Source organism: Osmerus mordax, chromosome 27 (genome assembly GCF_038355195.1).
Source record: "Osmerus mordax isolate fOsmMor3 chromosome 27, fOsmMor3.pri, whole genome shotgun sequence".
Taxonomy (NCBI): domain Eukaryota; kingdom Metazoa; phylum Chordata; class Actinopteri; order Osmeriformes; family Osmeridae; genus Osmerus; species Osmerus mordax.
Window position 1 is genome coordinate 4,427,282 of NC_090076.1, and position 129,055 is coordinate 4,556,336.

General features: G+C 42.5%; 10 protein-coding genes across 10 annotated transcripts; 8 read left to right on the forward strand and 2 right to left on the reverse strand.

Moving 5' to 3' along the window:
• The first annotated feature begins 602 nt into the window (after nt 1-602).
• On the forward strand, nt 603-11,993 carry st6galnac5b (ST6 (alpha-N-acetyl-neuraminyl-2,3-beta-galactosyl-1,3)-N-acetylgalactosaminide alpha-2,6-sialyltransferase 5b). Its single transcript, XM_067230601.1, has 5 exons — nt 603-617; nt 868-1,068; nt 8,776-9,185; nt 11,317-11,424; nt 11,753-11,993. The coding sequence occupies exons 1-5, from the start codon at nt 603-605 to the stop codon at nt 11,991-11,993; spliced, it is 975 nt and encodes a 324-aa protein (XP_067086702.1).
• A 12,980-nt stretch (nt 11,994-24,973) lies between these two features.
• Nucleotides 24,974-26,395, forward strand: ptgfr (prostaglandin F receptor (FP)). Its single transcript, XM_067230181.1, has 2 exons — nt 24,974-25,765; nt 26,081-26,395. Exons 1-2 carry the CDS (start codon nt 24,974-24,976, stop codon nt 26,393-26,395), a joined length of 1,107 nt encoding a protein of 368 aa, XP_067086282.1.
• A 1,019-nt stretch (nt 26,396-27,414) lies between these two features.
• btf3l4 (basic transcription factor 3-like 4) lies at nt 27,415-29,844 on the forward strand. The gene is made up of 6 exons (XM_067230380.1): nt 27,415-27,459; nt 28,099-28,160; nt 28,578-28,691; nt 28,961-29,162; nt 29,332-29,391; nt 29,482-29,844. The coding sequence occupies exons 2-6, from the start codon at nt 28,107-28,109 to the stop codon at nt 29,526-29,528; spliced, it is 477 nt and encodes a 158-aa protein (XP_067086481.1). The 5' UTR covers nt 27,415-27,459; nt 28,099-28,106; the 3' UTR covers nt 29,529-29,844.
• Nucleotides 29,845-30,254: 410 nt separating this feature from the next.
• zfyve9b (zinc finger, FYVE domain containing 9b) lies at nt 30,255-36,997 on the forward strand. The gene is made up of 16 exons (XM_067230182.1): nt 30,255-30,318; nt 31,360-32,183; nt 32,296-32,395; nt 32,488-32,693; nt 32,823-32,946; nt 33,250-33,372; nt 33,522-33,677; nt 33,806-34,030; nt 34,236-34,318; nt 34,410-34,514; nt 34,634-34,784; nt 35,123-35,203; nt 35,490-35,652; nt 35,766-35,871; nt 35,970-36,146; nt 36,284-36,997. Exons 1-16 carry the CDS (start codon nt 30,255-30,257, stop codon nt 36,443-36,445), a joined length of 2,850 nt encoding a protein of 949 aa, XP_067086283.1. The 3' UTR covers nt 36,446-36,997.
• Nucleotides 36,998-39,480: 2,483 nt separating this feature from the next.
• Nucleotides 39,481-41,285, reverse strand: LOC136936771 (very long chain fatty acid elongase 1-like). Its single transcript, XM_067230404.1, has 7 exons — nt 41,225-41,285; nt 40,902-41,092; nt 40,691-40,771; nt 40,472-40,528; nt 40,273-40,378; nt 39,985-40,121; nt 39,481-39,801 (listed from the first exon to the last, which is right to left on the reverse strand). Exons 1-7 carry the CDS (start codon nt 41,283-41,285, stop codon nt 39,481-39,483), a joined length of 954 nt encoding a protein of 317 aa, XP_067086505.1.
• Nucleotides 41,286-47,342: 6,057 nt separating this feature from the next.
• Nucleotides 47,343-56,886, reverse strand: elovl1b (ELOVL fatty acid elongase 1b). The gene is made up of 8 exons (XM_067230408.1): nt 56,718-56,886; nt 49,813-49,910; nt 49,417-49,607; nt 49,181-49,261; nt 48,964-49,020; nt 48,770-48,875; nt 48,468-48,604; nt 47,343-48,208 (listed from the first exon to the last, which is right to left on the reverse strand). Exons 2-8 carry the CDS (start codon nt 49,871-49,873, stop codon nt 47,870-47,872), a joined length of 972 nt encoding a protein of 323 aa, XP_067086509.1. The 5' UTR covers nt 49,874-49,910; nt 56,718-56,886; the 3' UTR covers nt 47,343-47,869.
• Nucleotides 56,887-68,149: 11,263 nt separating this feature from the next.
• mob3c (MOB kinase activator 3C) lies at nt 68,150-77,940 on the forward strand. Its single transcript, XM_067230368.1, has 4 exons — nt 68,150-68,341; nt 75,667-76,275; nt 76,945-77,147; nt 77,807-77,940. Exons 2-4 carry the CDS (start codon nt 75,858-75,860, stop codon nt 77,834-77,836), a joined length of 651 nt encoding a protein of 216 aa, XP_067086469.1. The 5' UTR covers nt 68,150-68,341; nt 75,667-75,857; the 3' UTR covers nt 77,837-77,940.
• A 482-nt stretch (nt 77,941-78,422) lies between these two features.
• mknk1 (MAPK interacting serine/threonine kinase 1) lies at nt 78,423-85,836 on the forward strand. The gene is made up of 14 exons (XM_067230367.1): nt 78,423-78,560; nt 79,162-79,224; nt 79,805-79,898; nt 80,039-80,140; nt 82,038-82,135; nt 82,243-82,322; nt 82,447-82,520; nt 82,618-82,722; nt 82,824-82,879; nt 83,085-83,180; nt 83,414-83,608; nt 83,878-84,042; nt 84,136-84,179; nt 84,393-85,836. The coding sequence occupies exons 1-14, from the start codon at nt 78,510-78,512 to the stop codon at nt 84,610-84,612; spliced, it is 1,443 nt and encodes a 480-aa protein (XP_067086468.1). The 5' UTR covers nt 78,423-78,509; the 3' UTR covers nt 84,613-85,836.
• Nucleotides 85,837-87,881: 2,045 nt separating this feature from the next.
• LOC136937082 (transmembrane protein 275-like) lies at nt 87,882-88,439 on the forward strand. The gene has a single exon (XM_067230840.1). The coding sequence runs from the start codon at nt 87,882-87,884 to the stop codon at nt 88,437-88,439; it is 558 nt and encodes a 185-aa protein (XP_067086941.1).
• Nucleotides 88,440-123,625: 35,186 nt separating this feature from the next.
• LOC136936984 (diencephalon/mesencephalon homeobox protein 1-B-like) lies at nt 123,626-125,347 on the forward strand. The gene is made up of 4 exons (XM_067230702.1): nt 123,626-123,779; nt 123,990-124,168; nt 124,359-124,776; nt 124,926-125,347. Exons 1-4 carry the CDS (start codon nt 123,626-123,628, stop codon nt 125,345-125,347), a joined length of 1,173 nt encoding a protein of 390 aa, XP_067086803.1.
• The last annotated feature ends 3,708 nt before the right edge of the window (nt 125,348-129,055 follow it).

Below are 129,055 nucleotides of genomic sequence, written 5' to 3' on the forward strand. Positions count from 1 at the left end.
TGCCGTTTTTAGATGAGGAGATGGTATCTCTGCTTCACATGGGGGTACCAGTGTCTGTGGTGGAGTGCACAGGAAACCCTGTGTGCATGCAGATAAATAGTAGAACCTAATGTCAGCCAAATCCCAAAACAAGCACGTAGGTTACATTGGCACTAGCTAATTAGAAAAAGGCAATGCATTTGTATTCACGACACCTTAGTCAATGGATGTCAAATCTAAAGTTAGATTCCGTTGACTATCATGATACGAAAACAATATATTTTACCTGGTTTGACTAGTTGATATTATTACAAGCTTAATAAGAGACCCTCACTCTAATAAGTGGGATATAATAATAGTAATTCCCACTCTAATAAGTGGGAATTACATCAGATGCAACTGCGCTCATTAAGACCATGGAAACTATAGATATGCGTCTATCGTCATACAGCCTACTAGTAGGATCTATCGTAGATCGGATGCGCCTGCTTTAGTTGTAATATACTACCAGTAGAAAATCAATTGTTGCTTCTTTTGCAGTTTGGAAAAGCTAATTTGATGCGTGATTGGTCTGCCTTTATTGAGCGTGCAAATTGACGTGTTGTCTACTCATTGAATGCAAAATGAAGACGCGAGTGGTAACTATTTTAAAACTCCCGAGAAATAGGTTGCTGTTACAGATATTCTATGAGCTCGTGGCCTAATGGCTTTAGTTGGTTTAATATTCGATATGTGAACCATGAATCACGCTTATCTTAATTGTCAGCGATTCCGAGTCGGTTGCTTAGTCAACTTTAGCCAGTGAATAGCCTACATTTGCGTTAACATTTATTCTCGCTCACACTAATTGCAATACAAATAAACTTCAACTAGTATTTTGTTTTCCAGCGACATGGAGTTATCGGTATCATCATTATTACCATGGGCACCAGTATCATGGTTTATAACCTCAGATTCACCCGCACATCACCGTACCAGTCGGATGCTGCTGCTGGACCGCCGAACAAGAAGCTCGGGAAAACACAGAAAAAGACTCAAAGACGTTTGTCATCACTCCTAGAGGGATACACTAACATTAACGACCAGAAGGTAAGTCACAACACACGTCTAGGACATTCGTAAATATTGTAAAGAAAGCTAAGAAGAGTTTTCCTATATGTTTTCTCATTTCAAAAATCATTGTAGATCAGTATCGTAAAATTGTAACATTCTAATCTGTGGAAAAGGCACAATGACTTAAATGAGTTATATTGAATGCAATATGTTTTACATTTGTAATAAAACCATTATGTTCTCTACATAGCTATTTGACCAAGAAAGATATCCACTGGTGTGCAGATACTGATACTGCCTTAAATGATGATGCCCAATAATCTCAATGGGGGAACAATTAGTTTGTCTGACTGTCTGTTTGTTCGCCTCTCCATCCATTTCTCTATCTTTCTCTCTCTCTTCTATTTTGCCTCACGTCTCTTTTCTTTGGATACATACTTGGTTTGCGGCCATGTTCACAATGAATTTAATTTACCTACATTGAGTGCAGTTTCAGGTAATTTCAATAAACTGTTGCTATAGAAACACACTAATAGGATAGTACATCTCATCAGTTTTATGTTTTTTGGTCTGGACTATGTTGTCTTCTGTGGAACTGCAATAATATCTTTAGTACTAACACACAGGATGAACCCGTATCAAAAGTCTCATGTAGTTAACTCTGTTTCTAATTCATAATTGATGGTTATGCCATGAAATATGTACTTTTAGTACTTTAGGAAGATAGACTGGTTTTGGTTGGAATCCTTTCGAACTCAAGCCAAAATGGCTAGGTTTGAAAAACTTATCTACCCTGCCTTTAAGAATTATCATGGTAATGTCTTTCATAAAAGCAGAGAAACTTTGCAGGATGGATAAAATGGTAAATGGACTGCATTTAAGTAGCACCTTTTTGTACTTTAGCAGCACACAAAGCTCTTTACATATTTGCCTTTCATTCACACACACCAGCGGAGCTGCCATGCAAGGTGCTGTCCTGCCCATCAGGAGCAACTTGGGGTTCAGTGTCTTGCTCAAGGACACTTTGACACATGGTTACAGCCAACCACTGGATGACCCTCTGTACCTCCTGAACCACCCCACCCAAGATCATTCAAGCTAAATACATACTTTCCAATTACGCAAAAACATTTAACTTTGAGCTGATCACACTGTTGACTAAATAAGACTAGATGACTGCAGTTTCATGTAAGAACTATTTTATTTCTACCACAAGCCTCTCACCCATAAGTAGATGAATGCTTCCTCCATTATAACTGTACAAATATTAGCCAACATCCCATGCTAATTTCCAGAAAACCTTTAATCCTTGTATCTTGTATCTCAACCATTAAACAAGCTCACATGTATCCTACCAAACTGTCAGGGTAAGGGCTGGTCATTGTGCCCTCAATGTGGTTGGTTTTCTCAGAGGTATGCTTTAGTAGTAGTAGAAGATTCACAAATATGTTCATTTTTATAGATTGCCTTGTAAGGATGAGGATAGGGCTACACAATCCATCATTTTGGTGGAAAGGATTATGAAGCAATGAGCCAAACAACATTGTGTTTTGGACAATGGAGTTGACAACGTTTGAAAAAAGGATTCAATCCAAACTTGTTGCTCGATCATTTGTTCTTTTTGTGGAATTATTGGAAGTGTTAGTGAAAGGTAGGATTTAAATAACAGTTAACAATTACTATGATGGCCAACTAAGCTACTTGGTTTCTGCTTCATGATTAATGTGGTCTTTACACAAATTCCATCCATCTATCCAAGCAATGAAAATGCATGTATACAAATAACCTTACTGCGTTAAAGTGCATACTGTAGACAGACTTGGTTGGTGTTTCAAGGCTATAAATACCTTACAATGTACTGTATGTGGCAGTTACAGACAGTAAGAGGACCCAAATGTGTGTTTAAGGATGAGTGAAGTGAAAGACCTACTTTTGCTTCCTAGTAAAGGACTGTTCTGTTTCAAATGTATTTGCTTTTCTTAACCTAGTCCCAACCCTAGCCCTTGCTGTACCATAATATTTCAGTTTTCACAATTAAACTCAAACCTTGGTATTTTGCCCAGCAACACAAACAGCAAATATTGTGAACTTGCCAGTTACCAGTTGGTTGTGTTTTTTTTTGTGATGGCTTCCCTTCTAAATTAATTAGAGTTGCAGTCACTCACTCATTTAAACACCCACCCCCCTCTTCTACCTTGCCTCCTCACCTCAGATGCTTTGCCGATTCCAGTTAAAAATGTTGACCTTTGTAGAGTAGTCAGCAGCATCAATCTCACTGCCCTTTATAAACCCTAATAACAAAACCTGTGTGTGTGTATGTATGTGTTTGTGTTATTACTTATTATTCCAGGTCTGAAAGCTGATCAGTGTTTTGAAACCTTTCCTAGTTAATGTAATCAGATTCTGAGATTACATGGTTCTCTCAAGATAAGAGTAAGCCTATTTTGTTGTAAGATGCTCTATGAAGAAGCTTTTTGCCACAAGCAACACTAGAGCACAGTCTGTCAAAAGTCATGCTCATTGTGCATGTACAATTCCAAGCTGGGCTACATTTGTGTGGAACATCCATTTGCAATTAACTTCGAGAGGCACTAAATCCACCTCTGGTGTCACCTTCAGAATACCATTAAGAAGCGCAGCCCCCTCCATCCTCCCCACTGATAACTTTTAGCGATACATTCTTCAGTAGTCCAAAAACATTTCTTCATCCTCATTGTGAGGGACAGCTGTTCACTCTCTCGTGGAAAGTAAAAACCTGCCTGGAGGTTTTTTAGAAGATTGTGTTCTTAGCCAGGGGCCTCTAAGCCACCCTCATCTCAATATGATTGTCCTTTTCCCTGATGTCATATTAAAGAGAAAAAAAAGTGAAAAGGACTGGATACAAATCTGTCCCAAATATTGGTGGAATGTCATTAGTGCAGTTGTGTTCCTTAGAAGAAGTTGAATAGAATGACCTTGCTCTGAAAGCAGTATGATTGAGAGTCCCTCTTTGGGGGAGAGCATAAAAGGCTGATACAAATCAGTATGGAGTCAGTGTGGTTCAGTCAGTTTGGACTAATTGCCTGGGTTAGAGCTGGAGCTGTACTTTTAATACTCTTTGTTTATTATTTTGCTATTACTGCTGCTGGTAGTACTTAAATCCTTTGATTGTTCATTTTGACTCAGCTAATCTAGTTTACCATGTGTCAGGATGTTGGGTTCATCCTAAATCTCTGGTAAACACAATGTTAATTCAGGAGAGTTGGTATGCTTGGACTGGGTAAGGGATGATTGATCACAGAGAACACAATATCAGTCAGGTTCTAAATGCATGGAAAAGCAGCGGACATGCGCAAATTCCCATTTTATCTGGCCTTCAAAGTCTGCGAAATTACCTAGAAGTTGATGCAGTAAACACCCCTGCACGCTCCTTCTTGTTCTGGTATAACAAATCATTTCCTCTGTTGGATCAACCGTTATTTTATCATGATATATTTCTGATGAATGCTGTTTGTGAAAGTCTTTCAGATACCCCAACCGAAGGTTTAAATTTCATTTTGTCTTTCAACATGAGGTGTGATAAAGTCTCTATTTCTGCATGGATTGTAGGGCAGCAAGTTTCCAACGAATATCTCGAGAACAGGACAATCTGCAAAATTTGTATTTTTCAAGTGTCCTTGTTATAATCCAACAGAGTGCAGTGCCGCGATCGACATTGTTTGGATAAGCAAAAAAATTGTCGCCAGATGCTTGTCAGATGAAGATTTTCATTATTTGCCTATAACCCCCAGCAAACCTCCAGCTTCCAAGAAAGGCATGTTTGAACTGGGCCCATATATCACTGCCAATGATGATGTTATCGCCACTCTTTCCAGGCTAATCAATGCAAGGTCCGATTCCATAGAGAACATGGTTGGCGACAACGCAATGAAAATCGAGGGCTAAAAAAACTGTTGACTTTGTATGCTTGGAAATCAAGGATGTTAAGTTAAAGGTAGCCCACATCGAAAAGCGTGTCGAAGTGGAGGAGGGAAAGGTGGACTTGTGCCAAAGAAGAATCGCGGAACTTGAAAGCTACTCCAGACGGTGGAACCTGAAACTGTATGGAGTTCCCAAAGCTGATGGGGAGAACGTGCGGCAAGAGACAATCAAAGTCTGCCAAGTTATCCTACCTGCGGAGAAGTCTAAGCTAGCGGATGTTGTCGACACTGTACATCGCCTTGGCACGAGACGGCAGGTTGACTCCAAGCCTAGAGGTGTCATTCTCCAGTTCACATCGCCGTCCTATAGGGATGCCATTTGGAGAGCAGTCTAGAAATCTACATTCTTACGCAATAACAATCTACGATTTGCTGAAGACCTCTCGAAAGCAGACAGAGAGAGGAGAGAGAAACTGTGGCCAATTGTAGAAAAAGCACGAAAGGAATTAAGGGAAAGCGGCCTACTTCATCGGAGGGCGCGCCTTCATCAACGGATCCGAAATCAACCTTCCTCCTTGAGGACTGTCATAGACTGTGCCTGGTGGTCAACATAGACTGCTTAGATAGCTACCTCTGATGTGAGCAGATCCCACTCCCGGTTCCAAGGTGATTTAACCTTCGTTATAACTACAGGCTTTCTGGAATATTGGACGTTTGACATTTCATTTGCTCTCTCACTTCAGATTTTCTTTACCTGCAATAAAGGCAGTGAACAAACTCTTTGTTGGGTGTGCTTTGCCTTCGGCAAGGGCACAACCTTTGTTCTCTCACATATATTTGTTTATTGTTCTGGCTGTAAGCATTGTTATGCTAATCTATCTCACTCAATCATTTATATCTATACGCTGGTTTCCATTATATTCTTTCTCGATTTGCGATTGTTGTTTACCTCTTAGTAGCCTATTTTGTTTTATATTTCACTTTGTCGTTATCTATTGTGTCACTCAATGCTAGGGGGTTGAGAAATAATGTAAAACGCAAAGCATTATTTCTATTTGCCAAACAGCTTAAAACATATTTATGTTTTTTTCAAGAGTCTTTTTTCAGTTGCTAAAGACGTCAACTTCTGGAGATCTCAGTGAGGTAATGATGTGTGGCTCTCTCATGGTTCTGAACGCTCTGCTGGAGTTATTACTCTAAAGAATAACTTCAATGGAAGTATTTTGCACCCCGACTGTGACCCTTCTGGTCATTTTATTTGTCATAGAGCTATTTGTATTGACAAAACGTTTTGCCTCTAACAATAACCTTTGCAGAGCTTCCTACTGGAAGCTTAATAACTCTGTGTTACAACATGAGGTGGTCAAGATGGAGATCCAAAATGTAATTACACACTTTTGGAACAAAGCTATAACTGATAATTTACACAGTAATAACTGGGAGCTTTGCAAGTAGTTGGAAAATATTTAAGAAAATATGGGAGTAGTCTTGCCAAAACAAGGAGAGCTGAAGAAGAAAGTGTAATTACACAGATCACCACCTCTCTTGTTCAAAAGCCTGTTGAAAGTCTTTCGGAGGTTTCTTGAAGCATGGACATAGCGATCCACAAACTGGCATTACAACATGGACAATATTCGTACAAATTAAGTCTCCCCGGTCAGTTGTTGTCTTATTTATGCGAATGCGATACAGAAAATACTATTTTACAGCATCGCATAGCACAAAGGAAAAAATACTAAAGTTAATGTAAACATAGCAGACAACTCACTCAACAATTGTAGCTCCATGTAGGCTAATGACTTCTGTAATGTACTAAATGTCTAGATGTTTGTGGTGATAAAAAAATTCAACAGAAAACCAATATAATACGTTTTGATCAACATCACATAAGCAAATTATTACGTAGGAAACAGTAGACAAATGAAGGCGACATAATTATTTGCATGAATGTGCCACAGCATTGGCAATTTGTTTAAAATAGTGAGAAATGTATTTCACAATGTGCATAAGTGATTAGAATAGATTAAATTAAACAAGTACTTCAGAGATTACAGAGATTTTCGATTGTGATCTGAGAAATATAGGTACCAAAGCCACTGAGAAGAACTGTCATCACCAGCTGCATTATGGGCATCTATCTATAATTCCAGAAATCTGTGGGTGTCACCAACAACATCCCGGGCACTGTGCACTATCTATAGTTCAAGTAATCTGTTTTGGTGTGTTTCACTGACATCTTAATCACCGACTGCATCACGGGCACTGTGCATTATAATTTTATTTATTTTTTATTTCAGTAATATTATAATTTTATTATAAAGTCCAACGGAATGGTAGTTCGATGAATCAGATTATCTGAGACATCAAATTGGAATTTAATCTGAGAATATAGTTATTTTCATATCAAGGCATGAAATTATGGGATTATGGTATTATTTGGTGGAGCGTTGATTATTTCTTGACCATTTGTCAGATGTATAATTTGATAAGGCACTATGATCAAAAAGTACTTTCTTATTCTGCAGTGGGAGACTTGTAGTGCTTGTACTATGGTATGATGAAGTCGCTCTGGATAAGAGCGTCTGCTAAATGACTGAATGAATGAAAGGGATTGCTTATCTTCACGCGATAGACCGAGCACAAACAATGACATTATTTTTGGCTCAATGCTGACAAACTTTCCCTTTTTCTTACTTTCTTGGATCATATAGGAACTACATCTGTTAATAGAAGTGCAGGAAAGCAGATAGGCAGCTGTGCTGCTTATCTCACCTGCATGCATGTGTGTGCTGAGCCAAGGTCCTGCTCGGCCCAGCAGAGTACCAGAACCAGAGCACATCTATGAATGCCAATGGCCCTGGACAGAAAACCTTGGAATAATTCATGAAAAGGTATTTTAGTATAAGAGATGAGCTGCCCTTTTGTATGGCCTTCTCTGTGCTCCGGTATTGATTGAGCAGTAGAATTTAGCGTGTACATTTTTCCAGCTTGCCTGTGAAATTGCACACATCCATAGGTTTGCTCTGGAGTTTGATGTCTGGGAGGATACATTTCCTTCATTTTGATTGTATTATTCTTTGATTTGTGAACCCATTTTCATATTTTTCCATATCAGTGCACAGTTCCTATGAAAGGCCTCTCCTCGCACTCTACAAATCTCCAGAATCTGTGTGAATTGTGAATGTGTATTGTGAAAATATCAAACATAACTAAAGTACTAGACTACCTGCCTCCTACTCACCATTCCTCCTTGTCCAGATACCTGGACGTCTACCCTACAGTACAATCATTATTGAATGTAAGTTTGAAGGATAAAATATCTCTAAATTGGCTATGAACTGCAATAAGGTCAGTTGGTAGGTAAGGTATGGTAGGTATTGCAGCTGTGCTTTGATTTACAATACATACTGCCTGCTGTTGAAAGTGTACACAACATTAAATGCAAATTATTTGGGATATACTATTTTGTCACATAATTGTGCCTCAAACTGACACAGACAGTGTCAGTTTGAGGCTTATAATGTATAATAATCATTTGTATTGGTCGGCTATTGTATCATTGGGGAGCTTTCCTCTGCTGTGTAGAGTGCTGTGGGTCTGAATAGCCAGAAGAACATGCAGGCTTGCATACTGCGACCCGCAGGAATTATGTCATCCTGGCACTTTCGGTGTAATCTACTGTATCAGACATAATACTGCATCCAACAGTACACACCAAAACTTGTTTGAAATAACAAGTAATAGTACAGGAGGGTAATATGCCATTTGAAAGGAAGTAATTGTCTCTCCTGGCCACACTTTACCCTTCAACAGTTTTTTTGTTTTTTTCTTGTGTCCCCAACAGCCTCTACGGATGCATTGTAACTGCTGTGCTCTGGTGACCAGCTCAGGCCACCTCACAAGCAGCCAGAGGGGGGCCGAGATTGACCGCACAGAGTGCGTCATCCGCATGAACGATGCCCCCACGGCCGGCTACCATCGTGATGTGGGCAGGCGAACCAGCCTGCGTGTCATTGCGCACTCCAGCCTGCAGAGAGTGCTATTGAGCAAACAGGAGCTGCTCAATTCCAGCCAGGACACCGTGTTTCTCTTCTGGGGGCCCAGTAACTGCATGAGAAAGGACGGAAAAGGAATAGTTTACAATAACCTCCTCCTGGTCAATAAGATGCTACCGAAACTCAAGGTGTTCATTGTCTCTCGTCTGAAAATGCCTAAGTTTGACGAGCTCTTCAAGAAGGAGACTGGAAAAGATAGGCGAGTTGAAAGTTCTGGGGGGGTTTTGTTAAGTTTTTTTGTCAATGAAGTTGTGTTTCAGTGAATAAGTCAAAGATTTGAGCACAGTGTGTTATTCCCTTGAAGCACAGGCAGGCACAAGTGGCTTTTTGGCTACTGGTTTATTTGCAGCTCTTTTCTCCAAATCCAGCTTGAAAACCAAACACACAGTATTGAGAAAATACAGGGACCATGTCATCTTAACATAAAACAACAGCATGGACAGCACGTGGAAAAACATTTTACCAAAGTCACATACAGACATACAAAACCCCTTGTAGACTGCAGTGCTACAAAAGGGAATGGTCTTCCCTCCTTATAAAAGTTCACATAGAACAGAAGTATGTTGTGACCAGCATAAACTTTTTAAATGGCACATATAATATCCTGTTTGCTATTTGCTTGCCAAAGTCTTACTTAGAGCAGCCCAACAAGACTTACTTGAATTCAAGCTGAGACTTCAAAATAAAAGTACTCTTACTTGTTCTAAATGAAATAGTGGATAACTAACTAATGTAATTTACATGAACTTTCAATAATGACATTTACATTTACATTTACATTTATTCATTTAGCAGACGCTTTTATCCAAAGCGACTTCCAAGAGAGAGCTTTACAAAGTGCATAGGTCACTGATCATAACAACAAGATAGCCAAAAAACATCGCGAGTAGCCAAAACATGAAGCACACATTGTGAACAACCAAAGTAAGTGCCAAAGGGAAGAACCATAAGAGCATGTAGTTAAACAAGTCACAACCAAACAACATGAACAGCTATAAGTGCAAGTGTACCTGTGGGAAAAAGCAAGCAACAGTAATAAAACAATATTTACATTACATTTACATTTACATTTTAGTCATTTAGCAGACGCTCTTATCCAGAGCGACTTACAGTAAGTACAGGGACATTCCCCCGAGGCAAGTAGGGTGAAGTGTCTTGCCCAAGGACACAGCGTCAGTTGGCATGACCGGGAATCGAACTGGCAACCTTCGGATTACCAGCCTGACTCCCTCACCGCTCAGCCACCTGACTCCCTGACATTATTCTTAAGAAAGGTAGACAAATATTATACACAATGTAATGACAACAGTTACACAATGCTTTGGAGTATTTGAAGTACTATAAAGACGACATACATCTTTTTTTACATTTGTACAGGGCCAGGAATTCCAATATCCAACCCATACAGTTGCATTTATGGGATTATAAATCTCACAATGCATCACCCAGGCTTCAAATGGACTATCATAGCCTCATATCATAAAGTAAATCCTCTTAAAACCTGACATCTATGGCTTTGACCTAAATCCCTACAGTGTTTGTAGTTTACTTAGTTACGTAAGCTCTCTGTGCTAAGACATTTACTAGGATAGGTCTAATGCTCAAATTAAATGGAAGATGATGCAGTTTGGATTTATTGTATTATACATGGAACAGAGAGCTGCTTGAATACCAAATCATTAATCAGCATTGATTGATTGATGATCAAATGTGACCTGCTCAGATATCTAGATGCATGACAGGTAGTCTACTGTGCACAGGTTAGATGGTATTGGGGGTGCTTTGTTATCTGCCAATAGGAAGACAGTGAGAGAAGCTCACACAGTTTGCAAGAAGATATACTGTAGCTAAACTAGGATTTGGAGATGAGACAAATTGCAGGTCCAAACAGACTCAACTTGGCAGCAGCCCTGGCATTGTCAGTGCCCCCTGGCAAAGGACACCCCAGCTAACAGGATCAACCCAGACAGCAGTGGCATGACTGCCAGATGAGATATCTCCAGAGAGACACTGGATAGTCCAGACTCAAGAAACATCCCCACTGATTGTTCTCACTACACAATAGCATTCCATTCTACTGCATTCCTTAAACAAATATTTACCGACGTCCAAGTGAACGATCATTTGTTCTTTCATTTAAATACAACGGGAAAAGTATTTCATTATTTACCTCGGTGACTAAACATGAGTAGAAAAAGTTAACGACTGTGGTTTGCAGGAAAGTGGTCAAAATGCTTGTTCATTCTGGTTTGAACTCCATAACATTGAGATGCAGTCCGATAAAACATTGTGAACATTTTTGTATGTAATTCTGTGTATCTCATCCTCAGAAGGGTATCCAACTCATGGCTGAGCACAGGCTGGTTCACCATGGCTATAGCTTTGGAGCTGTGTGACAGCATTAATGTTTATGGCATGGTGGCTCCTGACTTCTGTAGGTATGTACCAACTTAAAGAATTTCAGCACTACTTGAATAGATTATAACTGCTTAGTATATTAACTACGCATGTATTCTTGTAGGAGCAGAGGGTGGGATGGGAGGATGGAAGAGGGATGGATCCAGTTATAAGTCTGACATCAAAAGATTAGATTAAATTTCAACTCTGTGCTGAGATTATTTGGGCTCCTCTCAGCTTTAAGTCTATGATGGTGTGCACTAGGGAATGGTATTACTGTAGACTTGATAAGCAGATGTTGGCACATCAATGTTGTATGATCTTTTTTCTCTTTCCCCACACCTTCCCTTTTGTATCCTCCTCCTCGAGGTCTTTCCACCATCCCTCCATGCCCTATCATTACTACGAGCCTTCAGGTCCTGATGAGTGTGCCATGTACCTCTCCCATGAACAAGGCCGTGGCGGCAGCCACCATCGCTTCATTACGGAGAAGACAGTGTTTGCCAACTGGGCACGGACCTTCAACATCCACTTCTACCAACCGGACTGGCTACCAGCCCCCTTCCCCGCAACAAACAGCTCCCACATCCCTGGTCCAGCTGGCTCCTGAGACTCCCCAGACTTGTCCCGTCTCCCAGCCTGGCCTCCCAAAAATGAGTTTGTGTATTTGGATTGGAGCTGTTGATTTTATTCCTAATCCTTATGGCTGCCTTTGGGAGCAGCAGCGTGACTACTGGTAGCTGTTGCCACTGCTGTCTGAGTATGGAGAGTCACAGAAGGAGGTGGATGATTACTGTTTGGACTGGAACGTATGGGTCGTGATTTTAAAAGTTAACTGTTTATGCTTGAATGTAAAATCAAACAAGCCATAAACTGATAACTGTTTTAACTGTATATTTTGCTATCTTGTACTGCAGGTACACTCTACAGGTACACTCTTGCACTTTTGAGTTTCATGTTGTTTAATTGTAACTTGTTTAACTGCATGCTCTTATGGTTCTTCTCTTTGGCACTTATTTGGTTTTTCACAATGTATGCTTCATGTTTTGGCTGCTCGCAATGTCTTTTGTAAAGCTCTCTCTTGGAAGTCGCTTTGGATAAAAGCGTCTGCTAAATGCATAAATGTAAATGTATTTGTATAGTACTTTTTAGTCATTTGTTCATGAACAGAAATGTGTATTTACAATATCCTTAGCTAAGATCATATGATAGAAAGACAGATTTACAGTGTGACTGAAACAACTTTTTGGGGGTTTAAAAACCCAATGTCACACCAAATAGGCTTTTTTTGTATAGATAGGCCTACTACAGAGCAAGTAGAAGTTCACGCCACTACAAATGCACAAACAAAAGTGTTTGAGATCCGAATTTGTGAGATCAAACCATAGACTGTAGTCTGTATAAAGATGGAAGACGCATCTCCACTTCCAAAATATCCCGATACAGGATTTTTTTATTTGTATGATGTGTGATGTCATTTGAAGACAGAGTCTGAGCAGTAGTGATCGGGTGGTGGAGCCGTGGTGTCGAGAGGTAACATATGTCAAAATAAGCATTTGCGTGAAGTGGTCAGTTCTGATTAAGATGTTCTTTGGACCCCGGCCATCTGGTTCAAGTGACAGATAATCCATGCAGACTGTATGTATGCAGACTATAGGCTTCAGACTGCAGGATTTGACTTTTTCATCAATATTGGCTGACAAATGTGGCCAGTAGAAGCAAATGCGAATGAGATCCAGTCAATTCCCATATGACCAATCCATGCAACATTTTTCTTTGTCTCTCTGTACTTTGTTGGAAGAAAATGTCTTGCTCGTGCATGCATTTCCTGTACAGAACTCCGTTGTCAAATATAGCTGCAAGCAGCAATGAGGGGGGCAAGCAGATCAAATGACTCAAAACACACTGGGAAGAAAAAGCTTCCAGATAATGAGTGCTCATTTTAGACAACTTCAGAAAAGGTTTCCGAGTACACACACCAAGTTTGGTGTGAATACATCAACAAACTTGGACGGCTAACCCCTGATTTCGATTGGCTCTACCGGACAAATGGTTTGAAAATCAAAAATCCATCTGATACTCTTTGTGAGGCTTGGACTGAAGATCATCTATGCCAAATCTGATCATTTTTGTAAAATGTCTGGTCTGTGACACGTTTTAAAGATCCCATGACATGCTATTTTTGGATGCTTTTATATAGGCCCCTAGGTCCCCTGATACTGTATCTGAAGTTTCTTTCCCGAATTTCAGCCTTTGTGCAGAATTACAGCCACTACGAGCAGTCCCACAATGAGCTTTCCTAAGGATGTGCTGTTTCTGTAGCTTTAAATGCTATGATGAAGAAAGAGGCGGGGCTGATTGCCATGCTTCGGTCGTTTGCAAGCCATGATGTCTCGAGGAAAACCAATATCGCGCTCGCACGGTCGTAGCTAATTTTCTCATTGGTGGGTAGGTAACCTTTGCTCTTATGACGTCATAAAACCAGCATTTTCAAAACCGAGCGCTTCAGCCTTAATTTTCTCAAAGGCGGAGAAGAATATCCAGGGCTTGGTTTACACCTATCAAAATTTCTAGCCACTGGGGGACCAAAGACATGCTAGGGGAACTCATATTAATGTTAAATAACCGCCTAAAGTGAACATTTCATGTCATGGACCTTTAACACCTTTGAATAAAATCCAATATGGTGACCGTATCAATTATATTGACATGACAGGTTAACATGTGTCAGGCTTTGGATTTAACAAGATGGAATAACTTTATTAAGGCAAACACATTAATAGTTATTAGCCAAAATGCCCTTTTGCTTCCTGCAACATTTTTGAAAATCGGGCATAGTGTTCAAAAAATGTGGTGCCTAAACGCACCTCCAACTTTGACTCGATGGTGGCTCTAGAGTGCTCCAATGGGGGACAAGAAACTTGGTGAAAAGGATCAGGAGACTGTCCCCAATGAGTGTGCCAAATTTCACAATGTTTTACCTCACAGTCCTTGGGGCTGCCATAGATTCCAATGGGAAGAGAAGAAGAGGATGTAAAAATAAGAAAAGGTAGAAACACAATAGGTTGCCTACACAGCTACCCTGCTTGGCCCCCAATTACAAGTTTATCCAGATCCCTTAGCATGAACAGTACTTCTCTATCCTCCCGTTGCATAACACGGTAAGGAATTTTCAAGTGGTGTCAATGTCAATGATTGCTGCTGAATGTAGGGTAACATTGTAGTTCTGCAGGCCCAACTTGCAGTGACAATTTGGGAAGAGTGCTTGATCCCAACCACAGGTTGACAATTCTGCTGGGCTACTATCTACATCCATAGAAAGACACTCTATGATGGTCAGTGGATGAGCCCCCCCTTCAGTTTAAGTAGTTCTGTTAAACTCATTTCATGTTTATGTCAGACAGCTTTGACAGCCCATTTGGAGAAGACTGATTCAGGGTCCGTCTTTACAAAGTGAGCCATTCAACTGCAGTAATCCTTCATCCTGTGCTTCTGTATGGCTACCAGACTCTATAAGCATCGGGATAGACCATAGGTATCCTGATTTTGTTTGCCTGCTCTGTACTGTATATTGAAATGAAAGTTGGCAGCAAGCTACCAGTTTCCTGCAGCATCATGCTTGGCAGACATCAAAACTTAAGTCCATAGGTTATTGTCTGTCAGGATTGCAAACTTAACTCTAGAGATAGTATAGAATTCTGTCTGTGACAGCCTACTTGAAAGCTAAAAACTGGTTTGCTGTAGGGTACCTCCTTTTACCATTACGCTCTTGTGACCATCCTGCACTTGGTATTGAGCCACACCCAGTCCATGGAAACTGCAGTCGGTCTGCACGATATAGGGTAAATTGGGATTGTCAAATCCTAAAACAGGGGCAGTTTTCAACTTCTCTATTATGAGTTTGAATGCATCTTCTCATGTTGCAGTCCATTTACAGTTAAAAGTTTGCTTTAGATCTGCATCATAGAAAGACATTTGTCACTGTGTTTCTTCTGAAGTAGGGATAAGACCGGGTGGTCAGAGGTTTAGCAATTTTTTTATAGTCTTTGACAAATCTTCGGTAGTACTCTGTAAATCTTTAAAATGATTTGCGCTCACTGATGTTTTGTAGGCCTTGGCTGTTGTCAGGACTGTGATTTTATCAGGGTCGGTCTTCACTACATCTTCAGAGACCACATAGCGTACTTGGGAGGATGTACTTACATTTACATTTAGTCATTTAGCAGACGCTCTTATCCAGAGCGACTTACAGTAAGTACAGGGACATTCCCCCGAGGCAAGTAGGGTGAAGTGCCTTGCCCAAGGACACAACGTCAGTTGACTCCCTCACCGCTCAGCCACCTGACCCCAGGTGACTCCCTCACCGCTCAGCCACCTGACCCCCCTACTTGGGACATATAATAAAGCACATTTGAACTTTGACTACTTTCAAATAACTTCAGACAGCAACAACAAGCAACCTAAAATGATTTAACCATGGAAACAACAGACTGAAATCACTGTATCTTAAAATGACATGAACATTGCCACAACAGACTGTAATTAAATGACTTTGACATGGCACTTAGTTTTACCTATAGGCCATCTGGAGGCAATGCGACTCTTCTTTTAGACCAAATTGTCTGTGGCACTTCGGAAAGCACCGCTGGAGTATGGAAATTCAAAGGTGGTCGCTGTTTCTTACTTACATTTACATTTATTCATTTAGCAGACGCTTTTATCCAAAGCGACTTCCAAGAGAGAGCTTTTCAAAGTGCATAGGTCACTGATCATAACAACAAGATAGCCAAAAAACATCGCGAGTAGCCAAAACATGAAGCACACATTGTGAACAACCAAAGTAAGTGCCAAAGGGAAGAACCATAAGAGCATGTAGTTAAACAAGTCACAACCAAACAACATGAACAGCTATAAGTGCAAGTGTACCTGTGGAAAAAAGCAAGCAACAGTAATAAAACAATATATCACAGCGAGAACCAAAAATTTTTATCAGTTACCACTAACCACAAGAGCAACAAGTCTCTAAGCACGAGTCATTGTGATCCTTGAGGAAACTAACATCGGGTCAAGCGAACCGTTCCTAAGTACCGTTGTACTCCCGGAACAAGTGCGTCTTGAGCCTTTTCTTGAAGGTGGAGAGACAGTCAGTGTCTCTGATGGAGGTGGGGAGTTGATTCCACCACTGGGGGGCCAGACAGGAGAAGAGCTTGTGTTGGGACCGGGCGGTCTTGAGCGGTGGGACCACCAGGCGGTTGTCTGAAGAAGACCGTAGGTGGCGGGTGGGGGTGTAAGGCTGCAGGAGAGACTTGATGTAGACGGGTGCAGTCCCGTTCACTGCTCGGAAGGTCAATACCAGGGTCTTGAATCTGATACGGGCCATGATAGGTAGCCAGTGGAGAGAGATGAGGAGCGGGGTAACATGGGAGCGTCTGGGTAGATTGTAGACCAGGCGGGCCGCCGCGTTCTGAATCCTCTGAAGAGGGTGGGTTGCACATGCTGGGAGACCAGCGAGCAGAGAGTTGCAATAGTCCAACTTGGAGAGGACGAGTGCTTGGACTAGCAGCTGGGTGGAGTGATCAGACAGGTATCTCCTGATCTTCCGGATGTTGTAGAGGGTGAATCTACACGACCGGGAGACTGCAGCAATGTGGGCCGTGAGGGAGAGCTCGTCGTCCATGGTAACCCCAAGGTTCCTGGCAGAGGATGAAGGGGTCACCGTCGCAGATCCCAGGGTGATTGAGAGATCGTGGGAGATGGAGGGTTTAGCCGGGATGATGAGAAGTTCTGTTTTGGCGAGGTTCAGCTGGAGGTGGTGCTCGGTCATCCAGGCGGAGATGTCTGTGAGGCAGGCCTCAATCCTAGCTGAGATCCCCGGATCGGTCGGGGGGAACGACAGGTACAGCTGCGTGTCGTCAGCGTAGCAGTGGTAGGAGAAGCCATGGGAGGTGATGATTGGTCCAAGTGAGGTGGTGTACAGAGAGAAGAGGAGGGGTCCAAGGACGGAGCCCTGTGGGACACCAGTGGAGAGCTGGAGAGGGCCCGACAGTTTGCCTCCCCAGGAAACCTGGTAGGATCTTCCCGACAGGTAGGATGAGATCCACTGGAGTGCAGTGCCAGTGATGCCCATCTCAGAAAGTCTGGCGAGCAGGATCTGGTGGTTAACCGTTTCAAACGCTGCAGAAAGGTCCAGCAGAATGATGACGGATGACCTGGAAGCCGCTCTGGCAGACTGGAGGGCAGTGGTGACTGAAAGGAGGGGAGTCTCTGTGGAGTGGCCAGTCTTGAAGCCCGATTGGTTGGGGTCAAGCAGGTTGTTCTGAGAGAGAAAGTTAGACAGTTGGTTAGATACAGCACGTTCAATTGTTTTTGAAAGGAAGGGTAACAGTGATACCGGTCTGTAGTTCTGGAGAACGGCAGGGTTAAGGGAGGGTTTTTTGAGTAGAGGGGTAACTCTAGCCTGTTTGAAGGCAGAGGGGAAGGTGCCAGAGGTGAGAGAGGAGTTTAGGACATGGAGAAGAAAAGTTATGATGGAGGGGGAGATGGTTTGAAAGAGAGGGGAGGGTATAGGATCAAGGGGACAGGAGGTGGGGCGATGAGAGAGAATGAGGTCAGAGATCTCTGCCTCAGACAGGGGAGAAAAAGAGTTTAGACATTTAGTTGGGTCAGTCATGGAGGGTGAGAGGGTAGGAAAGGTGGGTTTAGGGAACCGACTGCTAATGTCGGCGACTTTTTTCTCAAAGAAGGAGGAGAAGTCGTCTGCTGTCAGGGTGGAGGGAGGGGGTGGGGGAGGTGGGTTAAGAAGGGTGGAGAAGGTAGAGAAAAGTTTGTGGGGGTTTGAAGCAGAGTTAATTTTGTTCAGAAAGTAGAGGGTTTTAGCACCAGTTATGTGAGAAGAGAAGGATTTGAGGAGGGAGTGATACTTATCAAGGTCCAGACCTCCTTTGGACTTGCGCCATCTCCTCTCGGCTGCCCGAAGGGTGGACCGTTCTTCGCGAATAACATCCGTAAGCCACGGGCAGGAGGGAGAAGATCGTGCAGGCCTGGTTGACAGGGGACAGAGAGAGTCAAGTGATGCAGTTAAAGTGGTTAACAAGGTGTCGGTGGCAGTGTTAGTGGGGTGGGACGAGAACTCGTCAATGGGGGGGAGGGAGGATGTTACAATAGAGGAGAAATGGGAGGGGGATAGGGAGCGGAGGTTGCGCCGGAAAGTTACAAGGGGAGGGGAGGTAGAAGGAGTTGGAGGGAGAGAGATAGAGAATTGGATAAAGTAGTGATCAGAAATACCTATTGACCAATTTAGCTGCTATACCCTTACCCTCTGTCAAAGAGGCAAATAATTAGCAAAACACAAATGAATGAAACAAACTCTGGTTACTTACAGTCAGATGGCAGTCACGAAGTACACTCAGTAAGACACTATTAGCTCTGAATCTGATTACAGAAGTCAGGGCTGATTTAACCAAATTCTACAATGGCCCTAATTATGTAAACAAAGCCAGGGTCTCACTCGGCGGCAAGTACCCTGAAACTCGATCTCTAGCTAGCTACCTATTGACCAATTTAGCTGCTATACCCTTACCCTCTGTCAAAGGTTTTTTTTTTATCACAAAGAGGATGTGCATACCAGCAGGCCCGTAACGGAAACACATGAGGCCCCCCCGCAGAATAAGCCTGAGAGCCCCCCCCCACCACCACCACCACATATGTAACGGATAATGTAATACAAATACCGACGGGACGAACAGGACCCCGACGAGATCAACTGAACTTTTTGGAACATTCTGAAGAGCCGTGTAATAAATGCAGGATATCAAAACTCAAGCTTGTCTTGTGAGGGAAATTTATTCAATAAGAAAAAAACGCTCAAACGGTTTGCAGGTGAATAGCCCACACATGTGTGCGTCTTTTAGCAAATCTGTGTGCAAAGTCTTTTACCACACTCTATACATCTAAACTGCGCGCACATTCATTTTCTATGCTAAGGATGGCCAGACCTGACAGCCTCTCTTGTGACATGGATTATGAGATATGTTTTGATCAGTTTCATCTTGGAAAATGACCTTTCAGCGCTTGCGACAGTCAAGGGTATTGTCCGTGGCTACATCAGGCACACTTGATAGTATGGAGTTGTGTTTTATTATTAGCGTGTTCGCTAAATCATAAATGGAGCCATTTTGTGTCGTGTGAATCTTGTAGAAAGCAATGACTGTACGTTTTACACGATCATAATATGTATATAACTGAAATACAATGACTTATTGTAACTTTGATTATGTTTTTTGTATGTTTAAATAGTCAAACGCAATCGCTGCAATTGCACGATACTACTGTCGCATACGTTATCATGTTTGCTAATAATGTCAGCTATGTAGGCTAATATATTTTATAATTAAGCACTTCTACTTTCTCTTTTTTTTGTAGTTTCACTCCATTTCAATGTTGTCAGCTTGATAGGAAGTCAATAAAGGAGCAAGGCTAATTTTCCTGGCTCTTGGAAAGGAGGCTCTGTTGACGCTAGGAAGCACAACACAGACAGAGCAGTAGAGCTGTCAAAGTATAGGCTAACGTTAGCTACGTGGTACAGTAATGTTAGCTATAGCAAACAGTACAATACCTGTCTCTTCTGGCAGATGAGTGCATCCTTCACCGGCTGGTCGAAAAAGACATTTGTAATTTTGGGAAGTTTGGCATTTAATTCAGAAATGTTCTGTTTTGAATGCCGCTTTTGGGCACCGCTTTTAAATGTGCGTTTCATTTTTCCTACGCTACGCTACAGTTAGCTACCTATTTGCAGCGGGCTCGCCGGTCTGTGTGACCATCTGACCTACTTCGTCATGTCACTTACCTAGCTAACAAAGAAAGCACAATTAAATATACTTTCCTTTATTTTTATATCAACTCTGGAAACACAGACAAGACAATAAGACATCTAATGTAATTCAAATTTGATTTAATTAAACGGGGGGCCTGCCATCCCTGCGAGGCCCCCCCGCGGTGCGGGGGCTGCGGGGGTAATTTTTACGGGCCTGCATACCAGTTAATAATGCAGGAAAAGGTTTACAATTGAAATGATATTGTGGGATTGCATTGACATTTTCCATTTTGCGTTAACATTGAAGAATCTGGTGTATCAGTTAAATACTTGGTAAATCAGTTAAAGAAAGACTTGTGTATCAGTTAAAGAATGTCCCCCCCCAAAATTGCAAGCTGTTTGTCACCTTTGGTGGTAGTTTGCTGTGTCTTTGCTGACACCTAGTGGTCACACCTGCTTTCATTGACTGTACATAAGTGGATCAAGGTATCAGGTTTCTTAAGTTTTTGTGTTTATCTGTTTCAATAAAATGTAACTTAACACCATGCCTTTGTCTTTCAAACAGCACAATCCACAGAATGTCTTATAGGTAATAAAAGTACAACACTGCTTTAGGTATAGGAATTCTAGGTGAGGTTGTTGTCCGTTTAAATGATGGAGACACAGACCCTTTTGGGCAAACTCTTATATAAATGAGTGACAGCCATTGGCGTAGGAAACGGGGGGGGCGTCTCGTCCTTAATATTGGAAAATGCTCCATGTGTCCCACCCAAAAATTAGTCTATACAGCAGGGACAAAAACGGTATATTTGGAACTTTTATTTTGAAAGCACGACAAAGAATATATTGGGTCAATATGTCCCCCCCAATGTCAAAGTCTATCCTACACCCTTGGCGACAGCTTTGAAAACTGGCCTTATTTCGCTAAATAAATTAATCTGTTCATTTCCAGCACAACAGTATGTGTATGTTGAAACCAAACTTGTTTAAACTAATAACTGTGTCATGCCAGTTCATGATTAAGGCAAGTCTGCTACCAGATGTGACCCTATTCTCTTGACTGTGACAGTGTAATGTGTATTCCTGCAATTCCTTCATTACTAACATTTGTGTCACCTGTTAAAAGGTTGAGATCGGCATGTTTGGATTTTGTTGAAGATCGGTCTGTCCCTGTGAACATTCTATAAAAGTCTGACTGTCCTGACAGGTTAATACTCATGGTACTGACACATATACACAACCTTTAATACTGTGAATGTGTGTGTTTCAACTAGAAACAGGAATTTCTCTTGGGCTTATACAAGTGCTATTATAATCTAGAACAATCAGATATCTGGTGTTTATCATGGAGTGCCATAATGGAGTATAGCACAAGATTTTGGTCTACAACTGTCAAGGTTTTCATCTTTTCAACATCATTATTTCTATCTGCTTGTCTATTTAAATCGGTTTTACATTTCTTTGTTCTCTGTTTTGAATCTACACCAGTTCCGTTTGCCCATCCTCCACCAGGAGATTGGGCTTCTATGATCAGTGGCAGTGTTTAATAGTGGACAGAAATGTGTTTGGCAGTAAATTGCTACAGTACCTTCTGTTCTCAGTGGCCAAGTGTCTCATAGAGCTCAAAGAGAACATAAAATGGGAGGGTGGTTGATTTAAGATGGGGATAGAAAAGAAAAAGAGATGAAAAGAGAGAAATAGAAAGATGAGAAGAAAGGGAGACTACAGAAAGCACATTTGAGCCGGAAATTATGTGAGTCATTGATAGGGATGAACAGAAAGGGATATTTGTGAAAGATTGGGGAAGTTTGCTGTGGCGGGAACACAATTATATACCCCCCTACCCCCCACCCACGCCTCCCCATGTTCCCCCCCTCCTCCACACACACACAAAATATCTGCTGCTCAGTTGAGACATGAGTGGCAAAAAGCTCGCATTACAGGGCAATTTTTCCTGCTTCCTCTTTTTACTCCAGCCTTTTATCCAGCTGAGGTCAGTGTATTACAGCAAGCCCATTTGGTGCCGGTGAGCATGATTACCCCAGGGCTCTGACAGTCACTGGTGACTTGGTATTATTACTATATTCCACTGAGAATGACCATGGAGGATCTCATTACCGTGAACCTCATAATCTATCCAGGTGTAATGTCACTTTACTGTGGTGTTTTGTAAAGTCTCTGCTGGGAAAGGAGCCTAATTGGCTCGCACCATCGCACAAGTAATGCTACATGAGGCTATGAGGTTTACTTTTGCAGCCCAGTAATGACTGTCAGGAAAAACTGTCTGGAATGCTTTCTATGATTGTAGTAGTAAGCCTTTCTATGGACTGCTGGGTGTCTTTATAAGACGTTTTTGCATTAAATGCCATGTTCTCAGTGTACTCATGTACTTGTGTAATTGTATTAGTGACTTTGTTGTTTTGTGAAATCTCTTCCCCGTAGTCCAACTCTTGAAACTGCCTGTAAAAATGGCAGACACTGCTGACCATACCATCACTATAGAAACAGGGATCTGTGTACAGTCAACAGCCCTTGAGTGCTTTAAATCAAACCGTTCAGCCAGAGACATGATAACAGCCCAAACGACCATGTTGGTTTGAATTTGTAGCCTTCCTATCCAGGCATCTTTGTATGAATGAATCGAACATTTGAGATTTACATTTACATTTAGTCATTTAGCAGACGCTCTTATCCAGAGCGACTTACAGTAAGTACAGGGACATTCCAGGAATCGAACCGGCAACCTTCAGATTACTAGCCCGACTCCCTCACCGCTCAGCCATCTGACTCCCTTCGAATGAGATAAGAATGATGAAAAGTTAACAGAGGTGAGAAAAAGAAAACAATGAAAGTGTTGTAGTAAAAAGGGGGGAATTAGGCAGTCATATGCGTTACTGTTATAATACTGCTAGTTTATAATGCTAAATCAAATAATGTTAGAATAACAAAGCAAATTCTACAGAGAGCTTAAATATGAATTATGTATCGCTATTAGAGGAATTATCAGTTTAGTCCAATGGTCCTCTGTTAATTTTATGATTTACATGCATGTTAGCTAAGGGAAATAACCACGAGAGGACATCCTTGTTGTTGCCTACTGCTTCATAATGGCTATAGGTTTATCTCAAAAGTAAAATTAATCCCTGAGTGAGTGTGAAATGTGAAATTATGAATGTATTCATGAAAATACATTCCCACATGGTATTACTAAACAAGAACGACAAGTTATCAGTTAGTGTCAGAGTTTTAAAACCCTCCAAATACACACATAAACAAGTTGGGGCAATCTCATTCAAACGAATGACTCAGTGACTGAAGTTTTTTATTTATTTGACAGAGCCATCATGCTCAGGGGAAGAAAAGAAAAATGGTGGTTGACTTCAGGATGGAGAAGACATAACTGACTCCATTGTTAAAGAAGGGAGTGGATGTCGAGGTGGTTCAGTCAAATGTCTGGGAATTCACATAGACAACAGACTGGAATGGACTGGTAACATCCCAAATGTGTACAAGAAGGGTCAGAGTTGACCTTATTTCCTGAGGAGGCCTTTGAAGTTTGCCGGGCCAGGCTAAATATGTTCTACCAGTTGGTTGTGGCAGGTGTTATCTTCCATACGGCTGTCTACTGGGGCAGCAGCATCAGAGCGGCAGATTGCAATAGGACAAATTAATTGGGAGGTTAGGTTCTGTTCATTATATTATGTCATAATATAATGGTGGTTAAACTACTGGCCATTATGGACAACACGATACACCCAATACACAACATTCTGGCTGAGCAATGGAGCACTATCAGTAACATTAAAACAATTCTCATAAATATATATTTATGAGAAATATATTTATTATGCTACATTAGTTTATTATATTATTATTTTGTTATGCACCGTACATCCGTACATATCAAGGGATATATAGTCTATTAAAAGAGCGTTATTACCATCGTAAAAGGTTTTTGGAAAAGTTGGCAGCCCTGTACTTAATGATTTGGTTTAGGCGCTATTCGTCGAGTGCTCCCTTCTCCTCACACCGCCAGAACCTAATCTTGACAGAAGGATCAGAGATAGCATGTTCAGTCTCTGGGAAGCCGGGTGCTCATATAACAGGTTCATTTCAAAATAGGTAGGCTACTTTGTGTGCATCATTTGACGGAATCAATGCCAGGTTCTAAAGGGAGACATAGAGCTCGAACAAATACAGGACGATGTTCGTGTTTTTCTCTCATGTGCAGTAAATAGCGTGAACGACTGAAATGGAACAGTTCGAGATTACTTAATTTTGCTCTCAGAAAATACATTCAATGAACTTTGCTTTCAGGGACAGAAGTTTAAGAGCTGAAGACCAGAGGTGAGGTGCAGACTGATAGTGTTTTATTTATTATTTTAATTGTTTTGCTTTGTGAAGATAGCCTATTTACAATATACTGAATAGGTCAAGTTTATAACGTTAATTCTTAAAATGAAAGTGATTTAGGAAGGATGTGCAGAGATAGGGCAATCTAGACTTGTTACTCAATATTTACTTAAATATTTTATACTTACTGTTTTTTTGTGTGTGTTTCTTTTTTTTCTTTTTTTTTTAACCAAAAAGTCATTATAAATTAAAATGGCAAAATCAATGTTTGTTTTTAAACTTTTCTATAGAGGACTATCTTCTCCATGTATTCGCCACCATTCTACAAGGCAACATATCAATTTTATTTCATGTCTACCTTTTTACATTCAATTCTTGTAAGTCTGCAATGTTTTTCTGTCATAAGATTGGATCAAGCCTTGACAATGTCAACTAATGGGAGTGCAGAGACTAGCATGTCAGAAGTCAATGTCACCAACATCACCTGCAGTCAGATTGAGCTGTCCATTACCTCCTCTGCCATCTCCATGACTGTGGGTATCTTCTCCAATACCCTGGCACTGGTCATCCTGGTCAAAGCCTACCACCGTTTCCACCTAAAGTCCAAGACATCTTTCCTGTTATTTGCCAGTGGCTTGGTGGTCACAGATATCCTAGGCCATCTAATTAATGGCTCCCTGGTTCTCTATGTTTACAGCTCCCACAAGAGGTGGGAAACATTTGACCAACACCACATCCTATGCAGCCTTTTTGGGGCAAGTATGGTGTTCTTTGGCTTAAGTCCCCTCCTCTTTGGCAGTGTCATGGCGGTGGATCGCTGTCTCGGAGTTACCAGGCCTCTGTTTCACTCCACAGCCCTGGTGGCCCATGACATGAAGAGGCTACTTGGGTTCACTTGGCTCCTGGCTGCCTTTGTTGCCCTACTGCCGATTCTGCTGTGGAGACCCTACCAGGTACAGCGCTCCCAGAGCTGGTGCTTCTTCTACCTGGAGGGTCCTCGTGATTGGCTCGATGTGTTGCCGCCACTGCTGTTCTCCCTGCTGGGCCTGTTCTCATTGGTGGTGTCCATCGTGTGCAACACACTGACAAGCTGCACCCTGTTGCAGTCCAGGCTGTGGCAGGAGCATCACTGCAAAGTCCCTTCTCACCACTTTGAGATGGTCTACCAGCTCCTAGCCATCATGCTGGTGTCCTGTGTCTGCTGGGGCCCTTTATTGGTAAGGATCTTTTTTCTGGAAGGCTCTTGGAGCCTTATCTGTGGCGCAGTATTTCTGTTAGGAATTTAACTGTATTCCATGGTGAGTCTGCTGCCCAATTTTGGCCTTTTAGGTTGGTGATTTTCAATGAGAGCTGTTGATACCTTTTTAAGATTGAATTACATGAGTATCCTGTGAATGTGTACTGGTACTCTTAACCTCAAAATCAAGTATGCCATGTGAATACACCACATTGATTTTTTGAAATTATTTGGAAAATTATTTATTTAAAATAAGAATTTCATGTCACACAATCTTTGTAACATTCATCCCCAGGTTAATGTGATCTTCTTGAGCACAGCAGCCAGGAATGACCAAGCTTACTCTCGCCTGTTGTTGGTGGTTCGCATGGCCACCTGGAACCAGATCCTGGACCCCTGGGTCTACATCCTGCTGCGGAAAGCCGTTCTAAAAAAGCTCTTCCGGCTGCTCGACAACTGCTGTGGCTCAAGATCCTCTCCTGCCCTCCACCAATTTAAGTGTAAAGGTTCTGAAGAACCCAGCACCTCCTTCGTCAGTAGGACTCACTCCTATTGTCTGGACAGTTTAGCACTGCCAGACACTAGGATCAAACATGGGACCTCATCTTAAGCCAGGGAGGCATCTAAACTGAGAGACTTTTCCCTGATCTTGAATGTGGTGACGTGGAAGGTATTTGAAGGGTGTAGTATCCTATGGAAAAGACATCAGAAGAACATTATTTTAATTGTGGGATATGAAACAGCTTCATCACTGTGAGTCAAAAAGATACTGGACTTTCATCAGGATGTCCATGGTTTTGCAAGGTCAAATAAGTTGGTTATGGACCATACTTTCAGACTGACACGTTTGCTTGTTTACTTTTTTTTCATAAAGTAAAAACACCCCTGACTGTTCAGTGTTGTCTTGACTTGGATTCTTAGCAGTTTTGACTTATTAACTGTAGTGTAATCAGAACTAACAATATTTCCTCTGGATTACCTCACAAATTCAAACTACTGTATGGCAAAAAAAGATTTTCAGGATGCCTATTAATTTGTGTGACAGGATGGCTATTAATTTGTGTGACAAATTAAATGAATAAATATGCATGTGTTATTCTGGTCACATTAATAGTTTTGTTATTGCGGAATTGTAGACTTTCAATATGGCAGTCATGCCATTTTAATCCTGCAAGGAAATTGGTTATTGACATATTTTGGAACCTAATGAATCTCATGACAGTTTCTGATTTCAGTTGTGCCTCGCAGATGGTAGACCAGTATATAAGTACAAGTATATTGTAAAAATAAAATCCTGTGTCGGTGGTGGATTACAGTCGTAAGTATAACCAATATCTTCAGATGGTAAAACATGATGACATGCATGCAAGTCAAACCTGTATTTTTAATTTCAAAATGTTTACCTTTGCCATAAAATACAATAAAACATGTGAAACAAATGCCCAGTAGCATTTTGTTCCTCTCAGGGCCTCAATTCAAATAAATTACAAGCTTGTGTTTATGTTGTTAAACCATTGGACCTTTCACTCCTGCACAGTAGATCTAAGTGAGGAGTAGTTGATATCTTGTTCATACCACCGAAGAAGAAATCAGCCATATGGTAATTGACGTCATTACATCCTCATATCCTCCATCTTTCGCTGCCGCATGCTCCTCTAGAAATCTGTGGATCAGGTATTGTAGATTTACATTTAGATACGAATTTAGATAGCAGGTTTGATGCATTTGGAAGGATCAACATTTTCTGACCAGCATACATATTTTATATGTAAAGCCGGGCTGACTCTTGTTTTTATCCATTTTATTTTTTTAGGAGGCCCACTGTGTTGTCATTTTGATAGCTAGGCTAGCTAGCTATAGAGCTAGCTAGATGAGCTGAAGACAGCAGCTGCAAGCTGACCATAATTTCTGTCTTTTGTATCTGGCCTGCCCAGTTGGGAATCTGGGGCAGTTGACTGTTTTGCGTCAGCGCTTTAGCATGCTTCTCTGGGCAAAGTTACTGTCTTGATAGTGTATCTAACGGTAATTTACTAGCATTTCACTGAAGGGCAGGGCCATTTCCTGTTTAGTATGCTATATTAAAAGTTGTCTTTATAGCGTGTGATGGCAGAGCTCTTTAGTTAGGCACAATAGTCGATAAACGAGTTTGCTAGCTGGCTATCTTGGCTAGTTAGCAAGCTAGGTAGAGCTAGCTATGTAACCAGATAATGTCAAGCAGTAAGGCAGCACTTCTCTAGCACGACCTGCTAACATATACTTCCCTGCCTGATCTCCATTCTTTGCTATCTTGTTCTTTCCTTCTGTCACTCGCAGATCTAAACATGAATCAAGAAAAACTAGCAAAACTCCAAGCCCAGGTCCGAATAGGAGGAAAGGTATGTTGAACAGTTGTTTTTATTGAAGAAGGGAAGACAAAACCGATCAAATCTCGTTGGTCTGATTACTGTACTTTTGCTACATTATAGCCATCAACACTCCTTGATGTGACAGTATGACATTATTGTCAAAAGTCTTAACAGTACATGTAACTGAATATGTATTGTGGTCATGATTGGTGTTAAAGGAATGATGTACACAATTACTTGATTCTGTAGCTTGACATTAGTTTCATAAAGGCATTGCCATAACCATCAGCTCTCTCCCACTGACACCCATTAACAAACATGAATATGGGCTTGTCATAACAACACTTTTGATGGAAAAGACTTAAGTTCTAAAAGACTGAGTACGTTTCAATGTTGAGCAATGCATGGACTGTGTCAACCTTCCCTTTACTCTGGGCAATCTGTCAGGGCTCAGCACGCAGAAAGAAGAAGGTTGTACACAGAACAGCAACAGCGGATGACAAAAAATTGCAGAGTTCTCTAAAGAAACTAGCTGTCAACAACATCGCTGGAATTGAGGAGGTAAGTCAGCAGTTACCACAATGCAAATTTTGCTCATGACTTTGTAACGTCCATAATAGACTCATTAAATAACTACTTAATGATGAAACGTTTACATTAATAACAACTAAGGGGATGGGGTTACAATTTGTTTATAAATGGATACACGTTACTACCCCCCTGTACACTTGCAGGAATGATAATCTTGATTGTTATAATGATGACATTTTACGAGGACTGCACATGTGAAACGCCGTACCCACTGAGCCTAACCCAGCCCCGCTCATCAGGTGAACATGATCAAAGATGACGGCACAGTGATCCACTTCAACAACCCCAAAGTGCAAGCGTCCCTTTCAGCCAACACCTTCGCCATCACTGGGCACGCGGAGACCAAGCAACTCACAGAAATGCTCCCCGGCATCCTCAGCCAGCTGGGAGCCGACAGCCTCACCAGTTTGCGCAAACTGGCAGAGCAGTTCCCCCGTCAAGGTGGGTGAGGTGTCTGGCAGGGCCAGTTAGATTATACACACAGCGTGTAGGGGTTTGAGATCGTATAGAACCGCATTATGAATGTGTTTGTCTTGTCTTGTTTGCTTTCATATCAAATGAGTATTTTTATGTTTCTATGGTCTAATGATTTTTATCGAATCTATTGAAGTGCTTGACAACAAAGCTCCTAAAGCAGAAGATATTGAAGAAGAAGATGATGACGTTCCAGGTATGGATGAATGATTTAAACTTTAAATATTAGATAAGTATTTTTTATTTCACTTCAGCCTATAAAATTAGCCCATCTTTCTCTTTCAAGATCTCGTGGAGAATTTCGACGAAGCGTCAAAGAACGAGGCTAACTGATAATCCCCACCCGCAAGACTCAAGATACAAAGCTCGGAACTGCATTGAAGACGGCAATCTCTTCCGGTGTTTTAACTCTAGCTACAAAGACATAAATTCAAACACTATGCCCAGAGACTTTTGTATTTTCAAAATGGCCCAAGGATGTCCTTATCAGACTGGCTTGTGCATTTAAAACAAACAAAAAAATAAACTCCCACGTCGGTTAATGAATTCCAACAGATTGTCAACATTGATCAGGGTTCAATGGTCATTAAAGCTAGTCTTAAGAAATTTGTTTTTTGTTAATGAAACAAAATAAAGCGGATAAACATTTTTTACATAGTGCTGTGGTCATTCAGTGATGGATTGTAGACTTCTTGTTGCCTGCCACCTACATATTAAGATTACAGTAATAATAACCATGCCACCCAGTTTCTGCATAGACTTTCAATATTTATAACATGTCCTCATACAGCCTCAAGTGATATGGTCTATATTTCAAATTTTGTGAAATAGAATACCGACATGGAATCCAGTGGGTGGAGTTATTGTTGTGGGCATGTTATAACTGATTTATGCAGCCTGTGCTTTCGGAGGAACGAAGCGTTTACGCACACAGAGTTTATCCAAAGAACTGCAGTGAGGCAGGGGGTGGGGGGATTGAAGTGAGTAGAGGGAGGGAAAACATACCTCTTCAGTGAGCAAGGCAGTGCTTGGCCGTTTTTGCTCCACCAATGCTAAAAAATGCTGAAGTTCTTCACTACACGGGACGATGAGAATGAAAGCCTTTTAGGAGCACTGACAGAGGGTAAGATTTTATTTCGTTTGATTTAAAACATTTGTGTATCTTTTGAGGCTCACTAAATTATGAAGATAATACGAACTGTTGTGTTTTTCTCATTGAAAAAATAGCTGATCATGCCTTTTAAAGCCTCCCATTCACTCGCATCAGAAACATGCGTGAAATGCGTCTACCAACATTAGTAAAATAACATGAAATTCAAGGGCAATATGAATTGCTGTGCATATTATGCAGCTTGGAATAATGAAGCAGGATAGGGAGCAAATGTCGCATTGCCGTGGTCGATGGTCGCGAGCGGATTAAACATTTGCACGTGTACTGTATGCGTCACTGTCCCGGCAAGCAAGCGCGTAGTCAGCTGTATAGGTTGAGCCCCGTTGCCATTTATGTGCTGTCGAAGCCTGTTAACTAAACATTTGGCATGGTTAAGCAAGGCCAGTTTATTACAATGAAGCTGCAATGCAGTTTCATCCCGCAATCCACGCCGTCGAAGGCTTGAATGAGTTGCTGCAGTAGCCATTGTTACCCCCCATGCCTATCATTTCTCGTAATTAATCTAATGTGTTTTTTTTTATTCATTCCATGATTTAAATATTAGGCTAAACGAGCCAATAAAAAAGACATGCACGTAGTCAGTAGTTGGCTTCTGACTCATGAATGTTGTCTTATTCAGAATAAAAACACCTCTGGTAAACTCTTGATTATTATAGGTATAACATTCAGCATGACATGAATATAATATCCAGCGTGAAACGATATGAACTCTTCTCGTTTCTCTCTATAGTTGACTGCTGCTACTCAAAATCACTCTGTTCTTCCATATAAGCTTGCTTTTCCAAGGCAGTGGCAGGTCTGTTGACCAAGATGCAGCCTACCTTTCGCATTAGATGAATTCCCTTTTATCATATAATTGTAGCTACACTTTCGGAACATGATGTGTCTCAGCCTCTCAATACTTTCTGTGCGTATTGGAGCCTTGAGAGTCAATAACACAAATATTGTCAGTGTGAGGTTAGGGTATCTTATATTCCAATGTTCTCTGAATAGATGAAGGGGACAGCCCATCACTCATGGATGCCAAACATCACTGGCTGAGCAGACCCTGTCTCCTGATGCTTAAAGATGGGGACATGACCAAACCGGGACACATCAGATCAGAGGCTCCAACCAAAGCCCTTTCAGATGGTGTCCTGAGTCCAGGAGGGGCGAGGGATGAGAATCCACTGTATGGTGTTGAAACCTTGCGCGCTGTGAAGGAGAGTCCAACCTCCCACCTGGAGAGCCAGTCTCAGAAGCTTATGAGACAGCTGGAGGAAGGAACTTGCACTGTGACTACCATCTCCACCTGGGGGGCAAGGCAGTTTGAGGAGGCCTCCACCCCTCTAGTGCTGAGCCCCTCCAGGGCTTCCTGGTCAGAAGCGGAGGTGGAGGAGAGTAAGCCACAGACCGCTCCCTCTAAGGAGGAGTCTGTGATTGAAGAGAAGGAGCTGGAGGAGAGTGGACAGGACCAAACCTGTATTGACAAGGAACTAGAGGAAAAAGAGAGCGACTGTGGTGACCCTCAGAGCCAATCCAAAGCTAACCCGACACCCTGCACAAATGAACACGAAGAAGCAAACAAAAACACAGCCCAATACAACAGTGAAGGAGGAGCTGAAGGGGATTCCACACTGTCCCCGGTGTCTACATTAGTAGATCCGGACAATGAGCTACTGCCAGGACCCGTCGGTATTCTATCCAGGGAGAGAGGCTTGGTTCTGGGGGACATTGCTCCCGTGTGGATCCCAGACGCCCAGGCACTGGTCTGTATGAAATGTGAGGTCAGATTTACCTTCACTAAGAGGAGGCATCACTGTCGTGCCTGTGGTAAGGTAAGGGACTTCAAAGGCTCCTGCTATACTTTACAAAAGAAAGCTCCTTCCTAAACTATATGAGGTGCGAATAATACTTGTATCTTGCGAATCTGTGTGTATCGGCCCATAGGTGTTCTGTGCAGTGTGTTCCAACCTGAAGTTCAGACTCACACACCTGGACGGCAAGGAGGGCCGTGTGTGCCGTTCCTGCCACTCAACACTTGTGAAGAGTGAGCATCTTAAACAATCCAGTGTCTTGTATACAGTCTTCTCTCAACATCATGGACATACACACTTATTCGAAACCTCTGCTTTTCCATAGGCACCCCTCCAAGGGGTAAGAGAAGGGTTTGGTTTGCCGATGATATCTTGCCGTGTAAGCAGTCAGAGTCTGCCCCCACTACACCAATCAGAGGGCCGACTTTCTCCCCGTTGATGGGAAGAGCCATGGCAACATCAGTCATGAGCCCTACTTGCTCACCACAGACCAGGAGGAGGGGCCAAGCACCCCAGGAATCCGTGATCAATGTGGGTCATCCTTAAATCAACACATTTGATTAATACTGCACATCGTCAGTAATACAGTACGTTTGTGAGATATCTGAACATATTGCTCTGTAAGACAGCATTAGCTCTAACTTTCTCCTCCCCCCAAAGGAGGTGTGTGGTCCTTATGGCTGGAGCACTGCAGCCCTGGTGAACAGTCACATCAGCAGTTCCGCCAACCTGATCCCCTTGGATGGTCTGCCTCCAATCCTTACCTCCACTGGAGTCAAAGGAGGTAGGATTCATCGGGCACTGACACTTGCCCGAAAACTGTCACTCGGGATGCTAATTCTAGTCCTCAAAAAATAGAAATAATGTTGGCTCCCAGTTGGAAGCTCTTGTCATTGTAGGTTTTGTGGTGGTACAATGATCAAACAAACAGTTTAATAAATATACAATATGTGGAGTTACCTTTCTCATTCATTCTTGCAAAGCTACCTGCTTGTAAATGACTTCTTAGCAACAAATTTTAGTCTATGTTGTATTGGAGTCACCTAGCCCATTGGCCTCGGCCCACTGTCTCTGTTGTTGTCTTCAGACTACACCGTGGAGGAGAGACCGTCTGAGATGTTGCTGATTCAGGAGCTGGAAAGTGGCAGGCTCAAGCCTCTGGTCTTTGTCCTCAATGCTAACCTGCTAGCTATGGTCAAGCTTGTCAACTGTATGTACATTCCTTACCTGGCCATGACTGATCTGTGTATTTCAGTTATTGCACAAATATCCATCAGAGCAGATAGAACATTGCTGTGCACTGTTCAAAAACATCCTTTGCCTGCCATATGTTTACACATCTTCAATATGCCTCTGCAGACGTTAACAGGAAGTGCTGGTGTGTGACTTCGAAAGGCATGCACGCTGTGGGCCAGGTGGAGGTAGTTGTGCTGTTGCAGTGTGTTCCTGAGGAGAAGAGCTTCCCCAGGGACATTTTTAGCCACTTACTACAGCTCTATACGGACGCTCTCACAGGTTGGACTTGGTGTTCTGTAGTTTTACTGCTGTCTCTTAAATTATCTTGCAAATTGAGGTTCACCCATCTTGTTCTTTATACTTGTACTTTCTCCTCATCTCCTTATCTTCCTGTTTCCTCTCTGCAGGCAAGGTGCTAAGCAACTTGGGCCTGTCCTTGTTCAGCAGCAGTTTTCTGGGAAGTGAGGATCATGCAGGCTTCTTGTATGTGCGCTCCACACTCCAGTCCCTGCAGGGTCTCCCCTTACCAAGCCAGCCTTATCTCTTTGGCCTACTGGTTCACAGAGCAGAGGTGGCCTGGGCCAAGGCTTTCCCCCTACGGCTCATGTTACGGCTGGGAGCCGAGTATCGCTGTGAGTCATAGACTGTGTGTGTGTACTTGTGCGTTTTACGTATTTGGTGTATATTCTCAGTTCAAAGCCAGTGTCACTCTGTCTCTCGCCTCTCTCTCTTACTCTCCTGCTCTTTATTTCTTTCTCTTTTCTCTTTTTGTGTATGTGTGTGTACATTATATGGCTTCCCCAGTCACACAGACCTTTTTGTCTCCTTCTTTTTCAGTTTATCCATGTCCTCTTTACAGTGTGCGCTTTAGAAAGGCTTTGTTTGGACAGACCGGGCACACAATCATGAAACTGCTGGTGGTGAGTGATATTCCTGTGATTACACGGTTCAAAAGGGGTTCATCAACACCAATCAGTAGATAAACACGTATTTTCATCTTATTAATTTCAGGACTTTAGGAATTACAGGTACACTCTACCTGTGGTGCCCGGACTAACTGTGGATCTGGAAGCCCAGAGAACATGCATTACAATCCCCACTAATGGCTACAGCGAGGTACAGAGTGAACAGGATATCCTATCTCAGCAACACTGACATTAGTGGTTTTCATCAATCATGTCTCTCTTTTACTCTATCTTTCCCTCACACTCTGTCTTCTCTCTCGTCTTAAATAGCTGATGAAGGTGTTGAATAAGTCCAATGAGCATGTTCTGGCAATGGGGGCTTGCTTCAATGAGGCAGCAGACTCCCACCTAATCTGCGTACAGGGGGAAGATGGCCAGTATCAGACCCAGGCCATCAGCATCCACAATCAACCTCGCAAAGGTGAGCACTGACCCGGATGCCTCTTGGAATCCCTCTATGTAGTGTGAAATTGTGAATGGGAACTTGAAATTCCTTCCCTGCCTTTAATCAAAGCGGGCGAGAGACAAAAGGAGAGACTGTGCAGAGAAGTGCTGTTGCCTGATCAAGATTGATGTGAAAAACTGATCTTGACTTGTCGACTATAAATATTTCTTTATCAAAGGTTAGGGTGATCAGTTTTACCGGTAGAGGTCATTGTCTGTTTGTTGTGGGTTAAATGCATATTTGATATAAGTGGATAAATTATGTATTTTGTATGGCTGTGAGCAGTTGTTGTGCTTGTTCTGTTTGTGTTTCAGTTACTGGCTCCTGCTTTTTTGTGTTTAGTAGTGCACTAAAAGCATCATCAGGATACCTCGCTAAGTCCAGCATTGTGGAAGGTAGGAAGTCCCATTCAAAGCTTGCAACCATAAAAATGGGCAAGTGACTTTATATGAAATGATTTGTGTGTAGAAGACAACATGTGTTCTACACAACTAGTTTATGTAGTTCAGAAGAAGCACTCTTCAGAACTCGTCATTTAGAGCGTGTATCAATGTCTGTATGTGTGTGGGTCTATGTGCACTCAAAGACTGTTTGTGCAGGTGTGTGTTTGTGCATCTGAGTGTGTATGTCTTTGTTGTCTGTGTGTGTGTGTTTTTCCTGTATTGCTGTCCCTCTCCCCAGATGGACTCATGGTGCAAATAACCGTGGAGACCATGGCGGAGCTTCGACAGTCGCTACGGGAGATGAAAGACTTCACCATTACGTGCGGACGGCTTGACCAATCAGAAAGCCAAGAGCTGGTCCAAGTTCAATGGCTGCAAGAGAAAAGCACTTTAAACAAGGGGTGAGAATGTACAGAGTGCCTTATCTCACTTTACCCTTTTTTTAAACATTTCCCACTCTTCTGCAGACTCGACCAGACATTATTTTATATGTGTGTGTGTGTCTGTCTTGTAGCATTATCAGTCCTATTGATGGTAAATCAATGGAGTCCATCTGCAGTATGAAGATGTTCCAACGGTCAGAATATAAGGCCAATGGAAAGGTCATCCGCTGGACAGAGGTGGGCTTAGAGTGCCTGTAGCTTTGTATTTTGTGCTTCAAAGAATTGTAGTCTTATAAGTATAAAGTGTTTTTTCTTTCTGTGTGTGTGTTATACAGGTGTTTTTCCTCCAGAAAAAGGATCATCCAAAAGGTGTGACCGATACTGCCGATCACAATCGCCTAACAGAGAGGCTGGCGCGGGCATTCTGCCTGGCACTGTGCCCATACCTCAAACTGTTGAAGGAGGACGGCATGGCAAAGCTAGGGCTACGTATCACACTAGACTCCCAGCAGGTGAGAACTCCGTAACATTCAGATTGTGTTTGGCAGATTGTTCTGTTTATGCGATTGTGTTATACTTAACTGTATCAAACTTAACTTTAACATTTGTTCTTTGTGTGATTACTTTGAACACTTGATCTATGTTGCAGGTTGGTTTCCTGGCTGGCAGTAATGGGCTTCCTCTTCCAGCTCAATACCTCAGTGCCCTGGACAGTGTGCTTGTCCCCGTCATCCACAGCAGGGGGCGCAAAAGGGGTGATGGACCCATGGTGATGGAGCTCATATTCTACATTCTGGAGAATGTTTCTTAGGAAGGTCACATACAAATAAAAATAGGCACCAACACAAACGCACCCACACACTCACCTCATCGCTCCATTCCCTTACTATACCTCCTCCTTCTGCACTGTCATGAGTTGAGAAGAGTTGCAAAATAATACTGGGACAATATAGGTCTACTGTATGTTCATCTTACATTGAGTCTGTGGTAGGATGAGTGGCCTGAGTCACCAAAAGCTGTTCTATCTGGTCACCCTTTCCCGACCCTTACATTGCAGACTTACACTGGTATCAGACACCCAAACCACACAAAAGGGGCATCAAATCAGGGTACAAGCGTGGTCTAATTCATTTCATGGCTTGATATCAGTCCATGTCTATATATTTTCAATACAAATACCCATATTTTGAGAATGCCTTTAAAAATGGGGGCTGGATTCAGACCCATGACTTTGAAGCAATGAGAAAAGAAAATGACTTGAAAGTAATAAATCTATAGATGTTTAGCTATTTGATGCAAACTGAATGAATGCCTAAAGAATGTTTTCATGTCTGGATGTATTATAATTCTTATTGAATGCCTCTGAGATGCATTATTGTCAACATGGAATCGATTAATAAACATTATATTAACATTATCTAATCAAACAATTTTTGTATGATATTTCTCTTTTTACCTTTGTATTAACATCAAGGCTTTCATCTGGATGTTTTGATTGTGTTGATTTTACAGACAGAAAAGTAGTGTAGTGTTACACATGGAATGTATTTCAGAGAGAACGGTTGCTCGTTATTCTACCTAAAAGGTAGGAAAGGTACGTTTTGTTAACCTAGCCATTTTAGCTCACGTTTGAAATTATTCAAACCAAAATATATATACAATTGTATGAGTAATGAGTAAATCATGTAAATTGTGGCTACGCACCTGGCTAATACAACTTTTTGTATGAATCAAAACTATGTAGTATTCATGTTTTACTTATGATAAGTAATTGTAGAATTGCTTAGTGATGTATGGAGTACTTGTTACTGACTTGCAATGCAACTCTGACCTTGCCCAACCCTGAGCCCCTCTTCCAATGAGGCTGGTGGGCTGATCCAGCCCTCTATGTGCTTGGTGTGAGGGTCGTCCAAAGCATCTCCTCAAACAAAGGAGAATGAGCCCTTTGTTTACTTCCTACATGGTTGACATACTTGAGATGGTGGTGACAACACTGCAAGATAGGGGGGTCTAAGCAGCCATTCATATACAGTTTCCAGAGTACAGATCACTGGCTTTGAGACCTGACTCCAGCTAATAGTTAGCCTGCCTTTAAACAGGCCTGAGTTACCCCTCTACTCAAAAAAACCTCCCTTCACCCTGCCGTCCTCCAGAACTACAGACCAGTATCACTGCTACCCTTCTTTTCAAAAACAATTGAATGTGCTGTATCTAATCAACTGTCTAACTTTCTCTCTCAGAACAACCTACTAGACCCCAACTAACCATCAGGCTTCAAGACTGGGTACTCCACAGAAACTACCCTCCTGTCAGTCACTACTGCCCTCCAGTCTGCCAGAGCTGCTTCAAGTTCATCCATCATGATTCTGCTGGACCTATCTGCAGCATTTGACATGGTCAACCCCCAGATCCTGCTCGCTAGACTTTCTGAGATGGGCATCTCTGGCACTGCACTTCAGTGGATCTCCTCCTACCTGTCGGTGAGATCCTACCAGGTCTCCTGGGGAGGTTAAGTGTCAGGACAACACCAGCTCTCCACTGGTGTCCCACAGGGCTCTGTCCTTGGACCCCTCCTCTTCTCCCTGTACACCACCTCACTTGGACCGATCATCGCCTCACATGGCTTCTCCTACCACTGCTACGCTGAGGACACGCAGCTGTACCTGTTGTTCCCCCCAACTGATCCGGGGATCTCAGCTAGAATCGAGGCCTGCCTCACAGACATCTCCGCCTGGATGACCAAGCACCACCTCCAGCTGAACCTCGCCAAGACAGAACTTCTCATCTTCCTGGCCAAACCCTCCATCTCCCACGATCTTTCAATCACCCTGGGATCTGCGACGTTGACCCCTTCATCCTCTGCCAGGAACCTCGGGGTTACCATGGATGACAAGCTCACCCTCACGGCCCACATTGCTGCAGTCTCCCGGTCGTGTAGATTCAGCCCGCCTGATCTTCAACCTTCAATAAAAGGCTAAAGATGCACTTGTTCTGGGAGTACAATGGTACTTTAACCCTTGTGTTATCTTCGGGTCATTCTGACCCATCAGTCATTGTGACCCACCGTTGTATTGCGACAACTTTACCGCATACAAAAACAAAGTGAAGCATTTTCTTTTAACCGTTGGGCTGTCTCAGACTCCCCACATAATATATGGTTGTTTTATCACAGCTAAGTGGATGTCGATCCTTTGCAAACACCACTTAACTGTTATATAATACCACAGTCTGTGATCTGTTGGCTAAGAATACTGTGCGTCTGAAACCATAATCATGTAGAAATACACACATACTTTATGAATTAAGCACAACTTCACAGGGACATAAAATTGAAATAAGTGCATTTAATTTAACAAAGAAAAACTGAATTTCTTTAAAATACCATTCTTTTATTATTTTTTTCCCCCCCAAGATAAAACTATTTACTAAAAGGCATTTGCAAGTTTTATGATAGAAACTACAGTGTCATTTATCCACAGGGGGTTTAGGATGAATGCAGGTGCCAGCCAGGAGATAAATAAGGAAAACGGTGTGTGTGTGTGTGTTTGTATGTCTGCTCATATGTTTATAACTGAGGTACTTTTAAACCATGTAGTCCTGTGCAACATCTGTGATGTTGCATTACATGTTTCGAAACGTCTTTCATAATTAATTTTCACAAAACTGAATTATGGCCAACAAAATGTGTCCCCCCTACTGTGGAAGTCATTGACCATGTAATTTCCCCATGTTTTTTTATGCGTCATACATTTCATGGGAAAAGAAAAAAACTAAACTGTGGAATCCTTGGTAGCTTGGAGCAGGTTTCTGATATTCCTACATCATATGTGTTATTTCCGAGAACTCCTATGACTTTTTCATTTTACCCATCGACGCACTACCATTTTTGTTACTTGTGATGTGGGAGGTATCACTGCTGGTGTTATTCTTTGCGTGCTTGCTATTGCTGGCTACAGTAGATCCATTGGTTTTGTCATTGTGACTTTTAGTGTGCAACCTTTGCAGCCGTTTTCCTTTAATGTAGGCCTGGATCCAGAAGTTGGTGAACAGAACAAAGAAGAAGGTACCGTACAACCAAATGAGGAAGATTAAAAAAGGGACTTGGTATCCACAGTTGTCTATTAAGTAAAACTGGCTTATGTGAAGGGCCACTATGACAAACTGAACCTGTTGGATGGGAATGGATGCAGAGGTTAGTAAAAACACACACATAAACACACACACATACCTGATATGAGCAGAGCCTTTTTTTTAATTAATGGCAGGTAAGATTACACAATGAATGCGATTAGAGCAAATATCAAAGGCCTTTATGGAGGGCATATAGAACCAAGAAACAAATAATCCTACCAGCTGGATGGCAGTCATGTACTTCTTCCACCAGAGGAACTTCTGGAAGCGTGGTCCAGCAGCTGACAGACCATAGTAGAAGTACATGATGACGTGGACAACAGAATTCACCATGGCATGGAAGGAGCCCATTCCCCCTGGGGTAAACATTCACATAGAAGAAAGGTTAAGTATGAGGGGTGACAAGGGAGTTCCTGGTCACTCACTGCAAACATGCCTTGGCAAAATATTTACTGAATACCAAATAAGTGATTTATGACCGTTAAGAGTTTGATATAGTGAACTCACCAGGAGCATAGCTGATACCCCACCAAGTGGTCCAGGGCATTATAGTGTGGTGGAAGATGTGCAAGAAGCTGACCTGGCTATGCTTCTTCCTCAGCACAAAGATTACCTTCACCAAGGAGAGAACGGTTCATACCCAACAGTTAGAAAGATTCAAAGCAACTACAAAGATTCAAAGAATTGGCAGGATTTGTTGCCTTACTGTGTCCATGAGCTCAATTAGTTTGGCTAAAAAGAACAGCCAAGTCGCTCGAACCATCTAGTGAAAAAGGAAATAACATTATCTGTGTTGGTCTCTCATAAAAAGATAATATACTTTGGATATCATTAATTGTATTAACCAGTCAAATAAACTATTTGAAAAAAAGAGTAGGTGAGAAGAAGAATCCCATTGTTTGTGACCAGGGACTCTGTGACTTACTCTTAGTCCTTGAGGACTGTCAGAATAATCGCATGGGTCACATCTCCAAGTGTATGTGGTGGCCCAGCCAGACATTAGAAACTAAAGGACAAAAGGACAAACTCAGTCCATAAGTCTAGACAACATGCTCCAACCCTGTAGAGATGCCCTGGAATAATGAATCCAATCAGAATTCTAAATTAGAATCCTTCTCAGTGTCCTAGTATCCCACCTCATAGACGGTTAAGGCAGACAACCCCACTAGGGAGAAGTTGTACATGACCATGACCTCCTTGCGTTGGAAAGGCTTGCTATTGGCCATGAGTCGCGGCCCAGCAAACAGCACAATGAACAGGTAGCTCAGCAATATGGCCGACATGTACACTGGACTCTGCATCATTGGATAAGCCTTCATTCGCGGATCTAGTAAAGAAACGTTTGAATTATTAACCTCACAAATATAATGCTTCTGCTTAAAGAATGCACATTTACTGTATGTTGCATATACAGCAAGTAGGCAATTACAGTATCTAGTATAAATATTCAAACACTCACCAGTTCTTGCCATGAGATAGTCATATCCTTCCATGATTCGAGAGCCAATGTACTGCAACATTTTAAATTGCTTCCCCTTCTATGTGCTAAAAAAACCCCTGTGGAGGAACACATTAATTAGTAAATGGCGATGCTGATGCAGTAACATCCACATATAGTAACTGACAAAGCTCTATCAAAAGCAACTAACAACTTTACTCTGGTTTGAGACTGCAAGACCGCAGGTACATCTGCTCTGTGTTTATAGCAGGTGCCTGAAGTATGAACTCAAGAGAACTCATACATGTGAGAGGGTGTCCGCCTCTGAGGCCTCTAATTCAACAATAATGTTGTGTAATAATTAATCTGGTGTACTCTGTGGTCTCATATGTTGGGTTTGGGTCTCCAGGAATTTGGTCTTGGTACCTACCTCTACCTCTAAAAAACAAAACAATCTGTCTTCTTGATCTGAGGCAAAGGATCTGTTAACAGAGAATACGGCCCATACTCTTGACCTGGGGAAAGGATCTGTTAACAGAGTGTATGGTTTTATATATACAGACCAGGGGTGAACCAAATGTATATGTTACTTTTAAGATGCATGTTTAAAGTTGTTTTCTCTCTTGAACAGAGATCTTATTGGGATTTTTATTTTTGTTTGAATTGTTTATCACTTGTATTATTGTTTTTATTGATTTTATGTAAAGCACATTGAGCTACAATTCTTGTATGAAATGTGCTATATAAATAAAGTCTTACTTACTTACTTACTTACCTCTGGTCACCCAATGGGTACAGCAGTCAAGGCCATGTCTGCTTATCAATGATCCAATAAACCCCACCTCGGCAAATCCAAGCATGCTTTGAATTGGCTCCAAGTTGCTCGTCAGAAGTGGCCTGATACTGGAGCGAGGTCCAACAGTGTACTTCATCTCACAGACCAGCAGCAGCACTAGCCTCAGTTTGGTACTACAAAGAAGAGTAGCTAAGCCAACACAGGCCCAAAGCAAGAAACACTAACTCCTCCTCTCCCTGTTGTTCACAAATGACCTTAACCCTTGTGTTATCTTCGGGTCATTCTGACCCATCAGTCATTGTGACCCACCGTCGTATTGCGACAAATTTACCGCATAGAAAAAACAAAGTGAAGCTTTTTCTTTTAACCGTTGGGCTGTCTCAGACCCCCCACATTGCGAAAGTTAAAAGAAAATAATTTGTATTTGTTTTTGAATTGGGTAAAATTGGGTAAACACAACAATGGTTCATTATGAACCTTTGGGTCATGTGACCCGAAGGCAGCACAAGGGTTAACGGAGCAAGGAGATCAATTCAAGAGTGAAAAAAGGTAAGTTGATCCTTGTGTGATCTCTGTGATCCGAGTCAGGTTTCACAGAATGTTCAGGGTAAAGTTTGCAGTTTAGCCGAGATGTTACTGGCCCCAACTGCAGATGTCAAGCAATATACTCCTGTAGAAACAGGAGAAATTATGAAATGGAAACAGAGTCAGCGTGGCTTCTGACAATGACTGCTCACACATTATTCATTTAACACTCGCAAAATATGGTATTGTCAATATCCTCCATTATCCATTTATATCAGTACTTCCAATAATTAAATGTAGGTTGCAGGGTCATAGCCAGAATCCAACATTTTGGGTGTCCCATATTAAAATGAGGGGGCCACTGAGGGGAACAAAAATTATATATATATATATACGTACTTTTTTGGGTCATTTTGTAAAATACTTTTGTATTTTACAACATGGGGGGGGGGCTAAACATATATAAATGTATACAATTCCATAATTTTGTATTGTAAGCTTGGAGGGGAGGACATGTAAATGAGCGGGCCTAGCACAGACCCCCCCCCCCCCCCCCCCCCCTACATATATATGTCTTCTACCTTATTTGCAATTTCAATGCGTGTAGTAGCAACGTTTCAGTAACGCTGCACTAACTCGTTCAGTTCAATAAGGGACATTCACATTTCCAAAATAACATTTTGGCAATTATAACCAAAACCCATTAACTGTAAAACTGGTTTCTTCTGACTAACAGACCTGTCGCAAATCTTGAAATGCATGACAATACAAAACCATTTACAGTTTTTCTCGATTGCTAACACACAAAAATGGTAAGTGTAAGCCATCCTCACAAAACCATTTTGCCAATTCCCAGCAGAAAGACCCCAGTCTTTAAACACAATTGACCCTTTTTGACACATTACTCAAGTTCATTCACGCTTTTTTGCAAAAGTCTAAACACACCTCTCACTTTAAGACATAATCGTCACCATTATGTCATTTAGAATACACTTCCGTTTGATAAGTAAACTCAAACCAGCACAATTTAAACAACCCTTAACCACCAATTATCCATGTGTAAGCACTACAGTAACAAGCAAAAATACTCAACAAGCAATCAGGGGTTTGGAATGAATACAAAGGTAAGCTTATCTGTACTTTGAAATCATGGATGCAAATATCAGAGGAAGAGGCAGAATTGTCAGAATGAGAGGAGGTGGACAAGGGAGAGGAAGAGGCAGAGGAAGAGGAAGAAGAACAACAATCTCAAATGAGATCCGTGCCACACTATGTACACTGAGACATTGTTCCAGTAGAGTATGTACAAGTACATGAATATGTTGACCAAACACAACCAACAAGACCAGTACTGCACACTGCTGAAAATAGTTCCTGTATTTTTCCACATTGTCTATGTAAAGGTTGCATTTTGTCCAGAAAATCAGAACATATTTCAAATCAAATACTGTAGTAGGCTACATAGTAGTCTGTAAACACAAATACATTTGTGGAGACAAAAGAAAGAATACAGCAAATGAAATACAGTACATTATTTCAATCATGGACTGCAGTAAATATGTACAAAAAAGTACTGATGTAGTGCATATAGCTGTAGCTACATGTAGCTACATTTTACTGTACTGTAGACAGTACAGAATAGTAGTTTTCAACTGTGCTCTTGTCAAAATGTTCAAATTACTGTTGCAATAGTATATCTGCTGAGGTTGGGCTGAACTCTCTGTCCAGCCTCTCTCAATGTTGCCCCATGGTTCACAACATGGTCAACCAATGTTCAATGTTGTTTGAATTTCATTAGATACGGTAAATTTGTCCCTATTCTTCCACGGCCTCCAGGTCTACCTCTCCCTCTCCCTACCTTCCTCTACGGGGCCCCCCTCTCATCCTACCTCTCCCTCTTCCTCTACCTGCAACATTGCCTTCCATTTTTTATGAGGACAGGTACACTGACCTGTTGCTTTTTTATAGTGCTTACACCTGATTGGTATGTTTACAGTTCAGCACTTTAGTGCTTGTACACCTGATGCCGGTGTTTGATCAATATGTTCACATGTGTGGCATTTTACAAGGCAGTGTCTAAAAAAGTGACATAATCTTACATTTCTGTGTCTAATGTAGAAAAGTGTGTTTAGTGATTTGCAAAACACTGTGTGTAGTATTTAGCAAATAGTGTGAGGATGAGAATGTGCTTATAGTTGTGCAGGTCTGGCCTTCTGTTGTGCTCCTTGAGTGTCAGATTTCACTAACTGTGTGTTATTTGACATTTTTGTGTCTAAGCAATAGGAAAAAACGTTTAAATTTTGCACTACAGTGTGTAACTGGTTCAAACAGAGTCCAATTTTATGAACCATGTGTGTGGCATACGGTGACAGAATTGGGTTTTTATAAATGATTGTATAGTTTTGAACAAAGTGTTTCATTTAGCAAAAGATCGGAGGTGTTCTGCTACTTGTGTGTCTGGTTGTGTGAATCGTGTGTAGTGTTTTGACAAAGTGAGACCTGTTTTCAAAATTGTGCTTAAGCAATCGGAAAAAACTGTAATATGGTTTTGACTATAGTGTTTAATTTTGGGTCAAAAGTCAAGGGTTTGGCCAAACAGTGTAAGTATGAAGATGTGTGTTTAGAGTTTAGAGAAAACAGAGTACACATTCAAGAAATGTGTCTTAGCAATTGAGAAAAACTGTAATCTCAATACTTATATCATTCTATCACAACATTTTCGTAAAGAGAACAAGAGATAAATAAAAAAACAATATATAATATACATCATTAAAACATCTAAGTGTACAAACCACCTTGCCAGGCAGGAAGAATTATATGAATTATTGATAGAGCACAGTGCCCGAGATGCAGTTGGTGAGTAAGATGTTGGTGACACGCACAGATTTATGGCAATTTAGATAGATATATATGTGCAGTGCCCGTGATGCAGCTGGCGATAACAGTTCTTCTCAGTGGATTTGGTACCTACATTTCTCAGATTAAATCACTTGTTCAACCTCACTTATGCACATCATGAAAGCAATTTATCATTCTTAAAAATGTTTTGCCAATGCTCTGGTACATACATGCAAATAATTATGCATGGCCAGGAATCGAACCGGCAACCTTCAGACGTATAGCCTGATTTCCTAACCGCTCAGCCATCTGACCCCCTATTGTAGGTTAAAAAAAAAGCACCTCAGACGCTGCTGCTTGCTATGTACTATGCCCGCAGTAATGGATGACCTTATCAAATTACACTTTTCTATCGGATTTAGTTATAAGGAAATACTTGTGATTTTAGGCAAATATTACTTGTGATTTTAGGCAAAAATCAATTGGGCCTATTCAGAAGGAAAAAACATAGTACTACTGATTTGGATGAGTATAGTTTTTGTGCAAATTTGTGACTTTATTTCTTGCAAATATGTGATCTTATGATCTGGGAAAATATGTGTCATTTTCTCGCAAATGTTTAAGGGGGGGATCTTCGAGGTTATGGGGGCTGAGCCCTGGAGCCTCATTGTATGTAGATCTGTCCTTGATAAAATCACACACAGACACACACAGATTCCTTGCATTATAGCAAGCTTGTCGCCTTATCAGCCATACACACACACACCTCATCACTCCATTCCCTCACAGAAGAGTTGCAAAATAATACTGGGGCTATATAGGTCTACTGTATGTTCATGGTCACCTTTTCCTGACCCTTACATTGAAGACCGGCACTGGTATCAGACACCCAAACCACACAAAAGGGGTATCACATCAGAGTAGCAGGATCTGATTAATTTAATTGCATAATACAATTATTTTGAAAATTAATTTCAAAATAGGAGCTGGATTCAGACCCATGAAGCAATGAGAGAGAAGAGAAAAAAAAAGAGACTTGAAATATTGAGTCTATAGATGTATAACTATTTGATGCAAATTGAATGAATGCGTAAAGACTGTTTTAATGCTTCTAAGATGCATTATTAGTCTGTCATTTTTCTCCTGGTCTTAAGCTTCAATAGCAAAATTGTGAAGGTGACATTTTGGCACAGCACATTGATATTGTCATTTATGCAAATGACAAAAATGTACTTTGGGTGTGGAATGTGTTATTCTAACACATATGAACCAAAACAATTAATACTAGATAAGTAGTATTAGTAGTATTGGTAGTTCATTGTGTACTTACAATAAGTAATTGTAGAATTGTTTATTGATGTATTATATAGAGTACTTGTTACTGACTTGCAATGCGACTCAGTGACCTGGCCCAACCCTGAGCCCCTCTTCCAATGAGGCTGGTGGGCTGATCCAGCCCTCTAGGCGCTTGGTGTGAGGGTCATCCAAAGCATCTCCTCAAACAAAGGAGAATGAGCCCTTTGTTTACCTCCTACATGGTTGACATACTTGAGATGGTGGTGACAACACTGCAAGATAGGGGGGTCTAAGCAGCCATTCATATTCAGTTTCCAGAGTATAGCTTGAGACAAGACTCAATTCTCTCTATTCAGCCAATATAGTTAGACACAGAAACTTTTCTGTCCTGTTGGCCTATGTGTTTTTTTTGCATAATTTGGAGTTCATCACTGTACTTAAAGACCAGTTTCAGTGATGTATTTCTTGCTTCAAGCATTTGTTCCATGGTTCAAGTATAATAACTTAATTCACATAACACTGCACACTCAGAACAAAACATTTTGTGAATACGAATATCACAATGGATCTCAGAGATTACAGTTGTCATACAATCATATTATTGTAGTGTACACTGTATGAAGCAACAATCATGTAGTAATGCACACTTGAATATCTTTAAGCACAGGTTCACAAGGACAACATACTTTAAATTTAATTTATTGCATTTAATTTAACAAAGATAAAGTAACAAAAATTTTGAAACTCTAAAGCTTTCCATTAGTTTTTTTCTCATGATAAACTATTTACAAAGGAATATTCAAGTTTGGTGATAGAAACTGTACAGTGTCATCTATCCACAGGGGGTTGAGGAGGAATGCGAGTGCCAAAACTCTGTGTGTGTTTGTATGTGTGTATCACTGAGGTGCTTTAAACCATGTGGTCCTGGGCAACATCTGTGATGTTACATTAGGTCATTACATGTTTTTTTATTCATTAAACATGTTCCATAATTAGTTGTCTGAGTTTGAAATTAAACAGGAAACTGAACAAAACAAAATATTGGCGCCCAACTGTGGAAATCATTGACCATGTCATTTCCCCATGTTTTTTATGCATCATACATCGAAAAACAATAGGAAAAAAAAAAAAAAAAACTTTCTTTGGAATCCTTGGTAGCTTAGTGCAGGTTTATGATATTCCTACATCCTGTTTGTTATTTTCCAGAAATCCTACGCCTTTTTCATTTTACCTATCAGAGCACTACCATTCTCGTGATGAGTGACTCCATTGCTTGTGCCGTGGGAGGTACCATTGCTGGTGCCATTCTCTGCGTGCTTGCCATTGCTGGCCACAGTAGATCCATTGGTCTTGCCATTGTGACTTTGCTTGCTGTTCAGCTTTGGCAGCCGTTTGCCTTTAATGTAGGCCTGGTACCAGAAGTTGGAGAACAGAACAAAGAAGAAGGTGCCGTACACCCAAATGAGGTGGATGAACAAAGGGACCTGGTAGTCACAGCTCTCCATAAAGTAATACTGCGTGACATGGAGGGAAACTAGGACAAACTGAACCTGTTGGATAGGAATGGATCCAAAGATTAGTAAACACACACACGGACACACACACACACACATACCTGATATGTAAATCAAAAGCTCCATATCTTGAATCCAAAGCAGATTTTGACTGAATTTAACAAAGAGCTGTTATTTTAAATTTCTGACAGATAGGATTATACAATGAATTGCCATAAGAACAGATATCAAAGGCCTTTATGGAGGACCTAAAGAAACAAGAAACAAATAGCAAACAGACACAGAAAAATCCTACCAGCTGGATGGCAGTCATGTACTTCTTCCACCAGAGGAACTTCTGGAAGCGTGGTCCAGCAGCTGACAGACCATAGTAAAAGTACATGATGACGTGTACAACAGAATTCACCATGGCATGGAAGGAGCCCATTCCCCCTGGGGTAAACATTCACATAGAAGAAAGGTTAAGGCTACACAGTGATAAGGGTGTTCCTGGTCATTCATTGCAAACATCACATGGCAAATTATTTACTGAATACCAAATAAGTAAGTGATTCATGACCTTTAAGAGTTTGATATGGAGAACTATTGTGGACTCACCAGGAGCATAGCTGACACCCCACCACCAGGTCCAAGGCATGAAGGAATGGTGGAAGATGTGCAGGAAGGTGATCTGACCATGCTTCTTCCTCAGCACAAAGAAGACCTAAACCAAGGAGAGAACAGTTCATATCCAACAACTAGAAATATCTAATTATATTCTAACTATTCAACCTGAAAATCTGTTGCCTTACTGTGTCCATGAGTTCGATGAGTTTGGAGAAGAAGAACAGCCAAGCCACTCGGACCATCTAGTGAAAGAAGAAATAGCATTATCTGTGTTGGTCTCTCATTAAAAGATAATATACTTTGGTTATCATTAATGGTATTAAAGGTCAAAAACACTATTTTGAAAAAAGAGTAGGTGAGAAGTGGAATGCCCTTGTGTGTGACCAGGGACTCTTGACTTACTCTTAGTCCTTGAGGGCTGTCAGAATAATCGCATGGGTCACATCTCCAAGTGTATGTGGTGGCCCAGCCAGACATCAGAAACTGAAGTACAAAAGGACAAACTCAGTACACACGTCTAGACAGACATGCTCAAACCCTGCAGAGATGCCCTGGAATAATGAATCAAATTTGATCTGCATTCTCCATCCAATTTGTCCTTCTAAATTTGAATCCTTTAAAGCGTCCTAGTATCCCACCTCATAAACAATAAAGACAGACAATGCCACAAGGGAGAAGTTGTAGATGATCATGGCCTCCTTGAGTTGGAAAGGCTTGCGATTGGCCATGAGGCGCGGCCCAGCAAACAGCACAAAGAACAGGTAGCTCAGCAATATGGCCGACATGTACACTGGATTCTGCATCATTGGATAAACCTTCAATCGCGGGTCTATGAAAGAAACAACCATGTAGAGACAGATATGACATGCCGTCGTGTAAATAAGAAATAACATAAGGCCATTTAGATTGTTTAATAAAAGAGCAAGCTATAGCTGTTTTATAGGAAAGGTAACCTTAAATGACTTATTTTGTGATCTTGCGCCATTTTCTAATATAATGGTAGGGGAAACACTGTATGAATATTGAACACTCACCAGTTCCTGCCATGACGTAGTCGTATACCTCCATGATTTGAGAACCTATGTCCTGCAACATTTTGACTGGCTTCCCCTTCTATGTTCTGCTAAAAAACCTGTGGAGGAACACATTCATTAGTCAATGGTGAATGCTGATACAGTGTCCTCAATTTATATTAACTGACAAAGCTCTATCAACTGCAACTACTTTAATCTGGTTTGAGACTATATTTATAGCAGGTGCCTGAAGTTTGAACTCAGACATATGAGAAAGTGTTTGCTATTAAGGCCCCTCATTCAACAGTAACATGATGTAATGTTGAGTAATAAACCGAGATTAAGTCTTAATCTCACTCAGTCTCATGTGGTGTCTTATTGTTGGGTTTGTGTCTCCAGGGGTTGGGTCTGTCTCTGGTAACCAAAAGGGCACAGCAGTCAAAGCCGTGGCTGCTTATCACTGATCCAATAAACCTCACCCCAGAAATCCCAGAATGCAATCAACCAGATCCAAGTTGCTCATCATACGTGTCCTGATGCTGGAGCGAGGTCCAACAGCGTACCTCGTCCCACAGACCAGAAGCAGCACTCCCCTCAGTTTGGTACTACAAATGATGGTACCAAAGCCAACACAGGCTACCTCCTCCTTTTCTAGCTCTACCCAAATGACCCTGACAGAGCAGAGACCAATTCAAGATTGAAACAAAGGGAAGTTCATCTACGTCTGAAATATTTGTCTCCAGTCAGGTTTAACAGTATGTGGCTGGGTGTAGACATTCCTGACAGTAGACATGTTTTTACTGGAAAGGAACACTGTACTCTGGGGATGAACGTGGATATAGAATTGTGTGGTAGTGTGTCTAAGTGTGGTACCTGTCTTGACCAAATCCTGTATCAATTATTTAAACTTCAAACAGTACTAAAGCTGCAATTTTGGGGGTCAAATTATGAAACAGTGTGCATGAGTACACGCTACAGGGTTTCCCGCAGAAAAATGTGTTAGTTAAGGTGGTGGGGGGTGGTTTGCCGTCCAACCGGGGGGCGTTCTGCAGAAAAGGGAGACTGGCATTGGTCACAATTTGGAATGGAAGGGAGAAACAGGATAATGGCGGATATGTCCTTTTTTTTTTTCAACGTAGTTAAGGCGGCAGGCGTGTGTTGCTTAGGTGGCCGCCTTAACTGAAAAGTGCTGCGGGAAACCCTGCACTATAGAGCAAGGTAAACAGATTATAAAAGCTACTATCTACTGTGTTAGAGGTTTCCCATCCCTAAGAGTACATTGCCACCAACCCTAAGCCAACACCATTGAAAGGTAATAATACAGTGGAATGTGTCAGAGGAGTAAAGGCAACTGGGACAAAGAAAATGGTCACTTGGCTCAGTATGTAGAAAGCACAGTTAAGGAAACCACTAATCATGGATAAGACAATAGTCAAACCAAGCTCCAAAACTTCTAACAGTAGCTACATACAGCCCAGAAGTTGGTTTGGGCACCTAAATGCAATCAAATGAAAGCTACAACTAAATTCTAGAAGTCTAGGTGGCATGCAAAGTCTTCAGGGATGTTGTTGAGACTTGTTGACTGGGAGACAGTACCCTCACCTCTTATGTGCTAGAGACTGGAGTTGCTGGACAAAGTCTTTGATAGATGTTTCTCATTTAGTTATTTAGCAGACGCTCTTATCCAGAGCTCTTCTTATACCTCATTGTGTGACATCCTGTTGCATTTGTACTCATGTATGTGAAGTTAAGGCCGATTTATACTACTCCGTTTTCACGGACACAGGGAACGCTCTCTCCGACGTGGAACGCCCTCTCCGAGCCCCTCAGAGAGCTCTACGTGCACCTCCTGATTTTCCTGACTATCCGTCCGTCATTTTACGGATACCCCTTGACTGTGATTGGTCCGTATTAAGAACCGCTTGCAGGGGCGGGGTTGCCATGACCAACAAGACAAACAGAATCCTTTGACCGGCATTGCTGTAAGTTTTTACAATTCATATTTCAGCTAAACAGTACATGTAAATCAGCATCTGAATTAAAATGTGACAAAAAATTGGCAGTGTAGTTGCTGAAAATGTGCATATTTTATTGATGAAACGGCTAATTTGTCAATTTGCTCAGACTTTTCGATAACCTAGCTAGCATCGCAGTGCAGCGCCACCTACTCTTCTGGCGGTGAATTGTTTTCAGCACCCACAGCCTTCGGAGTACTATAAATTCAACGAATCCGTCCGACTGTCCGTCTGTTTGTCCGTAACGGAGTCGGAGTAGTATAATTCGGCTTAAGATCTGATTGGCTTACAGAAGATGGTTGTGTTTAAAGGGGAAGGTGGACAATTTCTCTAGTTTCTCTTTTTCTGTCACCAATAGTAATGGTAGAGTAGGTAAGATTTAAAACCTTTTGCCTTGAAATTGATTTAATTAATTTGCAATTTTATAAATATCACTTCCATTTCCCTTTATTACCATTCTTGCTCAAATGTAACCCAAAGTCAAATAACTGCAATCCCAACACATTTGGCTCACCCTGATTGTGAATGTTGTCTAGTTAGATTGCTATCCAAGCTGTCCAATGTGAAAGTGTTCCTGGATAAATAGTGAGCATTATTCCTCATCTTCAATTCTCAACGCTAGCCAGTGCTACAGTATCATTGTTCTCGTATCGTATCAAGTGCGGCCTATATTCCAGTGCAGGTTATACTTCGCGCCCCAGCTGTCCGGTAGCCTCCAGCTGTGTAGACCTACTGATAACATTAGTGACATCAACTGCCAAACTGAAGTTGACACTGCTGATGCAGCTACTGTAGATAGCTAGCTAGCTCTACTACCAGAACCAGTGATGCCGGTAACGTGTTCCTCTAATCTGACCACTTTTTTTCAGTAACGAGTAATCTAACGCGTTACAATTTCCAAACCAGTAATCAGATTAAAGTTACTTGTCCAATTCACTGTGCGTTACTATTTTGTCATTAATAGTAATATATACTTGATTTCTTCTTGCATCTCTGGGAGTGGCAGCAACTAAATTCATATTTTTTCTTAAAGTAATGGTTCGCAAATGATCTCAGATTTACTGTACTCATGACGTTTTTTATGGTTTGTCTCTCCCCTCTCCCCCCCCCCCCCGCTAGTTAGCTCCTTGTCACGTGACAACGGTGCGCATTGACAAGGAGTAACTGATGGCTAATATTAACCAATCTAAAATCTGCATTAAAAGTTTAGAACGTAAAGATGAAGTTTAATTGGTTATGTAACGTTGGATAGAACGGTGGACCAGTCACTGCATCAGCTCACAGTAGACATGTGTAGTAGGCTAATTAGCGAGGTCGCACCATAACGATTAGGCCTATTTGCACTTGTACAAATGCTCCCAAATTGATATAGCGGTAGCACAGCCACAATCTCGGGAGCATATGCAACCAAAATGGTCGCAATTTCAAGCCCTGCTATATGTGAAATAAATACTGTAGCAGTGGTGGCAGTATTTAAAATGTGTGGCGATTAGACCTACCACCATGTTTAACTCCTCTAAATTCCATCCATTGATTTTAATGGGCCAAATTTTACCATAAAAACTTGAATATTTCATAAACCATACAAAGGATCATAAAACAACAGCAACACAATTGGCAATAAGAAAGTTTTACACCTTGCTTGTCTACATAGTGCACAACTGGGAGAGGTGTAGTTGTGGCTTTATTTTGGGTTAGACTAGCAGAGGGGTTATTGTGAATCAAATGCATCTAAAAAAACAAAGCCAAGAAGAAGTTAAGAGAAAGACAGGGGCATGGAGAAAGCATCCTCAGTCTTATCAGTCCTCAGATGATGTGTAAAATGGAGACAAAGCAATGGTCTAACTTCACTTTTCAAAGCAAAGCTATTTGAATTCAGAATTGAATGGAAAAAATATATATATATTGGATCACACCATGACCCAAAGTAAATATCTACCAACACAAACAGAGATAATCCAATGGAACCATCGTTAAACCTTAATTTAGAGATAGCCAAGTCAAACATGCACAGAAAGATACAGGTTTTTTCCACACATAATTTCTCAGAGTGAGAACAGAAAGATCAAATAAGACAACCCCAAAGTCATGGTTAAAGCATCAAAAACAGAGCACAATGATTTTATAATTTTATAAGATACACCTGGTCGAACTGATCCATAGACAATATACAGTTTTTGTGCACTGATAAGAACAAGGAGTCAAGACATTTATGGCCTCCAGCCAGTTATTTGCATAGCCTAATGAGTGCGAGGGGCATTTCCCAACAATGGCAACCTTTCCCCTAAATAAAGAAGTTCAAACAATAAATAATTCTTCAGAGCGATAGTATGAATTCAGAAGGCACTAACCAATGCACTTGATTGCATTGTATTGCCATGAATTCTTGTTTAGTTTTGGCCAAAAGTAGGGCAAGATCCAAACTTAGTGTTAGATGGGTCTAGGACGAGGCCGCATACTACATGGGCTGAGGCCTTACAGCAGCAGCCACAGGTATTTGCTGCATGTCTTTCCCTCTATTTCTCCCTTGCCATTCCTCTCTCTCTCCAATACTGTCACTGACCAATAAAGCAGAATATGCCCAAAATATCTCTTTGGATGTGTCTAGGCTAACCTAGGTATGAAACATTCTGAAGGTTTTGCAAAATACAATGAAATTGTAAAGTACTGCCAAATATTGTCAATCTCCAGTGATTTCTTAAATAACACCATTGGTCTACCTTCAGTATCTGTGTAAGACACTTCCTTTGCAAAAGCTTCCTTTTTGCCTTAAGCAATATCAGCCTATAAAAGTGGACCCTCAGGCTTCTTTTGATTTTGGTCACATGATCTTAGAGATTGGGACATTCCTCTACCTGTTGAGATGACGTTCAGTTCGGTGACCTAGATCTCGAGTGGCACATATAACAACAGGAGGGGGTATCAAGTTCAGCTGCCATTGTTTCGATTCCATGTGTGATTGTGCAGACATTGCTGAGCAAATGCGAGTCGATACCCACAAACTTGTGTGTGCTAACAGACCCGACCAATCAAAATGGGTGGAATCTGTGAACAAAATTCAAAAAGTTGTTTTGTAATATTTATTTTAACATATATGAATGTATTTACATTGTAATTATTAATAATTCATCCTGAATGTAAGTGTAACACCAGAGAAGGTCAACGTAAACCCAAGCGAGGTAATTCGTAAGAGGGAAAGTTCTGAGGGTTCTTGAAGAGGACACTTTGATTAGTCTCAAGGGAGGGGAAAGCAAAGTTAACCATGTCAGCATTTTGGGAGCACGTACATTTTTTGATTGTACTTATGGGACAAATAAGTTGTATTCTAAACTTAAGGTTATGCAAACTACATTTGTAAACTGAAAAGGTAGTTTGTCAAGGTCTTAATTGTGCACATAGAAGTTGCTTGTAGGGAAACGGTAGGTAGTGTGTGTGTGTCTCTGTCTGTGTCAGGAGGCTAGTCTTGTGACTAAGATAAGCCTAACCAGGGGAAGGAAAACACTGTATTGCACATCCTGTCATCCTCATCCCAATGCACCAGGGAAAGGGAGACCAGAGAGGAGAAAAAGAAAGCCAGGGACAGAGAACAGCTACTGATGGAAGTCTCAGCTGCGTGATGAAACCAACTTATGTTAAACATCAAGGGGAAAAAACCCTCTCTGGTTGTAATTATGGAAATGGTAGTCAAACTCAAAACAACCACAACTAAAAATAGAGTATGGAAAACAACATGGATGCCATCTCATTCAAACCCAACAAAATCATCCAACATGACTTAAAAGTATACATTCTAGGATAATGATTGTTTGTCATTGCATAAATTGTCTTCACACAAATAATCCATATTACCACAGTACTCAAGTTTGAGCTACGTAAACTATAATAAATGGCACACTTCCACAGAATTATCTTAAGAATATGTCAATTTATGAGTAAAATTAGTAGTCACAACATTTGGAAAGTCACTGGCAAGACAATCAGAGGAATTTCCTTATTGTGTTGTGACTACTAAGTCAGCAATAGTTGTTCACGGGTAGACCCAGGAAGATGCCTCCTCTCATCATGTTGAGAATGTCACAATGTCCATAAACTGCTCTCCCTCAAATGTGTTCAAATGAAATAATATAGTGCAACTTGAGTAGTCATCTACTCAATCAATGAAGCCATCATCCGTTCATGTACATACAGTATTTCACTACAGTTTCAAACTGTGCAGGAAAGGACTGAAAAGTTAACTCCCTACCCTTTGCCCTTCCCCCGCCCCATCGAAGCAACAGGCCACCCATGTGATCAACTACAGTATCTCTATTCATCCGCATCCTCCCTGTAAACGCTCCAGAAACTGAAAACCCTTTAGTATGTAAGATTGTGGGTCCGTTTGGTCTTGGGGAATTTGAATTTGGGTTCTTTCACCTATTTCTCAAGAAACCTCTAACAATGTTCTTGGCCACCCCCATGCACTAAACCAAAACACACCAGACACCATGATGACAAAGTCGCTCTATGAACCCTCCCAGGGTAAGGTTTCACAGAGGAAAGGGTGGGGAACATCTAAGAAGCGTTTGTTACGGAAATCCTGTCAATGAATCATTGAATAAAAAAAGTGTGCCCTCGCTCACAAGGCTGGAGTTAATGATGAACGAACACGCGAGAGAAAAATAAAAAAAAAACTGCCAAGATCCTACGAGACAAAGACAGACTGTCAAGCAACCATTTTTACCTGATAGTCTGCAGGGAACTTCCCCCTCCCTCTTACTTCCCAACATAAATATTGAGAATAGGACTAATTATATCCCTGTATCCACCAAGGGACAAACCCAGAAGATTAGAACCGCTAGCTCAACAAGTAGCAGGATGTGGCAGGGGGTGAGTTTCCTGAGAACTTGAGTTAGGTACAGTAGACTGACTTACCTTTCTGTCTCAGTTGCAGTTTTTCTTTCTTGTCAGAGCACGCCAATGGCTGCCAGCCTCAATGCCAACTCCTTGTTCACAGCAGGGCAGAGCTCTGTGTAGCCTGCTAGGGGAACAGGCCAGGAAGGCAGCGGAGACAGAAGGAGAGATAGAGGAAGACAGAGGGAGTGAGAGAGAAAACTGACTGTGTGACTGGTACTGGTGCTCTCCAAGGCCCCACCCTCCCTGACTCACACAGCGGATGAATAACTCGAGGGGGAGGGGGGGGCGGTAGTGAGGGAGAGAGACAGGAAGACAGAAGCAGGGAGAGAGTAGTATTTGTCTGAGCATGCAAGAGTGCAAGTAGGTTGAATGCTTGTGAGAGAGAACTGGCTTCCTATTTCAAACTATTAGGTGTGGGTAAAATTGAGGAAGTGCTTGGTGACTTGTTGGTTTGTAAACCCTGCACTCGTCACACAGAAGGGAGTTGCTCCTGCTGCTCCACCAGGGTACATACACCAGACCACAGCATTGACCCTGTACATTTTCTCCGGGGGCTGGTCGATGATATTATTCGTCCAGGCACCGGGCAAGAAATCAGTGGCGACACTGTTATCATGAAGGGGGACATTGTTAGGCCACCATTGTTAGGCCAACCGTCTCTCTACCAAGCCAACACCCATAAAGCAAAGCTAACATCTATTTATCCTCCTTCTGGATACAGACAATCCATGTCAATACAAGATAATATGCATGGAAATGGTCATCTAACACTGACAAAAACATCTGCAGAACACAACAAATTAAGTGTCATCAAGTGACAAAACACTTTCCCAGGAAACTACCGCATTTGGAACAGCTGAAAAAGTCGAAAAAGTCGATGGCAGTTGGTGTGATGCATGGTATCATTTACATATCATGTTATTATTTACTTAAGGCTGGTTTGTTAAATGTAATAGCTGGTGGCAGCAGGACAATGAGTCCTGAGTAATACCTTATACTAATACCACTCTAGGTGCTATTGTGCAAGTGCATGCCCAAAATAGTTCATTCAGCCTTTTTTTTTTTGCATTTCCAACCCACAAAAAAAAACTCTTTAAGGTGAGTGGAGTGACGTCTCATTGTTTACGTTTCTTATGTTTTGCCATTATTTCGGACCTAATAAGGGCTGGTTTTACCGGTTACCACAGTATAGTCCAGGGGACAAGGGTTGAGAGGAGTGTGTGTGTTTATGGCTGGCAGTTCTCTCACTCTCCATCTCTCTCCAGCAGTACCAAAACATGCCTCCTGAAAATAGATCATGTTTATGCCACCAGCTTTATATACATTTTTTAAGTAATCCCCAGGTGTGACAGCATTGTTCCTTCTCAGAAACATCAAAAGCACAGGAGTCAAAGTGAGTACGGAAGGATGAGTCCGTTGAAGGGAACAATGCAGTGTAAATACATCTCCCCTCACTGAAACCAAGGAGAAAACTATTTGGCACAGCTCTGAAATGTGATGGGTATCAAAGGCGCTCGGCATTCCATACTCTCATCCAAAGTGAACGAATGGAGTGAGGTCACAACAAATCTGTGGAAGAGTAGTGATGCGGAATGGAGAACATTTTTATTATGCGAGTCTGTGCTGCTAACTTTGCGTGCTCGCTGAGGGCAGGCAACATATTTGGAATTCGGAATAACTAAGATACAGATTTGTAAGAACTTTGAGATATGAAAATGGAATTATAAAAATGTCATAAAGCATTCCTTTTGCAGATCAAACGTGATGTACAGTACAGGAGGGGGGATTTTAACATGCAACCTTTTGATATGCAGTCAAATGCTCTATCACTGACCGATCTTACCAAACCCTATATGATACAAGAATGGTTGAATAAAAAACGAAGTCAACCTTGGGACTGTCAACCACATGTACTGTCAACCAAGTTACAGTAATCATCAACACTTACTTTTTCAGGGTTGACAAATACTGTACAAATACTGTACATGTAAATGCATTACACAATCGGTCAACCTTGTTACTTGTAAATATTGTATTGAAATTCCTACAAGGTGACTCAAATTTGCCAAGTTTGGAACTTCATTGAATGAATGGCAGTCAAGGGGGCATTCAGGAGGTTAAGAAAAGTATGCAGTGAAAATATACTTAAGTGGTTTAACATGGCAGAACACAGCATCCTGTAAATCTGCATGGAATCCTTAACATGTAAAAAAAAGCACGCTACTAGGAGGCTCAACATCTCAGAGGCTTTAGAAAAACACATTTTAAAAGTATGCAAGGTAAGCATGCCACATACTGAGATGTGATTGCTTCCAGCGTTTCCTGGTGACTGGAGCACGGAACTATCTGTTGCCCTGGCCCTTGTCCTCCAGCGTGCTTCTGTGTCAGGGTGTGGGTGCTAATGGATACACAAGCACAGCACGCACATGTCTGTGGAAATCTTTACCCGCATATGACACCAAAGTGTGAAGACTCGGACCAGAGCCTCCCAGTCTTTTTATCCATTCAATAGAACAGCCTGTAAATCAACTCTGGCCTCTCCAGTTCCAGCTCTCTTTCAGGGGTTTTTGCCTTCCATATCAGAATGAAAAAAACATGCTCAATTATTCATATTGGATGATTGACTTGGCCAGACAAAAAATGACCACTTAGTGGCCATCAAAAAATGGTTACTCGGGCAATAGTAAGTTTGGAGGTGTTGTATTTGGTTTTGTCTGAGAAGATAAAATATTTCTGTACACTTCAGCCTTTGATTTGTTGTTGGCATCAGCAGTGATGTCATCCATAAAGAGAAGTGTGTCCATTACACAGGTAATGTTATGCAGCATAGCATGTGCATTTCCTTTTTTCTCAATCTCTACTTCCATAAAACTGTGTTCCAGATCTCCCAGGATTTTGTAACCTATATACTACCTTCATAATGTTTTTCCAAGTTTAATAGTGATTTGCATTACACTGTGCAAAGTGAGGTTTGTCACTGTGTTTATCTAGACTTGGATAAATATATGCCTACAACCTGGATGGTTTTCATCCCAACAGGAAGTATCCTTCGGTAATCCAACATAGGGGTCTTCCTTGGCCTACTGGTCATTTTTCATAGTTAAGCTCTGCAGTCTTTCCTGTTAATAGTAAACCACAATGTTTATTTAGGCATGCCCATGAGTTTTGCAATGTTGCTGATTGATTATTTCAATTTTCATGCCTGCCAAATTGTTTTACATTGACAACAGACTCCAAAGACAAATGCAAAACCTAAACTCAAAACTAGACAGCGACAATGAAAATGCCTTAACATTTTAGCAAACTATTTGCACTTTATCCTCAGTCATTGGCCGCAATTGCTTAGGAAGTTGGTAAGACCGGCTTCACCATGTGGGTAGAATAATAGCATAATTGAGCAACCAATCAGGAGCCCAACAATACGAATGAGAGTTGTGTGAAAAGAAGAGCAAAACTATACAGAGATTATGACAACCTGAATTCACTCGGTTGAGATGGAAGTTCACCTACTCAAAAATAAAAAAAGTTTGGAGAGACACCCAGCATGGATTATTACGTCGAGAACAGCGTGCAGGGATTTAGCAGTGGCTGTCAGTGCATCCTAGTCTGGGGTCTCAAGTGTGCTTAAATAATGCAAGCCAGGTTCATTGACCTTAGACAGAGGTTAGGGGGATAGAGGCAGGAGGTTGAGTCCCTCAGGTATGTACTGTATATGTTGGAGCCAAAAGAAACCCTTTTTTATGTTAGCGTTTACAGCACCCTCTACAGGTCTGCAGAGTAATGTCCCCAGAGAGGGGGATGAATAGAGGGGTCAGGTGTGGCTGATTGGAGGCAGCTTCTACTCAACTTTATACTTACTATAGCCTTTATCTTATCATTTATGTAAAGATTGATTTAACTTATACCTATGTCTTTTTTTTATATGCAAACCCCACGGCTGAAATAAACCTAATATTATATTCACCTTCTACTTCTGGACAATCTTTTTTGGTTACATTTACATTACATTTAGCAGACACTCTTATCCAGAGCGACTTACAGAAAGTACAGGGACATTCCCTCGAGGCAAGTAGGGTGAAGTGCCTTGCCCATGGACACAACGTCATTTAGCATGGCCAGGAATCGAACCGGCAGCCTTCTGATTAATAGCCCGATTCCCTACCTGCTCAGACATCTGACCCCTGGTTGCTGCATGGCAAGGATAGTAAGTAAAGGTAACATACTCTTTGTAATTAAAGTGTGACAGAAGCTCAATACATTTCAAATAAAGTAACGTGCCATGGTCTCCAGCCAGAGTCCCGTGGTACTGCAATCACTTCTGATGTGTTTGCTGGGGGAAGGCGATGCCATCATTAAAATTGTTTTATTGCTTTATCTTAATAATTTTGGGACATTATTTGCCTACATGCTGTTCTGCTAATGACATTTGGGGGTTCACTCACCAAGTATTTTGGCTAATGTCCCCATTTGCCCATGCTGTAGGTACAATGTCCAGGTCGTTTGCCACCGGTTCACTTCTCTCTCTCTCTGTCACTCCTTTGTAATATTCAAGTGGATGGTAAAAGTGTGCAGATCACAACATTCCACAAAAAGAAGTTAGTGTATTGAAGTGCTCCCCATTTGGAAAGGCATTTTCATGCCCCAAATAGTCTTAATATTACAACTTGAGACGCTGACAGCAATAACTGAATGTATATTGTCTTAGAAGGGGGCTTAGTACATTATGGAGTTATGAGCCAAGTCTTTAATGGATAATCCCTGTCTCCTATGAGCGACCCATCCAGAGCTTCACTCTGGTTAGTTTCAAATGTTGCTATATAAAAGAATCCTCTGCTGAGCCTGAGTCTAACAATAGACGAACCTCTCGGATCGCGAATCACCTGAAAAATTATGCAATGGAAGCCCTTGCAATTTACATGGATGGCATACCGTTCTATAAATTAAATGTGTTTGATTGAAATGTTGAACTTTCTTCAAACTTTGGTTTTGGAAATAGTGTAAGAAATTGCTAATGAAGAAGCCATTTTGGAGGAGCAGCACTGCTCTAATCCGTCAATCTTTCCCCTCCTGCCCCACCCATGACTTGTAAAGTCTACTCCTTGGCAGAACGCACCAGAGGTAGCCTCAAAAAAAATCTAATGCCCGGAACATGACCTATTTGACAGTTGCGTTACCCAAGGGCGGGATCACAATTTCAGCCATTGCATCATGTCAAATCTAAAGTGCTGAATACAGAACAAAAATAAAAAATATATATTGACTGTGGAGTCACACCACAACTCAAAGACATAGCATGTATGAGGTTTTTTTATAGACAAAAACTATTATTCACAATCCAAGCAAGCCAGCAAAACTTACAAGCAACTCGTTTCAGAACTGGTTTTAGCATCATGGGATAAGAATTTGTACAAACATTGCTTATTGAACTAAACAAACCCTTTCCAGGAAACCCCTGGCATAGGCACATTCTCACAGTATATTTCCAAGAAATAAAATATGAAATAAAATTAAAAAATTCTAAACAACTTCTAAATCAGCACTCGAATGTGGTGGGTCTAGCCTAAAACAACCAACGTGCTTATGCCTGACTGCACATTGGGGTGTTCTGGAGTACAGCTCTGACCTTTAGAAGCAGACAGACTACACAGGGCTGTCTGCATTCATCTTTACAGTAACACTCAACACTGGTCTCACTCTCTCCCCAACCTTTCAATATGGACTCCAAATCGAGAACTTTCCACCGAAATATGCAGTCGATTCTAACTTTGTTTTCCCAGGAATTTCTCCTGCATATCACGGGAGAATTTATAACACATGTCAGCTGATGTTTTAAGAGTTGCCTTGTCCATTCTCGATGGCTCTGCACTATCCTGCTGCTGGGTATGCCAGCAGATAAGAAGGAAAACCCAAATGTAGTGACTCAAATTAAGCTAACGTCTAAGCTTTCCTGGGTGACAGGGCACAGAGTTAATGGATTGCCTGTCTCAGTGTTTCCCCTACCATTATATTAGAGGGGCACCCCGCCCCCCCAACAGCACTCCCCGCCCCCCCTGGAAGGTCAAGTTAATTTTGCAAAAAACATTTTACATTTTTAATATAGTGCCAGATCACAAAATAAGTCATTTAAGGTTACCTTTCCTATAAAACAGGTCTATAGCTGTTAGCCACCCAGCCCGCCGACGATCTTAAGGCATTTATAATCAAACTAACATCCATTCAAATGAAAATAAAGATATATTCAGTTAAAAGGAACCTCATTATGGATAGGCAATGGGAGAGGCGCCAAAGGCCCTGACTGAGGGCAGGTAGACCTGGATTGTCAGAATAGGGTATTGTTGGAAGGTCTTTGCAGCAGCCTTCTACACACTTCCCTCTACCTTGCAATGGACACCCAAACTAGCAACAGTGCGAATTTCAGCACCAACACAAACAAATATACTGTAATATTTCAAAAGACTATCCACTTGTTCATAAAAAAAAAAAAAAAAAACTATAACGGTACGAGAACAATTGATGACACAGTAACTTCTAGCGTCCGTGGGCAGAGCTTAAGTTGGTACTAATTGTGGGAGAACTCTGAGGTGCCAAATCAAGTTTAAGTGAAATAATAGTGCAGTATTCATGCATGTTTTGATCGACACTTTCAAACAAGCCCGTCTTAACTCCGTACCTACCGTTGATCACGCAAACTAAAAGCACGGCTTCAATCTTGTGCGCTCACTATAAAAAAGGGCACAATGTCCCATCACTATAAATTTAGTAAATAGTCCACGTTTACCCACCTGTATCAAAACGTTTAAATGGAGAATGGTTCAAACGTGAACCTTTCCGTGCCTATGTATTCCTTTTCTCCAACCATGTGTTTTGCTGGCTCCTCCTGGTGAACCTGGATGATGGCGGTTAGGAAAAGGTGGAGTTGTCTTTCGGGGAAGAGCCTAACATTACGCAGCAGGCATCCCAAGTCTCCCGGAAGTTCCGGGAGTCTCCGCATTTCAATAGCGGCTCCGTGACGCCCGCAAATGCTATACAATCTCCCGGAAATTGGGGATTTTGTATTTAGAGCGAGCGAGAGACTGTCCGATGGTAATTTCTGTAAGAGAAAGGTGCATATCGCGCGACCGCTCCGACTTGCCAAGCGCGACCACTACCAACTACGCCAAAGAAAAGCTCGCTCTTCTTTGACGCGGGTGGCCTCGAGGAAACTCGAGGTTCTCACTCCGTTACATTGTCTTTGGGACATGTTCCAATCCTAACATAAAAACATGCAGAATAGGATAGATTGCTCTCTTTCCCTGTCCCTGACCAAGACATAGGCATGACCCCTTGGAATTGGTCCCCTGGCGCAACTGAAAAGGGCGCCCACTGCTGATGGATGTGGAAAATGCAGATATTGAACTTCTTCATTGGACAATGTGGACAAAGTGTGTGTCATGCTCATAATCAGAAGGTTGCCAGTTCGATTCCCGGTCGTGCCAGATGACGTTGTGTCCTTGGGCAAGGCACTTCACCCTACTTGCCTCGGGGGAATGTCCTTGTACTTACTGTAAGTCGCTCTGGATAAGAGCGTCTGCTAAATGACTAAATGTAAATGTATTGACGTATTAGTGCCTTTTAGTTAGTACTTTTTATTAGTACTTTGAGGTATGAGTACGATTATTGACCGTGTTCATGTATCACTGAGTGTTTAAGGAAGCCCCTAAATGAACATTCATGAAAAATTCTCAGCCAAAACTGAGATTGGGATGTGTAGTTACCCTTTTAACGTTGAAGGGATAAAGGAATAAAGAAAACTAAGTTTGGTGTAGTAAGAATGTCTGTCCAGCAGATGGCATAACATTGGTAGATTCAAACCAGCCCTGAACCATTTTACTTCAGTTTGCACAATCAGAATCAGAATCAGAATCAGAAAGGGATTTATTCGCCATGAAAGTTTGCACAGACAAGGAATTTGCTTTGGCAGGAAGGTGCATACAATAAACATATACCTAAAATTTAAATATGTGGACTAACTATACTAAGGGTACATAAACTAGCAGTACTAAGTGGGATAAATATAAGTTGCCGTAAATTACAATATAAAAATACAAAAATACAAATATTACAAAAAATACAAATGTACAAGATACCATGTTGTGGTGCAGTGCAAAAGCAGTGTGTTTTAAGCAATAAGTCATTTGAGTCAGTGTGGTCCCTTGGCCTTGTTGAAGAGGCCAACAGCGGAAGGGAAGAAACTGTTTTTGTGGCGTGAGGTATTGGTCCTGATAGACCGCAGCCTTCTGCCGGAGGGGAGTGACTGAAACAGGGAGTGTCCAGGGTGGGAGGAGTCGGCCACAATCTTCCTCGCTCGCCTCAGGGTCCTCGAGGTGTGCAGGTCCTCGAGGGTAGGCAGATTGCAGCCAATCACCTTCTCAGCAGTACGGATGATACGCTGCAGTCTGCTCTTGTCCTTGGCAGTGGCAGCAGCGTACCAGACGGTGATGGAGGAGGTGAGGATGGACTCAATGATGGCTGAGTAGAAGTGCACCATCATTGTCTTTGGCAGGTTGAACTTCTTCAGCTGCCGAAGGAAGTACATCCTCTGTTGTGCTTTCTTGATGAGGGAGCTGATGTTCAGTTCCCACTTGAGGTCCTGGGAGAGGATAGTGCCCAGGAAGCGGAAGGACTCCACAGTGTTGACTGGGGAGTCACACAGGGTGATGGGGGTGAGTGGGGCTGTGTTCCTCCTGAAGTCCACAACCATCTCCACTGTCTTAAGAGCATTGAGCTCTAAGTTGTTCTGGCTGCACCAGGTCACCAGGTTGGCCGCTTCCCACCTATAATCAGACTCGTCTCCACCAGAGATGAGCCCAATAAGGGTGGTGTCGTCCGCAAACTTCAGGAGTTTGACGGACGGATGACTGGAGGTGCAACTGTTGGTGTACAGGGAGAAGAGCAGAGGAGAAAGGACGCAGCCCTGAGGTGATCCGGTGCTGATGGACCGGGAGTCAGAGACTTGTGTTCCCAGCTTAACGCACTGCTTCCTGTCAGACAGGAAGTCTGTGATCCACCTGCAGGTGGAATCAGGCACGTTCAGCTGGGAGAGCTTGTCCTGAAGCAGGGCAGGGATGATGGTGTTGAAGGCAGAGCTGAAGTCCACAAACAGGATCCTAGCATAGGATGCTGGGGAGTCCAGGTGCTGTAGGGTGAAGTGGAGGGCCATGTTAACTGCATCGTCCACAGACCTGTTGGCTCTGTAGGCAAACTGCAGGGGGTCCAGTAGAGGGTCAGTGATGGATTTAAGGTGTGCCAGCACCAGGCGCTCGAAAGACTTCATTACCACAGAGGTCAGGGCGACGGGTCTGTAGTCATTATGTCCTGTTGGCCTTGGCTTTTTGGGCACAGGGATGATGGTGGAGGACTTGAGACAGGCTGGCACATGGCATGTCTCAAGGGAGGTGTTAAAGATGTGGGTAAACACTGGAGACAGCTGGTCAGCGCAGTGCTTGAGGGTGGCTGGAGAGACAGAGTCCGGCCCAGCTGCTTTGCGGGGGTTCTGCCTCTTGAAAAGTCTGTTAACTTCACCCTCCTGAATGGAGAGAGTCGTCACTGTAGAGGGGGGGAGGTGGGAGGCCTCCTGGGTGGGAAGGGGTAGTTCAAGACTGTCCAATTGTCTTTCAAATCTGCAGTAGAACTCATTCAGGTCGTTGGCCAGGCGGGAGTTGTTAGTGGAGTGGGGGGCTCTGGGCTTGTAGTTGGTAATTTGCCTGAGCCCTCTCCAGACAGAAGCAGAGTCGTTTGCAGAGAATTGGTGTTTTAGCCTCTCTGAGTACAGTCGTTTAGCCTCCCTCACCGCCTTGCTAAACCTGTTCTTTGACTCCTTGAAACTGTCTTTGTCCCCACTCCTAAACGCGGCCTCTTTCTCTGACCTCAACCTTCTGAGTTTAGCTGTAAACCAGGGTTTGTCGTTGTTGTAGCTTACCCTGGTGCGTGTTGGTATACAGCAGTCCCCACAGAAGCTGATGTATGATGTCACAGCCTCTGTGAGCTCATCCAGACTATTGGTAGCAGTCGTGAACATGTCCCAGTCAGTGCAGTCCAAGCACGCCCGCAGATCCTCCATAGCTTCACTGGTCCACTGTTTTGATGTCCTCACAGCAGGCTTACAGCGCTTTAGCTTCTGCCTGTATGCAGGAATCAGGTGGACCATGGCGTGGTCAGAGTGACCCAGTGCTGCTCGGGGGACCGCATGGTATGCTTTGCTGATTGTAGAGTAGCAGTGATCCAGGGTGTTTCCTTCTCTGGTAGGGCATTTGATGAATTGTCTATATTTTGGGAGTAGGCGATCAAGATCCCCCAAAGGGAATAGTGTAATGAGTATTATTATTACACATGGTGCCATTCTATTTTTGCTGCTTTAGGACACTAAAGTTCATGAGAAGTTCTCATGGCTGTTAACCACACTCTTTTTCCAATGTTTTTTGTTAGTTTGTTTCATCTATTTTGGTTGTTTAATTAGCATTACTATGTACGTATTCCGGAGGTACTCATGTACTTTGAATGGTGCTTAAAACCTTATCTGTATTTATTTATTTATTTATTTAACTATAATAGAGGCGGTCCCATAACGGCGCACACGTTCCTGGGAATCTGTGGCCTGCTTTTGCCCCACCAGGCTCCCTGTTTATCATCCTCCAGCCAGGGTCAGCACTGCTTTATCTCAAAGGTACAGATGGGATTTACTGCTATAATGTCAATTGGATGTCAGCTAACAGTCCAGGTTCAGTAGCCATAGAGAAGAATAGACAATATATTGACATAAACGTTATCCACATGGATGTTGGAGAACGATCAAGGACGTCCCTCATCACTGCAATAGATTCCATCTAATGTTTTATACCATGAATAATTTGATTAGTTGCATGCTGTTGTTTGTTTTCTGGAATTCAAAATGCTATATTGCCCTCACTTTTTGTTGGTTCAAAGTGATTCAATTTGCCATGTTTGTTGTGGAAATGCTATAATTAGCCTCACAATAGTCGGGCTGTACTCTTAAGATAAGTAACAAACCAAGAGGAAGACGTTGACAATTACCCAGGGTTTTTTACAGTAACCAGTGTCTGTTCCTGCAATGGCTTTTTATGTGTAATATAAGGGGTTGTTCTGCTTAACACCGTCCCAATGTCTACAATGCCTTGTTAATAAGGCAGTCGACACCCTTTCTTATAAAGAAAATTAGAGAAAAAAGAGTGGTAGTAAGGATCTGGGGGAAAATGTTCCCGCCCCTAGAGGAACCTCCTCTGTAGAATTATAGGTCCTTCAAGTACACACCCACCCACCGACATGCACATAGACAGTTACAGATAGACACACAGAGACTAGAGGGGCCTACCAGACAAAGTCAGGATATGACATCATTTACAGGAAGAGAAGCCAAACAACTTTTTTCCTTAACTTTTTGAGCCTATGCAGTGTTGGTTGGTGAAGTTGGAGCCTTTACGTCTGTCTGACTGGGAGGGAGCTTACAGAGGAACTAAGTGAACAGATCTGCTTTTATTGTAAACTTCAAGGATTTTAAAGTCAAGGGCAGCAAAAGAGAGATTCTCTTTGGCGTTCTCACAACTTTCCACAGAATTCCAAGCCCTCCACTCTGGGATCCTAGCCAGGTAATGGTGAAGAAAACTATTTTCTTACTTTGTTGCACATTTCTGGTGCTGTTTTCTTTGTATAAGTAAATTTTTTCCCCTCCTCCTCTTTTGTGTAGGATGCTTAAAGAGCTATTGTTACTCCCCAGTGAGGAAATTCCATAGTATGAAAGTATGCATGCTATGTAAAAAAAATACAAAAGTATGCTTTCCAGTTGGCCATGCCAGTGCGTGATCAGACATGCTTCAGATTGACATTGTGGGGACATGAAGTAGTGGGGACATGAGTCTAGTCATGAAAGGAAAAGTAATTTTGCCACATATGTGAGTTTTGCAAATGACCTCTGGATTTTGTAACACAGCAACATCAGATTTGACTGCTTAGTTTTCCTAAGATCTTGCTTTACATTAAGATTTTTTAAGTCATTCACCCACAAACCACGACACACACACATCCCAGCACTCGCAAACACAAACATACACAACCCTCCAGAGGTGAAAACTAGGATAAAACTGCTTATCCAATGTCTACGTCTCTTCACATCGGAACAGAAATCTGAAGGGTTTAACCACACATGCTTCAGAGAAACAAGTCCAGGAAGAGTTGAGAGTAGTTGGTTGAAATGGGACATGTGACACAAATGCGGATATACAGCAGTCTCACATCACCACCACCACTGAGAGTAACTTGGAAGTGATGGCAGCTGCAGTTTCCGATCCAGAAATTGCAGTGCCTCATTCTCTAGCTACTGTTTGTGTGGTAGGGCTATGTGTGACTGAGAATTTGTAGTTGTAACTCTTACAGCGCTTTAGAGACCCAGCTCCCTTCCCCATTTATCCCTTGAAGTTGTTCAACCTTTCCCACTGGTCTAGTCATATTTGAAACCATACTAAATAACCTTTCAGTTATAATAATTAGGCCTATACCCTTAAACATTTTCAGATTAGTGTTGATTTGTTTTTGTTTTTCAGAAGCCAGAAATGCACTTGTATGTTTGTGTGGAACATTTATTACTCAAGAGAGAATGTCAAACCCATTCAAAGGGTTTAATCCCTAATTAAATTCAGGACGCTGCAATGATATTCGCTTTATCTAGCAGGTGGCTAATCGCTAATGTCATTTATCCACTGTGTTCCCTGTGTCATTCACATAAACAATAAAAGTCTGCACCTTGGTCCATGAGGGCTGATGTTATGGTTACTCTTATGCTCGGCCACAGTCAATATTGTATCTCTGTAATAATGATAGGAATCTGTGTGTGTGTGTACAAATTAGAATGGATTTAGTTTCCCACGATCATCTTAAGAACCGGACACTCAAAGTTCATATTCAGCATATGTCCTCTTTATAATCTAACGGAGTGCAGTGCCACAATTGACATGTTTGGATAAGCATTTCGATTTCCATTTACCAGAATCCTCTTAACTGATTGGCTAATGAACCGTGTGCCTGCTTCAGTTGGACACAGTCAATCCAGTGTTGCCTATTTACTTTGTCTAGATTTCGCAACTATTCACTTCCCTAGCGACAAATCTGCATTTTCCGTTACTTTGTCAATCTGTTTTTGTTGTTGAGCAGCAGCAAAATAACTGTAGGATAGGCTAATTGTAGTAGGAAAACCCTAATGCTGTGTTCACACCGAAAGCAAAGCTAATTTTTCTCACTGCAAGATTACATGTAAAGTCAATGCAAATTCACGCTGGGCGAAATTCACAAGATGCTGTGTCGCAAAAGTTTATTAATGTTGAGATACTGACATTTAAGAAGAAATGGAAGCCAGGATTGTTGTATCTGTCTGTGGGCATCCTCTGCTATACGACACAACTTCATGTTTTTTATATAATAGGCCTAGTGGTAATTTCAGACATGGTTGACGAGGGGGGAAAAAAACGGTGAGCTCGTGAAGAGAAAGGCGAATCAACGCACGAGTAACGCTAACGCTGCGTTCACACTGCAGCGTTTTTTAACGCTCTGCATCGCTTGCCTTCCCACAGTACACGACGCACGGGGGCGTGTTAGACAAGTTAATACAGAGTTGTAGTTCTCTAAGGTCACTGTTGTAGTCATGGCCAAGCGTGCAGATTTGGGTTCATGTACTCACAATATCGATCAAAATACCACTTTTACACAACATTTATGTAAGTGCAAGATTTTACTAGTGCAAGATTACAGTAGAATACATGTTACGCCACCGGTCACTCAACCAGTCGTTTGTAGGCTGGGCTAGCGAGCTAGCAGTGGCACAGAACAGTCACGTAATGTGACGAGACTGAATTTAAAAGTAGGCTATAAAAACACAGTAGGAACAATGACGACATCGGCAACCATGCACCATGCATTATTAGTTTAATGTAATCTTTAAATTCAGGCTCGTCACATTAGTAACTTTGTTCTGAACAGAACTGGGTGTGCAGACACATACGAAAAGTTTCTCCTCCATCTTGAAATTGTGAAACCTAGAAATGTTTATCATGACCAACGGTTTACAAGAAACAAGAAACGAATCCGATTGGCCAACGCTAGCGTTTTCACGCTCCTCATTTACATAAAGTTGAGAAAATCCAACTTGCAACGCTCCGCTCGCCTTCCCACAATGCCCTACGCGAGCGTCAACGCCTGGTTTCATTGAAAATGAATTGGAAGCCGACGCCGCGCGCCGCCTGCTCCGCTGCAGTGTGAACGCACTGTAAGTGAAAATATATCCTACTTGCCGCACGAAAAATTAGCTTTGCTTTCGGTTGGGAAACACTTCCGTGTTGTCAAATAAAACAGTGTGGCCAATTTAGCGACATGTCGCTAGATTTAATGACCTTCATTTGCCACAAAAATGATCGTATCCAGTGGCTATAGTGACAAATCTAGCAACCTTTCTACTTTGGCAATCTACGTTTTCGCGAGCGACAGCAAAATGACTGGTAACCAGTGGGGAACTGTCAGGGCCTAATATATTCGAAAAATAGATATTTTAAAAGTAATCTGTTCTCATTATTTATTAATTTTTTCATAATTTGACAATGTAAAGACAATGTTTCTGAAATAAACCCTTAAATCCTGCCTATTCAGTTTGTGTTGGAATGTGAAGAGTTAAATGAAAAAATTCCCTTTTGTCACCCTATCAGAATTTTTTGCTGCATCTGTTGTTGGGAGCAAAATGCTATGCAGCTCTGTGATTGGTGGTCCAGCTATGAATTTACAGAGGGACGATTAATTGTACATATACAATGAAAGACTAATTTCATTTATTTTTTTACCAATCATATCTTCCCTCTAGTTCCGCCCGTGTGGGGAACGCGATCACAAGCTAATAAACTAGCTAACGTTAGCTTGTTCGTTCACTTCACGATGGAAGCCGCGAGTAACGTTCCCGCTAGTGTGGAGGACATTGTTTCACATTTGTTACATGCGCCGTTTTCAATGTAAACTTTTAATGAGAATTTTGAGTTAATCGGCAAAGGAAGACCTACACCAGAACTTAATTTTGTGCAGAAAACCAAAGCTCATCAAAGGTAGGCTATGTTATTTAAAAACGTTTCGGCTGCCGTGCTGCCGGTCACCGTGCCACTGTTTTGTAGCCCTAGCCTATAGAGCTCCGGGAGTTGACGTCACGCAATCCCAGCATGCACCGGTCATCGCCATTTTGCAGGAAAGTGGAGAGCCAAGTGGAGCGCCAGTGTACATACATATATACTTACATACATATTATACATAGTTTAATTTGCTGCCTATTTCAGACATCCCAAGTCTCCCGGCAGGTCCGGGAAATGAGTCTCTGCAGGTTGGGATGTCTGCTATTTCAATAAACGTTGATTCAACTTGGTGGATAGCTGCTGTGCGACGGGATGCCTGAACCATCGGGGAAAAGATAAAGGGAGAGCATTTTATAGGATTCCTAAGACCCAGAGAGAAGAACCCCATCATTCCTGACAACTACCCATGGCTTTACATTTACATTTAGTCATTTAGCAGACGCTCTTCTCCAGAGCGACCCTTACAAAAAAGAAGTATATTAAAGTACTATACTATAAGTATACTAAAATATGGATAGTACACTTTTAGTTCACTTTTTATATACTTTTAAGAAGTATGCTTAGAAACAGAAAATGGTATACATTTCTTCTGGAGTAGGATGTACGTTTTCTATTATTATACAGCAAAAACAGTCAAAATAATTTTAAAGTACATTACAGGTTACATGTTTTAGATCCATCTCATTCTATTTATTCATGTCTATGAAAATCTATTATGCATTGCACATTGAATCGTTTTTGGTACTGAAACCTTAATTACTGCCAAAACATTCTGAAGCCCTATAATCTTATACTAATAATTATCAATTGGAGTATTAATGGAAAAAAAGAAAAAGCTACTTGAGAAAGAAGCAGCCAGAAGGGTTGCATTATGCATTTGAAGGTTATACTGTCAAACTGACTGAAGAACGAAATAACGACGTGAAAAAATGAAGATAGCGTGGCTATCGAACTGACAACCTTCTGATTACTAGCCCAATTCCCTAAGGTCAGGGAAGCCTTCCGTTTCACTCGTAAAGGTCGTAAAAATAACTCTGGCAGCATTATATGGATCACTAATGTTTAATCGATCAAGATTTGCTTTATAGCTGCCTATGTTTTTTGAATGCGCAGTGAACTCGGACAGGTTGAAATCCGTGCTGGCGCCGTTCATTTTAGCCACTACCAGAGCCTGTTTCTCTGCCATTACTTTCCTGCCAAAATGGCGACGTAAACAGTAAAATCACGTGATGTCCGGAGCTCTATACGTTATAGTGTTGTGCAGAATGACCAGTCAATCTGGAGGCTATGCACACTAGTGCCGCAAGGGCTGGCTCAAATCAGAATCAGAATTAGGTTTATTCGCCATGTATGTTATACAAACACGGAATTTACTGTGGCAGTGAGGTGCAAAACCTTAAACATATACGTATCTTAAATTAACCCTTGTGCTGCCTTCGGGTCACAACGAACCATCGTTGTGTTTACCCAATTTTACCCAATACAAAAACAAATAAAAATCATTTTCTTTTAACCTTCGCAATGTGGAGGGTCTGAGACAGCCCAACGGTTAAAAGAAAATGCTTCACTTTGTTTTTGTATGCGGTAAAGTTGTCACAATACGACGGTGGGTAACAATGACTGATGGGTCAGAATGACCGAAGAGAACACAAGGGTTAAGTAAAAGTACAAAAGTTTAACTATTTCTAAGAAATAAACAATCTAAGAATAAAACAATTTAAATATAAAATAAAATATCAACATAGTGTGGTCAGACTATGGTCAACATAGTGCAATCAGGTACTGAGATAAGGTGGCTTATGCATACTTTAATTGCCATTAGATGAACTTATAATAGTTAAATGAATGAATGTCAGTGTGAGTCCTTGGCCTTGTTGAAGAGGCCAGTAGCAGATGGAAAGAAACTGTTCTTATGGCGCAAGGTTTTGGTCCTGATGCACCGCAGCCTTCTGCCGGAGGGGAGTAGCTGAAACAGGGAGTGGCCAGGGTGGGAGGGGTCAGCCACAATCTTCCTCGCTTGCCTCAGGGTCCTTGAGGTGTGCAGGTCCTCGAGGGAAGGCAGATTGCAGCCGATCCCCTTCTCAGCAGTGCGGATGATACGCTGCAGTCTGCTCTTGTCCTTGGCAGTGGCAGCAGCGTACCAGATGGTGATGGAAGAGGTGAGGATGGACTCAATGATGGCTGTGTAGAAGTGCACCATCATTGTCTTTGGCAGGTTGAATTTCTTCAGCTGCCGTAGGAAGTACATCCTCTGTTGGGCTTTTTTGGTGAGGGAGCTGATGTTCAGTTCCCACTTGAGGTCCTGGGTGAGGATGGTGCCCAGGAAGCGGAAGGACTCCACAGTGTTGACTGGGAAGTCGCACAGGGTGATGGGGGTGAGTGGGGCTGTATTCTTCCTGAAGTCCACAACCATCTCCACTGTCTTAAGAGCAAGAAATAGTGCGAAGTGACCAACACAATTTCATGTAGGCCGAATGCTGTCACGGCTGGCTGCAAGGAGGACCCAAAAGCGGAGTGCGGAACGGAAAGTTTATTAAAGGACAACTGAAATCTCACAAGCAAAGCTCTGGAACAAAAACAGAAAACAAGCCGTAGAAGGTAACTCAAAAAGGGATGGTCCGAAAAACGTAGTCAGGAAAGGCAGGGTCCGAGATTGGGAAGGCAATCCAGTACGTCCAGGGAAGGGTAAGGCAGCGGTTCAACGTGGCTGGAACAAAGAGCGTATCGCAGGGTCTAGAACTGGTCTCAAACATAACAAAACTCTTCGGCAAAGAAGGAGGGAAAACAGAGGGTATTTATAAGGGGTGTAATCAGCGCAAAACAGGGAACAGGTGGTGAGAAGGAAAAAGCTGCTGACAGAAAGAGCGCTGCCACGAAACCCAGTGACCCCTCAAACCCTGACAGAATGCTGTGTGCACGCTGTATCGTATTTTTTCGGACGAGTAATTGGGGTCAGAGGGCCAAGGTTTAAGAGTCACGGTTTGCTACTGCATGTAACATATGTAATAATATGCAATATAATAACATGCAACAAAGGTAGACGCAATATATGACGTCATCACGTAATCTAGCAACTTGTAGCGACATTTCAAAGGGCCAATAGCAACTTCTGGTGAGATTTTTGCGACACTAAAAGAATGTTGCACCCAATGGCGATGAAAAAAGGCCAAAAGTGTGATTGTGCAAAATAATTATTGAGATAGTGAGCTAAGCTCACAGACAAAAGGCGCAAGCATACAAATATTTTCCTCGCTTTTAAAAATCTGGTTTCGAAGATAAAATTCTAGGCCTATATTCCGCGTTTACGTTCACTTTTACCCTTGTAAATCTTTTTTTAACCTAATTTACCTGCATACATTAGGCCCTGACCATGGTTGTTGGAAATAGTGCTGGGTCTTAGAGTAGCTCACTGTGTGATCTAGGAGGCATTTAAATTCTGTTTCTGGACTTCTGAGAGTCGCCCAGTCACTCAATTCCCTTTAAATGTTTCTGCTAATCTGATTTCACAAATTCATCACATTATGTCTATTTTCAGGACCATATGGCTGTGGTGTCTAACATAACACACAGAGCTAGATATGCAGTATGAAATCTCATTCACTTCCATAGTTTGTTTTGTCTTCTTTTGGTTGGTCCACTTTTGTCAGCAGATGTGTTTATTTGCCTTTGTAAATGAAAATCGCAGTGTTCTTACTTTTCAGTTATGGTTTCCAGATCCAGTGATATTGCCTGAATCTGACATGTTGATCAATTGGGCACAGAGTGGATATGAATAAACAAAGCATCTGACCTGTTCTGAATTTCTTTTGTTGTTTCAGAGTCGTTCCTTTTTGGGATCCATTGTCACTAAAAAGTTCAACTTAAAAAGTTGGTGGAAATTGATCAAATTAGGCAATGAGAACAGACTAATTTAATTGCAGGAACCACATGAATGCTCACAGAGTACACACACACCCTTAAACCATACACTATAAAGATTCCTCAACTTCAAGTCCACGATTAAGACACTATGGCTTTGTGTCTCGGACAAGTGTTTAGTAAAGATAAAACGTTCAGGCCTCGGAAGAGGTTTGAACCCGGAACCCAGCGCTTTGAGCTGTACAAGAAAGCCCAGGCGTCTCTTAAGTCGGGTCTGGACTTGAGGAAGGTGGTTCAGCTACCGGAGGGGGAGAGCATCAACGACTGGATTGCCGTGCACGTAGTAGACTTCTTCAACCGCATCAACCTGATCTACGGTACGGTCAGCGAGTTCTGCACAGAGCGCACCTGCCCTATCATGTCCGGGGGTCTTCGTTACGAGTATCGGTGGCAGGATGGGGGCGAATATAAGAAGCCCACCAAGCTTCCAGCTCTGAAGTACATGAACCTGCTTATGGACTGGATTGAGACACTAATCAACAATGAGGACATATTCCCCACCAGAGTAGGTGTGTGACTGAACATCCCTTACTGAACCTTTTGGTGGAATAGATGTGTTACGAATGATTGTTGGCTATTATTCATTGACTATTCATGAACAGTAGATTTAAGAATATAAATAGTGTCTGTTGTGTGAATACATGACCTTGTCTACAGTAGATGAAACTCTTCACTTTGTCGGACTGAAAAGCATAGACAGTCAAGTATTGCACTCATGCTCGTGAAGTGGATGCCAGAGTCTGCAGCTTAATGTAGACACATCATGTGAACACAAAGCCGCCAATCCTGTTCCATGCTTGCCAACAATGTCTTTTTAATTGATAGTCCATTGGTTCAAATAGAGGTTAATGAAACAATGCGAGTGGCATTTAGATGAGATTGAAAGAGGGGCCTTGTTTATATTATATAATCCGGTGCCAGGGACTTTGGGACCCATGAAGAGATATTAAACTCTCCTCCCTAAAATACATTGATCAATCATGGCCATGTTAGCCTTATTCATTAGCACTTTTCCGTAACTATTTTACACTATGTTAAGTCACCCCTGTCCCTCATCAAAGAATCGTGATAAACACCTAAGGACATTTCATTCAATACCATGAGAACAATATGTTTTGCCCCAACAGGTCCCTTCTTCGTTTACCAATCTCTGATGGTTCCCTCTTATTCTGTTGTAGGTGTTCCTTTTCCCAAGAACTTTCAGCAGGTGTGCAAGAAGATCCTGAGCCGTCTCTTCCGGGTCTTTGTGCACGTCTACATTCACCATTTTGACAGCATCTGCAGCATGGGGGCCGAAGCCCACATCAACACCTGCTACAAACACTATTATTACTTCATCTCTGAGTTTAGCCTCATTGAGCACTCAGAGCTAGAGCCACTGGTAAGAGAGGGGGGTTGAAGGGTTGAAGGACGGTACGGTTAAAGGGTTGACAAAGAAGAAAATTCAGAGGATGACAGGCAATGTGGCATGGGTGTGGAGATGATAAGAAAACAGATTGTGTGTGTGTGTGTTGGGGTGGGAGGTCAAAAGGTAAAAGCAGGGCTGAGGTGGAGAAAAGGAGGATGAAAGGTCCATGTTTAGTCAGTTTAAAAAGAAGGGAGCATTTTTTGGAAGGAGAGGAAGAAGATACAAGATTATTGTATGACTATTACATACTATAATATGTCCACTATAACACGATTATAACAGCGTCTCCATTTGGGCAGAGCACTCCTCATTTTGGGTGACCAAAATAGTCCCTAATAAATGTAGCCTACTATGTTTTCCTTATTCAAGACTTAATTTACCTGCGTAATGTATATGAAACGGGTAAAATTATATACATACTTGTGTGTTTCTTATGTTGCCACAAATTTACAACAGTCTCCATAAGCCTATAAGCAATGCTGAACATCCAGCTTTCTAATGCATGCCCTAACAACACAAATGAAACACCTGCTTACTGAAACATTTAGTAGCTGTTGGGCCAATTATAGTGTGTCTGTTTCTTGCTGATGTCATGCTGATGTCTATATTTGTTGTATCTTTTGTCCCATCAGAGAGCAATGACAGAGAAGATCTGCAACTAAACATATTGGACAATGGCGTTTTCATCGTTTTAGCATTCCTGAGCCCTTCAACAGAGCAATAGCTTCAATAACAACACTCAAACCAAAGAACAATTTTTTTACTTGAGTGTTTTTTGGTGTGAAGTGGATGCCCTTTTGTGCAGTACTGCATTGTTCACAAACTGTAAATGTTTAAGTGAGTGGTATAAGCTGAAGTACTGTCCGAATCTTTATTTGGTGCTATTTAAAAACATGACTAACTCTTGCTTTTGTTTTTTTGCTTTAATTATTTCCAGATTGTACTTTTATTTTGTTTGTCAAGTTTACAGTTTTGCGATTGATAATTCCAATGACTTCTTTTAGCATGGGATGAAAAGTGTTTTTGTCGTTTGAGTTTCATAATAACCAGAAAGTGTTTCGTATCTTGGCATAGTTCTTTTAGACAGTGACCCAAATAAAACTTTCCTGGGAATGAAAGGACAAAAATGCTTTCATCGTCATTCGAAAGAAATGCCAGTCACATGAAGCAGGGAGGAGCAGACAAGAGGAACCAGATGACGCGTTTTTTTCTCATCCAACCATAGTTAGAGGATGTGCCACGGGGGGACTGGAAAGGGACCTTTATTTTCCCACGAAATCCGCGTCACACTACCAACATTGTCGGTTGTACTGCTAGCTACCGTCTTAACATCAGATGGTGGATGCTCTAAGAGAGGATTTCGGCCGGTTTGGAAACAGATGTCAGGTTAGAAAAATATTTTGTCATTGGTATTAGCTGGCGTTGGGATTTTATCTTGCTTGTAAGATGTTAGAGCGTTACATTCGAATCTCTTGAGGCTAGATTCAACTATAGCTTCTTAGCTAGCTAGTTACTGTGTAGGGAGTAGATAGGCTAGGCTAACGTTAGCTAACTGATGATCACAGACCAGTGCTGTTGTGACATCTAAAACGTAGCTGTATAGCAAGACCGTTTCAGCAGATGGACTTTATGTCATAGTGGAATGGAGTAAAGCTTGCTATCTGGCCTGTCATACTTAGGTGTTAATCAATCCAGCTTGTGATCAAACTGTAGCTAGAGACACTTCGTGGTTATGAGTGTGTGAATCCCTTAAGGTATGAAAACAATCACGGACAGAAACCCAGTTATGAACATTTCCATTACTGGACTGCCTAGCTTACTGGCGTCAGAAAATCTAGTCAAGGATTTATTCTCCCCTTTGGTAAACTGATCGATCTAAAGTAGTAAAGTACAGCTAACTACTCATCCTGGCTATTTATCATGTTGTCACATTTTTCATTATGTATGGTCATTGTCTTGATTACTAACCACGTAATTCTTTTTATAGTTGGCAGATATGGTGAGAACCAGCACCATGGCTGAGCTGCAAGCCTTCCAGCACTCTCTCAAGGTAACTCAGTACTAACTTAAAATAACTAGGCCACTCTAAAAAGACAAACAAATGTTGTGCTTTTCAGTAAAATAATGTAACATTACAATGTGTTGGGCCTTTTTTTGTAAATCCTGAGCATTGTTTGGATTTAGTTTTCCTTGTCTGAAAAAGATTCATGTGTTGAATTACTTCGGAGCTTTCAGGTGTTGCGGGAAATCCAGGGCCAGATAAGTTTCATGTTGAGTTTCCCGTATGCGATTGCGTATCAGGCCCCAGTTTTGGAAAAGTGCCAAAAGAGAAGAGAACCACATTTTACACCACATAACGTGTGTGGTGGTAGTTTCTGAAATGCCCTTTCTGGAACTCCTTTATATCTGAACAACGCTCTATCAGTGGCTTAGTTAACTGGAGAGTGTGAGCAAATTTCAGACAGTGCTGTTAGTCTAGGCTAAACTATGTTTAATTATGAACAAAAAGGGACAACATCATCATCCTTCTTGTACTTTCTCTCTCTTTCTACCCCACAATCCTTGGTTTCATTCGCACTTTCTTTCCCTCTCCCTACTCTCTCTTCTATTTCTCTCCATCTGTGTGACAGGCGGCAGGCCCAGCGGGGGAAAGTTGTGGTGGAATTCAGCAGAGCAGGGCAGAAACCGAGGACAGGCCTCAGCGCCTCTCTCAAAACTCTACAGGTATTGCAACATGAGTCAGCCCTAGCCTGTATACATACCAAACTAAAATTAACTCTGGGCTTCGGTTCCATCGAACGTGCTGGTCGGAGAATGATTGCGGCCCACAGGCTAAACAAGGCACGGTGCGTGTGTTTAAACAGAGATGGAGGTCAGTCTGCCTTTGAGCATCCCTGATGCAGCCAAGCGGAAGAAGAAGAAAAGGAGGACAAGAGCAACTGACAGCTTTACAGGAAACTTTGCAGGTGAGGTCACACAAATGTTATCCGCTGTAAACACTTTGTGTTTGCTCGTGGCTTTGGATAAAAGCATCTGTTAAGGGAGTAGAATGTAATTAGATTTGGGGTTGGGTACCGAAACCCCCCCCTACGCAACCGGATTAGAACCAAATTCTGATTCCTCATTTCGGTTCCACTTAATGTGTTGAGTGAAATATTTTCCCTGTTGCTCCGAAACTGACGTAAAAATATAACACTTTAGTAGTCTACCGTTAGCTAGCTACCGTAAATGTAGGCTACTTTTAAAATGCCATATTTTCCCTCTGGGCTCACCAAAACGGACGTAAAAGCATATTAACTAGTGATGTGTCGTTTGTGAACGATTCGTTCATTTTGAACGAATCATTAGTATGACTCGGGAGTAACGAGTAGTCTCAGAGAGCAATTCGTTCATTTTCTCGTGGCCGAGAGAAGAAAAAAAAAACGTTACAATAACAAAACCTATAATTCACGTCTTACTAAACCTAGTCACGCAAAAGTGAAAGAGGTAAACAAATACTTTCTGTTTCCTCTTCTGAGCCTATGCAGGTCACGTGAAAGATTATCCAAAGACTCGTACCCGAAGACCCAGTCAAAATGAACGAATCATTTCGTTTTCCTCTAGCTACCAGTACTGAGCCTATGCAGGTCACGTGAAAAATTATCCAAAGACTCATATCCGGCAGATGAACGAATCATTGATCCAAAGACTCGGTTGGCAGAAGAACGAAACATTGATCCGAAGACACGGTTGGTGGTGAACGATTCGTTATCTGGCTGCAACAACGAATCGAGAAAATCGAGAAAAATCGATTATTAAAAGAGTTGGCAACGAATTTCATTAATCGATTTGTTGAGTTGCGCGATTATTACGCCACTCATTAAGTCGCAGAGATGTTTGAGTATTTAAAAAAAAGTTTAGTTGAGCGCGGAGCAGAGCGGAGGTATAGGAAAGATCATCGGAGAGACGTTGTTGGGTAACGTTGTTCTGAAACACATGGCGGAGGCAGAGAAATCAGTACGACCTACAGTAAGTCATCCAAGGTGTGGAAGCATTTCACACAAAATACATTTAAAAAGTGTGTTAATTACAGTGGCCGACGTGCAAACGTCGGAAATGAACGAATGACTCGAAAAATGATTCGTTCATTTTACTGAACGCGATTCAATGAACCGAATCAGTAAAATGATCCGAACTTCCCATCTCTAATATTAACCATTCACTGCACGTGATCGCTAGTAAACATATTAGACTTTCTCTGCTAGTCTATTGTTAGCTAGCTAGCTTTTAGTGCATTCAAAAGGCCTAAAGCAAAACGGTCGAAAGTGTGGCTGTATTTCACAGTCAAGGATTCTGACATCACAAAATGCAACAGATGTTTCAAAACGATTACGTGCAAAGGGGGAAGCACGTCTAATTTATTGAAACATGCGGCGACACACAGAATACTTCTTAAAGCAGAGGGATGCACTGTGTTCGACAGCTTGCGGACATCAGTCCCTTGTCCCTGTGACAGCGGGACCAGTCCTAATCTGACTGCTAGCAATTTTGTTTGTTTTGAGTTTTTTTCAGGTGACTTAGGTTTAATAAACCTATACTATAGGTTTATATATTTAAGTACTTTTAAATGTTAATATATTGTTAAATTTAAATAATTTTAAATAAAATAAAAACCTCTATAAAAGAGCCTTTCTTTGATGTTGTTTTTCAAGAATCCGTTTAGGAATCGGAATCGTTTTTAAAAGTACCGATTCGGCATCAGAATCGTAAAAATCCAAACAATATCCAACCCTAGTTAGAATTGGATTTGTACACACTTGGGGTGTTCAATTAGCATTTTTTTCGTTAAACATACCCAATTTTGTTTAAATTCATCTTCTCCAGATCTGTACAAACTTACGGACGAGATGTTGGGCCAGGGTGCATATGCCAAAGTCCAGGGATGCATAAGTCTTCAGAATGGACAGGAATTTGCTGTGAAGGCAAGTTGGGAATGTGTGTGTATTGAATTCACTATGTGCACATTCCTTGTTAGTGACATGCATTCACAGTCACCGCTACATCGTATATCTGTTTTGTCTCTGCTCAGATCATAGAAAAGATCGCAGGACACAGTCGCAGCCGAGTGTTCAGAGAGGTGGAGACGCTCTACCAGTGCCAAGGAAACAGGTATGCTCCATTTCCTCTTCCTGTTTGTTTTGAGTGACTTATGATAAATATGAGAATGAATAAAATGGGATATACACATTGGAAGAATGCAAATAACAGGTGTTACACATTGTGCATTTGGCAGGAACATTTTGGAATTGATACAGTTCTTTGAGGATGATTCGTGCTTTTACTTGGTGTTTGAGAAGTTGAGAGGAGGTACGGACCCAACATTTCCATGTGATTTCTGTCATGTCATCTCTGTGTTTTGTGTTGTCAGGTTGACTCTCAAAGTCTTTGTTTTTGATGTCCTCAGGCTCAATTTTGACCCATATCCAGAACCGCAAGCACTTTGACGAGCTGGAGGCCAGTAGAGTGGTGAGGGATATCGGCCAAGCTCTCAACTTCCTCCATACCAAGGGTAGGTTCCTAATCCCAGCCAAGAAGCTGCCTCTTGGTGCCTGCACAGAATAAGAGTGACGTTAAATTTAGGTTTCATTGTGCTCATGTGCTTTTCCACAGGCATTGCTCATAGAGACCTTAAACCAGAGAATATCCTATGTGAATACACTGACCAGGTGAAACTATTTCATATTCATTCATTTTTTAAATGATTTGTTTTTAGATGTTGAGTAATAAACTAGTAAGAGCTATACATAGCATGTATATACAAACACACACACACATTACACATATATATATGTTATATTGCATACTGGATATTTTTATTAGTATACATTTGTCGAATATCATTGATTAAATTCCTGTTATCTCCATCTGCAGGTGTCTCCTGTCAAGATCTGTGACTTTGATTTAGGAAGTGGAGTAAAGCTCAGTAGTGCCTATACCCCCATTACAACTCCGGAGCTTACCACACCGGTATATACACCTTGCACCTGAGTCTAAACCCAGAACCAAATCATTGTAGAATAAAAAAATAAAAAAATAAAGGAAAAGAAAATGTTTTTTCTTTCATCTGAATCACAATCTATTTGTCTCTGGTACTGGGAGTGGAAAACCACATGAGTGGTAGTTTCAAGAGCACCAAATGTGACATGGTTGGTCTTGTGTTTTCTGTGTCTTGTCTGTGAATCCGGGCCGTGGTTTTGCAGTGCGGCTCGGCAGAGTACATGGCCCCTGAGGTGGTGGAGGTGTTCACGGACGAGGCGTCCTTCTACGACAAGCGCTGCGACCTGTGGAGCCTGGGGGTCATCCTCTACATACTGCTGAGCGGCAGCCCTCCATTCACGGGCCACTGTGGAAGCGACTGTGGCTGGGACCGGGGAGAAAAATGCCGCTCTTGCCAGGTACCACTCTCACACCAGCCATCCAGCCCTCCTCCACAGCCCCCCTCTCCCCCTCCCCCTCCCACCTACCATTGACTCCCCTGCTACTGTGCTAATTTCACACAGGTATGAATGGTGCCTCCGTTGCCCCTTAAATCCCCTTAAACTTCGAATTGTAACTCTTCATTTCTTTTGTAAATGCAAAGTTTCTAAACCGTGCTAGCTTACGATGCATGTATCCAGTCTTGCTGTGTACTATGAATATTGATGCCTCCTGTTGCTCTGTGCAGAGCCACCTTTTTGAGAGCATCCAGGAGGGGAAGTACGAGTTCCCCGAGCGTGACTGGGCCCACATCTCTCAGGGAGCCAAAGACCTTATTTCCAAGCTGCTGGTCAGAGACGCCACGCTCCGTCTCAGCGCCGCCCAAGTCCTTAAGCACCCTTGGGTACAGGGGGTGAGTGTCACCATGAAGACTAATGGCTACTTATGGAACTTTGCTTCTCTGTGCTCAAATTTTTTGCTTAACCTCTGCTCTGTTTCTTCTCAGAACGCACCAGAGAGAGGCCTCCCAACCCCGCATGTTCTGCAAAGGTACTTCCCGACTTCACAAACAGGAAGTCATCGCATCATGCACTGACGGTGCATTTGCGGTTGACTAAGAACATCTTTGAGGGATTTAGAATGAGGAAATGCACACAGATAAAACAGATAAAAAATGTCTTTCTGACCCTTTCTCTCTCTGACTCTTTGACTCTCTTTCTCTGACACTCTCTTTTTGACTCTCTGATTTGTTTCTCTCACCAGGAACAGCAGCACCAAAGACCTGACTCAGTTTGCCGCAGACGCCATCGCCTTCAACCGGCAGCTGTCACAGCATGACGAGGAGCAGGAGGACGCCGGTGCCATCGTCTGCTCCATGAGGCTGTCCCCCCCCTCCAACTCCAGACTGGCACGGAGGCGGGCACAGTCTAACGCCATGCGCACCCCGGACTTCCTGCCCGCCACGGAGAGCCTCACCTCGTGATTGGCTCTGTGGGGGATGATTCCAGGGCCAGCACTTCTGCTGCTACGAGTTTTGAGTGCTGAGTTCCCTGATCTCCCTTCCCCCCTTCTTCCTCTTGCTTTATCTCTGTGGGTGTTCCAGAATATCTCCATAAGACAGACGAGTGCTCAGAGACGGTTGCCAAGGGCATCTTAGGATGGCACTTGTCACTGTCATCAGCCACCTTAGACACTGTCTAAGGTGGCTGATGGTTGACTTTATCAGTGCAGCTAGTTTCACAGGTTGTAGCCCTTTTGTTAGAGCTGCTGTCAAGGCCAGTAATCATCATATCACATGGAAGCAGGGAAACAAAGGGAAAACGTTTTATGAATTATTATTATTTATTTTATTTTTTTGACTACGCCATCAGATTCCCATCATATGGACGGTCACCTTTTGATTCTAGCTACACATTTTTAAAGTAGGTCAATTATTCTAGATACAAGTTAAAGTAGGTCAGTTATACTTTAATATAAGTATATTTTAGTATTTTATAGTACATAGCTTTGCTGTCTTAGTGTATTCCATTTAAATTTGAATCTTACTGTATTATCTTGCTATGGTGCTAATAGCCCCTAGTACAATTAGATTCATAATTGAGTGTTTATGGGGAGATTATAATTTTGTATTTCTTTTATATATATATTTTTTAAACCAGCTACCTGGAGCACTTAGGTACTTCAAACAAAAAAATATTGCTTATACTATGATTAGTATGGGATGATTCTAGATTAATGAAATTGAGAAATATTAAAAAACATTACCTCAATTACTAATTTGCATGGATTGTATATTTGGCCAATTTGTCCAAATTATATAATCATTGAATGACCTTCCATTGTAAGGTTTTTGTAACAGCCTGTATCTCCATTTATGGACTTAACATATCAATTAACAACATATTCTTGGAATAAGTTTGTATGCTTTTAAATTGTGAAAGATGGTTTTACATTTTCTGGTTTTCTATTTTATTTATTTTTGTCCATCTTTTTAGATGGGAATGATTGGACAGAGTGTACCTTGGTCGTTGGGTCAAGGAAGTATTTTTCTGTATAGATTATTTTATTATGTCGTATGTGCCAAACACAACAGATCTCGTGCCTGTGACATTCATTATACAGTTATTGTTATGTATTGAAAACCTAGTTACTGAAGTTTAAGCATTCTTTGAAATTGCTGTTTTTATTAAAAGATTTCTCCATGCCAGGTTGACTTTTTGATTCCTCAGAGAGCTTGTCCTATATTAATGGGGACTCTGATTGAAGTCTGAGCTATTATTTCCCTCATCCTATTAAGTTCACGTATTATCCCTAGTAATGTAAACGGCATGTACCCGGATTTCACCCAGTTGCCATGGACACTCCATCCCTATAGCAACTAAGAGCCTTCGCAAACGGGCAGGAATCGACTAAGGACTGCCGTGGAAATGAGTGCACACATTAGGAACCAGTCAGTGTCTATGTTAAAGCTTTTTCCCTCCCATTATGAAGATCAGTGAAGTTGTTTGTTTTACATCAACTTAAATGAGCTGGGTGGAGCAACAGTAACTGCTGGCAAGCAATTATGTAGAATACCTTAAGATATCCATTTAGATAAAGTTTCGCATGTCGGGGATTTTTTGCACAGGCACAATGTCCTTATTAAGTGATTTATACTGCTGCCAAACCTAGGTATTTACATTTAAGTGTCTGCTATATACATGTAATGGACTGCATTCCCAATAAAATATATGGAGCTACATATATAAAAATGTCTGAAAGTCTTGTTTTCTTATCCTTGCTTTGCTCACAAGTGTGATGTAACAGAAGTTCCAGAAGAACAGGACTAATGTCGCTCTTCACTGTATCTTCACTCCAAGGTCGGATATAAGTGGTGCTGTGCAAGGGACAGAAGTCCGAGTGGAAGTAATGACTGAATGGGTGGGTTTATTTTTGTCTTGTCATTCACCAATTCCTTAACGTGAAGGGTGGATAGTGAGGGGGTTGTCAGTTGAGCAGATTTCTGGAGTGATTCACATAGGCCTACCCACACAGTGATAAGACTGAAGGTATGGCCTACACAGACACTTTTCATCGTGTCCTTGGAAAGGCTATGAGGAAATAATTTGAGAGCACATCACGATACGCTCTGTTCATCTCACCTTAGGTTAACAATAGTAGACCTACACTATTGGTTCTTTAGTTGCTTTTGCTTTGGGTCAAGATTACATAAAAAAAAGTCTCTTGATATCAATAGACTATATAATTACGTAGGCTATTCATGATTTGCAATGCGTTTCCTTATATAGCCCAAACAGAAAGGTCATGGCCTAGGAGTTACAACATTATAGGAAATATTTGTATTTATATTTGTGAAATAATAATCATTAAAAACTGTTGTTTCTAGTGGCTTAATCACCATTAACATGTTCAATGGGTGGCGAAAACATCCCTTAATAGGTTTACATTTTTCCCATTGATCAATTTCACTCACGACACACCTGTCCAAAAGCACGAGTTGCGCCCCTAACGGTTTATTGTAGCCATTGTGGTCATCTTTCAGTCGTATTTCACCTGCTGTACCGAGTGCGCAGAGTCATGTGAAGTCCATAGCTAGAAGAAGAAGAAAAGAACGGGACAATGTTGCAATAAGAAAAATAAGGCAATGGAACTCGGCAATGTAGGTAAACAAACTTGTAAATATGTTTAGGATGCTTGATAATGTAAAGATAATGTAAAGCGAGCTTATATGAATCTTTTACTCCGAAGACTAAGGTAAAATCACGTTTGAAAAAGGGGTTGTATCTTAATAGACGTCGTAGCATACAGATATATAGTTCGCGAACGGAAAAAATCATGAATAGTTGTAATGTGTAGAAAAATCCTTTGAATTACATAACTTTTTATTTCTGTCGTTCAAATTATTCTTTATTTGTTTTTGTTTTACCGATGGTTTGAGATTTTGTTGCGCATCGACAGTAGCCTATCTGCTTAAACTATGGGTGTACGATTTTCTTGTGGGGGTGAAAAGTTAGTGATAGAGTATCAGTTTTCTTTATTATATTTCTCATAATCTTACAATAAAGATTGCATTTTAAATAGCACATTGATTTAAAGTGGTAGTCAAAACAACACCACAGCTTGATCGAACATCTCCCAGTAGCCTAACCTCTGTCCCTGTCTCTCTCAGAACCTTTACTTCCACATGAAGACTGTCCATTCTTGTCACTGTTTCACTGACACCTGTTAAACAGTTCCTACCGACCTGGAAAGATGGTGGTCACGGACAAGAGTTCCTGGACCACAGGACCAAAACAGACCACTAAGAAGCGAGCCCTGCGGCCTCAAAGTCTGCCTTCTCCAGCCCTCTGCTGTGCCTGTGGTCTGTGCATCATGCTGGCGGGGATCAACATCACCCTGGTGGGGGCGTTTGCCTTTGAAACCTTTATGCCCACCAGGAACCCCCCCATCGTCATCGGACCCATGCTCCTGCTGGTGGCGCTATCTTTCTTCGCGGCGTGCTGCGTGTGCAGCCGACGGCCCCCGGCCCATCCCTCCCGCAAGGCCAAGGGGGCCGAGAGCTGGGGGCTGATGCGGATGGCGGGCGGCGCTGCCTTCGAGATGGAAACGAGCGAGCACACGCTGCAGGATACCACCGCCGTTCAGCTCAGCCCCACCAACTCCCCGAGCTCCTCTCACAAATCCGGCTCCACCCAGGGGGACGGCGATGGCCCGGCTCCCCGGCTCCACGACGACAGGCCTGCCTCAGGGTCCCGCGGACTGCCGAACGCAAAGATCTGTGACAGCGGTGCCAACGCAGAAAACGTATAGTCCTTACCCATCCGAGCATGGATGCGTTGTTGTCGGTTCGAGGGAAACAGTTAGGAAGCTGTTGTGAATAGGTGTTCTTCTGGGACCTTTAAAGCATCTGTTCATCAGTGTTGGTCATGTACAACCATACAGATTTGTTTGTGGGCTCTCCCAAGCTGGAACCACCTGAATCACCATTAGCTTCCTGTGTACCAAGCGCCCAGTTCTGGGAATTCTGGCATCGACGGCTTACTGTTGGTCTGGATGGTGATGGGCCAGGTGTGAAGGTGTCATGTCTGTGGTTTAGAACATCCTCAGAGCAATGGAAGAGCTCATCAAAAAGGACCATGGTCTTAGACCATAACTAAGCATATAAGTTAGAAGTGGAAAAATCACAAACTACTGTGTGTGAATTTGAAATTCATGGTGCATATTATTTATAGTTTTCAGTGTAAAAAAATGCTTTTCTTGTACTTGTGTACAACGTATTGCTCGACTGTTGTAATATTATTGGGATGTTGTTAGTAGTAGATTATTAAACAGCGGGACACCAGATACCTTAAACAAAGTGCCTGTGTCACACACATTGTTGATCCCTGATCAATTAAAATGTCCATTGTTTACTGGTTTACAGTGCACAGTATGGGAATGGATTGTGCTGTTAGTGGATGACTATCTGAAATGACTACTTGGAAAAATAAGTTATCAAATAAGCGACTGCAGGCCTTTCTGTGATGTGTTGTTGTGTACAATGTGTTTCTGATTCACACTGTTTTGAACTAAGCTCTGCTTTACAAACATGTATTTTGGTGCATGCAGTGTCATATTTAATGAGACCTTTTGCCCATCTTCTTTGCTTTGTACATGATTAGGAGAATATTAAGGCTGTTCTTACTTGAATGGGAAATCTGGGTTGGGGTCTCTCAAACGGTTGCAATGTTCGTTGTGTCATGTGCATTGTGTACAGTATGAAGCCTTGATCATTGGTATATTAATGTGGATCATGCTTTTCTTGTAAGTTGCAATGAGGGAATTTTGCGAAAGGAAGTTATTCATTGTCACCTGACTATACAAAATGCTAAAACCAAGTCGATACAAGATATACGTTTGTTGTTGTTTAGATGAACAGAAGTTAGGTTACTCTATGTGATGCTGTCACTAAAATAATAAAGTCAAAGGAATGTATAAAGGTATCTCTCCTACTGTTCTGTACTTAGAAAATAATTAAACATCTGCCATCCTTCTGTTACATCATGCACAGTCCATACTTCTAAAGGGCCTTTGGTGTGCGGTAAGTGGGACCTAGACACAAACCCACAATGGACAGCGCTCACACACATATTGTGCAGGAAAGGACAGACAGGATGCCAGGATAATGAGTTCTTATCAGAGAGGAGCCAGTGCAGCCAGTGCAAACAGCTCCTTCCCCAGTACGCGCCCCATCACTTGGCATCTGACCCAACTGTGCTGGGAAGTCGACAGCAGTGTTTGCTCATCATTACACATCTGCCATCCGCAAACACAGCTATCTGCACAGCTTGAGATCACCACTGAAGAGACAGCCAGGAGCAGAGATGCTCGAACTGTCACAAAATGGCTGGTATCTCAATTACATTGGCCAGGCCTTGCATCAGACTGTGTTAGACATCGAGCACCACAGGATGATTAAGGTTTCTCAGGGATGAAGGAATATTCAAGTTAGGTCTTATAAACCCATTTGAGCACGGTGCTAGAACTTTATTGTCCATAAACTGCAAACCAAAACTAATTATCCATTGCAATCACAGTTAATGATCCACCAAGACAGAGCATAACATTATTTGGTCCCCCATCCATTTTCTACCTACTCCACTGTAGAGCAGTGATTTGTGGATTTAATAATGCTGACACTGAGACAAAAGACATAAACACATTAAATATTGTCAGAGATGAATGAGGGTTGAAAATGTTTGTCCATTAGAATCCTCAAAGACCTCGGATATGTTCCATTTGTGATTGTGACTAAAGCAAATTCTTCTTTGAAATTAAACAGAGCTCACTGAAAATGTATCCAGATTAATCCATTATCTTGTCCATGTCGGCTTAAAATAATTTAGGGTAAATCTTGGATACCAGAGATATACTTACATATTAATGTTTTTAACCAATAAAAACAGAATTTCTTTTATTGTAAAGGACATTACTATATCCACCTACAAAGCCATGAATGTGAGACAAATGTCTAGGTATGGCTATTCTAAATACATTCTGAATTTGGTTAGGTTGTCTTTTGGGGAATTGGATGTTTCCCAATACCATATCTCCATCTAGAGGAATTTGGGGGAAAGAGCAAAAACAACGATTTTGAAAAGAGTTTAGGTTTGTCATTAATAATTTTCACACAAGTTCTGCTGTATATAAAAAGTTACCTTTTATAGACAATCAGACATACAATCAATACAAACTATACTCTGTAAATGTTGGAGTATCATCTTCAGTCACAAGAGGGTGTTATAGACCAGTCACAACTGTGACTGCATTAAATGCATGTTTGCTTTGTCTCCAGACGCCGTCGATGTCTCATGCTGTCATGTGTTTTGCCTGCAATAATATATAATGCCAGGAGGAGTCACCAAACCCTTGTAAGTGCAGTTAAAATAACTTGAAAGAAGAGCATGTGCTTTTTCTTGTTTACTTTTTAGGCCATGAAATTACTAACATTGGTAAAATTATTATATTTCAGTTATTGACGTAGAAATACAGTTTTGGTTCTTGGTCCTGTCTAGCCATGAAACAAAAAAGTTGTGCTTGTCATATTGGGAAGAATTGACAAGAATATACTTTTTTGAAAGTGCACAGTTCACAAATCACAGTTGATGCTTAGATACTGTTGTACATTTTCTACATTTTATATTTTCCAAATTTTATATTTAAACTCTTATATGTTTACCGTATGCACCTTCCTGCCATAGTAAATTCCTTGTTTGTGCAAACTAATTTGGCGAATAAAGCTGATTCTGATTGATGCCTTTTATTCTCTGTATTTTGGGACAGAGTGTCCTGACCACAACTCAGATAGCCTTTTGTGAAGTTGAAGTGTTTTCTTAGATTTTTACAAATAGCAAAATGACACATTTAGTATCTCTGGAATCCCTGTGTTCTCAACATATTTAAATAATCACATAGGCCTAGGCTACAGCATGTAAGGCAATCAAAACGGTGACATTTTTTGTTTGAGTTCTTGTACAAGAGGACTTAATTACAATAGGGCCATACGTGACTTGTCCTTGGGCACTCGCAGTGTTCTGCTCAAGATGAGAATGCATCCTCCTGTGGCCCCCGAACGTGCATAACCTACCTGGAGCCAACGAAAAACACATTTCCCAAGGGAAATAATGGCCAGGTACAAGATGATTCCAGAAAGGTAGAACAATACCAAGGTTAACACAATGTCTTTGACGGTCTTTGAACATGACTATTCTGCAGGTGAGTGGATAGTTGTGTTCGTCATAGCCTTAAGACCGGGTTGATATCACTCCGTGATATAATCTCATTATGTTTTTAACTTCATGTAGTAGATTTGCCAGATGTCTAATACCAAATAGACAAAATGCCACATGAATACATTTTCTTTAAATTAAAATAAGTGAATGAACGCAAACCATTTTGTATTTAAAAGTTTTCCTGTATGCACTGTAACTCTGCAGTGGCTTATCCCAGATGACTGAGTGGTCTGTGCTGACTCTGCTATTGTAATACAAATGATATCTCTGTCCTGTCTGAATAATCCTCATCTATTTCTAGAGAAAGACTGCATTAAGATTGTATGGGGGGTGGATATTTCCATCTGATGATAAATGCATAAATGTCCACCAAAGCTGAATCCGACATCAAATTCTAATGGCCTGATTGCTCTATTCATTTCTCGCCTCATTCTCTACTAGCCCTGCCCCCTTCTCCTTTAATACTGAGCTGGTCATATTTTGTCTCAGATTAGTATTGATGCTGGCTGACAGTTGCCTCTGCTCAAGGTATTTAGGAGACATAATTCATTCATGGATCTGGAAGTGCTCTCATTTGTCATCCCCATTTTGTGCAGACTATGTCCTCTGTGCATGAATCCTCTGGGTGGTGTGTGTGTGTGTGCGTGTGTGCATGCATGTATGCGTGTGTGTGTGTCAGGGGAGGGAAGGGGCAGGGCAGTTTCACTGGCTGATGTATTAGCTGGCATATGCAAGCAATGAATTATCACGGAGGTAAAGGAGTCAATTATCCACTCCTAACAGACGGTCGAGGCCTGTGTGGCCTAAGGGGGCCTTTCCCGCTTTTTCCAAATGATTTCACAGAGAAGTGTGCAGGGGTACCTAGAGAGCAGTCCTAGAGGGACAGGAGACAGCGGACACACACAGTCTCTCTCAGACACACATACTCGCACACATGCACGAGCACTCACACACACACACACACACAGACTCACGTTTGGCTCTTGGATGCCTGCTAGGCTATCCAGTGTTTCGATCAGTTCGGGTACCATCCATTTCTTACACATCTTCTTGGCGACTGATTCGGCTGAGCTGGAAGAGCCAAGCCACGACTGGCAGCCATTTTGCCACGTCCCAATTCTCTCCCCTGCCTTCCCTCAGAATTGAAACGAGCCACTGACTGACTGCGCGGCTCGGACTAATAGAGTGGATGCAGAAAATGGAATATCCAACACAAGTCCCCCCTACCCCACTCCTCCACGTCCCCAGTCATTTTGCCTTGACACATTTTCAGAGATTGAGCGTTCTATCCTGTTTTTGATGAGGCCGGGCCGGCCAGGCGGCAGGGATGCCTGAGAGCAGGAAGGACCCCACAGATGTGCAACGGCGAGCAGCCAGGGTCCAGAGGAGCCTCCGGTGACTGACGGGGCTGACACTTAGGGAAATGAGGTCATTAGACAGCATTATGAGGGAGCTGATAGCTCTGTAATGGGTTTTAATGCTGGAATTTAACCGAGAGCCCCATCGGGGACGTGCTCGATATATAGGCAGACAGGTGGGTCCCCCCCCCCCCCCCCCGCACCACACACAATAGAGTCCCAACTCTCTTGGGCTCTGAGGGGAATGTGTTGGGGTGATTGGAGGGAAGAGAGGAGAGATAGAGGAGGAATCAGGCTCTAAAAATAAGGTACGGCAGCTCTGAACTGATCCTGTGCAACACAAGGAGAAAATGAAGTTTTCTGACCTGATTTTAATGGATCCTTCACACCACACCTGCCCTTCACAATGGTATTGTACAGGCCCTTGAAGAGGTTTTTGCCCTCGTTTGTTTTGGATGATGCATTGAAGCCATAAAGAGGTGATTAGCCAAAGTCCTCAGGATTTAGAGAACAATACTATCTGCACCATCCAGATGATTGTCTCCGGTTTGTTGTAAATAGTTTTCCTTTCATATGGTTCTGTTGGCTTGCTATCTAATTCTCTGAAACAAAAGATACATTTCCATCCTTTTAGAGGCAACAATTTAAAGATTTGTCATTTTACATACACACACCCTGAGCCAAGCTACCCATAGACTTAAGATCTCAAGTCAGGAAGAAAAAAAATCTAAATTTAGCCCATAACGATAAACTCTTAAGTTATAAGGCATAGGCTAATACGTAAGGGAGTTAAAAACCAGTGGGATAGTTTAGGGGAGATTAGGAGACATATTAAAGAGTCTCGCAAAGCTCCGTCAAAGCTGCACGCGTGTTTGCGGAGCATCGGCAGATGCTTAAAAAAGAAAAAAAGAAACAGGAGAGGCTCAAAGAGCTTTGTCCGGCTGGTGAGTGACAGACTATGACCCTGTAGCGCCTCCAAAGCCTCGTGGCCGTCTCTGGCTGTGCCACAAAAACAAATGGGCCACTTTATGGCTCTCCTGAACCTGGTCAGTCCTGGTCAGAAGGAAGATTTAGAGGGTGCATTAACACAGCCTGGCGGAGGGCAGGAAACTCACAAGGGGGGGGGGGGGGGGGGGGGGAGATGGATGAAGCAGAGGGGTGAATAATGATGGTTTTCACAGCTCCTTTCTGATTGGGTGACATGGATCATGTCCAAAGGGTCTCCCTGAGAGTTCTGAGGCGGGGGGAGGGGGGGTTGTGAAAGGGAGCCATGTTCCTCGGTTGGCTTTCCACTAGTGCACGTGAGGAAGGCTAACAATACTCAGCTCAGTCATAAAGCTACATCTAATGTCCTAACTCTCACACCTCTGGGCATCCATTTCAGACCACTCTAGAGAAAACACACAGCCATGCACGTCACCGTTGCACTGGTGGGCTATGTGATGACCAGTAACTGCTGCAGAGGGTGTGCATGTGTTTGTGTGTATGCTGTATAGTATACAGTTCACACACATTATTTTGTAGAAGTATAGGAATGTTAGAGAACATTCATATACCATATAAACAGTATATATATATTTGAATAATTCCCAGCAATACTAGCGCCAACTTCAAGTACAACAATGTTTCTTTACAAGTGTTGCTCTTGGCTTTGCATGCCTATGATGACAAACTGCTCGTTGCAATTGCTGTGGATACTCATCAAGAAAAAGATAATTACCAAAAACGTTTTCCCTAAAGGTGATTAACTAACACATTAATGCTCTTTTAAAATTTGACGTTGCACGTGTACGGGGAATGGTACTAGACCAGTTGAGAGTTGGTGCCGCTCTGGAACCAGTTTTCCTGGCCAGGAGCCGGTTCTGTTCCTGTCGAAACACAAAGAACTGGGTTGAGATATCGGCACCAGCTCCGAACAAGCCCTCAAACTGCCTTGGTGGAAAAAGTAGTACGATTGCCTTCATACACACATCCAAGTCACTAAATCTTTTCTTCTTCCTCTTCACTAGTATGCATAAAGGCTCTATTCAGAACCGGGCAAGAATGGGGGTGAGACACCGTCCATCCTCCTGCTGGAGGTGTGCATGATTGCCGCGGAGGGTTTAAGTGACAGGTAAATTGCAGGTTAAGTGGAGAACACAGCCTTTTAACAGGAGGCTTCAGGCTGCTGTAAATCCTCCTTAGTCTCTAATCTGAATACAAAAGGCTGGGGTGCGGGGAGGGGGATTAAATCTGACCCCTCAATGCGCTGTTTGTTCCAGAGGAGAGCCTGCTCTAGCGAGGAGAAAAGGCCCGGTTTACCTTTCCCTTTGTTTGAGGCAGCAACGTAAAAAAAAAAAGAAGAAGAAGAAAAAACACAAAGAAAAACAACAGCGTCCACAATGAGGCCTGTTCACTCGCAAATTTTCTCAGGACAAAAGCAAAGCCTGGAGTCGTCGGCTGAGCCCCACGGCAGGCCCCGACGAAGAAACGAGAACCAACCCAGGCACTGGCAGACAGTCGGCATTCCAAGAGCAGTGGACTGTTTATTTGAGGATGAAACGCCATAACGTGCCACTATTATCACCAACCGCGGAGGAAGGGAAACAAATCCTTTATTTATTCTGCGATAAATAGAAAGAGGAGAAGAGGAGAAGAGGGAGATGGGTCGGGGTGAGGCAAAAAAAAGCGGCAGGGGCTCGAAGAGAGAGAAAAAGGCGCTTTGGGTTGTCAACGTTTTAGAGGCTTAGAGTCAAACCTATCCGGGCTCAGGAGAGAGGAGTCTGGGTGTTAGGCAGGCAGAATGACTCCTGATAGAAGGAGTTTGCGGCTCAAGTCGAGGGGAATCGTCTTGGCTCCCGGATGAGGGGAGGACTAATTGATTCTCTGAAGTTTCCTGTCGTAGAGCCCGATTACAGGTGTGACCGGATTAAAAAAAGGAGAGAAAAAACAAGGGATCTGGAGGAGGAAGGCTAGAAATCAAAGAAGAAGATGATGAGTGGCTGCCACGGCAGGATCAGCATCACAAACACCCATTTGTGTGTGCGTGTATGGAACGTGCCTGTGTGTGTGTGTGTGTGGCTGTGCACATGCATGTTCTTACCTATTTGAACTCTTCGTCATGCATTTTGCTCAGTTGGGTGTGCACGCTGAACAGCCCTCACGAGGTCACATTGCAAACCCTCCCGTGTCTGTGCAGCCTACCCGAACAGAACGTCGCACGGTGACGCCACTGCCATCACTCACTCCTGGTTACAGCGCCTCAAAGCCAACGGCATGTGTCCAGCCTGCCTATAACATGCAGGGGGAAGATTGAGCACCACGGCACAAGGGAGACATAGAGACCGACTTGAGGCAAGACAGAAGAGGAAAAGCAGGCTCGGGGAGAAGGAGAGTTAGGGTTCATATCCAGACCTAAGCTGTCACGCGCGCGGCTGTAATGGCTTGTTTAGTGGTAAAGTCCAATCTGGGCTCCATGGAGAGACATTATTCAGGGGGTATCGATTGGGCCCCTCGGCCACTGTGGCCTGGGCCCCTGTCCCTGATCCTGTTCAGTAATAAGCGTACTCGTGTCAAGGTGGTAATTATCATTGATCTGGAGCTGTTGTGACAGGACAGGGCTGGCTACGTTATGATGCATGCCCGGCATGGGACTACTGCGTTAAACAAGGTGGCAGCAGGCTGGTACTTTAATACCAAGCAGCAGCTCTGCCTCTGAGGGCACAGCCACACCCTCCCTGCTAAGAGAGGTGCAAATCTGAAATCAATCGATTATGCCAGAAGCCAACAGAGGCGACGGCAAAAAAAAGCACAAGGGACTGGAGATGGAAGATCTTAGCTACCTAGTCACGGCAGGAAATGACATCGTATGACATTTGACCCAATTACCAGGAGTGTGAGGCATTCGCTAGCCTTATCTGTTCCTCTCTAGTAGCACACTCCACCAGCACACCTGCTGGGTCCCACTTTCCTCATGATTGGCTCTTACCCTTCCCAACTTCCCAGTCCTACCAACTACCAACACCAGCCTACAGACACACACAGGCTAGCTCACACATGCATGCATGCGCACGCACACACGTACTTGGTTAGGCACAGAGATTTATAACCGTGGATCTGGTTCTGTGTGGTCACCTGCGACAGAGAAACAAACTTTCCGTACAGAATGCGATTATAAGATGTTTTGGGGGGGATATGGGAGTACCACAGTCATAACAACAATTAACACCACATAAGAATTAAAATGATTTAATCTCACAACGGTTCTTCAGTCTCCTATTGGCTCTCTTTTGTTGAGCCTGACAGTTAATACTACAACCATAACCTTTTCTCTATGGTGGTAAGAAATTGAAAGGAGTAGAGAGGGAGAGAAAGATAAGGATGGTGGGGGGTTTGAGGCAGGCAATCAGTTTTCTTTTTGTACCCGTCGGAGCGGGACTGGTGTCACCTGCAGTCCAAACCCCATTTCCTCTGATTAAGTCCTCCCAAAATATTCCATTTGTCAGTGTCACAGCCTCAAAGCGCTGCCATGGCGACCAGTCAGCCGTGTCTGTTGACTATGTCACTCTCCAATTTACATTGGACGGTGACAACATCATCATGTCCCTAATGTCCCTGTGCCTCTCTATTTCTCTCTCTCTCTCTCTCTCTCTCTCTCTCTCTCTCTCTCTCTCTCTCTCTGGTTCTTTTTTTCTCTCTTGCTCTCTTTCTCTCTTTTCCTCTTTTCAAAACATATACAACACTCGATTGTATTTGTGTGTCGATTCTTGTGTGTCAATGTAAAAACCCCCCACAAAAAACAAAGGCTGTAATGCTAAAATCCTTTTCTATTCACACTCAATGACAACTATCCCCAATCAAAATTGGGTTGCAATTGGATTTGATTGTTGTTTTAGAAAGTTGTTTCCTCTATCTATTATGAGTATGTATGTGAAGGAGCAGTGTGTGAGTTTGGCACTCGTCTCTCTGCTCTAACCCCATTAGCACCCAATGCGTTTTCAGGAGAAGAGCCGGCATGGTTCAGAGAGGATGGAAATTTCAATCTGCCCTTTATCATTTTCCCTATCATTACTCCAAACAAGACCATTTCCTATTTTCCCCCATTTTAAGTCCCAAGAGAAAAAGGAAGAGGGGTGAAGAGAAAAAGTGTGTGTTCGAAGAGAGAGAGGAAGGGAGAGAGAGAGAGAGAGAGAGAGAGATAGAGAGAGATAGAGAGAGAGAGAGAGAAGGAAAAAGAGAGATAGAATGAGAAAGAGAGAACGAGAGAAGGAAAAAGAGAGAGACAGAAGTAAAAAGAGAGCGAGAGAGAAAGAGAGAGAGAGGAAGAAAGAAAGAAAAAGAAGGGCACCCCACTCTCGGCTTGCTCAACTTTCCAAATGTGTCGCTGGAAAGGGAGCAGAGATGGGCTGTTTAGATATTATTAGGAGTCCATTATGATACGGCATCCCATCCCTCTCTTTTTCTCCGTCCTGTCTCCCTACCCTCATTCTCCTGACAGGTAGCGGGTACGCTAGCCTTGATGACCAGACTCAATCACCTGTGACAGTTTTGATTTGATGTCAGTCTTCGGGGTCGCTCTATTTGTTTGAGCAGTTAAGAGGTAATTGTGTGACATTGGCGGGGGAAGATGTGCTTCGGCGACGCACTCGCTGAACCGGGGTTGGGGTGGAGGAGTGAAAGGGGGAGACGAGGCGAGGTGAGGCGCAGGAGTGTGGCGGTAACAAATGAGGGTTATTTCCCCACTCCCCCCCCCCATCCACAACATTCCCAGGCTGTGTGGTGGGTGAAAGGTGTGTATAGGCAAGGGGCGTGTGTGTGTGTGTGGGGGGGGGGGAGGGGGGACGGACGATGAGCCCTTCTACCCTGAGGGAACTGAACTGTGAGATGCTCATTCAGGAGTGTCAGCTCCCCTCTTTATCATCACTTTCACTCGTTTTGAACGGCATTGTTTTTTCTGTGTGTGTGTGTGTGTCTGTGCTCGCCTGCATGTGTCAAAAACGATGTTTTTGAAACAGTTGTTGGCTTCCAAGGTCTCTTATTAAGTTACAGTAGAACGTCTTTGCAACAAATTCAAACAAATATAAGTCAAAGAATCATTAGCAAAGTCTGTCAAAACAACCTGGAAATAATCAACAAATAATCTTAAACAACAAAGTCCCAAACCTCACTCAGGATCTTAGCAGTGAATCTAATAAGAGTGACCTGCACGGTGAGACCAACTCCTTCCATAAGATAGGGATTCCCGGGCCCTCAGCTCTCTCTGGCTTGAAATGTGAGAAGTAATCTACAATCCTCCTTTTCTCATGTAGAAAAAGCCAAAGGAATCATGGCTGAAGAGTGCAAATCTGTGAGCTATAGCTTTACTCCCCCCCTCTCCTTCTCTGCTAAGCACTCAAGCCACAACCCTGTTCTTCTGTCAGGAAGTAGGAGGAAAGTAGGAGGAAATAGGAAGTATTGGGTTGGGGAGGGGGGGGGGAGTAGAGGAGAAGTAGAAAATGTAGACAAATCTGAATAAGGGCAAACAGGGCAACAAAAATAAGGGCAAATGGCTCTGATGGCTCTGTAGGTTGCATTCTTGACAGTGGCCACTATGCTGCGCTGTGCCTCTCTAGGCGTGTCTGGGTGCCAAGAGAGAGGCTTTCTCCCTGTGCACGTTGGACTCATCCATTTGTTTGTTATCTCAATCCAGGATTTGGAGAGATACAAAGCTGATTAAACAACAAAAGCATATGGGAAGATAAAGGACACTTAGGTAATGGGTTTAGGCAGCCTCTTTAGCACGCTAAACGCATCCCCTTTCTCTCTGCTCTAAATGCGTTTGTTATTCTTCTCCATGAGACTCAGTGATCCAAAAGGAAAAAATACAAAAAAGAAAGGAAGGGGGGAAAAACTAAAATACTGGAAAAAGAGGGGGCATAGAAAGTGGATTTGGGTAACAATCTGGGGCTGTAAGTCTAAGAAACAAGTGCAGTAAAGTGCAGCCGGATGCAGTAAAGTACTTCTGCGTGTGCAGCAAACTCCCAGGATGCTGTTGGTTTGCTTGTGCTGCATTATATGTGCTGGTCAGCTGCTAGAACAGTGCAAAATGTGGAGTCTGTGGGCCCATGGGGGTTCCCTACCCTTACTGTAAGAATGTGTGTGTATGTGTGTTGATTTGTTTAACTATTCTTGTGAGGACCAGAAATCTCTTGAAGAATAGTAAACTAAAGAAAAATATGAAGATTTCCTTAGGGTTAAGTTTAGAATTTGTGTCAGGGTTAGAAATACATTAAGGGTTGGTGATTGCTTTAGAGTTAGGGTTTGGCTTTAAGTTTAAGTTTAGGATTAAGGTCCAGGTTAGTTTTTCGGTGAAGGTTAAGGTTTGGTTAAGATTAGGGTTACGGAAAACTAGATTTTGTTTGGGAAAGAGTCCTCACAAGAGTAGTACAACAAATGTGTGTGTGTGTGTGTCTGTTTTAACGTATCTGGGTCTCCCTGTGCCTGTGTCTATTTGTGGGTGTTTCTTTCTGTGAGAATATGTGTGTGTGTGTGTGCATCTATGTCTCTGTATGCCAGTGTCTATGTATGATTTTAGAAAGAGACTGTGAGTCTGTGCTAAAGGTATATGTATAAAAAACACTTGTCTACTGTTTTCCCTTAATGCAAAGCGTTGAACAGAGTAAATTGATGCAAATCATTTGTTTTGGGATTTAATTTTGGATGGTACATACAGTAATTTCCTTGTCTCTTGAACTCAATTATTGAATTCATTCAATATATTTCCCAGTGCATAGATATGTGAGAACACACTCTTTGTGTGTAAGTTCAGTGGCATGTAAACCAGTACAGAGACAGGCGTTGCCACTTCTGGTGAACATCACTTAAGCAATCCTAAAGCTTAGCAGTCTCTCTTTGATAATAGCATCCCACGGAGGTCAACGAGCAATGAAGTAGGGCGGAGGGAAAAAACATATTTACCCTCCTCCTACTGCTTCCCCTCACGAATGGAAGCCATGAGAAAGGTGCTTACTTAGGCGAGATAAAGAGCGAGATGAGACACAGCGGACGTGGATTAGAGAAGCGAGGCGATCGCGGCCAGAGGAGGCAGGGGAGACAAGGGTGGTGGTGGTGGAGGGTGGTGGTGGGTGTGGGCAGAGAGAGAGTGAGTGAGACAGAGAGAGAGAGAGAGAGAGAGAGAGAGAGAGAGAGAGAGAGAGAGAGAGAGAGAGAGAGAGAGAGAGAGAGAGAGAGAGAGAGAGAGAAAGGGGAGGGGGGGGCGGCAGCGGAGTTGGTGTCTGGGCTGGTTGGATATGGGGGGAATATTAATCTGGTTTTAGTGTGAGCAGGACCCCACAAACGGCTCAAGCAAACAGAGCTTAGACGAGGCCAAGCCTTGGAGAAAGTCCTAAATCTTCACATTAGCTCCCCGCGTTTCTTCTGCTGAACCCGTAAGCTCTTTTTCTAAAGGGCAGCACAAACAAACCGCAACCCCCCCCACCCACCCTCCCGACACAACCCCCTTGCCAGTCCTGCGCCTCCCTTCTCTCTCTCACACGCCACACTCTTGAAATCAAGACAGCTTTCAGAATCCAGATTGCTGGGAATTTATAAATCCAGGGGCCCAAGTGTATAAGGGAAGATTAGAAGGGTCCCATCCTTGAGGAGTCAGGGTGCCACCTGATTGTGTTCCCCTTTCTCTGCTCTGCCCTACTTCTCTGTTGGTGAAGAAAGAGAGCAAAGAGACAAGAGGCGTCCTGATGGCTCAAGAGGCTCAAGCCTCCCCAAGGAGGCAGGCCATTTAAAGCGAACGGCTTTTTACCTGTCCAAAAAGGAGAAACATCGGCAAATATAACCGCGTTCGTTCAGCAGATGCTTTGCTCTGAAGCGACATAGAAGACAACGACGACGACTGGGGGCGGACCTGCGATCTCTTGATCTGCAGTCAAGATCTTCAGACAAGTGCTCTGACCACTCAACTATAACCCCCCACCCCCACTCCCTTAACCCCCCCCCCTTCAATAAACATTGAGATGCAACTGTAAACTCAATAAGAAAGTAACTATATTTCAACTATCTGTCTGTATGTGGAAGTGTAACTGTCTTGACGGGTGGCACTCAAGAAGCGAGGAGAAGTTCTATCTGAGCGGCTTGTGAGCCTAAAGAGGGTATCAGTCTGTCCCGTGGGTGGAGAGGGGAGCTGGCGGGGGCAGGGGGAAAGCGGCTGAACCTCATCCCGTCACCTGCAGCTCCCTGGCGGGAAGGCAAGCAGGAAAAGCTCTGGTCTGGCTGAGTTTCATTAACCTGACTGCATGTGCCAAAGCTCCAGTATTAGAGCTAATCAAACAGGCACCGTCACACACACCGCAGTCCTGTGGGTCACCCAGGGACTCCTGTGGAGGAGCCCACTGCTCTACCAGCGCTGGAGTCCTACACACACACATCCAGACATACATACACACACACAAACACACCCACACTGCACATGCACAAACTCTTACACACTACCAGACTCCCGTTCTGCAAAACCAATTGGAAGTCTATTTTTGTTGGAGTTCAACTTAACTCGAGTAGACCATCAGCCATTTGATGTCTGGGAAGTGTGTCCAATACTTTAAGTCACAAGGTTCAATATTACTCAGAGAAGAAGTCATTTAAACATCAAATGGAACACTAAAGGTTTTTTTTTCCTTATGGTCCATATTGATATAAAAAATTGTAAATTCCTTTTTAATTCAAAATGTAAATTTCATGGTCAATGAAGTACATTTATTAGCGTCTATTCCAGCATCATTCCAGTAGCTGATAAAAAAATTGAATGTTTTGAGCAAAAATAATGTGATGTGGGCTGCGTTGCTGCACACACTTTGCGCAGACCTCCAATTTTGATATTTTGACTTTCATACAATAGCAAGAAGTTAAAATCACTGGATTTCATTTGCCTAGTACCCAACAGGGATAGTTTATAATATTAACAAAGAGTGGGGTAAAAAAAAAAAGAAGCTGTCTCGTTGAACATAAAATGTAAATGGGGTGTAGTAAATTGGGGTTTTAGATATGTTGAGTATAAGGAATTGGTTGTATTTAAGCTGTGTGCAAGTCCCCCACTGGCAGTATTATCCTCCCAATGCAACTGTCAAACAACAGAACACGTCGCAAAACGTACCTTTATCAAAGGGGCCTTGGAAATATTAGGATATTGCTCAGAATGAAAACTACGGAATGGATCCATCTCATTATTTTCTCGTCTCAAAAAAGCCCTCTTAATATGATGTTTTTCTGTGCATGTTACATAACCATGACACTCTATGGTTAAACATGGAGGGTGCACACGCACAAACACACACATACACGCACATCCTCAAGCACGCCGTGTGACAGGTTGGTCCCATGGCCTTCAGATGAGGCCCTTGGGGCGATTCGGAGGGTAACCAGGTGTCTACCCAGACGCCCACTCTTTGGAACAGGCCTCATCAGAGCAACGCCCCGAACAGATCAATCTTCCTCTGACACTTCATTTAGACTGCATTAATGTGGAATTAGGGCCCATTATGGCTATTGGCAGGCCCTGGCAGTCCCATGGCCCAGTTATCCTAGCCTCCCAGGAGAGACAGCCTCTGAATGGACCAGATAAGGCTTTTCCAGCCCTGCTACAAAGCTGAATAAGTGATTAGATTTTTTTTTTCTCATTCAACCCTGTCATCAGTATTGCTAATCAACTGAAGGAATGCGTAAGGGTTTTTTCATCCCCTCTGCCTTAGTCGTCTTAGACTGAAAGGAGATAATCAGAGCCATTTGAAGTGCAGGTATCAGCTTTATTGACTGGTTGGGTCTAGGCTAGCAGTATAGCGGCATAGTTGATAAATCTGCCTTTTGAATGGACACCTAATTATCAAATTTCAAAAGTGTAAACGACTAGGGTAGACTGTATGAGTTCATCCTGATCAGTCTATGCACTGCCTCTTTTCCTTGTCATTAATATCTGGTGTAAGGTGTAGAGCAAGACCGCGGCCCCCAAGGCTCGATGTCAGAACTCATGGCATGGTGTGTTCATGTGTGTGTGTGTGCTTGTGTTTGTGTGCAAGTGACAATAATGGAGGCCCATAGTGAAGGTTTGAGCAGTTGTCCTTAAGTTGTGCTCATACATCAAATGGAGCCCATGCTTCACTGATAGTAAAGACAGACACACACTAGGCAACTAACACATATGCACACACACACAAATCCTGTACACTAACAATTATGTTGAAAATGTGTTTTCTCTCACTTAGACAAAACACGTTTGATACACTGTATCATTTCAACGATTGCATGTGTTGCAAATATATGGAGTCATTTCTGTCCACTCCTTCTGAACAAAAATATTCCCATCATTAACAGCAGATTTGTTTCTTAAGCTTTTCAGACTTCAATATGAGCAGTGAATCAGGTCTCGGTTAGGAAATGTCTATGATGACCAAGGAGAGGTAAATCACTGGATAGGAGTCAGGTCAGCTTCTCTCCCTCCCTCCCCAAACACACACACACACACACACACTCACACCAGGCTGGCCCCCCATCACCCCCTACTGTCTCAGGGGAGTTCACTCCGAGGGTCCCCTCTGCGCCTCTCTCACTGACCAGGCAGCTGAGAGGCACACAGATACCCCCTTAAGGAGCTTTACTCGCTCTGGAGGAAACTTAATCTCCTTTTTTAACGCCATCCCAAGGCTCCTAGCAGGCCCTGAATAGAGCAGGGGGAGGAGCCGGCTGCGGAGTATCTGGGCGCCCACATGGCAGCCCAGCCCAAATCTGAATATCTGAGCCACGGTGGAGCTGTGAGACGCCGCTCCAGCGCCAGCACAGGAATTAGCCCTCCGACAGGCCGCGCTAAATCTCTCCTCCAGCCCCCCCCCTCCCCTTGTCACCACCACTCCCCTCCCTGCACCTTCTCCTACTTCTCTTTCTACAGTAGGCTAACCACACTCCCTACCGCATGCTGCAGCACCACACCACCGCCACCTCGCCTCCCCGGCTCTGCACGTGTTTTCTGGGCTGAGGCCTGAGAGAGAGGGTGAGAGACGAAGAAAGAGAGGAGTGAGAGAGAAAGAGAGAGATATATATAGAAGAGAGAGACAGAGAGAGAGAGAGAGAGAGAGAGAGAGAGAGAGAGAGAGAGAGAGAGAGAGAGAGAGAGAGAGAGAAAGAGAGAGAGAGAGAGAGAGAGAGAGAGAGAGAGAGAGAGAGAGAGAGAGAGAGAGAGAGAGAGAGAGAGAGAGAGAGAGGTGCCAGTGGAACGGGAGAGGGAGAAGGTGGTTGGACTTTGGAAACTGATCTCAAAAAAGCTCAATAAAGCTTAAAGAGTGTCCCCGTATATTGTCATATGCCTCATTTGAAGACATTGTTATGAAACCATTGGATGTGGGACGGATAAAACGAGATGCACAATCTATTCCTTGTGTCTGGACATTCACACTGGACCAGACACACAGGGGAAAGGAAAAGAAGCCCCCCCGCCTATTTTTCTGATCCCTCTCCCTCTGTTTCCCTCTGGGTGAAAAGGTTCCAGAGGGGGTAAATATTAACACTGACGGACTTGTGTGAAAATCTCTGAGCTGTTTTATTCGAAAGGAGGTGTGACCGATTACCAAAGAGGGTCGGATTCCTCAGGGGCAAAAGGTAGCGGCTCTGTTCACCCAAACACTTTTGGGACCAGCACTCTGACATGCTCCTTTAGCACCCTGTCAGTCGACTATTTCCAAAGCAAACACAGTCAAGGCTTTCTCTCCACAAGTCAGGCACCAGCTCATAAAGTCCCTGAAAAGGACTTAGAGTGGTGAAGAGCCACAAGAAAACAAGATGTGGGCAAACCAAACAGACCCCTACAAAGCCCTGGACATGGTGTCTTTAGTCAACTTACGCTCTCTTACAGAGTATGCTCCCAGCCAAAATGGGGAATTTCAACAACATTTTATCTCCACAGGTCTAAACATAGAACGGAGTGGTTTTCATGGTTAAAATGACATTTTTTTGGTAAAAGCTGGTTCTAGATGTCAGACATGAATAGAGAAACAGTGTAATGTCGATTTGAAATGAACGTGGTATCCAAGCCACTATGACGCAATGTGAATGCTTACTACCTTCTTTCCCCCTGGAGTGATAAAAATGGCCCTCAAATTTTAATTATTGTCTAAAAAATTACAAGAGGTTATGTTATCTCATCCCATCATCAAAGTGTCATCTCTAAAAGTCTTAGCTCATTGTACCCACCCTCCACGGTGTGGGTAATGGCAAAATGTATTTATTGGGCATTGCTTTCAAAAAGCCAAACCAGACCCTTGGTGATGTGGTGATCTTGGTATGTGTGTGCGTGTATCAGTGTGTGTGTGTGTGTGTGCATATGTGCGAGCATGTGCATATTGATGAGTTTCAAAGAAACTGATGAGCAGAGCATAGTGTTGAGTGTGTCGAGAAGCTGAGAACAGCATCTGGTCCCAGACTGGGGGCCCAGTGGAGGAGGCATTTCCAGTGGGGGTGTGAGATTCTGGCACAGCCGCGATAATACAGTCCACACACTGGCTTAAGAGACACAGGAAGTATATGAGGAATTCAAAAGCAAAACAATTACTTCTGCAGCAGATAAGAGGTATTTGGCAAATGAGCAAGTCATAGATGTAGCATAAGAATAACAGCGCACGGTTATTACTATTCCTTTCAACCTTCTACAATACACCCCCCAATATTTGTGAGAACAGTGTCATGTCCTCGTTTATGCCTCTGGTTTTATGTGATGTAGTGCAGTTTCATGACTGTATAAAACTGGCCTTGCTCCAGATTCTGTCCTGTGACATCAAAACCCACTCAACAAAGTGATAAGGTGTCTTCAGTGGCTATACCCTGAGTCAAGACTTTGGAATTAACACCTCACCTCCAAGAGGGAAAGATCAATAGAGAGCCAGGGGGAGATCATTTAGGCCGGGGTGTGGAGCGCTCTGACGATCAAAGACTGGAGGTGTATGCAGGGGGGAGTCTGGGTGAAAACTATTTCACAGACTGATCTAACATGCCCCTCGACCGTGGAGCTGTGACCTCTCTCTTCATAGAGCATGTCAACTGTGAAAGGACATTTACAAAGTAGGCTTTTATTAGGTCACATAATCTGCTGAAATCCCGATGAAATGTGCCGCCCGTGTAAAATCGGGTCTCATTGATTAATTATATGGTTTAAATAAAAACAAGTGAGCTTTGTTTATTGGTGAAGTTTGAACTTGCAGAGGAAAAAGGATAAGAATATATTTCTCTGCCCACTACTTACAAGCTGAATTTCACACACAATGTTACAGTACAAAACATCCGGATGAAAACAGGCTGTACATCAAATTAAGTGAAAACAAAAAACAACAATAGGGGGAGCAAGTGATTGTTTGAGTAGGCTACTGTAATAAAGGCATGATATATGGCAGCTAACAGTCACAGAGGAAGTACAGAATACTGTGTAAACTGACTTTTGATTCTGATCCCAAAGTAAACTTCTAGAACCTTGGAGATGGTGGCAGGTGATTTTAGAAGCTAATTAGCTTAGCTGATCAAACACAGATTTGTGCTACAGTACGCCAAATTCTCTTCACAACAAATGTTCCTAACAGAACTTTATGGTGGAGAGTTCAATGATTTTTGTACATAGTGGAGAATGTAATGATTTTTACTTCATTTGGAAACTGAGGCAAATCTCTAATGAAGACATTTATGCATCTTATCAGACCATAGAAAAAAAGTGTTAAAAATATTTAACATTAAGTTCAAGTAAACGCATTTATAAAAAATACCATCTTATGCTATTACTAAAATGCAGATCCTACAGATACGCGTGTGCATTGCCTTGTGCATTTTCTCAACCACACCAGCCACTGTAGCAAACATTGATGAGAGTTTGCGAGCTAAAATACGAAAATTGGATTTTGCACTGCCAAGACCTGTATTTTTAGGTGCAGAGAAGTCTTGTGTTAAATTGTAACATAGCTGAATGTAACTACTAGAATAAAAACGTTCATTTTTGTATGTATAGCCCATAGTTGAAAGCACTTCCAAGTTGAATCCCTGAAGCCTGGAAGCATTTAGGCCAATTTGAATATAATGGATTGATATAACCAATTCAACACAGTTACATATGCACATTTGGGTTGGCCAGGTGTATATACTGAACTAGGCTCTACATTCTAACTCATCAAGTAAATAATGGTCATGCCAGTTTTATAATATCTAACACGAGGGAAATAATTCATTTATACTAAATTCAATTTATTATTATAAATACAGCATTGGCTGCATTAGCAGCCATGATGACATCGAGTCCTGATGCCGTTGAGACCTGATTTGAGAAGAGAAATCAAGAGAAAAACTAGAGTTACACTTCTGTGGACATTTTGAAGTCGCAGCAGCTGGGGCAATTGATTTAAATAGGCTATATCCCCTCCTAACCTCCTAACAAAATGACTTAAGTGTTTACTTTTAAAAGGGGTCACTGCACACACGACAAACTCCATGCCACCAGAGCAATTAAACCATGACAATAGTAGGCATTGTTACTAACGCACACTGGTTTGTGACGTCATACGCTAGCTGTTGCTAACTAGCTCCTGTTAGATGGAAGGTTGGGCTATATGCAAACATTATGAAAATTTGTGAAAAACTGTATTTCCATTAGGGCATAGCAATACACTGCTGAGTTGTAGTGTTTTGTTTTGAGCAGATATCAGAGTTGACAACCGTTTTGGGTCTGTTTCATAGGTTATTTCTGTTAGTAATTAACAGTTTTCCTAATGGATAGGATGCATTTATTTGTAACTGCTGGGGGTTATGGGGTAGGCATGTGGCAAACAGATTATACAAATTATTTTACAAGGACTTCTAATGAGTGGATTCTAAGGAGGATAATGAAAGGTCATTCAGAAGAAAAAAAAACGTAATTGAAATAGAGCCAAATAGATTATCCATGTATTCATCATAGAGTAATCATCTTAATTGGGATTCAATTTAGAGTGGTATGTATGTGAAAGTAAGCTATTTTATATGTGCTCATACATATCATGTGTGTGTGTGTGTCTATTTGCGTATGTGTGTGTTGGGCATGCAGGACCATCGTTTAAATAAGCCTGATGGGCTCTCTCAAATACATTTGGGTCTGAGCCCCAAGAAGACTTAGATACACTTGTCATATAATCAAAAGTGAAATACAAAGTACTGTATGGTGAAAAGGCCGGGGACTTTATTTCAGGGGAAATAAAGTCCCCGGCCTCCCCCCCCCCCCCCCCCCCTATTCTCGCCGGTTGCTTTCATGTCATTTAGATGAGTGGTTAATAAGGAAGAGCGTTAAGAGGATTATGATCCGGTTGGGCCATGCCAGGAAGGAGGTGGTGTTTCTGAGGAGAAGTGTGGGGGACGTATTTTGCTGGGCTGGCCTGAGCGGGTGTGGAGATAGGGTGTAGGGGGGCCAGGGGGTGGAGAGGGTTGTCTGGTACAATACTGGGCAGGGGCATCCTCCTCACTGTCAAGACTCATTTAGTCAGAACTAAGCACTCCAAATAGGCCTGAGCTCATAAAGAAATATCTTATTCTAGGCCAAGGGAGATTTTCCCTAAAGACCCTTTATCTCTTCCCCCTCCTTGCTTTGCGTTAATGAAGACCCCAAAAAGTTGGCCAATCTGAGCTAGTTCAGTTATTGGGAGGCATAGAGGGCTGGCAAGCCAGTGGAGTAGTTCTCTGTCAAGTGTTGGAGTTTGAGGCTAGGATTGGCAGGGGGCACCGGTACAAAATCTTTGGGCTCCAAATCTCAGCCCTGGCCTGTGAAGATTTCAGGGTGCCTGACGGTAAAATCCAAAGTCAGAGCTTAAGAAAAATGGCTCCCGTAAAACTTAGCTTTGTTACACTTTATAGGTGTGCCAGTGTGATTTGCACAGTAGTGTAGAAAGTAGAAAGTAAGATATCTTTGACTAGCGTTGGATTGAGGCACTTACAGGTATAGGCTTCACCTGAGAAAATCCTCCTCTTGATGTATTTTAACAAGTAACTCAGAGGTTGGACAGAGCGTGATTCTGCAGCTTGTAGAGAGGAAAGGGTTAAGTTAAAGGGAACTAACTTCTTCAGTCTGGAGACAGCTACCAACAGGGACACATATTCCAACCGCATCTGGTTCGTAGCCATTGGCTGGCATCCTTCAATGTATTAAAACCTCCTTGCCTTCGATGCCTTCTCCAGCGAGGAGGCTCTTTGCGAGAGCCCATTTTCCGCAATCTGCGTGGATCAGCCCAGCTAGCTCACGCTTCGCATTCCTTGCTCCGCCAAGAAGACAACAAGCCTCCTACCCACCCCTTCCAACCTCCGTACCCCACCCCTTCCAACCTCAGTACCCCACCCCTCAACCCAAGGCGCCTGGCATTCGCCTTCTTAAACGCATCTTTAATTCAGCAACTTTGAAGTGGCACTCCGGCAAAGCACTCAATCAATTATAAATTAAATAATCTCCTTATGATATTAGAGATTTTTTATGTCTAAGAAATACTGTGAGATTAGGGAGCCCAAATCAGTTTTAGCGGTATCTAAAGTGACAGCAGGAGAATCATTGGAAGGAGCGGGTAGAAACTTAAAATGATTATGTAGATCTGTGTCACCGCCGAATGTTTCTGCAAATCCCTGCAGGATCTACCGCGACGAAGGAAACAGATTATTCCTGGCCTTATTTAAAGGGCTGGAGTTCTTAAGTGGCTTTTCGGAAGGAAACATTCATATATATTTATACATATATTTACTGTTAGGACTACTACTCCTTCCCAAGCCTTCTGTACCCCTCACTCCAACATTTAACCCCTAGGGCAGTGTATTGACATGGCCTACACATGGGCATCTATTGTGAAGTGTAAAACTGGTGAATGACTAATGACTAATGAATAATTAATGACGAACTGAATGAAGAGATCCCAAACTATTAGTGGTGTAGAAGCAGGCTCCTGTTTCCGGGTGAGGATGCTGCTATTGGCTACACAGATAAGATGGGAGACCCTAACTGATCTTGAATGGGAAAATGTGAGAGGCTGTCTTCAGAACCTGGTGCCAGAGTGGCATGGAAGGAGGACTTTGCCCACAAACAGCTCAGGTGAGACCAGTCTCCGTTGAATTTATCCTTCAGCACCATTACTCAACAGTAGTAGAAATTATAGCCTGGTGCACATTTCACATATCATGCTGAGGTTCATTCATCTTTGATTACACCTCTCAGATGATATAAATTAGCCCTATCCACTATGTAGGGTTGATGGATGGCAGGGAAGGATATGAAGCAAACTGATCAATATCATGGATCCAACTCTGTGTTTCAGGGCCACAGGCCCTTGGTGAAAACACATTTCTCACACAGGCACCGAGCCCACAAAAAAAAGAGCAGTGTGACAATTCAACAATGCGAGCAGTCAATTCTACAAAGCATAACATCTCACAAGTGCATCTTCTCTTCTTCCTCTACGACTATAAGATTCAACTACTCAACTATTCCGCTCCCTCGTCCAGTCCTTTCACACCTGCATGGATCACCAACATGCCAAATAGATTTTCTGAATGGGCTACCAGATCCACTTAACCTGTTCTAATATAAAGCAGACATCTTCTGATGAAATATATATTTTTGCCATTTTCATGCGTTAATGGACAGATAAGAGCGACAGGAAAGGCAGGGAGTAAGAGAAACAGGGCATGCAGCAAAAGGCCCGGGCCGGATTTGAACCCAGCCGTAGCAACCATGGGAGATGATAGGATGCACAACGTGTCTTTGCCTGTTTGTGACGTACATTAAGCTTTTCACCGTGCAGCATGTTTTTCACAGTATGGTATCGTTACCATTAGCTTCAGCTGAGGGAGTTGTGTTTTCAGTGTATTGTCATAGATCACTCAAGTCTTTGATTCACTGTATCTTTGAGGGGGTTTTCTCCCCTGGACTCCCTGGATATCTATAGACTGCTTGCTTTTACCAACCAAGAAAGTTCTATCCATGGTCTTTTTATTCTAAGCTCAGCTGAAGACTTGAGAACAGAAATCAATGGAAGGCCAAGAGGTTCCAGGTTTCAGGGGACTTAAGGGGTCACAATGGTCTCTGTGTAAACAAGCCACTGGGAGGTTTTGCAAGAGGATGAATAGGCTAAAGCAGAGATATATCATGGTTGAAACCATTGATTGTGTGCAGATCAAAATGAGGTCAAATTCAATCATAGACGCAAATACATGTTAAAAAATAAATAAATATAGATATATTTGGGGCAAATTAAAAGTGCACAACTCATCACTGTCCTTAATTTTTTTTTTTACAGATCCTACTTTACTTCCACAGTAAACAAGACCTGTGACTAGACAGAGGTACTGTGGGAGCGTTAGAGATTAACATCATCATGTTTTGGTCATTATCACCACTTCTAGTGACCTCTCCAGGCTTGTTAAACAGTCTGGGTTTGTTGATTGATGATGAAAAGAGAACATGGACCCACAATCTCTCATGGGAGAATGACAGAATGTGTGTGTGAGTGTGCGTGTCTGTATGTGTCTATGAGTGTGTTGGTTTCCCTGATGACCCTGCCAGCTGGCCCCTTTAAATATGACACACACAGGCTAGATAAAGAGTACCACAGGGGGTTGTCAATACATTATTCATATGCATACAAAGACGCACACACACAGACACACACACACACACACACACACACAAACACTCACGCACACACATCTAGCTCTTTATCATAACAGTCAGTGACAGGAAAGAGAAGCCATATCCCAATATCCCAATAGATGTCCTGCTCTTTTTCTGCCCTGTCATCAGATTCTCTAACTCTCCCAGGAGAGTTACCTCTTAATTCATATTCATAAGATTTCTGATCTGTGCCCTAAAGGCTCTTCTACAGGGGTCCAGGAAAGCCCCAGTCGGCTTGCCCACAGACCAAAATACCCACAAATCATGACAAGCTCCTGCAATGTACACATGCAGTGAATACATTCAGATGTGCCAAAAGAAAACACTGAATAAGCATTATTCAGACATCATATGGAGGAAAAACACTCCCCAAGACCCCCAAATTCCTCGACATATTTATCCTTTTATGCAAAACATGAATTTGCAAGATTCCTCCCTGCTGTTTTGTATGCCTTTCCTATCTAGACCATCCACAATGTCTCAACCCTGTGGGGAGCTAATTGATCATTAAGGACAGATAAGTAAACACAGATATCCATCACCGGAGCCGGGCCCTTTGGGCTCTCACTGGTCCCCTGCTGTGTGTGTGTGTGTGAGTGTGTGTGTGTGTGTGTGTGTGTTGGAAGGATAATCCAAAGAGAGGACAGCGGCACTCAACCACGATCTGACGTGCCAGCTTGTCTCTTTACATGGCCAGTTGGGCCCAGCAAGAGTCCTTTTCAGTCTGAAGTGTGTGTGTGGGGTGTGTGAGTATTTGTGTCTGTTTTAGTGCATGTGTGTGTGTGTGTGTGTGTGTGTGTGTGTGAGAGAGAGTATGTGTGTGAATGCATGAAGGCAAAGAAAAAAGTGAAAAGGAGAAACATTTTGACATTTTTCTGGCCCCCTAATGATCTGATCTGTAGTCAGGTATTATACACTGTAAACTGTAAGTACTATTTATTCCCAGCATCATGCTGTGATACACACATACACTTGAACTAGTTCTTATAATTAACTTTTTACCCAAACATTACATTAAGTGTCCTCTTTTCCTTGTTTTACATGTCTCTGTTTTACTTGATCCATGTGAGCAGGTATCCAGGTTAACTGCCCAGCCAAGGACTCCCTGTGGAGAACCTGCTGCCCCCAGGCCATCTCATACAGTAATTTCTTAAGCACTATTTCCACACTGGCTTGTCAGCTCTACAGAGGCCTTCAGAGCGCTGTAATTAGAGCCAAATGGCTGGGAGCAGAGCTGCTTATCCGCAAGTAGCCTGTTAAAATACTATACCCACCGCATTGCACCATCGTGCCCTCTTCAAGGACAGGATGTTCTCAGTATCCCTCATCAAAATCCTGGAACCACCGACTCGAGGTTTCAGATACTCCGGTGCTGTCAAAAGATTAGGTCTGCATTGCGTTGGAATTGTGCCACAGCACTTCCACTTGTGCTCATTTCACTTCAACAAATAGTATACCTCCTGTACCCTAAAGTGCTTCTGTGGGGTACAACATATACAACTAATGAGTCCTTATGATGCGATGTGATGAGGACAGCTCTGTAGAGTGCATGGTGTTTACTCTCGTTGTGGCTGGTCTTTCAGGTTCTCTACTGTGTGTTTAGGGTTTTGTCTGACGTCTCCTATGGAAGCGGTCAGTCAGCGGGTTACGGCTGGATGCGACTCGACTCTGCATGCCAGGCCCTCTAAAGCTTTTTAAAAGGGCTTTTTGTAGAACAAGGCATAAAACCCAGATTAGGATACAACAATAAAACAATCCCTTGTGTTCATTCTATAATACATCATAAAGCAAAGCTTACGGGGGAAGAGTGCTTGAATAAACAGCTTCCAAGTGCTCTGGACGTCCTGGTCAGTGGAAGGATCATACTATTCTAAGAGTGCTTAAAGTCAAAGCCCACACGGATGAGAGAAGAGATAAGGAGAATGTGAACAATTCTCACCTTTGTATGTGTTTCTGTTTGTTTCTGTGTATGTGTGCACACCTGTGCATGTGTTAAACCAAAGTTCAACATATGTATATAGAAAAAAAATAAGTTCTGAGGTAGGCAGATGATCTGTTCTATTCCCAAAGACTTGGGTTTACAGAGGTGTAAGGACTGAATCTGCTATTTGGCTGTAGTTATCCCAAAGAGCAGATCCGAAAAGCACTCAGGGTGGAAATGGAGGAGAGAAACTAGACTTAAGCTCAACAGATGAGCTTCAATTCGCTAAATGTCTGGACCCAGATGACCTGCTGCTGTTTTAAAGAATTGCTGATCAGATTTAACAACAAAAGACAGATGTTGATGGGATAGAGGTAGCTGGTGAAGAGGGTTAATCTCACAGGCACAGCTTCACACAACTGAGACCATTTCTTTAATTGAGAAAAGACTTAGAGCTGTCTGTAAGTGCTCCCATATCTGATAAAACCGCACGAGAGAATAAACTTTCCCTTTGAAATGTGCTGTAGTCTGCACAGTAACGTTGATACCACCACAGTGGATTAATGTTGGTTGGAGAGCAGCTTAAAGTACATAGGAAGACCATACCATATTGTTCTCTGGATTTGAGCAAATAATACACGCGATAATCATAGACGTCAACAGCCAAGGTATTGGGAATCGATAACATCACCCAGCTTCCATACACAGGTCAGGTTCGTTCTAAACCTCCTTAACCATGTGTTAATGTGAGCTCATAATTCTCTCCTCAACCTGACACTCCCTCAGTGTTTGCTGGTGGTCCCCCCACCACACACACACACACACACACACCCGACCCTACCTTTCCTTCTCTTCTCTGTGGGGGATTGGGGACTCCGGGGCACTGCAGTCTGTCCTGTCCCTCTCCACTGGATGGTAGTTGATAAAAAAGGAAAGAAAACATGTGACATAGCTTTAATTGTAATGCTCCCGCGTGCTAAATATATTTATGTTTTCATGAGCAACTCCAGCATCTTCCAGCAATTCCGAATTCTGTCTTTTGGCATGTAGAATAGTTTAATTATCCCCAGATAAATCCATTGGTAATTTGTCAGGCTGTACCAGTCTTTTCTCCCTGCTCCCACTCCCATGAATCCCCCTTCCCACCCAGACCCAGTTATAAGCCCCTGTAATGAATCACTAATCATCTAGTCCCTGATGAGCTTCCCCGGTCCATTATCCCCTAATTACCCCACACAAGAGGCCATGCCATGGACCAATAGGGGGCAGTCTGGAGAACATAGTCCTCAGACAGTTGAGGGAGCTTCAATCAACTACATCTTTGCTACTGTTTTAAAGTATCTATGACTGGAGGATAAGGTTAAGTGCAGGATAGTTGCCTTTTTTCTATACTCAATTTTTTTTCTTCTAGTGGTGATTCATTTTTCTTTCAGCCATCCACTTACACTTCTTCATCAGTCTAATGTCACTGAAACAGAAGAGCCCTCTGGCAGAACCAGTATATACACAGGGGCCAGAAAGAACCAGCTTGTCCTCAATCTCTGCCTGTCGTTCAAATGAACCAAATGGTCCTCCAGTGAAGCATTTGGGCCGTGGCGGGAAAATGGAGTCTCTAACTCACATAGTCATTTTCGCGGACGCCGCAGTTGGGATTCAGAGCGAATCGCTGCAGAGCAAAGATAGAAATTGGAATTGGCAGCTGACATGAAAAGGGGTCAAGGGATTTGTCCCCTGCACACACAGAGTATGTGTTAAAGACGGGTACCTCTGGTTTACAAGGGGGTCTATTAAAACAATGGCATTAGAAAGGTGCCACTGTAGTCTCAGTCTCTGCCAGTCAAGATTACTTAAGACTATTTTTGGGGGGGGAAGTTTGTTGATGTTGCTATATTTTCTGGGACCAACACCGTCTTTGTGAGATCCATTGTAGTATCAAATGGATTCCATGCTCCTACCATGGGTTTTATTGAGAATAATAGCTTTCTGGATTAATCTAAACTGTGTGTCTGTGTGTGTGTTCCAATAGCCTCTTGTCTCAGTTTGCTTCTGACACAAAAATACCTTTCTGCAATTGGTAGACCACTATCAACTAAATCCTGTAGATACATTTCTGTGTTAATCTTTTGAAAAGTAAACACATGTTCTGTTTACAAACTATTAATAATGTTACGACTTTCTAGGCAAAGTGCATAATTTCAGTCCATCTTTAATAGGATTGGGGTGCTTAGAGGTTGAAAAAAACCTTTGTGGTCCTTTTGGAGTCCTGGTGTCCGTTTTTTGTGACTGTTGAGGTGAAAGCCTGTCAGAAATGGTTAGCTTCTCCAGTGAAACTACTTCTTTGCATCTTAGCTCCAGGTCTTGCCCTGTGTCTGCACAATTTCTTTCTATCCTCTTGTTTCTCTCCTTTTGTTTAGATAAAGCGAGGGATTAGGATAGATTTGCCCCCATAAAGTACTGGTTTGATGGGCTTTTATCCCACCATGTTGCTAAAGCTGTGTAGCCCTTGGATTAGGCCTCTACAATAGCAGCCCTTGTGCTAGGCCGAAGCCTGAGGGCCACAACCAAAGACAGGCTTGCAGAATGAGGGAGGAAACAAACCTGCCAACTTCGATATGTCAAGTTTGCAAGAGGAACTGTTCAGATGACCTGCTTTAGATCTGTACGACATGGAATGGTGTTGTGTTTTAAATTCCAGACACCCCCTACCTGTTTAAATAAATTATTAGGTTATAGGTTCATGACAATTCTTTGACTCTCCGTCTTTCACTGTATATTTCAGCCTTATACGGCCTTTCAAGGTGATTGTAGATTTTTACGATCCCACTACTTATACTTTCTAGTTACCAGACTGGTTGTAAGAAATATGTTACATCCCCTATAGGTAGAAATACCCCCAAATGAGCAGTTATATGTCTGGGGAAATAATAAATCTGATTTGAACAGACTTGGGGCACACTTCACTGCATTTCTCACCATTACATTGCTCCAGGTCCTGACTTTAAAGAATGAAGACTATCCGTGGTTTCAAAAAGTCTGTCTATGCTGTTTGCAAAACAAAGCAACACACGCTTGTGTGTTTGTATGTGTGTGTGTGACACTGAGTGTCTATGTGTGTGTGTGTGTGTGTGCGTGTGTGTGTGTGTGGGGGGGGGTTACAGTACAGTGTTGTACATAGTTTACATGTAACTGCACGGCAACAACATTATTATAACAATGAGGACATAATGCAGTAAGTTGCTGATGTTCAGCAGTATAGGTCTGTTATACAATTGGAAAAAATAGCAGTTGAAGTGGTACCCAAGTCTAAATCAATACTATCATCGAGTTCCCCCTGGAGAGACACTTCTCCCCCTCTATGTTGCAGACCATGTTTCACTGTAAAAACTTACAACGCAGAGAATTGTGTCTATTTATTTTAGATATCTCAACTACAGTTTCAGCTGTACAGGTCAAATTACAATGCTGTTGCTTCAAATATTGCTGTACATGATTCACATATCTTGTCCAAAGAATACTCTTGGCAAGTTGCAACTGTCCTAACACAAGTTCCTGTAACACTCAAGTACATACAAAAGAAACTGAAATTTCACACAAATAAGATAGCATTTCATCCACTGAGCAGAAGTTAAGCTGTTGGATGGAGGAATTATGTATTCGTGAAGTTCAGAAAATCTAATAATTATGGTTAATGGGCTCTGAAACCTTCGACTTCTCATTGGATCCTGTAAAAGTACCCTTCTTAGACTAAAACATTGAGTAAATTATTGAATGCTAAAATAACAAATGATCAGTCGGTTTAAACATGAATAAATGTAACAGAACGGAATTATTTCGCCTAAGTTTGTTATGCATGGATAATGGACTGCCTAAGTAGGCTTGTGGGTAGATAAAGTTTTATATCCTCAAAGCAGGCAAGCGTACGTCATTTCTAGGAGATGATTGAGAGCAAAGACGATTCACATCTAGAAGCTTTAACATGATAAAGTATGAATGCAGTGGAATTGGGGTATGGAGAACAATAAGGGCACGAGCTAAATCCATGGAAATCTGAGATGAATTTGAAAAATAAGAGCTTGGAAAGTGAGGGCTAAGATGATAATGATGAGATCGAGAGAAAGCAGAGATGGGAGAAAGAGGGAATGGAAGAAGGAGACGGCGAGCGGGAAAGAGTGTGCGAGAGAGAGCCGGTGGCAGCACAGTGGCCTAATATCACTCTAATAGCAGTCTCTCTTGACACTTGCTTAAACCCTTCAGACGCGCTGGACATTAGACCGCATTAGGTTCTGTAGAAAGCTGATTTAAGGAAGAACAGCTGAGAGGAATTCCTTCTCGCTTTAATTGCTTTAGAGACGGTTCCCACAAAGAAACACTGGCCAGATTTACCTCCCGTTTAAGTTCTTACTTCCATCGGTTCACAAGTTAATCCGATTTCTGTTCCAGGCCCAAATACTCAGTGATATATTGTGCAGACAAAAGACAGAGAAAGGTTGGTTTGTGGGAAAAAAGTATCCAGGCCTCTCAATGCTCAATTATCAAATTAAGCGTTTGATATTAGGCCTATTAGTTTATGTAGCATAGCCTATAATTAATAACAATACGGAAAATAGCCTATTGAAAATCATCGGCGTTGCGGGCTATAGCCAATCATTAGCCTATATTTGTGTCTATTTCTTTGTATTAGCCTATTGTTATTTTATAAGTTTGTTTGATGACTGCGTTTTCTTAGTTTTACGAATCAAGAATCGCTAATAGGACCACGAGAAAGCCCATGAAAGCATTACACTTGTTGCTGCTATTAGGTCATTTTGAAGTTCTTTGAAGCTAGCCAACCCTTAACTTTCTCAATTTTACTCGCACTTGGCTTGTTCATCAAAATTCAAACTGTTTAGTGAGCAGTAACCTAACCCTAACGATATCTACATTTCTTTATTCATTATCATCATTACATAATACAAGTGTCGGTTTCACAATTTCAATTAGCCTAATCTCCTTATCCCAATTAAGTGGCACGTTTCACATAGGCTATATAAACTATCACTTTTTATCCGTCAGTGAGAATTGGACTTATCATGGAAAATACTTGCATTTACTCGGATAAGTCCACACATTCAAATCGAATTTCCTATAGGTATATTTGATGACAGCATATTTCAGTCCATGTCTTCAATAAACTGTGGTTGGGGCGTGTGAGAGTGCACGCTCTTTTCACATGGCGCTTTTTTCTGAAGTGTCAACTTCTGCGGATGAAAATGGCCAAAGATCAAATTGAGTTTAGGATTTCATCCTAACCGCCCCCTCTCACTCTTGGAGAAATTCAACAAAATATGCAAGCTTTACATTAAAAGGCTACTTTTCGCTGCCCCTAATTCCAGCCTAAACGGGTTTTCTCCGGGAGAAGAAATCTTTTCAAAAAACCTTGAAGAAGAGAGGGGCATTATTGTTTTAATCCTCTTACCAGCAGTCATTTTAAGACAGTTTTTGGAGGCTGAAATGGCGTCTTGTCTCTTCAATCCTAACCCAAATCCTTTGGGGCCGGGAGAGTTACTAAAGGCAGTAGCCTGCATCTATTACCCATCTCACGGCCGCAGAATCCCCCAAATAGTCCGACAAAAGTCGAAAAGCAAATAAAATCAATGAATGGGTAATTCTAAACGTGTAGCATTTCAACCTCAAAGTCATTCCAATCAAACCTTTATTGTGGCAATTATTCAATAACTGGCCGTGATTTGTCATGCAGCCCTTGAACTATAAAGTTTACAAACACTATAGACATTTAAAGACAATGAACATTGTTTGCCCTAAAGTATTTCAAATTATTTTAAAAGTTTCATAAGTATATTGGAGACACTAATATGATAATACAGTTGACCTACACAACGCATAAAAAAAAATACAAACTAAGAACTAAAATAAAAGCATATAATTGCAGCCAATAAATAGTCTCTTGATAATGACAACCCTTAATCACAACAGTTGTTTATCCACTACGAGCTAATTTTAGCCAAATCTATAATAATTATGATTGTTAGGCTTTTAGATGTATCCTTAAAGCTTAATATAAAAATAAACATGGGCATAGCAGAAGTGTTGCCTTATGTGATGCTTCATTAATTTTGTTATATTCATCTGACTTAATTAATAAAGTTATTCATAAAATAATTGATGGTACAAAACAATGAGAAAGTATACGCTATAGATACAGCTAATGATCTAAATCAGGGGCGAGGAAGGCTGAAGTAGAGAGCGATTTGATTGGCACAGGAGAAGACTATTTGAAATCATGCTTCATGACCTCACCAGGCGCTCTTTAAAGCCCTTCCTCGTGCGCGAGCCCGATAGATGGCAGATCTGTGAATTCTCATACACTTATCAAGACCACAGGACACACACACAGAGAGAGGGACCTAAGCGAAGGAAACGGACTACTCATTGAAGAGCGAGAATTCGTAGAGTTTGGACATTTAATATGGAATGTAGAAATGAAGAAATAACGCAACAAAACTAAGACATTTTTATAGCAGTGGACCAGTATCGGCTACACTTTAAAGCTTGAGCGACGTGAGAGGTAAGAACTTTCATAGGATGGAAACATGGTGTGCAGAGTAGGCTGGACCGGAAAAAAGTATTTGCTTTTAAATAGACATTTCAAAGTTAAAATAGACATTTCAAAGTTAAAATGAAAATAAAAAGTCCGTGCTTCATTAGACGAATAATTGTTTGTGCTGCTTTGGACTCGTTCTAAAAGTAGTCTTCATAATTCGGTTCGAATTATGAGCAAACGCGTTGTTTTCAATAATCTAGAGCATCATCACATATAACAGCCTCCTATAGTTGAACTGATTCATTATTTTCAATTAGCCTACAAATGTGTCCGCTGTCCATTATGCTGCAGGGGCAGGGGTGCCCGGGACCTTGACAACATTTAGTATAATGGATACACGTTCCTTAGCATGACAATGGGTCTGACTTTATCCACAACAAGCGAGTCTTGACAAATAACCTGTCATGTTCTAAAGCAACATAAACAAGCAGCATTTTTACAATTAATATACACTTTCTAACTTTCTCGCTGTCTATGTTGCTCTCTCTCCCTCTCTCTCTATCTCTCTCTATCTCCCTCTCAGGCACACATCGACACACATACAAAAAACACACACACACACACGCGGACTACACTGCCCTATCTTTTACGTGTCAAGACTGATGATGAATTAATATATTTGCCGTTGAAACCTATTTGCACCTACATTACACAGGGACCCAACTGGGGATCCCCATGAATATTTCACAGCAGATTTATCATACATCTTTGCCACTGCTAGCCCCCGGCAATTGAACTGAGACCCGCTACAGATTGAGGGAAACGGTTCCCATTCAACGACCCGGCCAGCAGTGTAAATATTTTGCACCTGCTATCCAGGATGATACAGTGGTTACCGACATTCATATCTTACAAAATTCGTTTGGAAAACCGACAATGTCTGATCTGTGTTTAGAGAAGCAGTATACTGCAATTTTACTGTATATGTATGCCTATGCCTTCAGTCCCATTACAACCTTCAGGCAATTTTATGCTTAATTTAAAGATATCACTGTTTGATCATGTTGCATGATCAAAATGAACAAAATTACAGTAACATAGCATGCTGTTCATAATGATACAAATAGGCCTAGATATAATTAGATAGATAGGCCTACGTTAAATGTAGACTATTTGTATTTTTCCTTTCTTTTACTCTTGGCAGGGCTACCTAATCTTGTGGCCTAAATGTGGTCAAACGTGATTTTTCACTAAGGCCTAAGGTTATGTAGGCTATTTAAAGTAGACGCAGATTTTACTCTCACTCTTAGGGCCTAAATGATTTGTAAAAAATAAAATAAAGCTACAGGCCAAAGACCGAGCTTTTTACAGCGTTTCTGTTAACTCCACAAAGTAGCTTAGCCTTCCATTTTATACAAATAACCGATATCAAGCCCTTGCGTTAACTGAAATAACTTTTAGGCATAGGCCTACACAACATTTTGAGATTCAGATGAAAAATAGGCTTAACTATAGGCTGTCTTGTTCAGATAGGACTGCGCATTCTTAGTCTTAAATTGGCTAGGCTATAGTGTTTTAGACCTAAAAATAACTTTTTGTCATTTTAAAGTTATCAGGCTTTAGCCTAATAAAGCACATTATTTCTTATTTTAATTGGGCTCATTTGAATTTAGTCCATTGTTAATCACCAAATAAGGCAACCCTTATCATTACCAATCCAATAGCCTACCCTAACGGAAAAATAACCTCTAATGTAGGACTACAGGGCGCAATGCACTGGAAGCGTGTAGGCTATTCTGTGGGACCAAATATTAAAATATAAGTTCAAGTTGAACCTATTTCAAATGGGCTACCAACATCAGTATCAACGTTATGGTTGAGATAACGCGTGAACTAATTATTTCATAAGGACCAGCGCCTGGAGGGAGTTCAACAACCCCCAGGGATTTGGTGGTTAAATAGCCTTTCGGCGGCTCCTCTGTGATATGCTGTTTTTAAGATCATTGATTTATGTCATGTGTTTTTTTTAAATGCTTGCTTTACACAGGTAGCCTATTATATTTTCACCTGTTGCATCCGTGAGTGTATTTATTTAGCTAGTCTTTATGAATGTATATGCCTAATGTTATTATCAATTGCCATGGTTTTAGTAGTAGCCTACAATTAAAAATAAGCAGAAATGTATTCTCTTATCTAAATAGTAACAAACACCTTTTGCCCTCTTTTTTTGTAGGGAGAGTTCGTCATGCAGCACTATGGAGTGAACGGGTACTCGCTCCACGCAATGAATTCCCTGAGCGCCATGTACAACCTTCACCAGCAGGCGGCGCAGCAGGCCCAGCACGCACCCGACTACAGGCCGTCAGTGCATGCGCTCACTCTAGCGGAGAGACTTGCTGGTAAGAACTGGTTGCACATTTATTGTAGTTTTTTTATGTTGTTGTTGCAAAAATATTTTTCAGTAGCCTATATGATGGATCAATGATCATATCCTCTTTTGTAGGAAATAGGTTTTGAAATGTGATTTGGATTAATTAATTCGACTCCGTGACCTGTGCCTCAATTAAATCGGCCATGTTTCTTTTTTCTCAACGGCTGCACATTTCAAGACATTATCCTCGAGGCCCGGTATGGCTCCCAGCACCGAAAGCAGCGGCGCAGTCGTACGGCATTCACTGCCCAACAGCTAGAGGCCCTAGAGAAAACCTTCCAGAAGACCCACTACCCTGACGTGGTGATGCGTGAGCGCCTGGCGATGTGCACCAACCTGCCCGAGGCCCGTGTGCAGGTGAGAAACTCCTCAGGGCGATGTACAAAATAGTTTGAAAGATACTAGAGTACAACAAAGTTTATATTTCAGTTCACCTTTTCCAAATTGCTCTGTGGTCTCCTCTGTGGGCCTCAATCGAACGTATTTTCAGGTAATATGCAGCAAAAAATATTTGTTAAAATAAAGGTACATTTGATCTCTTGCAAAGGTGTGGTTCAAGAACCGACGAGCCAAGTTCCGCAAGAAGCAACGCAGCCTGCAGAAGGAGCAGCTGCAGAAGCAGAAGGAGGCTACAAATGACGGCTCCCAGGAGGAGGGCAAGACAGAGATGCCGGCGGTTACACCGGCGGTCCCCGAAGCCCGCGTCCCGTCTCCCCCCTCCTCTTCCTCCCTGTCTGACGCCGAGCGGCTGGCCGCGCAACCTCAGCCCGGGGAGATGAGCGTGGAGGTGAACGTCACCTCCCCGGAGCCCTCGGACAGCGAGTCCGCCGTCGAGGACAACGGCGAGCGGGAGGAGGAGCTGAGGGAGGAGACCAGGCCGGACATGAGGGAGGAGTCGCAGGCGGAGGCGGGGCACCAGCCAGGAAATGGCTCCCCGTCCTGCAAACGCCTCAGCCCTACACCAGGTGAGAGCTCCCTTTCAATAACGGGGAACAAAATTTCCAAAAAGAAATAAAGAAATACTCTGATTAACCTTTAAAAAGTATTAAAAAAAAACATAAAGTATGTGTACTTTCAGTTGACATGGTTAAAAAAACCTTTATCTTTGTGCCAGACTCTCCGCTAGGCTCCCCCACCCTCCCTTCCTCCAGTGGCGTGAGCAGCAGTGGCCTGACCCAGAGTAACTCCTACGCCTCCTCCCCTCTCAGCCTCTTCCGCCTGCAGGAGCAGTTCCGCCAGCACATGGCCGCCACCAACAACTTGGTCCACTACCCCTCCTTCGACATGGGCACCCCAACACCCCCGCTGCCCTACCTTGGCATGAACGTCAACATGCCGCCTCCCCTTGGCTCCCTCCCCTGCCAGTCTTACTACCAGTCCCTGACCCAGGCCCAGCAGGTGTGGAACAGCCCCTTGCTTCAGCCACCAGGCAGTTTGCCAGGCAGCCTCAACAGCAAGACTACAAGCATTGAGAATCTGCGGATGAGGGCCAAGCAGCATGCAGCCTCCCTGGGCCTGGACACGCTACCCAACTGAGTAGCGTAACACGCTACCCCCCCCCACCCCCCCACCCCCTGGACTGCTGGCCCAACCAGCAAGAAGTGACCCCCCCCTGCACCACAACTGACCTCATAACTACAAGGACATGAACTCAACACTGGGACTCTATGGACATACTACAATATACTATGATATGGAAAATAATTGATGCTGTAACAGATATCAGCTTGGGAATGTTGACTTTGAATAGTTATCAGAATACTGTAAACAGGACACTGCACCCTCCTGGTTTAGATGCATATGTCAACACATGCTTTCCCACCGTCATTTACCCGTGTTTGGTGGATACCCCTCAGACCTGAATATCATCAGAAATAACACTAGAGGCGACAAGCTTTGCATGCATCCTGAAAGAAGGATTACAGCTGAACAAACATGAAAACAAAAAGGCAGGTGAAGGATGACCCTGGCCACATCAGTCACTTGCAGGTCCGATTCGGTCTCAAGACCCACAATGCACTATAACGATGCCTCGTTGCTTTGTATCTTTGCTGTCCCACCTGCAAGAATCCATTCAGTGTTGTAAATATCCCCCTGTGTTTGTTCCCATATGCCTGGTTAGTGAGTGAATCCATGTCTCCTTTAATGTTAAGGATTTAGAAGGAATCAACCTATTTTCAAACTGTTACATCGTGGCTTTATGCAAAAGGACAGTGGAATGTTCCAATCCCTGTGGGGGAAAAAAGAGAATTAAATAATATTCCATGGAACCCTGATGAGCCTACATGAAGATGTTGAAAACAAACCTGGTTATTGTTATCTTCGCTTAGAATCCAGACTCTTCTGACTCCTATATTGGCATACCCAAATCTTACCGAAACGACAGCATAGGAGTTTGGTACAGCATACATAAAAATGGCACCCTGGCTAAAGCAAAATGTACTTCATCAATGTAGATCCCAGACATGTATTTCTCAATTGTTTACTTAAATGTGAGTAATTTATCTGTTTAAATGCAAGGGAATAAACCACAAATATAAAGTAGACCGAATGCTTTATTTTATAATATCATAGAATGATTACTGTAATGCACGGGGGGGAAATGCAGTGTCAGATTCAATAGCCAATAGTTGGACAGCCTTACAAGTCTTGAAGATCTCTGAGGGGCGAGGATGATCTGTGGTTTGCTACCAGGTGAACCGGATCAGGTCAGAGGGCTGATTGGCTCCTGAATTGGGACAATTCCAACCACACCCCTACTGTGTGAGATCGCCACTACAGCAGCAAATCTGGCCTACCGCAAGAACGGACACACACTCACCACACTCCAGCCTCCTTATTTAGGTTGAGAGGCAACTGTAGGAATTAAATTAAATTATAATATGTAAACTTTTGGTAATTTAATTACAACTATTTCACTTTTTATAATACTCAAATAACAGCAAGGCCATCTTACGAAAGAAACAATGTAATGATTATTGTTAAAACATTGTATGCCATGTAACAGTTGAGTCGACCCATGCACAGGCACGAACACATACTCTCTCTCCCTCTCCCTCTCCCTCTCCCTCTCCCTCTCTCTCTTTCTCTTTCTCTTCTCTCTCTCTCTCTCTCTCTCTCTCTCTCTCTCTCTCTCTCTCTCACACACACACACACACACACACACACACACACACACACACACACACACACACCACAAGCCCTGCCACTTGTTCACCCAATGCAGAGTAACTAATCCTAAATGAAATGACTGAAGAACAGTGTCAAGCTCTAAAGAGTCCCCAATCCCCCTCCACTCCCCCTTTCCCCCCTGTCAGCCAAGGTTTGGCTCCACCGAAACAGAATGCTTTGCCATAAGAAGATTACCTTTGGTTGGGATATTGATGGATTAAGTAAGAATAGAATAAGATGAAATAGAACTGAAAGGGTTCCTAGAGTCAGCAAATTTCAGACACCTGTTTTTATCCCCTCTCTACCTCTAACTGTTCTCCACAACCCAGAAGAGCAGGATCCTTATCCTGCTTCAACTGGGAGATTGCAACTTAGAACACGTAATTATAATAACAACTTTCCTAAAATGTAAAAAAAAAAAAAAAAAAACTTTGGATGTTGTAAATAAATGTTCAAGCCTGCTCATGCTGTCATAGGTTTCCACATTGTGTGTATGTTTGTGTCAGAGTGTGTATGAATTTGGGAGTATGTGTGTGAATCTGGTAGTGTATGCCTGTGTACATGTGTGTGCGTGTGTGTGTGTGTGTGTGTGTGTGGATGGTGCTAAGCCGCTGAAGGTTTCCAGGAGCTCTTTGATGTGTATCTGGGCAATGCGCTATTAGAGGGATTTTCCTAGTTGACAGCTTGGAGAATGTGTGGAGGAATTGCGATGCCAGCAGGCTAAAAGAATGCTGGAAACAGGATTAGGATCATATTCTGGCAGCGCCTGTCACTTCATCAATGGGCTAAGGTTTCCTCAGTGACAGCCCTCCTTCTCTGCCCCGGCTAAAACCTTTAGTGGGACCATAAAGGGGGTGAAAACAATGATTGAATAGTGTGCTATGATTTCTGTGCTGGGCTTGCTTGGGGGCCATTGTGTTGGGAGGTCTGAGGGGTGGTGGTGGTGGTGTGGGGGGAGGGGGTCGATACGGAGGGAGGGGCGGGGGTATAGGGTGAGACAGAAGAGGTTGGGGGACAGTGGGGTGAGTGGAGTGGGGGGTGGGTGGGTGCTGGCCTGGGTGAATGACTGTTCTTTCTGGGAAGTTTACACCCAAATCCTGTTGGCTTTGCATGGAGAGGCTACGGGGAGAGAAGCATGGTGTTCCCCTAAGCGAAGACAACAGCCACCTAAGAAGCAGGTGGAGAAGGAGGAGGAATAGAACAGTGCCCTGTGATTGCCATGTCTGTAAGTGGATTGTGGTTTCCCTGTATATCATTTCCCCCGTAGTGATGGGGTTAGGCAGCGTTTGTCTCCACTGTCGGGGGAAGCCCCTTTGCCACCGCACTGCAGCTAAAGCCAAGCATGTCCGTCATGTCCATCATGTGACGCTGGTACAGGCCTCAGTGGTTATGAGACACTATTGGTGCCGTTATAAAAGTTGAAAGCACAAGTAGCAAGCAGTACAGTAGATAAAATGCTTCTAACGTTTTCCAGTCTTTGGCATTGTGATTAAAAAAAAGTCTCTTTTCAATGACAATGTAGGTCTTGCCTTTTTCTCCCAACTCTCCTAACAGCATGAGTATTTTCCTGGGCTGTTCGAAGCTGTTTCTCTCACCAGGGTCTAGGGTGGTCTCATCCAACAGTACTGGTAATGAGTAAGGCATGTGCTGAACCTGCTACCTCCAGTATGGAGCAGCGAACTCCATAGAGAGAGAGAGAGAGAGAGAGAGAGAGAGAGGGATAGCTCCCCTTCTCCAGCAACACAGCTAACTCCACAGTCTGCTCACCCATGTGAAACAATACTTTCACAATGCAGCAAGAGTTGGCGACAAGTTATATAATTCCAGGAATTACAGGCCAGCATGCAAATGTGAAATCCCCGTCTCTTTCTCCAGAGAAGTGGATGAGACAGGACTATATCTGCAGGCTTCACTCTGGCTCCTCAGCTTTGTGCGGCGGAGACGCTCTCCTTTCTCCCCCTGACTCGGGTGATAATCCTGACACGCACTGTCTGCAATTTTTACTGTACGTGTTTAAGCGCATTTGCAGTGCATTTATCTCTCCAATGTAAACCAATTTGGCTATAAGGGCCG

Bases quoted from the DNA above. Each gene is read 5' to 3' on its own strand.
- st6galnac5b (XM_067230601.1), top strand. The intron at 1,069-8,775 runs GTAAGTCACAAC...TGTCCCCAACAG, and splicing joins CTAACATTAACGACCAGAAG to CCTCTACGGATGCATTGTAA. The intron at 11,425-11,752 runs GTATGTACCAAC...CTCCTCCTCGAG, and splicing joins GTGGCTCCTGACTTCTGTAG to GTCTTTCCACCATCCCTCCA.
- elovl1b (XM_067230408.1), bottom strand. From the start codon at position 49,873: ATGTTGCAGGACATAGGTTCTCAAATCATGGAGGTATACGACTACGTC. The intron at 49,262-49,416 runs GTGGGATACTAG...TTTGTACTTCAG, and splicing joins CTGTCTTTATTGTTTATGAG to TTTCTGATGTCTGGCTGGGC. The intron at 48,605-48,769 runs GTGAGTCCACAA...TGTTTACCCCAG, and splicing joins GGGTGTCAGCTATGCTCCTG to GGGGAATGGGCTCCTTCCAT.
- ptgfr (XM_067230181.1), top strand. From the start codon at position 24,974: ATGTCAACTAATGGGAGTGCAGAGACTAGCATGTCAGAAGTCAATGTC. The intron at 25,766-26,080 runs GTAAGGATCTTT...ATTCATCCCCAG, and splicing joins TCTGCTGGGGCCCTTTATTG to GTTAATGTGATCTTCTTGAG.
- LOC136936984 (XM_067230702.1), top strand. From the start codon at position 123,626: ATGCAGCACTATGGAGTGAACGGGTACTCGCTCCACGCAATGAATTCC. The intron at 123,780-123,989 runs GTAAGAACTGGT...GCACATTTCAAG, and splicing joins TCTAGCGGAGAGACTTGCTG to ACATTATCCTCGAGGCCCGG. The intron at 124,777-124,925 runs GTGAGAGCTCCC...TCTTTGTGCCAG, and splicing joins ACGCCTCAGCCCTACACCAG to ACTCTCCGCTAGGCTCCCCC.
- LOC136937082 (XM_067230840.1), top strand. From the start codon at position 87,882: ATGGTGGTCACGGACAAGAGTTCCTGGACCACAGGACCAAAACAGACC.
- mob3c (XM_067230368.1), top strand. From the start codon at position 75,858: ATGGCTTTGTGTCTCGGACAAGTGTTTAGTAAAGATAAAACGTTCAGG. The intron at 76,276-76,944 runs GTGTGTGACTGA...ATTCTGTTGTAG, and splicing joins CATATTCCCCACCAGAGTAG to GTGTTCCTTTTCCCAAGAAC. The intron at 77,148-77,806 runs GTAAGAGAGGGG...TTGTCCCATCAG, and splicing joins ACTCAGAGCTAGAGCCACTG to AGAGCAATGACAGAGAAGAT.
- mknk1 (XM_067230367.1), top strand. From the start codon at position 78,510: ATGGTGGATGCTCTAAGAGAGGATTTCGGCCGGTTTGGAAACAGATGT. The intron at 82,521-82,617 runs GTACGGACCCAA...TGATGTCCTCAG, and splicing joins GTTTGAGAAGTTGAGAGGAG to GCTCAATTTTGACCCATATC. The intron at 83,181-83,413 runs GTATATACACCT...GTGGTTTTGCAG, and splicing joins CTCCGGAGCTTACCACACCG to TGCGGCTCGGCAGAGTACAT.
- LOC136936771 (XM_067230404.1), bottom strand. From the start codon at position 41,285: ATGTTGCAGTACATTGGCTCTCGAATCATGGAAGGATATGACTATCTC. The intron at 41,093-41,224 runs GTGAGTGTTTGA...TTTCTTTACTAG, and splicing joins CTATCTCATGGCAAGAACTG to ATCCGCGAATGAAGGCTTAT. The intron at 40,379-40,471 runs GTAAGGCAACAA...TCCTTGGTGAAG, and splicing joins TAATTGAGCTCATGGACACA to GTAATCTTTGTGCTGAGGAA.
- btf3l4 (XM_067230380.1), top strand. From the start codon at position 28,107: ATGAATCAAGAAAAACTAGCAAAACTCCAAGCCCAGGTCCGAATAGGA. The intron at 28,161-28,577 runs GTATGTTGAACA...GCAATCTGTCAG, and splicing joins AGGTCCGAATAGGAGGAAAG to GGCTCAGCACGCAGAAAGAA. The intron at 29,163-29,331 runs GTGGGTGAGGTG...AATCTATTGAAG, and splicing joins AGAGCAGTTCCCCCGTCAAG to TGCTTGACAACAAAGCTCCT.
- zfyve9b (XM_067230182.1), top strand. From the start codon at position 30,255: ATGCTGAAGTTCTTCACTACACGGGACGATGAGAATGAAAGCCTTTTA. The intron at 34,785-35,122 runs GTGAGCACTGAC...TTTGTGTTTCAG, and splicing joins CCACAATCAACCTCGCAAAG to TTACTGGCTCCTGCTTTTTT. The intron at 35,872-35,969 runs GTGGGCTTAGAG...TGTGTTATACAG, and splicing joins AGGTCATCCGCTGGACAGAG to GTGTTTTTCCTCCAGAAAAA.